The sequence below is a fragment of the Stenella coeruleoalba genome (genome assembly GCF_951394435.1).
Source record: "Stenella coeruleoalba genome assembly, chromosome: 2".
Lineage (NCBI taxonomy): Eukaryota > Metazoa > Chordata > Mammalia > Artiodactyla > Delphinidae > Stenella > Stenella coeruleoalba.
Genome location: NC_137147.1, coordinates 173,416,304 through 173,560,482, shown reverse-complemented (window position 1 = coordinate 173,560,482; position 144,179 = coordinate 173,416,304). Strand labels below are relative to the sequence as shown.

The window sequence follows — 144,179 nt, the reverse complement described above, 5'->3', positions numbered from 1 at the left end:
GTATGTGGGTTTTTTGTTCGTTTCTGTTCCTTGACTAAGTTCAATTCTGCTTTTAGTTGGTACATAGCCCATAAGTTTTCCCCACTGGTGGCAGCAATGACTGGAAATCTGATTTTTTTGGTCTGACCATTTGGCAATACCTACTGAAGAGATGGGTGCTCATTCTAGATCTCATTAATCCTTTAGTTTGGTTGTCTATATAAAATAAGGAATTATTTATGCCCACTGGGAGACAACAGCCTTTTGAGGCCTGGAAGGATTTTTGTGTTCTGTGCTGTAAATTTTTCTGTATCTGAGACAGTAAAACTGAGATTATGAAACTGGAAACTATGCTTGTCTATCATTAGGAAAATCTTTTAGCTCTCATTGTGTTGCATGTGGAATATTTTCCTACTCCCAGAGAATATTAATAAATTAAATTATAATGTCTCCTATGCTGAAAGAACCTGATTAATTTATAGAGATTAAGGAGCAGCTACATACATATAATATTCTTTCGCAGCTACCAGAAAATTTAGAGATATAATTTTCCTAGTTAAAAAAAAAAGCCTTCTCAAAGAAACTGCTAACTCAATCCAAATTTATAGGATCAAGGTGATTCCCTGGACTAGTAAGAATGGCTTAATAATTTTGGTTTAAAAAGAAAAGCTAAATTTGTGTCCTCCGGTTTTATCAGGTTGGGCAATAATACAATTTTGTCCTTTTAAATATATAAGATTTGAGTTTAGTTCTTCATTAAGATAATAGTTAACTTGACCTTTCTTAACCTTGTATTCTGTTTAATGATTAGATAATTTAATATTACTCCACATGTTTAAGATGAGACACAGAAAGATATAAAACTTTGTTCAATTTAATTAAATTATTATTCTGCCAATTTTCATATCAGCAGTCATTATGTTTTGAAAAGTATTAGCTTAAATATAATTTCCAAAATGCTTAATTTAAAAATTTGAATGAATACTTGAGTTAATTAACATAAAATTTTTGAAGATATAACAGCAAAACCTTGCTATAATTGCAGAGTGACACAATTATATTATTTATGAAGTTATAAAAGGTATGTAGATAGCTTTAGGGGATTACTTCATCACTGGTATGCAGTAAGTATGACAGGCTTCTTAACTCTCTACCTCCCTGTTCTCTCTGTGAAGGACAGATATTTTGTTTAAAAGTTATAATAGGAGTAGTTGCAATTATACTAGAATATTTATGGCAAATAATATGTATTCAAGGGAATAGGATGTATTTTTGCTTTCAAAAGATAAAGTGGCTTTGTAAGGATTCAAAATATGAAACAGCATAGTGAAGGAAAAAACTTGAATGTTTATAGCAAGTTGTAGGAGGTCTGAGGAAATGGTATTTATTCTCCTTTGATTATAATAGCTGCAAATGACAAGTGTAAAAGACAAAATGATATGTGTTATAATGTGGCTAAAATGGCTTTATGAAAACATTTTGAATTCTTTGGTGCCAAATGTTATATTAAAGCAAGACTAAAATTTAGATTTTCTCTTTATTTGTTAAAATGACAAAATTAATCTGGTAATATTCATTCTGCTGTAAGAAGTAATAAAAGATCATTATTTACCATTTGGGAATCTTCCTATAGGAAATTTGATATTTTAACATGCTTGAAACAGCCCAAATTTCTCACTTTGAAGGGGATAAACTTCCTTACAATTCCAACATCTTCTGTTTAGTTTAATGCTGCCTTATAACTTTGAGCATTAGATAGCTCAGCTCCCATTCATTCTCAGCATTTACCTCCTGTCTTAATCAGGTGACTAAATATCCTCTGCTAACATTTTTTATTTTTGCCTACCCAAAATTATATATAGAATTCAGAAAAATAATTTTTTAGGATTTGTTTTAGGACAAAAAAAGTATCTTTTAGATTTCTAGAGGACTCCTGGAAAAGTCATAAAGATTTTCACCCTATAAAAAGTGATGCTAAAAGAAGCTAGACTTGTTTGGCATATTTTTTCACTAGCTTCACACATCTTTATGAGTTGCATGAAGACAGTTGTCAAATCTAAAAAGCTCAGCCTTCCTGGTTAATTTTACAGAGGTAAAGTACTATTGACATAAACGTTTCAGAGACTGTATATATTACCTAACAGATTGGAGACTGTCAAGGCCATGGTATGTTCATGCCCTCAGGTGAAACATTGATGAAATCTTTATAAAATAATGAAATACTGCACACTAATGCAGAACTTTACTCTCCTCTATTGTCATATTCTTGTTACTGTAGTAAACTAACCACAGCCATGTAGTCTCATCTCTAGGTGGTTTTTGCTTCCCTCTAACACTTGTTTGAACGTTCTGCTATAAAATAGTGACCATACTAGTTATTTCTAACCTTTGTTATTTCAAGGGCTTCTCTTTTTGGTTCAGAAGCAGATGACTTTATGAAAGCAGAGGACTGAAAAGTATTCACGAGGGAAGTTATGTGTGGATAGCAATTGTTTAGAATAGTGACGTGGTTTCAATGTTTTCTTTTCTGATGGATATATGACAGAGCCCTTTCCTTCTTTTCCTAATTTACCTCTGATCCTAAATTTAGTAGACTGTGTGTTATAAGAACTGAAGTGCATTATTTAAATGGTATCTGATTTTCAGTATTCTTTGAGAATTCAAAACAATATTTTTTACAGCATCTCCTTACTTTTAATGGCAACATATTATTTGCATAGTTTCATAAAGAATGTGTCCTTTTTTTCCTGTGATTTAACTGGACATCCAAGGCTACACATCTCCTTTATCAGATATGAAAACTCACCATTAACAGACAAGGATTGCACTTTAAATGCTGATCCAATGCCTACCAGGTTCTTCTAGGAAGGACCTGTTCTATGGTTCCAGCCTCAAAGGGATGAGGAAGTCACTTCTAGAAAGCCATGAATTCTTAGTATACTTGAGAACCTTGAGGAGGGAAGGCTTGACCCGCAAGTTTGACAACCTCTTTCTATACCCAAGTAAATTATCAAGGCCTACCATAGTAAGACCATTTTTTTTTTGACCAAGAGTAATGTTTTGATATTTTGATGATCAAAATAAGGAACTGGCAGGAGGAACTTAGTTACAAATTAGTATTAACTAAAATGATTTTGTGATAGAAGACTTTTAAGGAAAATTAACCAAAACTCTGATATGAGACATGTATTTTCAGTGTTATATTGGGGTAATACTTAACAGAGCAACCAAAGGATTACTTAATTCTTTTTTGACTTTACTATGTACTATTTGATTCCATACTACATACTAAGAAATTATTGATATATGTTAGTGTGCAGATTTCTCACTCGTAGGAAAAGACAACCACCTGAGGTTCCACTCTTAGGAAAAGACAACGCCTGAGGTTATTACCCTGGGGGATATTGATCAGTTTTTTTCACAACTGATAGCAGTTGGCTGACATTCGGAAAAGTTGCCCTGAATACATTTCAACATACATATTATTGAGAGTTACTGCATTATATCAACTTTCCATTCCCTTTTTCCTAACGAAGTTTAGCATTTATATTCAGTCACCACAGACACAGTGCAATTGGGAAGGGTTTTTTTTTCTTGTGTGTGTGTGGTAAAATATACATAAAATTGATCATTTTTACCATTTTAAGTTAACAATTCAGTGGCATTAAGTACATTCACAATATTGTACAACGATCATCCTTATCCATTTTCAGAACTTTTCCGTCATCCCAAACAGGAACTCTGTTCCCATTAAACAATAATATACTATTCCCCACAGATCCTGAGAACATCTATTCTAATTTCTCTCTCTATGATTTTGCCTATTCTAAGTATATCATATTACTTTGTTCTTTTGTGTCTGGGTAATTTCACTGAGCATGTTTTCAAGTTTCATCCATGTTGTAGCACGTATCAGAATATCATTCCTTTATAAGGTGGAATTCTATTCTATTATATGGATAAACATTTTGTTTATATATATATCTAGGCATGAAATTGCTGAATCATACAGTAATTCTACATTAAACTATTTTAGGGACCACCAAACTGTTTTCTATACCAGGTATACCATTTCAAATTCCTGTAAGCAATGCATAAGTGTTCCAATTACACCACATCCTCCACCAACACTAGTTATTTTCTGGGTTATTGTTTTTTTTCCCTTGTTTTTTGTTTATTTGGATAAGAGCTACTGTGAAGGGTGTGAAGTTGTATCTCTCTGTTTTGATTTGCATTTCTCTAAGGGCTAGTGACATTGAGCATCTTCTCATGCATTTATTGGCCATTTGTGTATTTCTTTGGAGAAATGTCTATTCAAGTCCTTTACCAATTTTTTAATTGAGTTGTTTTTTGTGCTGGGTTGTAAGGGTTCTTTACATATTCTAGATATAATCATATATATATATATATATATGATTTGCAAATATTTTTTCCCCTTCTGTGAGTTGTCTTTTCATTCTCTTGACAGTGTCCTTTGATGCACGAAAGATTTTAATCTTGATGAAGTGCAATTTATCTATTTTTTCCTTTGTTCCCTGTGTCTTTAGTGTCATATCCAAAAAATCATTGTCAAATTCAAGGTTAGGAAGATTTTTCTTCTATGTTTTCTTCTAAAGGTGTTATAGTTTTAGCTTTCAAATTTAAGCCTTTGACGTATTTTGAATTATTTTTTGTGTATGGTGTAAGATAACAGTCTGACTTTATTCTTCACATGTGGATGCCTGTTTTCACAGCACCATTTTTTTGAAAGATAGTAACCAGTTTTGAGTCTAATCTAGCTACCTTATTCTAAAACTCTTGTTTTTGAAAAAAAAGTCTGCAGAATTTTTCTAACCAGTTTTCCCATCTCACTGGTTCCTTTATGAATGGGTAAAACTAATTTTGACACAGGTTCATGTATTTGTATGAGCGTTCTATTATTAAGATTTTGGAAAATTATACTTGAGCTGTGTAAATATTCACATTCTATTAACTGCAGAATGCCCTAATTTCTTCTCATGTTATAAAGAGGATTTATGGGATTTGAACTATCACACAGCGCTGTTACGATCAGATGACCACTGTCCATTGGTAGGTTGGGGCAGTAGACAGATTTTAAAAAACAAACAACAAAATAATCATTACTGACAGAGAATGTGTGTCCATTCCTTCTTCACTCTTCTCTCAAGGTACATAACTATGCCCACTTTTTTATTCTGAGTTTATCTCTACTATGAAAGATAACTTGATTGATCTCAAGGAGGTTTAAAAGCAAAAATAGTGCAATGTGAAATACCCAATTATGTCTCTGTAGGTGTTTTGTGGTGGTATTTACAGTAGGGTTTCATGAAATGATTTAAAGCTTTCAGACCATGAGAAGAGCTTAGAATCACTCTTTGTGAACAGTGGAAACAAATCAGAATTAACCAGAGAGATATTGAGATATTGTCTTGATTTCTAAAATATATTTCTGCGAGCAAAGCACTGGGCAAAGTAATCTCTGCTCTCAAGGAAAAGGCTTAGTGTGGACACCTATAAAATCCCCAGCTGTAATAAACCGCAGACATCCAACAAAAAGAACAGCATCATAAGTAGAGCGACATTCATTTCCTTGGGGCAGATCAGCAATTGAGGAAAAAAAAAACAAAAAGAAAACAAACAAACAAAAAAACCCACAAGTCTAGGCATGAGTAAATGTCTCCCTTAAAAATATGTTTTCCATTTAAATGAAGGCATACTTTTTAAGGAAGAGAGATATATAAAGAATAGAACTACTGATTGATATAAGGGGGACAGTAAACATAACACAAAAGCAAATAAAGAGACTAAAACGTCAAATTTGCAGGTGCTTATACGCAGCTATTTCATCTGGTAGTTAGAAAAGACAGATCCATGGTAAAAGGAGTAACTTCTGCCTCTTTGGAAAAGTGAACTCATGATATGCTGATTGCCAATAATTTTGAAGATGGTTTTAGTGCACTTTAAATGTTTGAGTATTGTAAGGCACTTGTTTGTATAAAAAGTTGTTAATCATCTTGCTAGGTATGGGTTTTTAAACTAAGAGTTAAAGGTCACACTTTTGAGTAATATATTTATTGATTAAAACCATATTATAACTTGATTTGCTCTCCTCTCCTTCAACCCAAACTCTAGCTCCAAATATAGTACATGGGACCGGGAGTAAATTAAGTGAAAATAGAAATGTTTATCAGTAACTAAAGAAAAAAGAATACTAACTTACACCTTTTTAAAAAGCAGAATATTATGTTTCTGCCTAAGATGCACACTGAACTGTTATTTAAATAGCCTTTAATTTTATTATTTTACTCCTTCTTTCCTAAGATTCCACATAGAATCACATGCAGAAATCCAAACTAAAAAGAACACCATTTACTTACATTACTGAGGTCTTTTAAAAATTTAGAGAGATTTAGGTATTTACTTCATCCAAAATAAATGCCTGGAGACCTATATGCTCCACAGGAAATAAGCTGAATTCATGTTTACATCAAATACTTGTCAAAACCCTAAACTTGAACCCATTTAACAACACAACTGGTGGTTAACATTTTCTTTTGCATGTCTTTTTGCCTTCTATAGCTATTTTCTTAGCCAGACATGCCTGTATTTTAAAAAGATCAAAGGCTTAACCGAAATAAAGAAAAACTGCATGATTTCACTCTGAGATTCAGTCAAGGCACGGTAAAGGCAGATAACCTACAGCCGGCTTTGATCTTATCAATGTTTATCTGAACTGAAAGGAATACTGGCACACTCAGGATCTTTCCTAGTGATTACAGAATGGTGCCATTTCAATTTAAAATTCACCTAAGGAATTGTTGCAAGAAAGTGCTGCATTTTTCAAGCATCATTTTGCTCCTTTGTTGTTTCAGTTGCACAGTATGTTATGTGTAAGGTCAATATGAGGAAAAACAAGAAGCAAAGTTTATAAATGTGTTCATTTTGTCCCAAAGCCAAGGAAAAAAATGGCAATCTTGGGATTAAAATTGTGCATTGTATTAATTTCCTCTGTTTTTAGTTATAGCATTATCAAGGATTTTTTTTTCTTCCTCTGGCTTTCAGGGGAATTGGGTTTTGTTTTTTTTACATTTGATGTACCATTTAAAGTGTTACTCAGAACTAGCATTAGAATTTCATGGTACTTTCCATTACTTTGTTTTGAAAAATGTTATGGTCAAAATTAAATTCAGTTTTCTTTTAGAAATTAGAATATATCAAGGCAAAGACGTTTCTAAAGGAAAATACTTGAAAAGGATAATTGATAGGTGAATTCACCAGTAAGATTAATTCAATTGAAAGTTAATTTACAAATATGTGCACAGTACTCTGTGAAACAGCAGGGAATATCAACATTAAAAAGACAATATTGGGGAGGAGCTTCAAGATGGCGGAAGAACAAGATGTGGAGATCACCTTCCTCCCCACAAATACATAAGAAATACATCTACATGTAGAACAACCCCTACAGAACACTTACTGAACACTGGCAGAAGAACTCAGACCTCCAAAAAGGCAAGAAACTCCCCACGTACCTGGGTGGGGCAAAAGAAAAAAGAAAAAACAGAGACAAAAGAATAGGATGGGACCTGCACCAGTGGGAGGGAGCCATGAAGGAGGAAAGGTTTCCACACACTAGAAGCCCCTTCGCGGGCAGAGACTGCGTGTGGCGGAGGGGGGGAGCTTCGGAGCCGTGGAGGAGAGTGCAGCCACGGGGTGCGAAGGGCAAAGTGGAGAGATTCCCGCACAGAGGATCGGTGCCGACCGGCACTCACCAGCCCGAGAGGCTTGTCTGCTCACCTGCCGGGGCGGGCGGGGCTGGGAGCTGAGGCTCGGGCTTCGGAGCGCCGGGAGAGGACTGGGGTTGGCGGTGTGAGCACAGCCTGAAAGGGGTTAGTGCGCCACGGCTGGCCGGGAGGGAGTCCGGGAAAGAGTCTGGACCTGCCGAAGAGGCAAGAGACTTTTTCTTCCCTCTTTGTTTCCTGGTGCGCGAGGAGAGAGGATTAAGAGCGCTGCTTAAAGGAACTCCAGAGACGGGCGCGAGCCGCGGCTATCAGCGCAGACCCCAGAGATAGGCATGAGACACTAAGGCTGCCGCTGCCGCCACCAAGAAGCCTGTGTGCGAGCACAGGTCACTATCCACACCCCTCTTCCGGGGAGCCTGTGCAGCCCGCCACTGCCAGGGTCCCGGGATCCAGGGACAACTTCCCCGGGAGAACGCACGGCGCACCTCAGGCTGGTGCAACGTCACACTGGCCTCTGCTGCCGCAGGCTCGCCCCGCATCTGTACCCCTACCTCCACCCAGCCTGAGTGAGCCAGACCCCCTGAATCAGTTGCTTCTTTAACCCCGTCATGTCTGGATGGGGAACAGATGCCCTCAGGTGACCTACACTTAGAGGTGGGGCCAAATCCAAAGCTGAACCCCGGGAGCTGTGCAAACAAAGAAAAGAAAGGGAAATCTCTCCCAGCGGCCTCAGGAGCAGCGGATTAAACCTCCACAATCAACTTGATGTACCTGCATCCGTGGAATAGCTGAATAGACAACGAATCATCCCAACTTGAGGCAGTGGACTTTGGAGCAACGATATTTATATATATATTTCCCTTTTGCTCTTTTTGTGAGTGTGTATGTGTATGCTACTGTGTGTGATTTTGTCTATATAGCTTTGCTTTTACCATTGGCCCTAGGGTTCTGTCTGTCAGGTTTGTTTGTGTTTCAGTATAGATTTTAGTGATTGATATCATTGGTGGACTTATTTTTTGGTTTGGTAGCTCTCTTCTTTCTTTCTTCCTTTTTTTTTTGATTACTTAAATTTTTAAACAATTTTTAATAATTATTTTTTATTTTAATAACTTTCCTTTCTTTTCTTCTCTCCCTTCCTTCCTTCCTTCCTCCCTCCTTCCCTCCCTCCCTTCCTCCCTCCCTCCCTCCCTCCCTTCCTTCCTTCCTTCCTGCCTTCCTTCTTTCTCCCTTTCATTCTGAGACATGGAGATGACAGGGTCGTGGTGCTCTGGTTGGGCAACATGCACGTGCCTCTGACGTGGGAGAGCCGAGTTCAGGATATTGCTCCAAAAGACACCTCCCAGCATCACATAATATCAAACGGCAAAAATCTCCCAGAGATCTCCATCTCAACGCCAAGACCCAGCTCCACTCAACGACCAGCAAGCTACAGTGCTGGACACCCTATGCCAAACAACTAGCAAGACAGGAACACAACCCCACCCATTAGCAGAGAGGCTGCCTAAAATCATAATAAGTCCACAGACACCCCAAAACACACCACCAGACGTGGACCTGCCCACCAGAAAGACAAGATCCAGCCTCATCCACCTGAACACAGGCACTAGTCCCCTCCACCAGGAAGCCTACACAACCCACTGAACCAACCTTAGCTACTGGGGGCAGACACCAAAAACAACGGGAACTATGAACCTGTAGCCTGCGAAAAGGAGACCCCAAACACAGTAAGTTAAGCAAAATGAGAAAACACAGAAAGACATAGCAGATGAAGGAGAAGGTAAAAACCCACCATACCTAACAAATGAAGAGGAAATAGGCAGTCTACATGAAAAAGAATTCAGAACAACGATAGTAAAGATATCCAAAATCTTGGAAATAGAATGGAGAAAAAACAAGAAACGTTTAACAGAGAACTAGAAGAACTAAAGAGCAAACAAACGACGATGAACAACACAATAAATGAAATTAAAAATTCTCTAGAAGGAATCAGTAGCAGAATAACTGAGGCAGAAGAACAGATAACTGACCTGGCAGACAAAAAACTGGAAATAACTACCACAGAGCAGAACAAAGAAAAAAGAATGAAAAGAATTGAGAACAGTCTCAGAGATCTCTGGGACAACATTAAACACACCAACATTCGAACTATAGAGGTCTCAGAAGAAAAAGAGAAAAGAAAGGGACTGAGAAAATATTTGAAGCGATTAGAGTTGAAAACTTCGCTAATATGGGAAAGGAAATAGTTAACCAAGTCCAGGAAGCACAGAGAGTCCCATACGGGAAAAATTCAAGGAGAAACAGGCCAAGACACATATTAATCAAACTATCAAAAATTAAATACAAAGAAAAAATATTAAAAGCAGCAAGGGAAAAACAACAAATAACATACAAGGGAATCCCCATAAGGTTAACAGCTGATCTTTCAGCAGAAACTCTGCAAGCCAGAAGGGAGTGGCAGGACATTTTTAAAGTGATGAAAGGGAAGAACCTACAACCAAGATTACTCTACCCAGCAAGGATCTCATTCAGATTTAACAGAGAAATTAAAAGTTTTACAGACAAGCAAAAGCTAAGAGAATTCAGCACCACCAAACCAGCTTTACAACAAATGCTAAAGGAACTTCTCTAGGCAGGAAACACAAGACAAGGAAAAGACCTACAATAAAAAACCCAAACCTTAAGAAAATGGTAATAGGAACATACATATCAATAACTACCTTAAATGTAAATGGATTAAATGCTCCAACCAAAAGACATAGACTGGCTGAATGGATAGAAAAACAAGACCTGTATATACGCTGTCTACAAGAGGCCCACTTCAGACTTAGGGACACATACAGACTGAAAGTGAGGGGATCAAAAAGATATTCCATGAAAATGGAAATCAAAGGAAAGTTTGATTGCAATTCTCATATCAGACAAAATAGACTTTAAAATAAAGACTATTACAAGAGACAAAGAAGGACACTACATAATGATCAAGGGATCGATCCAAGAAGAAGATATAACAATTGTAAATATCTATGCACCCAACATGGGAGCACCGCAATACATAAGGCAAATACTAACAGCCATAAAAGGGGAAATCGACAGTAACACATTCATAGTAGGGGACTTTAACACCCCACTTTCACCAATGGACAGATCATCCAAAATGAAAGTAAATAAGGAAACACAAGCTTTAAATGATACATTAAAAAAGATGGACTTAATTGATATCTATAGGATATTCCCTCCAAAAACAACAGAATACACTTTCTTCTCAAGTGCTCATGGAACATTCTCCAGGATAGATCATATCTTGGGTCACAAATCAAGCTTCGGTAAATTTAAGAAAATTGAAATCTTATCAAGTATCTTTTCCGACCACAACGCCATGAGACTAGATATCAATTACAGGAAAAGATCTGTAAAAAATACAAACACATAGAGGCTAAACAATACACTACTTAATAACCAAGAGATCACTAAAGAAATCAAAGGAAATCAAAAAATACCTAGAAACAAGTGACAATTAAAACATAATGACCCACAACCTATGGGATGCCACAAAAGCAGTTCTAAGAGGGAAGTTTATAGCTATACAAGCCTACCTCAAGAAACAAAAAACATCTCAAATAAACAACCTAAACTTACACCTAAAGCAATTAGAGAAAGAAGAACAAAAAACCCCCAAAGTTAGCAGAAAGAAAGAGATCACAAAGATAAGATCAGAAATAAATGAAAAAGAAATGAAGGAAATGATAGCAAAGATCAATAAAACTAAAAGCTGGTTCTTTGAGAAGACAAACAAAATTGATAAACCATTAGCCAGACTAATCAAGAAAAAAAGAAGACTCAAATCAATAGAATTAGAAATGAAAAAGAAGCAACAACTGACACTGCAGAAATACAAAGGATCCTGAGAGATTACTACAAGCAACTATATACCAATAAAATGGACAACATGGAAGAAATGGACAAATTCTTAGAAAAGCACAACCTTCCGAGACTGAACTAGAAAGAAATAGAAAATATAAACAGACCAGTCACAAGCCCTGAAATTGAAATTGTGATTAAAAATCTTCCAACAAACGAAAGCCCAGGACCAGACAGCTTCACAGGTGAATTCTATCAAACATTTAGAGAAGTGCTAACACCCATCCTTCTCAACCTCTTCCAAAATATAGCAGAGGGAGGAGTACTCCCAAACTCAATCTATGAGGCCACCAGCACCCTGATACCAAAACCAGACAAAGATGTCACAAAGAAAGAATACTACAGGCCAATATCACTGATGAACATAGATGCAAAACTCCTCAACAAAATACTAGCAAACAGAATCCAACAGCATATTAAAAGGATCATACACCATGATCAAGTGGGGTTTATCCCAGGAATGCAAGGATTCTTCAAAATATGCAAATCAATCAATGTGATACACCATATTTACAAACTGAAGGATAAAAATCATATGATCATCTCAATAGATGCAGAAAAAGCACTCGACAAAATTCAAAACCCATTTATGATTAAAAACCCTCCAGAAAGTAGACATAGAGGGAACTTACCTCAACATAATAAAGCCCACATATGACAAACCCACAGCCAACATTGTCCTCAATGGTGAAAAACTGAAACCATTTCCACTAAGATCAGGAACAAGACAAGGTTGCCCACTCTCACCACTATTATTCAACATTGTTTTCGAAGTTTTAGCCCCAGCAATCAAATTAGAAAAAGAAATAAAAGGAATCCAAATTGGAAAAGAAGAAGTAAAACTCTCACTATTTGCAGATGACATGATAGTATATATATAGAATCCTCAAGATGCTACCAGGCAACTACTAGAGCTAATCAATGAATTTAGTAAAGTAGCAGGATATAAAATTAATGCACAGAAATCTCTGGCATTTCTATATACTAATGATGAAAAATCTGAAAGTGAAATTAAGGAAACACTCCCATTTACCATTGCAACAAAAAGAATAAAACACCTAGGATTAAAGCTACCTAAGGAGACAAAAGACCTGTATGCAGAAAACTATAAGACACTGATGAAAGAAATTAAAGATGTTACAAACAGATGGAGAGACATACCATGTTCTTGGATTGGAAGAATCAACACTGTGAAAATGACTAAACTACCCAATGCAATCTACAGATTCAGTGCAATCCCTATCAAACTACCAATGGCATTTTTCACAGAACTAGAACAAAAAATTTCACAATTTGTATGGAAACACAAAAGACTCTGAATAGCCAAAGCAACCTTGAGAAAGAAAAACGTAGCTGAAAGAATGAGGCTCCTGACTTCAGACTATACTACAAAGCTACAGTAATCAAGACAGTATGGTACTGGCACAAAAACAGAAATATAGATCAATGGAGCAGGATACAAAGTCCAGAGATAAACCCACGCACATATGGTCACCTTATTTTTGATAAAGGAGGCAAGAATACACAATGTAGAAATGACAGCCTGTTCAATACGTGGTGCTGGGAAAACTGGACAGCTACATGTAAAAGAATGAAATTAGAACACTCCCTAATACCATACACAAAAATAAACTCAAAATGGATTAAAGACCTAAATGTTAAGGCCAGACACTATCAAACTCTTAGAGGAAAACATAGGCAGAACACTCTATGACAAAAATCACAGCAAGATCTTTTTTGACCTACCCTCCTAGAGAAATGGAAATAAAAACAAAAATAAACAAATGGAACCTAATGAAACTTAAAAGCTTTTGCACAGCAGAGGAAACCCTAAACAAGATGAAAAGACAACCCTCAGAATGGGAGAGAATATTTGCAAATGAAGCAACTGACAAAGGGTTCATCTCCAAAACTGACAAGCAGCTCATGCAGATCAACATCAAAAAAAAACAAACCACCTAATCCAAAAATGGGCAGAAGACCTAAATAGACATTTCGCCAAAGAAGATATACAGATTGTCAAGAAACACATGAAAGTATGCTCAACATCACTAATCATTAGAGAAATGCAAATCAAAACTACAATGAGGTATCACCTCACACCGGTCAGAATGGCCATCATCAAAAAATATACAAACAGTAAATGCTGGAGAGGGTGTGGAGAAAAGGGAACCCTCTTGCACTGTTGGTGGGAATGTAAATGGATACAGCCCCTATGGAGAACAGTATGGAGGTGCCTTAAAAAACTAAAAATAGAACTACCATATGACCCAGCAATCCCACTACTGGGCATATACCCTGAGAAAACCATAATTCAAAAAGAGTCATGTACCACAACTTTCATTGCAACTCTATTTACAATAGCCAGTACATGGAAGCAACCTAAGTGTCCATCGACAGATGAAAGGATAAAGAAGATTTGGCACATATATACAATGGAATATTACTGAGCCACAAAAAGAAATGAAATTGATTTATTTGTAGTGAGGTGGATGGACCTAGTCTGTCATACGAGTGAAGTCAGAAAGAGAAAAACAAATACCGTCTGCTAACACATATATATGGAATCTAAAAAACAAAACAAAACAAAACAAAATGGTCACAAAGAACCTAGAGGCAGGACGGGAATAAAGACGCAGACCTACTAGAGAATGGACTGAGGACATGGGGAGGGGAAGGGTAAGCTGGGACAAAGTGAGAGAGTGGCACGGACATATATACACTACCAAATGTAAAATAGATAGCTAGTGGGAAGCAGCCACATAGCACAGGGAGATCAGCTCAGTGCTTTGTGACCACCTACAGGGGTGGGATAGGGAGGGTGAGATGGAAGGAGACGCAAGAGTCAAGAGATATGGGGATATATGTATATGTACAGCTGATTCACTTTGTTGTAAAGAAGAAACTAACACACCATTGTAAAGCAATTATACTCCAATAAAGATGTTTAAAAAAAAGACAATACTCTTTCATAATAGATGAGAGAGAAGTCATTAACTAACCGCCCCCCCCCCAAAAAAAAAGAAAAAGAAAAAGCAGAGCAAGGTGAATACTAGATCACTCCACACAAGGTGAGTGCTAGATTACTACATATACAGCAAAGGCTGTGTGATCACGGGAGATGCTACTTAATTTCAAAAGTGTTTAAAGACATGTTCATGGAAGGCATAACACTGAATTTTCTGAGCTGAGTTTCAGGTCGGGATAGGCAATTCCATGTGGTCAGATGGTTTAAATAAATGCAAGTTAAAAAGTATGGCTATGCTCATGAAACAATGAATTCCATGTGACTGTGACACTGAGAACTGGTGTGAACATGGAAGAGAAGACTGCGGGTGAAGGAAAGGCATGTGCATGTGGACTGGTAATTGGTATCTACAATGTGCCAAGCATCATAATTTTCCTTCTAAGCCATGAAGAGATTGTAGAGATTTCTGAGTAGACAAGACACATAATCAGATATTTATGTTTCAGAAAAGTTAATTACAGCAAAATGTAGGAAATATTGGAAGAAATAAAGATTGTATGGTGAACTTAGAAATAATTTTTTTTTATTGAAGTATGGTTGATTTACAATAATGCTTTAGTTTCAGGTGTGCAGCATAATGATTCAGTTTTGTTTTTCATTTTTTGCAGATTATATTCCATTATATGTTAGTACAAGATATTGGGTATAATTCCCTGTGCTATACAGTAAATCCTTATTGCTTATCTATTTTATGCATAGTAGTTTGTATCTGTTAATCCCATACTTCTAATTTGTCCCTCCCCCCTCATCCCTTTCCCCTTTGGTAATCATAAGTTTGTTTTCTATATCTGTGAGTCTGTTTCTGTTTTGTATATAAGTTCATTTGTATTATATTTTAGATTCCATATATAAGTGATGTCAAACAGTATTTCTTTTTCTCTGTATGACTTATTTCACTCAGCAAAATATTCTCTACGTCCATCCATGTTGCTGCAAATGGCAATATTTCATTCTTATTTATGGATGAGTAATGTTCCATTGTGTGTATATACACACACAATCTTCTTAAGACCATTGTCTGTTGGAGTGCACTTGGGTTGCTTCCATGTCTTCATTATTGTAAACAATGCTGCTATGAACACTGGGGTCCATGTATCTTTCGAAACTAGAGTTTTCATAGTTTCTGGATATATACCAAGGAGTGATATTGCTGGATCACATGGTAGCTCTAGTTTTAGTTTTTTAAGGAACCACCATACTGTTTTCCATAGTGGCTGAACCAATTTACATTCCCACCAGCAGTGTAGGAGGGTTCCCTTTTCTCCACACCTTCCCCTGAATTTATTATTTGTAGACTTTTTGATGATAGCCATTCTGACTGGTGGAGGTGATACCTCATTGCTGCTCTGAACCATTTAGTACAGGCAATTTTTATTTATTTACTTAGAGCATACGCACTAGTTTTTCTTGAATATGTTTAGTTATAATATCTGTCAAGCAGTTTTTGAATGAGCGTGTAGCAGTCTGCATTCCCACAACTAGTATATGAGAGTTTGGTTGCTCCATATTCTTGACAACACATAGTTTTGTCCATCTTTCTAATTTTAGCCATTCTAATGGATAGTCATGTCTCAGTGTGGTTTTAATTTTAATTTTCCTTTACATTACATTAATTTTCTTATAGTTTACATGTTATTATCCATCATTTAACTTTCAATCTATATATGTTCTTAAGTGGGTCTCTTATAAAAAGTATAAGAGACTTATACTTGACTTACACTCACAGGAGTTCTCACCTCGCAGCTGCACAACCTGGAGGAGTGGCTGCGCCTGGGCCTGGCCTAGTGCGAGCAGAGCAAGAAACTCCTCACCAAGCAGGCCAGTGAGATCAAGTTACTCAAGGAAGAGTGTAAATGCAGGAAAAAGTTGATTTCCACCCAGCAGCTGATGATTGAGGCCAAAGCCAGGTATTACCAGTGCCGTTTTCGTGACAAGGTCTTTATGAACCAAGCTTTTCTACAAAGTCATATTCAGTGCTGCCACCCTGAAGATTCCCATCTTGCAGAGTATAAGACAAGGGTACAGACTGACAAGCTCCAGAATAAGACCGCCACGTTGAAGGAGCTCACCAAGTGTCAGCTAGAGGCTGCACAGCATGGCCATGCAGTCAGATTCTCTAAGGAATATGAAATGTAGAAAACAAAAGAGGAAGAATTTCTGAAGTTATTCGATAGATGGAAAGAAGAAAAGGAGAAACTAGTGGATGAAATGGAAAAAGTCAAGGAAATGTTTATGATGGAGTTTAAAGAACTAACTTCGAAGAATTCAGCATTAGAATAGCAATTGTCAGAAGTCCAGAAGTCCAAAATGCAGATCAAGTCAGGCATAGGCACGTTAAAAGATGCAAATGAGTTTAAAGAACGTCCTCAGCAACCCCAGGATTTCCAAAATGTGATGCAACTTCTTGATAGTCAGGAAAGCAAGTGGACAGCTTGAGTTCAGGCTCTTCATCAAGAACACAAGAAAGAGAAAAGCCGGCTCCTGTCACATATAGAGAAACTTCGAAGCCTAATGATAGATGATCTAAATGCAAGTAATGTATTCTACAAGAAAAGGATAGAAGAGCTAGGGCAGAGGCTCCAGGAGCAGAAAGAGCTGATCATCACTCAGAGACAAAAGATTAAAGAGTTTACCAGTAAACCATTAAACAGTGTCAGTGAAGCCAGAGGGAATCCTTTAACCTGGCAAACTTTTGAATCTAAGCCAACTACCCCAACTGTACCTATGAATACCCCAGCACCACAGACTTTGGATGCTAAGTCAAGTCTAACAATGGCACATGAACAGGCATTCTCATTGCACATACTGGAATGAATAGAAGAACTTTCAGAAGAAGAAAAAGGAAAGGAAAATGAACAGAAATTAAATAACAAGATACATTTAAGGAAAACTGAAGAATAACCCTTCCCTCGCTAAGGAAATAAGAACAGTCTTGGAGGAGAGTTTGGTGGAGTTACTGGAAACCTTGGGGATTAATGCAGATATATGTGGTTTTCCAAGTGACCACTTGAATAGAGTGCTAAGAACCATAGTATCAGCAAGACATGAGCGGGAATGACAAGTACCTAACATTCAGCAAATTCGTGAATTCCTTGAATGTCAGGTCACCTGTAAAATTGAGGAGAGAACACTACTGTCCACAGACAGGTACAGTGCTTCTCAAGTGGACACCCTTTCACCTGGAGAAATACCCAAAGCAATACATCTTCCTCCCAAAAGCAGACAGTTGGTTAGACAAAGACCTGTTTTTACTGATAGGACATCTGTTACAAAAGTTAAGAAAAATATCACAGAAGATCATTTTCCCAGAAAGTCTTCAACTACTGCGACCCCTCCCTTCAGTTCAGAGGAAGAGCTGGACGATGAGGACCTCATCCAGGCCTATGCCTCGCCAGACTTACTTCCTGTGCTGTCATCTAAAAGCAACAAGAGTAGCTTTGGAAGGAGCACTGTCAAAAGTGACACTGACTGGACTGAGGGAGGTGAACTTAAGGACTCTGATATTTCTCCCAAGCCCACAGGAACCTCCATTAAAACATTAACTGGAAAAGTTGAAAAGACAGTTTCAAATCACAGAAATGTGAATAAGCCAGTTGGTGGGCTTAATGTTGCAGAGGCGTTCATCAAAAAAGAACAAAAAGATCTCAAGTGTGCAGATGTGGACGATGATGACTGGGACATATCATCCTTAGAGGAAGAGAAATCTTTGGGGAGAAGAATTGGAAGAGAACAGAAGGAACCTCCACCTGTGAAGAATGAGTCAAATTCTACTTAAGTGCCAAGTGCCTGGGGTGCAACTAACCTGAAAGGGCCAAAGGGAGAAGGACCTCAGGATGAATCCAGCACACTGAAAAGCAGCTTAGTAACCAAGACTGATTGGAGTGACTCTTCAGATGTGTGACTGTCACCCCACGCATCAGGAGGCCCTTCCAGACGCCAGCAGTATTGCAGTAGCGCAGTATTTCAGTACTGCCTACACGACTCTGATGCTCCTGCTTGGCAGTATCTCCTACAATAACAAGGAAGCTGACTCTCAAAGAACAAGAGTCCCTTTTGTGGCACCTAATGCAGTTATTAAAAAACAAATTGTCAACAGTATTTTGAAGGATATAAAGGTGTTTAAGACTGCTGCTGCTTAAAAATAATGTGTCACTGAAGTCATAAAAAGCTTTTCTTCAGAACGGTACTCTAGTGTTTAAGTGTATTTTTTTCAACTAATTTTTAAGTGAATTTTTTTTTAAACTTATAGCAGGTTTTGGTTTCAATTAAAACCTTTTCTTATATCTTTCTTATGTATGTTGTCACGTTGGAAGTGTTTTATTATAAAGTTCTGTTAGTATCCTTAAAATTGAATTAGTGGAATCAGTGAAATCTTAAGAGTAGATTGCTTATTTTTCATATAGAAGTAAGTTTAGAGTTATAAAAATATAGCTAGGCCCATGTTAGATAACTACATTTTCCATAAGTACTTTTACCATATGCAGCTTTGAGCCATTATAAGCATGTTGTTTTATTTTAGAACTTTAAAAACTTTCTGTGGCATCATCTTTACCTTGGATATGTTATGAATAAAATGTAGCCAGTTTAAACGTCAGTTGTTATCATACTATGAACAGAATAGATTGAGTCAATACTGAATTATGTCTGTAGTTTTTTTCACTTTTTAAAAATGCCCAACCCATATTCTAAAATACCTCAAAACTAAGTTAGTTTTATTCTTAACAATGACATTGTCAACAGTCAGAAAGTTCATATAAACTGTTTTCTGCATTTTTTATACTTTGTGGTACTATATGTACTCTGTTTCCCAAAAAAAGTAACATTTTAACTAAATGGTTTGTTGGATTTTGGATCTTTCTTCATGTTGTCAACCTTTCAAGTAAAGCCCTCCATTACAAAAAGAAAAAGTATAAAAATTAGGTCTTTTTCAAGTTAATGAAAATCACTCTAGTTGGAGAATTTGGTCCATTTATATTTAAAATAATTACTGATTTGGCTGAAATTAAGTCTGCTATCTTGTTATCTGGCTATCCCATCTGTTCTTTATCTTTTTCTATCTGGCTATCCCATCTGTTCTTTGTTTATCTTTTTCTATCTTCTTTTAATCAACTTTTTATTATTCCCCTTTACCTTCTTTATTGGCTTTTTAACTATATATTTTTGTAGTATATTTCTGGTGGTTAGCAATTTGCAGCTTCATGAATAATGTAAGACTTTTAATATTATAATTTTATATACCCTTCAATCCTTTCCTATTAATATTGCCATATATTTTACTTCTACATATATTATAAATCCATCAACATATTGATATCACTAATGGCTTTAAAACGTTAGTAACCTTTCTTGTTTTTTAACATGTATTTCTATCCTTTGTGGAGAACTAGCAGGTAGGCAGGGAGAACTAACTCTGTTCTGCATATAGGGATTCTATGAATTCCAAGCCTATGAGTGATCCTTCTTGACAGAAACAAATTTCCTCCACCCATGAAAGGCCTGCTTCTCTGCCAGCACAGGCTCAGACTTGGCAACACTCCCAGCTGCCCTAGACTGCTGACCCTCTTGGAAGGGCTTGTTTTTCGCTAGAATTTATTTCCTTTAGATCTCTTTGCATCCAAAGCTCTTCAGTGTGTTGAAAAAATATGATGTTTTTAGTCTATCTTTTTATTTTTTACAGTAGGAACAATGTAATAGGATGTGGAAACATAAATGTTTTATATAAACTATTTATATCATGACTTGTATGCAAAATATTCAAGTAATATTGAATTCTGTCAAAATATTACTATTAGTTATGAAGGATACATGGTAACTTCAGAAAAAACTCCAAGTTTAGTGATATATTCAAGATACACAATGTATAGTCATTTATCAGAATGTTTACATGATTACCATAAGGAATAAATGTTGTATGTCCACAAATATCTCAAAATTCTTCTTAGGATAGAATATGGTAACATATGTAAAATACTTTGCAAATTATACAAGCTTTGTGCGTGCAAATTATTATAGTGAACTACAATAAAATGCTAATTACTTTTGGAAATGAGGATAGATATGACATAGGAGGTCTTTATGGGACTGAAGATTTTATATATAAATACACACATACACAGCTGACCCTTGAACAATGTGGGGTTTAGAGGTGCCAACCCTCTGCAAAGCTGAAAATCCATGTATAACTTTACAATCAGCCCTCATATTCAAGGTTCTACATTCACGGATTCAACCAATCAGGGTCATGTAGTACTATAACATGTATTTATTTTAAAAAATCCACATATAAATGGACCTGTACAGTTCAAACCCATATTGTTCTATATATAGAGGGAGACAGAGAGAGAGAAAGAGAAACAGAGACAGAGAGAGACTGAGGCAGAGGAAAGAATAGTTACTATGTCCCAGGCATTGATTTATGCTTGTTACACAAACTAATTCACCCTTAGCACAATCTAATCTCAGAGACAGGTACCATTATTTTCCCCATTTTACAAATAAGAAAAATGAACAGAGGTAACTTATGCAACTTGCCTAAGATCATATAACTAGAAACTGAGAAAAAGGATTTAATCTAACTGTAGAGCTGTCTCTATCAATCATTCTGCTATACTTTCTGAAGTTCTTTCTGGCTCTGAGAGCCTATGATTTTATAATGAAAAACAAAATAAGTTAACCTAAGGTATAAAAAAAAATCCCTTATTGAGTATAAAAGGTGAGAAATGAAGGGAGAGAAAGAAACAATAGAAGGGATTCCCTATAACTTCTAATACTAAAGGCACATAAACACACACACAAGCGTGCACACACACACACACACACACACACACACAAAATCCCAAGTCATGATCAAAATGAAATTTTCATTTCATCTGAATCCTTCCAATTACAGCTTGAATATCCCTGAAGGCCACACCTGAGAATAACACTTTAAAAAAAAAGGACAGTACCTACACAAATATGTACTTTGTACATATACAAGGTATATAGTTCTTTTTATTAAAATAGAGATAAAAAATTAAAAAGAAAAACACAGCAGGGTCCTCAGGAGGATCTTGAGCTGATATTTAGGATTCAAATTATACACAGAGCTATAAGACATCTGAAATGAGTAAAGAAACCAGAGAAATGAAACATTAAACCTTTTAAAAGACACAGTTTAAGAAATCAGGGCCAGTTTGTCTAGGGTACCATATTAAGGATAGAATCTGTTATTGCCATCAAGACAATTACACTGAGAACACTCTAGTTATTCTTCATCTTTCATGAAGGAATATGACATGAATTGTTTAGGTCAAATTTCAGGAAGATTTGTTTAACAGTAGAGTAAGTTACCAAAAAAATTTGTGAATTTATACACAGTTGTCCTGCCTGATCCATAAAGACAAAACATGGGTGAGCAGATAGGAGTTCAGTTTTGCAATGAGTTATCAGAGACCACAGATACAATAAAGATGGATAGATGTGGAAAAAGGACAAACGCATGCTCAGTTATTATTACCTTTGAATTGAAAGGCTAAAAACATCTTAATTCACAAGACTTTATGATTAACTTAAATTATTAAAAATGAGCATTTTTTTTCCCCTCGGGTTAGTGGCTCAGTGTTTGCCCTAAAAATTTTCAAACTCCCCATTTTATAGTGTAAAAGTTCTACTGATATGTGAAGTTACTACATTCACTCAGGCCTAACCAGGACCACAAAGGTAAAGGAAAGAACTAGCTGTAGCTCTGCATAACAAATGAAGAGGAATATCAAGTTAACACGAGAGGTTTGGAGCGGAAACATGGGAGACCTAGATATGGAGATGAAAATGGGAGAAAGGTGTAGATAAGAAATTCCAAGAATACATTGTTAGAATTGGGCTGGAGAAATTCCTTCCGATGGGAATAAATGAGGAAATTCAGGACAGTGGTGTCAAAATATGTACGTACCTATGAATGTGTGTAAGAATATTTTGCTACCCTCGTTTGATATAATTCTCTCATCTCCTCCACGTAACAGCCTTGAATGAATGGTGCTTGGGGTGTGATGGGAGCAGAAATGAACTCCCTGCCAGAGTGAACTGAGGTGGAAAAAATTCAAGTTGCTCTGGGGCAGAGAGAGGAAGAGCATTCTTTCTCCTACTCCCCAGTGCCTTACAAATACATTGTTATTCTGAAAGCAAATGCATTAGGCATATAAAATTTTTGGTACGGGTTGGGTTTTGTAGGGAGCATTCCTGCTATCCACAGGAATTAAAACTCAGTATACTTGTCCCCTGCCCTGTAGGACAGTTAGGTGTGTAGGAGATACACATTTTTGCTTGAACAAAGGAAAAGCACAGGGATAAGAATACAAAGTTTATGGTTTTAATTGTCAGTTCTTGCTGTTAATACACACTAACTTTTTATAAACATATAATTTGTTAGGGCCACGGTCTCCTTGACTGTAGAATAAAATATTTTAAACTTAGAATTTAAAAGATGACTTTATATGCATGTCAATTTGACCTTCAAAATAAACTTTGGAGTTGTGCGAATCCCCCCAGAACAGGTTATCATTAACCCATTGTACAGATGTGAAATAACATCTGGGAAGCTAAGAGATTTGAGCATATTCCATAGCTAATATGAAATAGGGCTGGGAAGGCTAGGACTCTTCACTCCTGGTTCTCTGATTATAAGTCCACTTTTGTTTATGCATTGCGCAATTTCTCTGCACTCTTTAAAATTTACCTAGTGCTATCACACGGAGAATTGCTGCTAGCAAGTTCAGTTAATTAAACAGGTTTTGTAATTCCATTGAGAAGTTCTAACAGCAATTGAAGATTTTATATTTCCATTCAAGTCTCCGTTTATTCTATAAAAATAATTATACTGAAAACCTACCAGGTTTTCATGAACCACTCTGAATCTACTTTTTGTTCCTTATCATTGCCACTTACCAACCACGACTTGACTGCCTTAAAAATCTACATGGTACCTCATGTGCGTATTCCTTTGCACACACTATGCTTTCCATCACAAAAGGTCTTCTCCTGATTCATGTGAATTCTTACTCATTATCCAAAACTGACCTGAATATCAATCCCCGCAGAAGCCCTTTCTAATCTTAGTGATTCCTGGAAAAGTCAACCATTCCCTCATCTGAGCTGCTATTTTATCTGAAGCAAAATTCTATTCTTGACCTTAATATATGGTACCTTATTTGCCTACAGGTCTGGTTTTGTGAGCAGGGACCATATTGTATCCTCAAAACTTGGAGTAGTACATTAGTGAAGGGCTCCTACTGGAGTCTCAATAAATGTTGATTACATTGAATTGAATTGAAATACTCCAGATTTTAGCATAGAACTTAAAATTCTCATATTCCAGTAATATTCAAATTAGAACCTTTACTGAGTCAGCAACATATACTATCATGACACATACTGCAAAATGATGTTATGATTTAAACTTGAATTACAAATTAAACTCAAATTTTAAAAGTACTTGTTTCATCGAAATTCAGGGATCCCACTATAGCCCCAATATGTAGGCCATTTTAGATGAACGGTACAGAGAAGCTTCAGAACACTTTAACCTATTCAACTTGCCACAGATCCAGTGTTTCTCAACCCTTCTCAAAACAAAAGGTTGCGTGGTCTTAGTGCTGAAGATGATAAATGTATGCAGAAAACACGGGGCAAAGTAGGATGGTGCTCTAGCTCTGTCTTTCCACTGACCCATCTCTCAGCAATTTTCACCACCAGACAGAAGGAAGCACCTCTGCCTGTTTCCTTTCGCTGTATAAACAATGCGTGGAAGGAGTCCCTTACCTTCTCTGCTGTGTCACTTTTTTTTCAGCTCAATTTGTCTAATTAGAATCATTGAGAAGAAATGTAAAGTTTTCATAAAATAGAGGCATAAGTCTCATAGGTGTGCACAAAACAGAACAAAATCTATGTATATTCAAATTTTTTATATTAGGAAGATCTTATTGTAATAAAAATGATGCTTGTCAAGTCTTGATCTTAAGGAAATTTTTCATCTTGGGTCTAGGACAAGAGATTATGTGATGGTTCTGAGATTATCCTCGTGGCTCTGTCCAGGCCTCCCCAACATGGAGAGCACCGCCGGGGTGGGAGCCCCAGCCTCAGCCAATTCACGGAAACAGCTTTTCACTCAATGGTATATACAGGTAAGTAAACATAGACACACACGCACACATTATATTTTATCATTTCCAGAGGCTTTTTCTAGTCATAGTTACTGTGATGTTGTTCAAAGTTTACTGGGCAGGGAACACACATGGTTACCTTTTCAACCTTTCTAATTTTTATTGGATCCTAAGCTCCCACGTCTTGGCCTTCAGGCATTTTTCTTGTTAAAGCCCTCCTACCTTCCAGTCCAACAAAGACCAAAGACTTCGGATATGAATTTTTTAAAGTAACCACTGGAGAAGAGGCTTCAATTACATTGGCCCAACCAGCAATCTGTGGAAGTGCACGCGAATTGCTCAGAGACAATGTCCTGCCTTTTACCTTGCAGTCACGAGTTGGAGTCAAGCAGAGATTAACAGTGTCCAAGGGTTGTTACCATCTGGTGATCACTTGGGAGCTGAGATGAAATAAATTGCTAGTATCTTGCATCTACTTGCTGAGGTTGCCTGGTTCACGCTATTTGGGGGACCAGAGCCAAATCTTAGCTGCAGTGGGTACTCTAAATAGAAGTCTCTGTGCAAAGAGCAAATTCTAAATAAACCACATATTATACTTCTTCTTGAATTAATGGAAGATATCCTCTCAGACAAGGTTGGAAGTAAGCTGGGGAGCGGTGAGTGTGGGAAATGGGCAAAGTCTGCTATTCAAGACGAAAGGCCTCTAAGTATTTAAATTTAAATTCTATCCTGGGTCCTCTACAGGAGATAAATACCATCTGGTCTTGAATTCCTCTCCTGGATAGCACAGTCTGACTCAGTCAGAAGATCCCACCTCCCTTATCTATTGTTTCGTCCACTTTGACAGTCATTAAACTTTAAGGAAAATGGAAAACTTTTCAAAAGAAAAATTTGGGAACCTAGGCATGGTTGGAATGTGCACAAGCATTTACATATGTGCAGAGAGAGAAGAGAGAAGCAATTCACATTAAATTTTCTGAATGTTTAATTAGGGCCAGATAATATTTTGTTATTATTGTTGTTATTGTTTTATTTTGATTAAAGAAGCTTTTGGGTATGAATCATTAAAGTATTTGCCTATATCTTCTACTTGACATTTCATGCATAGATACTATTAAAATAAATCTTGTCTACTTCATTTATTAATTTAATGTGTTATACATAAACTGACTCATGGATAATAATTCAAAAAGGCCTAACTAGGCAGAACTTAGAAATAAAAGGGACTTCTAAGATTATTTTGTTTAAAGAAAATTCAAGGTTTCTAAAAGTTAAGGGTAGATTGAAATTTACAGGGCTGCCATCTTGTCCAATTGTTACAAAGAACTACAAAAGTTTCCGTCTCCAAGTTCATCCTTCATTTGCAACCTATGCATCATAAAAACCAATGGCTCTTAATTTTGGGTGGTTACAAGCGCTTCTGGGAATTTGGTGAAAGCTATGGATCTTCTGCCCAGAAAAAATACACTTAACACACAAACAAAAGAAATTTTCACCCAACTGAGGGAATGCCCCCATCTTCTAAAATCTATCCATGGACAACCATCCCCCAAAGGGTATTTGAACCACAGGTTAAGAATTCCTGAAAAAGATTATCAGCTCAGGCAACTTCCAGTAAGAGTGCATACTCCACATCTTTATCAATGCATATGAAGAAAAGAAAAAAAGGCAAGAAAGCAATGTGCTCTCTTAAAATGGGCAGAAATCAAGATTATTGGTTTAAGTAACCCAATTATTTGTCCTTGAAAATGGTGAATACATGTTTGTACCAAGTTTTCCACCTCTCCTCCATCTCAAAATTAGAGGGCCTTACAGTATGATCAATTTTAAGACCAAACAAGGCTATGATTTTGGTAAAAGATAACTAACAAACAGACTGAGTTCCTGTAAGCCTTCTAAGGCTTCAAGTGGCCAACTCAGATGAAAACTAAAAATAGGATCAACTTAATCAGCAAGAGCTGTTGAAAAATGAATTTCAGTTAGAGGCTTGGATCAATTTAAAATTTAAAAAATTAATGTGATTCTTCTGTCCAAAATTACATTTCATTTTAGACATATATTATGTCTATACGTTAGATATATATGTTGGACATATATATATATATATATATAATTGCCCAAAATATCTGCTTTCCATTAAAAAAAAATCTTACCACTTCCACAGCAGTAAGAATGGATGAAAATTTCCAACTAAGCATAACTCAAAAGTTATCAAATTCGTTTAGATTAGTGGCCAAGAAGAACTCGGGGGACAGCTTTCCACGTGCAGCCTTAGAGTCCAAAACTCTAACTCAAAATTCATTTTAGACCATTTCGTTACTCAGTCGTCAAAACGTACCTCAACCCGGAGTATCTCGCTGCTCCACGAACCAGCAGCGGGCAAGGCCTCGAGTTGGAACGGGAAGCCACTACCAGCCAGCGGCCCGAGCCCTCGGCCCCGGGGGAGTGCACTTCCGGGACGCCGGGTGGGGGCACTTCCGGGACTCCGGAGGGTGCCGGCTATGCCTCATGCACACTCGGTTCCGGGGTGCTAGCCCAGGCCCGGCGCCGGAGGCAGGGGTTACGCCAGGTCGTGGGCTCTAAGAACAAGACTGATTCAGTTCCCGCGTCTCTCAGCACGAGAAGTTTGAGGGAGGAAATTTGGACTTTGGAGTCGGCCCAGCATGGGGCTGCGGTCCAGGCCTGCGGCGAGAAGAGCGCCCGGGTCGCCCTTGACCCAGGGGAGTCGTTGCCTCCCGGCGTTGTTACGATCCTCGTAAAGACCAGGTATGTGGTGGGAAAAGGAGGAGCACGCTAACCGCGGGCTCCCGGGCCTCCCCTGCATCCGCGAGGAGGCGCACTGCCCGGTGGAACACGCGGCGCCAGCTGCGGCCTGGACCCTGGCTCGGGGCACCGTGGGTTTGAGGCCCACTTCTGGGGCTGGTGCACGTGGGCGGCTTGGGTTGCGGGGTCATGCTCTCAATGTCCCACGCAGCTGGTCTGTGAGCTGCCTCTCAGCCACCCCAGTGACTCCCGGCCGCGCTTTGTACTCTCTCCGCGCTCTGCATTCGCAGAATGACCTTGACCCAGGAATGCCAGCCCTGGGCTTTGGGAGTCTTCCGCTTAGGGTGAAAGGTGGGGATGGAGAATGGGAACCCGGTGCACTTGGCATATTTTTCGTTGAAACCCGGAACCCACTCCCTCCCTGGTGCCACAGCCGAACCTGGCCTCCCAGGCGGGGTGCGGGTAGGAGGTGGGGGGCTCGATCTGCCCTAATCGTAAATCATCTGTCTGTATGACTGACCTCGATCTATTTCCAAACAAAAGGGTTAAGCTTTGAAACAACCTAAGTAGTTGTTGATGAGAAAAATGTAAGCGTTAGGTAACTAGAATTGTTAAAAATGAATTTCTCGAATGTGGGGTGTGATTTTATGGTAAGATACTAGGGTCTGTAAATGTAATGACACCCATTAAGCAAGGGTGCTTAAACAGCATTAAGCAAGGGAAAAGGAGCCCAGTTTTGAATACATACACACTGTTGTCTGGTATCCATTAGTTGTTTAATGTCTGGCCTGAATGACTAGTCCTAGTTATAAATCTGCAGCTAAAATTCTGTTCATTTTGGCCAAGGAACTGTATGTGGCACATAACAAAAGTTTGATGTTAGCATTATTATAACTTTATTAATATAATCAATATAATATTATTCAACATGTCCTGAAAATACAAGATACTAGTTAATTCTCCATATAAACTGAAAATAACATATTTGTATGTTAATGTGGCATAACTTAAAAGGACTAAACATTGCTGTTTTTTATTCACACGTACTTAGCGTGCAATTATTGTTAACGTTTTCATTTTCTTGATCCGATGTTGGTGAAAACTGATATTATGTTAGTCAGTTGACTAGAGAATGTTATTGTGTAGCCAACATTTATCAATTTCAAGAAAATTTTCGATGAATAAACGTCTTTTATACAAATATTCATATACCTGAAGTAAGTGCTCTGAATTACATAGGATATATGAATATTATGTTCCTTTTGCTGTTGGTTTACCCAGGATAATTTTTCTTACCTTTACATTTGCAGGGTTGAAAATCATACTCTCATACTCTTTTCAACTAAGGATATTGCTGTATTATCTTGAATTTCCTTCAGGGCTTGATGATATTATCAGTGAAAACTTTAGGTAATTCTGATGACCAGAATTAAAATGGGAAGCCAAGATATTTATCTTGAAGAGAGGAGAACAGAGAACTTTGTAAACATGCTTCTCAGGAAGCAGTTATTAATAGCATTTTCCCCCTTCCAATTCTCCAGTTTTTAAGAGCAGCTGTTGAAAATGTTTGTCTCAGAAAATTACAGAAATAATTAAAGTTATTTAAGCATAAAATAACCAGTTTCATAATAGGCCCAAATTTTCATCAGAAATATTAAGTACCATTCGGCTAATTTAATAGATTTCTAAACTTTAGTTATATTTTCTGTGCTACAAATATTTTCCATAAGCCTAATTTATGCTAAGGAATAGTATGTCCTTTGATGAATGCTTACTCTGAGCACGTACACAATTGGTGATTAGTTTTGTATTTTGTACTCTATACCTGTTGCAAAAAAAATGCTTGTTTATCCTTCTACAAGCCAGACACGGTTCAATGAATGCCAAAAGCAAATGACTATAGAACTCTAAAATAGTAGGATTTTTAGGATTATGATATTTAGGTTTCATTTATTTTATCCATCGATTTTCATTAGGAAACTGGTAATGAGAATGACAGAATTCAGGAGTTAAAAAAAATCAAATTAACACCCTGCTGATTGCAATAAAGACTATGAAGTAATCCAATACCTGCAACCTAGCTAAAGAAGTTCACATCAATTGCAACGGCATTACATATAAAAGCAAAGGTCGGTTCTGCTCAATACATTTGGCCTATTAATTCACACTAGAAAACTGGTTGCCTAAGTAGTAGTGCTCTGGACTTGTAAAGACCTCCAAACCCAGTTAAAGTGACAGGAAAAAAGACAAAAAGAGCAACCTAGCAATTTTCAGCAGGGAGCACAGTTATCAGAAAGCTGGGGCCGCCTTTACCCCAATCACAGGTTAAACCAATTTGATTTCTAACAATGAAAGCACCTTCTGCTTATTCTTGAGTTACAGCACATCCCTGTGTAAACAGCCATACAATAGAAAGCCAAGGCAGGTGATATGCAGCAGAACAAAGCATCAAGGCCAAGCAAAGGAAATTCTGCACTAAGATGAAATTTTATCATCTTATTTAATTAAAAGGTGGTAGGTAGAGTAGGTAAGAAAGCTATAAGCAGACACATTTGATAAACTAGGTAAGAAAAAAAATCATATCTAGGAGGCTGTATGTAGGTATTTATTTCAGATATCCTTGGAAAATTGTGGTTTGGCTCATTGTTTTTGGACTGTAAGAGAGATTTTATCCATTGTTTAAAACATCTCCTGTAATGTAGCTTGAGTAGGTAAAATATGAAAACATACTGCAACATTCTCTCTTTTCCCTCCCAAAGCACTATAATGTAGCTTTTGAACATTTCATCATTTTTCTTTAGTTCTTGGAATGATGTCTGAGAAAGTGCTTGTCCGGTCAAAATAATCTGTAGATACTCCAAGCATATTACACATAATTCCCATTGTTTCTGTTGTCAAGCAAAGAGAAAAATTAATTAATTTACATGTTATAACCGTCATTAAATTCTTTGCAAAATTGATAGGCAAATGCACAGGGAATCAAAGCTTGGTTACATGAAACGGTGGACCAAAATCCAGCTCAAAAAATTGAACAGCTCTTGGACTCCACTTACTCAGTTGTAAAACGGGGGTAATAATCCCACCTATGATTATCTCACAAGGTTGATTCAGGGTTCATTTGAGGAAAATGTTCCTAAAAATGCTTTGAGAATTATAAAACCTCATCCTAATAAAGAGCAAACTTACACAGTTTGATTTGAAACAATACCAACATATTGGGGGAGAATTATGCTTACGGAGCCCCCTGAAATATGCAATACATATATCATTTGAGTCATCAAAGAGGAAATGATTTTATCTTGCCTGGGTCACAAAAGCTGGTCTCCGTTTGCCCTGGTTCTGGTCCATCCACGCAAGAGTTAATCATGATTTGAACACATTTTTTTCTGAAAGGTAGAAATCTCCAGTCAAAAGCCTACTCAGAACATAAGATATGGCTAAGAGTTGCACTTCGGAAACCATATGAAGGGTGTCTGTATGAAGAGTGAAGTGAAACAGGACTATTGAATCATTTTTCACAATACAGTTATGGTATCCAGAATTTGGAAGGGAATTGGAGGATAGTATTTGTAGTTCAAGTCTCTGTCCCATGTATAACTTCCCCCTTTAGAGTGGAAGAGTATACAGTTTGTGTAATTGCATTTCATGGCAATATAATCAATATGAGTTTTACACAGGGAGGTAATCAGATAAATAATTGATCAACACTGGTATGGAAAGCAAACAAAACTGATAATTTATTGTTATCCATGATCATTTTGTGTGGAGTCCATGCTTCTTCCTTCCCTCTCTCCTTCCTCAGGTGTAAGGCTGGCATTGTAATCTGAAGACTTTTCCACCTTCTCCTATTCACTCCTCCAATAGATGTCTTGGATTCCTAATTCATCTTGGTATATGCTCCTCAGTGAACCTGAACTTTAATGCAAGTTGTGTAAACAGATAAGATGAAAAAGAACTAAAATTTTCATTTATGATGTATTATTGGAGAGCTCTGAATGGGGTTAGAAAGGAGGGAATTCTTTTTTAAAGAATTTATTGAAGTATAGTTGGTTTACAGTGTTGTGTTAATTTCTGCTGTACAGCAAAGTGATTCAGTTATATACATATATATATATATGTATATGCACACATTCTTTTTCATATTCTTTTCCATTGGTTTATCACAAGGTATTGAATATAGTTCCCTGGGCTAAACAGTAGGACCTTGTTGTTTATCCATTGTATATATACTTGTTAGCATCTGCTAATCCCAACCTCCCAATCCATCCCTTCCCCACCCCCAAGTCCCCTTTGGTGACCACAAGTCTGTGCTCTATGTTTGTGAATCTGTTTCGTAGATAACTTTGTGTCATATTTTAGATTCCATGTATAAGTGATATCATATGTTATTTGTCTTTCTCTTTCTGACTTACTTCACTTAGTATGATAATCTCTAGGTCCATCTATGTTGCTGCAAATGGCATTATTTCATTCTTTTTTATGGCCGAGTAGTATTCCATTGTATATATGTACAATATCCTCTTTATCCATTCATCTTTCAATGGACATTTAGGTTGTTTCCATGTCTTGGCTATTGTGAATAGTGCTGCTGTGGACATAGGGGTGCATGTATCTTTTTGAATTGTAGTTTTGCCTGGATATATGCCCAGGAGTGGGATTGCTGGATCATATGGCAACTCTATTTAGGTTTTTGAGGAAGCTGCATACTGTTTTCCATAGTGGGTGCACCAGTTTACATTCCCACCAACAGTGTAGGAGGGTTCTGGAAGGAGGGAATTCTAATGGAAATTACTTTGGAGAAAAATTGTGATGCGTTCCAACATATATCATCATCTCATTTTATCTTTTATGGAATTTTTTGTAAAATGCATATAACTCACTTTTGCTTGTAAATTGTGTATACATTTTGTAAAATTCATATAACTCAAATTTACACGTGAAGTAAATTTATGTTCTGGGAATACAACAGCAATTTGAGTAGTGTTCACAGCTAGTGTGGACTGAAATTTGAAGTTGCTTATAGAAGGCTAATCTCAGGTGGGTTATGTAGAGATGGGAAGAACAGAAATAGCAAAATGTTAAAAATCAATAACTGGACAATAGATAGGAAAGGAGATACAATAGTTGGAAGAGTCAATGATACATTGTTTTTGACAAGGGTCCCTGGTTAAACAATTAATAAAGAACATCCAAGAGAAACTGCACATTATGTAGAATAGTGGAGAAAGATGATGAATTCTGTTTGAAACATTATAACTAAGAATGAGTACAGTACCTCCCATTCAAGGTGAGTGTGCAAAAATATTACAGAATGTGAAAGGAAAGTTAACTGTGAGAGATAATAAAATACTTATATATACAAGCATTCTGGAGTTGAGTTCACCATAGGAAACATTACAAATATTATAGCAGTCTACATTTGATTTTAAAGTGAGTATGTTAAGAATTCTTAATGGGATTTTTAAAAAAGAATACAACCCATGAAAAAGAGCAGGAGATTTTGAAGTAGCATGCAAAAAAAGAATAAAGTACAGACAGGTATAAATAAGTAACAGCTCTAGAAATGAAAATTATATAAGAAAAAGAAGCATAAAAACAAGAAATACAATCAAAGAGAGAATTAGGAAGCTTGATGATAATAATAAGGAATTTATCCAGATAAAGAGATTGAAAGATCAAAAAGACCAGTGAAGATAGCATCTAACAGCTTTGATAGAAGTTCCAAAAGGAGGACAGAGAGAATGAAGGAGAAGCATATTTAAAGAGAAGGTTCACAAAAAAGAAGTAAAAGCAAAAGCCCCAGGGGGCTCCTCAGGAGAATGGAATGGAAGACCCATCTGTCTCCTTCTCCAAACCCAAGAAAAAGAAATCTTTTTCCAAGGAGGAGCTGGTTAGTAATGATCTTGAAGAGACAGCTGGCAGTGGAAGTCTTCCCAAGAGGAAGAAGTCTTTCCCTAAAGAGGAACCAGTTAGTGACCCTGAGAGTCAGGAAACAAGAACGTCACCCCCACCCCAAAAAAGAGGAAATTCTCTTCCAAGGAGGAGCCACTCAGCAGTGGGCCCGAAGAGGCTGCTGCCAGCAAGAGCAGCAGCTCCAACAAAAAGAAAAAGTTCTAAACATTATCCTGGGAAGAGTAGAATGGACATTTCCCTAGTGGGGCATCACTTGCAGAGATATTTCTCAGCCCATCCCCTGTATCCCAATAAAAATAAAAAAAATTCATGAGAAAAAACAAAAAGAGAAGTTTCATCCACTCAGCAAATATTTACGAAGGGTCCACCTGGATAAGTTTTTCTTCTAATCGTAGAGAATATTTAAACAAGAAAAAATTGGCCATTCCCACACTAATTTTATACTTTACATTATGCCTCAACATTTCCAAAACTTAAGAAATACTTGAGGCCTCTGAAAGTACAAAACAAGTGCTGGGCAGAAACAATAAAAATGAATCTGGGCTCAATGAGTGAATGACACTCATGTTTATTGTTCATAAAAAAAGTTCCTTAAAATTAATTTAATTTGTAGTAAGAGTGTTCACATCTTTCCCTTCATCGTTTTTTCGTGTATGTCTTCTTTCATTCCTCTTGATTATTCTAGCTTGAGATTATTTCTTTAAGAAAATTTTTTTTAAAGTATTACAATTTGTTTTGTATTTTTTATTTTCTAAATCACCATTTTTGCTTTTTCTTTATTAATTTCCTACTCTTAGGCATGTTTTCTGATCTTTTATTCACTTCTTGGAATGGATAACTCATTTATTCTGTTCTGTTAAAAAAATATTGAAAGTCTTGAAATTTCTGTGTTGTAAGGTTTGGCACCACTCCACCTGTGTGTGTGTGTGTGTGTGTGTGTGTGTGTGTGTGTGTTTCTCATTGTCATATTTCTTTTCTTTTTTTAATTAATTTTTATTGGAGTATGGCTGCTTTACAATGTTGTGTCAGCCTCCACTGCACAACAGAATGAATCAGCCAGACACATACCGATTTCCCCTCCCTTTTGGACTTCCCTCCCATTTAGGTCACCACATTGCATTAGGTAGAGTTTCCTGTACTATTCAGTATGTTCCCATCAGTTGTCTATTTTATAGATAGTATCAATAATGTATGTGTCAATCCCAGTCTCCCAGTTCCTCCCACCCTACCCCTTTCTCCCTTAGTATCCATACCTTTGTTCTCTACATCTGTGTCTCTATTTCTGCATTGCAAATAAGATCATCTATATCATTTTTCTAGATTCCGCATATATGTGTTATTATTACAATATTTGCTTTTCTCTTTCTGACTTACTTTACTCTGTATGACACTCTCTAGGTCCATCCATGTCTCTACAAATGACCCAATTTCATTCCTTTTTCTGGCTGAGTAATATTCCATTGTATATAGGTACCACATCTTCTTTATCCATTCCTCTGTTGATGGACACTTAGGTTGCTTCCATGTCCTGGCTATTGTAAGTAGTGCTGCTATGAACATTGGGGTGCATGTGTTTTTTTGAATTATGGTTTTCTCTGGGTATATGCCCAGTAGTGGGATTGTTGGGTCATATGGTAGTTCTAGTTTTATTTTTTTAAAGAACCTCCATACTGTTTTCCATAGTGGCTGTACCAATTTACATTCCCATCAACAGTGCAGGAGGGTTCCCTTTTCTCCACACCCTCTCCAGCATTCATTGTTCATAGATTTTTTGATGATGTCCATTCTGACCGGTGTGAGGTGATACGTCATTGTAGTTTTGATTTGCATTTCTCTAATAATTAGTTCATTATCATATTTCGTAATCTTATAAAGTTTTGAAACATTTTTAAGCTTTTCCAAATGGTAAATTATTTATTTATAGGTTGTTTATTAAATCTAGTTTTATTTCCTTATAGTAATTTCTGCCACTTAAATAAATTGAAAAAATTGAAGTATTTTGTTGGCTTTTAAAAAAGAATTGTATTTGTAATTTAGAAGGTACAGAGTTAGATTTTTTATCAAAACAACAATTATTTATGCTTTCTATAATTTAATAATGTTTCTTTTCCCACAAAATCTGTTAAAAATCAGAAATATTTATGTTGGCCTTTTTTACAAATTTTTATTTTTATATTTAAATAGATATTTAATAAAACAACATTTTAAAATTATAAGTCATACATTTACTCAATTAAAACTTTTTTCTTTCTTTTAATATATCCACAATCACAGCTGTTTATTATTCTAATTTAATCCTTTCTGCGTGTGCTCAGGGTGTCTCATTTACAACATAACATAAAATAGTTTAACAATCTGAGAGTTGTTTTTAATTGTAGAGTAGTATAACTTTTATTTTTTCATATTTTGTTCAAGATGCTTTATTTTTCTAGTTTTCTCAATTTATTACACTTCTCATTTCCATTTTTGTTGACTGATTTTAATGAAGATATTATTTAATTATTTGCCATTTCAAGTTAAATTTTATAAAATAGAAAAACAGTTTTTAAAATCAATGTCAAGAAAAGCATGAAATATACAAGATTACACTACACAAGATTACGAATTAAGTAAAATAAGTAAATTAAATTAAACTATATAAGTAAATTAAGTAAAATAAATACATAAATGAGTATATTATATATAAACCTCCTCCTCTAATAATTTATTCTGATAATTCCACATTCACAGATTAAAAAGGCATCACCTAATACCAAGCAGGATTATTGTTCTGTGTGTGTATGATACAATCCTCATCTTTGTAAAGCGTCAGTTATGTGTTTTTTTAGGAAACTATTTCAACATATTATCAGTAGAATTAGCTAAAGTTAGGAAATTACTTCTGAATATGAGAAGGTTATAACTGAACATTTGTGAGGGGATATAAATAATAGCAAAACTTTACTGTCTGCCAGGCAGTGTGCTAAACACTTTGCATGAATATGATCATTTCAAAAATATATACAGAAAAATAAGTGCAAAAGCAATAAGAAATACAAAAGAAGAAGTATTTCCTTTAAATAGATGTCTCAGGACTTCTCTGGCGGCGCAGTGGTTAAGAATCCACCTGCCGGGCTTCCCTGGTGGCGCAGTGGTTGAGAATCTGCCTGCCAATGCAGGGGACATGGGTTCAAGCCCTGGTCTGGGAAGATCCCACATGCCGCGGAGCAACTAGTCCCGTGAGCCACAATTACTGAGCCTGCGCGGCGTCTGGAGCCTGTACTCTGCAGCAAGAGAGGATGCAATAGTGAGAGGCCCGCGCACCGCGATGAGGAGTGGCCCCCACTTGCCACAACTAGAGAAAGCCCTCGCACAGAAATGAAGACCCAACACAGCCATAAATAAATAAATAAATATTTAAAAAAAAAAAAAAAGAATCCACCTGCCAAAGCAGGGGACTCGGGTTCGAGCCCTGGCCCAGGAAGATCCCACACGCCGCGGAGCAGCTAAGCCCGTGTGCCACAATTGAGCCTGCGCTGTAGAGCCCGCGAGCCACAACTACTGAGCCCGTGCTCCTCAACAAAAGAAGACACCGCAATGAGAAGCCTGCGTGCTGCAATGCAGTGTAGCCCTTGCTCACCACAACTAGAGAAAGCCTGCGCACAGCAACAAAGACCCAACACAGCCAAAAAAAGAAGAAAACCTGCCATCAGGCACAATTTAAATAGGTGTCTCCAAATATTCTACAGTGTAGCTTTTTACCGCTGGCAGACCTTCTTTAAATTCAGGCATTTATTAAATGTGCTATACATTTATATACATTGGCTTAGAGTTTTTATTCATAGTACTTTTATATTCGTGTAAATCTTATAAAATAAAATTTTAATCTAATTAGATGTTTAAAAATTATTCTTTCTGTATTTGAAATTATGAAATCTTAAAGCATTATAAAATGCCTCATGGAAGAAATACTATTTTTATTTTAAGGAATATTAAAGTAAAATAAAAATTTGTGACTCATAAAGACACTTTGCTTTTACACTTTCTGTTATTTTTCTTACAAATGGCACATGAATGTTTTAAAATTAATATATTGAAAAGATGATATAATTTTAATTCAAAGTTTCAAAAAGAAATGAAAGCCTAAATCCAATTTGAAAACCTAGAGTTCTCACTGGGTGTGAATGTATTTGTATGGGTGTAATGTTTGTCATCAACAGAGAAACACAACAGAGTCACTGTCAAATTGGGTAAGACAATTATTTAAAAAGCAACACAGTTATATTACTTGTGCGTATACACACACACATACATGCATACACACACAGTGGAATACCAATGGGGCACTAGTTCTTGAATGCACATTGCTTAAGGACCAGACCAGAGAGGACACCTGAATGCAAACTTAAAATCCCTGAGATGAATTGTCTCTGAAATTCTTACTGGATATGGAGAAGTTAAAATCTTGTTTAATCGAGCTTCTTTGTTTTTTTTAATTAGGAGACCCTTACAAGCAAAGCAAATGGGGATATTCTCTCCCTGAAACTTTTTGTCAATAGTCAAGTTTATAACGTAAGGGTGATTCAAGTGACAGATTCAGTGTCAAAGATGAGGGGCTTTGCAGGTCATTATTTTTTTCAACCACAAGCCACCCACACCTGCTAAAACAGAAGCTAAAGAGGCAGGTGGAGGAAAAAATGTTCTAGAGCAAGGTGTAGGTACCAGGTCTGTTAAAGGATTTACCATGCCACCTACATGCACAGAGATTTCAACAAAAGTGTCTCAATCCTTTAGGAAATTGACTCTGACATCCAATTCATTAGCTGTTTATTTTCTTCTTTGTAAAAGACATAGCAAACAAAACCAGAATATCCTCTATGGTTTTTTGGTAGCTAAAAAAAAGGGGGGATTTGTAACTTTTAATAAAAGAGGTGGAAAGTAAGCTAAGACTAGTCTATTTGTTCATTTCTGAGATATGCAACTTTTATAAAGAAAGCCAGGAGAGGGACTGAACTGACTTGTTGTGCTGTGTTCAATAGAAGCAACGAGCCACATCCATGTCAAGAGGAGAAAAGCAAAAGAAGGCTTTAGCAAACAAGCAAGTCTATGATATTTAATTTCTCTAACTATGTAATTGAATTCTGAATGCTAGGTGATTGCTTTCATATTAATTTTTTTAGTAGAGAAATTAAATATAATCCAAGAGGAAGTCATGACTGACTAGCTCAAATTCCACATTCCTCTTGTCACTTGGCTCCAAGTCTGTCCTTCAGTGGGCACTTCCTAACTGCTTGGTGTTCACTGATGATGGCATGACCAGCATTCACGACTGCATGCCATGAGCTAGCAGAGTCTCATCTCCGAGTAAATAGCTTTACTTTCAATAGCCCCAACTTGGTCAAGTAACTGATTCTGTATTCCTCTCATTTCTCTAAGGATCTCCTAGCAGAAATCCAGTTCTTTGTAGCACTACAAAAGAAGACGACTGGCTTAAATTCCACAATTCTCAGTTCAAAGTGTGGATTGAAAAAGCAGAGGCATTCTATGACTGTTAAAATGTTTTTTTCTCTCATAGACAAGGGTTGGAAAGGATTCAGGGGTAACAGACAAGCGTAAGCAGTGCACAATATTGTGAAGACAAGTGCTCCACAGTGAGACCATGAATATAAGGAGTGAAAGCTAGATCAGAGATGAGCATTGATTTAGAAAGGGAGTTCTCCCAGTGTTGGGGGAGTGATGCTTAAACTTCCAGAATTAAGTTATAAGTTTAAATGAACTAATATTGAATTTCTCTCTCACTTTGGCAAGTGGTGTGTTTAAATCAGATATGACTAGAAATAGAAAAATAAAGAAATATACTATTCCTTATCCCCAGGGTCATGGATAAATTCGTAACAGTTATTTATAATGCAGGAATTATCTTCTACTTGTTAATTATTGGAGACATACACCAAATAGCTCATGCTTCTTCTGAAATTTTGTTTTAGTCACCCCCCCCCCCAAAAAAAAAATTCAGACAAGCAGAGGTTAGGGTTAGGGTTAGGGTTAGATCACAGGTAGCCAACCTGACTGTGAGTGAAATGTTTCAGGCTGCTTTCACATTTAATAAACATGTTCTTGACTTTGCCTGCCACACTCCATCTTACTTTTTGTTTTGTAAAGCACATAAGTAAGGAATTTCTGAGTGCTACATAATCAACCAGGAAAAGACCTTCTTCCTCTAACTCAAACTGAGAATCATCTCTAAAGGAAAATTCGAGAGTTGAAGCAGGACCAGTTTTATTCCACATTCCTGACATCATTGTGCACAAATGAATTCAAATTAAATGAGTAATAGGGCATTTCTTGCAGTGTTATTTAGGGTACTAAAGTTGGAAATAATCTAAATGCCTCACAACAAGGTAACTTGTTAAGTACAGCAAGTATGTAAGAATTAATATGATTTACACATTAAACTTACGTTTTTAGAAAAACGATTTATTGACACAGAAAGTGGCATGGAAATATAACTAAACCATCCTAAAACGCATTTTAAAAGAAAATATTCCAGAATATTATTGGTGCTAATTTTGGATGATGGAATTATCTCCAAGCTTTATTTTCTCTGCTTTTCTTAACTTTTTTGATACTTTTCTAAATACTTTTATAACAAGATTTATGTGTTAAAGGCCCGTGAGCCATGGCCGCTGAGCCTGCGTGTCCGGAGCCTGTGCTCCACAACGGGAGAGGCCACAACAGTTAGAGGCCCGCGTACCGCAAAATATATATATATATATATATATATATATGTATATATATATATATCTCTCAAGTGAAATCTAGAAATCAGAAAAAGTCTGATTGCTTAAAGGGGAGTAAGAGAATAACTTTGGGACTCTATTATGTTTAGTTTAGGATCAATAAACAAAAAGAAAACAGCAGCAACAAATATCCCACTCACTTCTGATAAAGGAAAATGAAATGTCAAAGAATTTCCAAACTTGGAAACTATAAATTTCAAGTCAGTTCGTTATTACTTTTCAAAGAAAATGGTAAAGTTTTAATTCCTATTTAAATGCTTATTACAGAAAAACAGCCTATCAATATTAAAAGACAAAAGTGGGCAGAGAAAGTATTGAATCATTAAGTGCTGTAGTCACGAAAAGGAGAAAAATGCCATTTCTTTACTTAATGCTGCCTTAATTTAGAATAAGACTTTAGTTTTCCTTAGCTGTAAGGTACAAGTTTGCCAAAATAAAATATTGATTTGCTACCTATAATTTCCTCTGTGATAAAACACAAAGATAGTTATTTATGTGAAGATTAAATGATTTTTCAAAAGTGTAAATTGTGAAGATAATAAAGCTTTGCATTAAATTAGTGGTACACACTGCTATATTTAAAATGGGTAATCAACAAGGACCTGTTGTATAGCACAGGGGACTCTGCTTAATGTCATGTGGCAGCCTGGATGGGAGGGGAGTCTGGGAGAGAATGGATACATGTATATGTATGGCTGAGTCGCTTTGCTGTGCACCTGAAACTATCACAACATTGTTAATCGGCTATAATATAAAATAAAAAGTTAAAAAAAAATAAATCAGTGGTAAAGAGCTCAAAGCCCAGCTGGTGATTCAGTACTGTAATGACTTCCTGCTTTCTGCTCACCCCTTCTCTTCACTTGGAGTTGGCAGTTGAGTCCCTTTAAGGATTGAGGCTTACAGTGAAGCTTCTATGCATTTCTGGATCTTTGTCCTGCTGACACAGGTCATTCTCCTTTAGGAAGGATGAGGAGGCTGGAAAGCAGTCGGCCCAAGGGAAAGGGAGTTTTCAAACCTGAGCTGTCCAAGTGTCGGTGTGGAATAGAGTGGGCCTGCGGACTCAGGGTCTGACAGAGGCAGCAGCTGAAGAAAAGCAAATCTGCAAGCCCTTCTGTCAGATCTGTCCCAGCAGGTGTCACTCACAGGCCTTTCCATCATTGTCTGGTGAATCCTGAGCTGACCCTCCACCTAGTGAATCTTTGTTTCTGTTGCATCTTTAGGCTTTGAGAAATGACCCTGTGATTTACAGAGACTTTTGTCTTAACTCTTTATCCTCCAGTCCCTCAAGCTTCAGACTTCAGTAAGTGTTGGGAGGGGAAAGTCAGCCAGATGGTGAGGACCTTGAGCCTCCTGTCTTTCTTAGAATCCCCACAACCACCAACGGCTCTGCTGGTTCCTCAGCAGCAGCATCTGCCTGGTCCAAGCCCAGACCTCAGTCAGAATTATAGGTGGACCCAAAGAAATAGCAGCCTCTGGCTACCTCAACAGGCCTGTCATCCAATTTTTTCTGTTCGGAATGGTCAGATTGTTGAATCTCTGATAAGTTTTTGCCCTCTTAGAAGCAGCTCTCTATTAACAGTTCTCAGCTTCTTGCCCCATACAGGAAATTGCAAATGTCCGAATATTTAAAAAAGTGCACATTGAGTGTCAGTTCATTTTTCTTCAGTTCTCTTTTTCCCTGCTCTCAAATCCCAGATGCCTCTGAAATAGACTTCCCTAGGGTCCACAGGACCCGGAACTCCACCGACAGGGCTAACTGTGTATCGTGGGGCCACTGAAAAATGAAACAAGGAACACCTTGTTCAAAAACGGTTAAGCAGAGCCTAAGCCAAGTGCAGAGGCCTCCAAGGGAAGGTCCTGTGTGAGGGCGCAGGTCACACACCCTTGCCTCTGGCTTGGTCACTGGCTTCAGGAAACACTGAGAAGCAGACTAAATAAACTGACTTCACCTCTCCTTCTGCTCACTCTTTTTAAATTGTAACTCATTGTTACAATGGAAGAGGGGCAGGATATATCTCATATATTTGCAAAGAAACAATCATTTATTTTTTCTCTTTTATGGCAGTGTATACCTGTATTTCAGTTTAACTTTTTGCAAGCATGGAGCTCTTGATTAAAATGAGCAAGGATAAGTTTTTCATATCATGTTTGGAATGATTTATATCTTTTACTGCCATCTCCACCTGTTGACCAAGGAAGTATTAAAAGTGTTAGTACCCAAAGGAATGGGAATAAAATCTTCAGAATATCAGAATGTGCAGCTATGAAATTATGCGCATATGAGGGAACTTCAGAGACATCTGTATTTCATCAGATCTCTGCCTTACTCTGGAAGGATCTTCTTGGTAATTTCTGTAATTTATGGTTACAGTTGTCCACATTTTGTAGGCTGCTAATGTCAGCATTTTGACTACAGATGCCTCATGCTTTCAGCAACTCTGGCAGAGGTTTCCACTGCTCAAGCACTAAATTACACTAATATGTGAGATAATAAAATGTGCTAAATGGCACACAGCATGATATATTTGCATAATTCTTTGAAATGCTTCATGTCTCTTAAAAATCTTAATGGAAAACATCTTGTGTTTCCTTATTAGGGTTTTCTCCTTATTTGCGTTAAGCACAGGAACTGCAGCTTTCCTATAAAGATCTTCAGGACCCATTTTCAGGAAATGAGCCATTGAGGAAAACCCTGTAACAAAGACCTTGATGAGCTTCTAAAACTAAGAATAGAGAGGACCCAAGGCTTGTCTTCCTCATGTGATTCCGACACTACAGTTTAGTAGTCCCTGAATTTATGACGCTGAAATACATGAGTGAGGCTATTTTTTTTTTAATCTCTAATGCCTAAAAGGCCGTGTATGTTACCACAATGTAAAAATTAGTGGTTAACTATTTTAAGTTAAATAACTTAATAACCTTTAAATAACCCATGCCTCTCATGAAAACCTTAAACAGGGCTCGGAGAAAGCAATAACCACCTCATCTGTGGATACGGGATAAAGGCTGTTTCTTTGTAGTGCTGGGGATTGTCAAGAACAGAGTAGAGAATTGCCTTTGATTAGGTTTCTCTCTAAAGGCAGTTTTCTCTCTATCACAGAAAATTATGACATCACCTTAGGATGAACATCTCCAGTTGACCAAAACCCAATCATCTTAGCATATGAGAAAATAAGGTGTCTGTTATGCGCTGGTATAGAACTGAACGAAGGTCGGGAATTCTCTCATGTCATTTGTTAGCTTCAGTCCAGTATTTTAAAATTTCTTAGGTGGAAGGATGGGGTGATGAGTATGTATCTCCAGATACTTACACTGATACAGAAATATATTTATTTAATAAACTAAAGCAAAATTATTTTTTATGAAAACTATGGTATTCTCCCTCTACTGATCTTAGTTCATGATAAGAGGTGTACTATATAGAAATAATCAAATACAAATCATTTCTCTCCTTTGGGTAATAATTTCAACAGCAGCAGATGTAATCAGAGTAGCAGCTATTCTGCCTCATGGGAAATATTTTTTCATGGTTGCCTCAAACCTGTCGCCAATTTTAGAAATGAAGAACAGAAAATTATTACTCAGACCCCCTCAACACCGTGAACTGCTCTGAGCGTTACTTGTTGATTTAGTTGAAATCAGGTGCTTAAAATACCATTCAGTATACTAAGTGCTTAAAAATGCTAAGGTAAAGATGAACTATCTTCAGGGTTCATCAAATAAACTATAGATGGAGAGGTGCTATTGGTGAACAGAGAGCGGTTTTAAAAATATTTAACTGTTTAAGTGCTGATGATACAATGTAAATTTTTTTTTATGAAGGATATTATACATTTAGTTCATGATAGGGTTTTTGTGTTTGGTATATTTTGTGTGCTGCAGTTTGGTAATAGCTTATTTAATTGCCAAAAGGTTGTGGTGAAAACAATACAGAAAAACATTTGAACTTCGTATAGTACCCAGTATTATTGATTTGTCAGTCAACTACCATTTTAAAAATTAATCAGTTCCTTTAAATAGTTACACATTACTAAAACATATCATAAATCTTTATGGATTTAAAAAGTCGAAATTTCCCTAACATTTACACATTTACTGGAAACAAACATAATCACTTAAAAATTTTTAATTAAAATCACAATTCCAACATATATTCTCTTAACAACTTTAGCATTTTAAAAGCAGACAAATTATAAAAAGTAATTATAAAACCAATTGGAATATTTATAACAGAGGCTACAATGTTATTGATAAGCATTATTTATAAATGCCACTTACCTAAATTTGCATCTTCCTTGCCATTGTTTTTATTCCTGTCTAACTTTATCTTCCTATGGTCTTAATAATCTTACTGGAATAAAATGAAAAATAAGTGTTGTCTTAGATAAGTCAATTCTCAAGATCTGGGTTATTAATCAGTTATTTCTTTTCAAGGCCCAGGTCCTGACAAGCGTGTCAAAGTTATTTAAATCCATGTCACTGAGCATCATGCTGAACTTCTAATTTATTGTTACACCTAAATTGTGCCAAATCAATAATACTTAACATCTATGCCTTTACATTAGCTTTGGTTTTATGCAACCCATGGTTCATCCCTAAATGATATGCTTTTATCATTACCCATTTTCTTGTAATTATATTGACATGCTCTATTGCCACTAGTAAAACTATATTTAAAAAAAATTTTAATTATTACTATTAGATCTAGCTGGAGAATTTTTCCCCTAGGAGATAAAGTTATCTCTGCATTTTAAGACATTTGGCTAATTGGTTTTCTTAGAACATTGTTAAATGCTCTTTCTACTTATTTGCTATGTGTGATGACTAGTGCTAACGCTTGAACTCTCTTTGTAACTAATTAATACGTGTGTCAATCATTGTTGATCAGTCATCCTTCAGTTAGGGTGAGGGTGAGCAAACTATCCCAGGCTTGACACCTGTTTTTATAAATAAAGTTTTATTGGAACATGGCCATACCCATTCATTTAGGTATTGTTTATGGCCACTTTTGCACACGTAAACAGAGTCTCACTCATCATGTGATTATATCAAAGATTAAGTCGAAACCCATGCAGTGCCCGTTGACGGTACAGCCTGTGGGGAATTCAGTATGGAGAAAAGCAGGAGGAAGTGGTCTGTGTTTCAGATACACAGCCCCTAGATAGGTAAGATGCATATTGAAGGAAGAATTTTAATGACCCTGGATTCTTGCCTTTCCCCATACATAGAAAATCATTAAAATCATTAACCTGAGAGATCTGTTTTTTGTGATTAACAGTATTCTTTTACCATGGTGTGTGCTTGGCCACATGTATTTCCATAGCCGAAAAATTAATATATATACTGGCTCTTCCCCCTTCCTTTTTGGAACAGTACCTCAGAGCTGTCTGAGAGGCTGTCTCCTGGGCTGTAGTCCTCAGAGAGGTCCCCAAATAAAATTGAAACTCACAGCTCTTACGTTGTTGTTGTTGTTTTTCCTTCATTTGACACAGTATAGAAGTAAATCTGAGTAGTTTCAACAGAGACCTTATGGCCTACAAAAAGTAAAATTTCACCCTTTACTAAAAAATTTTGCCAAACCTTCCTTTAGGGGACAGTACTTATTTTTCTGGAACAATTTAAGTTACTCAAAAGTCCCTGTATGCCTTTTTCCTTGTTTACAGATGTAGAAATATACTGTCTTATTAGGACAGGACTTGGCTAATTATTCAGACACAATTTCCATTCTCTTCTGGGGCACAAAGCTGAACTGTATTTCTCATCTTTTTTATAGTTAGTTGTGGTCAGGTGGTTGAATTCTAGTTATTGGAATGTGAGTAAAGCTAGATTTGAACTGTGACATGAGAGAAAAAATTCTTTATTAAACTCTGAGTTCTAGGAATTTTTAAATAGTGAATAATGCATTTATAAACATATTTACAGAAGAAATAAAATTCACATTTAATGAATGCTCCAATTCATGTGTCTATTATATCTGCTCTTATATTACAACTTTCTTTGTGAACAATTTATATGAACATTTTCTTTCTTTTGAGGATCATTATGAGCTCATGCTTTTCTAAACTTTCAACTTTTCTGATTAAATTTAGTGCTTATATTAACAAAATATATCTCATTATCAAATAAAACATAATAGAACTATTACTGTTTATTATTTTAGATTCAGACTTTTACAGATTCATTAGTAGGATAGTCTTTAAATTGACACTTCTTCATACTTCCCCTAAAATTTGCAAAGTAACTTTGATGTTTTACAACAAAATGTTTCAATTCATGGTGATTTGGGGGACTTCCCTGACACTCCAGTGGTTAAGACTGTGTGCTTCTGCTGCAGGGGGCACTGGTTTAATCCCTGGTTAGGGAACTAAGATCCCACATGCTACGACCAAAAAAAAAAAAAAATTTACTAGACTCAAGGAGTCTGGGGTCCTTTTACTGGAGTATAGCATAGAATCGATATTTACGTGTTGGTGTTGCACAGAGAAGTAGCACTGGTTAAAAGTTCTCTTCTGCTGCTGACAGAGGTGGGGAAATACTGCACTTTTGAATTTCCAATTTTTTCCCCAGTTTATCATATACACCCTCATAGCTTCTCTAGTACAGAGATGCATTGGTGTTCTACCATAGTGACACTTTGACTTACAGTAATCAGTGCTACCGAGCAAGTTAAGAGACAATTGAATGATTTGTTAAATTTGTTTTCTTTCTACTTTCTGGCTGGTAATGATCTCACAACTTTGTTTGCAAAGTAATATAGCAACAGTGTCTGGTGATTTGTTGTTTTGTGAATCATAGATAGGATTTTCCAGTATTGAAAATTGTATAGGGAATTCCCTGGCGGTCCAGTGGTTAGGACTCCATGCTTTCACTGCTGAGGACCCAGTTTCCATCCCTGGTCAGGGAACTAAGATCCCGCAAGCCACGTGGGGTGCCCCCCCTCCCCCCAAAAAAAAGAAAGAAAGAAAAAAAAATTGTATAAATAGGTGCAAAGCAAAGTTTGGATGGTGTTCAACGTGAGCTCTGTACGCGAAGACGCGGTTTGTTACACACGTGACCGTGTACGTTGACTGCCCTGAGAGCAGGGCTGGGGTCCACCCCCTGATGTGTAGAGATGCGTGGTACTCTATTTCAGTTCCTCTTGTGGACAGTCTTCCTTTCTGACGACACAACTTTTGAGGACAACATATACCATGCACATAGAATCATTATTTGTGACCTCTGGCTACCAGAGATCATAAAAACTAAAGCACAGAAAAACAAACCTTCCACCACCAGATTTTGTAATGAGGATAAGGGTGACATCTGGAAATGTGGTAGCCTATGACACTTTGGTCCAAACCAGGTGCAAAACAAAATTCCTCATTTAGAACAAACAGAACATTGAGGAGTTGATTTTTAACTGAAAGTATGGAAATATGAATGTGTCCATAATTTTGGAAAAGTTTGAAATGCTAGGGTAAATAAGAAGTATAAGTGTCTACTTTCAGTAATTACAGTTCTAAAACTCAAGAAAGAATAAAAATACAATTGTTCTTTATATGTCCTGAATGTATGCAGTAGATATTGGAGAAATGAAGAATAATAAACTGTGTACTGTGTTTAACGTTACACTGTGTAGTGTATGATATAGCTTGAAATGGTGGGAAGATTCCCAAATGACAGTTTGAAGTCTAGATTAAAACTGGATAATTACCTTTGTTTCCTAAATGCATCCATTTTTAACTCTTAGACTATGAGTCATGCCTCTGTTTGATTTTCCTTGATATACATTATGTACATAATTTCAGATGTGTTTATATTCTTATTTAGAGTTTCAAAAAATCTTCATTTGAATTAGGGTTGGGATACTATAAAATTTACCCCCTTTTATTTTCCTTTTTTTCTGAAAATCATTGCTTTGAAAATATACTGCCTAGAAGAATGTTTGAGAAACTTTTTAAAAATGCTGTGGACCTGAATGGAAATCTAATTTTATTAAATTTTCAAATATTTTTCTCCCTCTCATTCTTTTTTCCCCTCTTTAATTTTTCTTTTTCCCCTAAGTTTCCCTTTGTGTTGTGTTCCCTTTCCATCTGCATGAATTACCTGTCAGTTAACAGAAACTTAACAGGTAGGGAAAACAAAAGGTTTAAAGAAGAAGGTAAAATAGAAAAAAATAGTTACATCCCAGAGTATATCTTATACTGAGATAAGCAGAAGTTCTTGAACATATCCTACTATAATAAAGTACTTGATACAGCTTCTGAGACCTAATTGTCATAAACAACTGAAATAATATTCTTAAAAAAAAATTTGCAGAGGTAAGAAAGGGAAAAATTGCTTCAGTCTCTTCTGCTCATCTTTGTGTGCACACACACACACACACACACACACACACACACAAACACACATTCCCCCTGCACCCCAACCAAAGACCACAATTTAGTAACAGCACTGTAGTGGAAAAACAATGTATATGGAAATGAGAGCCTGGCAGAGAATTGCAGTTCGGTTTTAGTCGTAGACGTGGACAACTGTGAGTCTAGTCTGTGGACTGAAACACCCATCTGCTTGGATTAACTTCATTCTGTGTGAAGAGCTTACTCCACAGGTGCAGTGATGTACCTCACGCAGTTCAGAGGCCACAGGTAACAGAGCTAGGAGGAGAAGTGTTGGTTTGACATTGCAATTCTCAACCAAAATAAAATTCCAAAAAGAGAATGGAAAATACTCCATTTCAAATACAAGCTGTAAGCATTTTCATCTTACATTTGACCAATTCACAGCAAAAGCTCTTTTTATTTTTTGCATAGATAGAAAAAATGTATCCTGAAAGCCAAAATCTTGATACCAGTTTAAGGCTTCTAAAATACATTTTAAGATATTGCTTGAGGATGACAATATTTTATTTAAATATTGTTACCTTTAAGTCTTTCCTCATAACTTAATTCCATCAACATTCATTTTATATCAACCTTCATTTTTCCCTTATTTTAAAATCAGCTAAAGTCTATTTTTGCTTTAAAATATACATTTCAAATTTAATTCCATTTAAAATACCAATTCTAGTTCTCATTTTTTCCTTAGCCAGCAAATATCCCAACCTCATAGTTCTTTGCCAAGCCTTGGCCTCAAAATGTTGTATTTAAAAAGCAAATAAAGAACACAAACTTATTCAAACTCTCGGAATGCCTGAGCCTGCAACTCTGGGAAAGTCTTTATCTAAAACCAATGAACTTTTCAGGGCTGTTGAGAAATGACCAGAGGGGCCAATTAGCTGTTGCACAATTGGAATCTTCCTGATGCTTTGTCAATAATTTATAAAATGGAGAGGGCAGAGGGGTCACTGTCACTGAGGGAGTTAAAATTAAAATGTTTCTCTTACATACTATGCTCCAGAAAGCAAGAGGGTACTTTTCTTCCAGAGGAAATCCATTTTGATGTAAAACAGACAATAAATTGTGCTTTATTGAAAGCTAACAATCCTGCAGTAGCCATAATCTGTTTTTGCATATGTCTTCCTTACCTGTCTTAGATTTCAGATCCCTGGTAGATATTGCAAATATATTGCTTTATTATTTTTTTCTCTGTGGTATTTCTACACATGCTTGGAATCCTGCTAATTCCCATTGCTTCATTTCCTGTAAAAGAAGCACAATCAATCCTTCCTTTTTTTGCTTCAGTCATTAATATGAAGAAGCTCAGTAGACTGAAATATTTCCTATTTACCTCTGGGTATCTAGTTTCAAATTCTATATTAGTCACAAAGGAAGGACTGTGGACTCCCCATTTCAGTCAAAGAGTAGGGATATCCTGAATCTGATTACTATCACTAGCTGTACAACATTCAGCTCAGTTCTCAAGCTTTGTGATCCTATGCAGAGAATTATATGGCACGTTCATTATTTAGTATGTTCATTAAAAGACACGGTCAAGTTAAAGTGGCCATCTTTAAAGAATTTAAGCTGAGACTAAATGCATGACAACAAGACGCATTTGCTTTTTGAAAGTTTTTGGATTTAGGAATTTTTGGTAGGTAACAGTTTGGAGTCATGAGAAATCCTGAGTTAACTAAAAATAGACCTTATTGAACAGGTAGAGTGGAGGCATTTAAAATGTAGAGATGAAGCTAAAAATGTAGGATTCAAGTCAGACTGATCACTCCATTTATTTAATCTTAGTCAAGAATGCTTCACTGTTCACAGTGTGTACATATATCAAATCATCACGTTGTACGCTTTAACTGTGTTATTTTATTCATCAATTATACCTCAGTAAAGCTGGAAAGGATAAAAAATAAAAGACTTTACCACAGAAAAAGTCTTCAGAAAATTCAAAGAAACATAAAATCCTTTAGGTGAAAATAAATTAAAATAAATTTACTACATTAGTATCCAGAATTTTTAAAAAGGATTTTTCTCTAGCTTTTGAACAGAATTAACATTAATGATTTCTTTCTAGCCTCTGTTTTAAGTTTGATTAAACACCCCCTTACCCCTTCCCCCCGCCCATGGGGAGGAGGGGAGATAAAGAAATGGAAGAGAAGGTAGCACATATTAAATAACAAAAGTTTATTCAGGGACAAGTTAAGGATACAGATCAATGCACTGTACCAGAGTTATCCCAGCACCCAGAAGTCATTGGGACTGTGGGGAAGTATGCTCCGGGGCTTCTATAATGCATGTTCTGGAAGGAAGTCGCTCCGTTCATTCCGTTATCCTGTATCCCTTCTATTGAACCTAGCTAACCTTAGTTCTACCCCTTTTCTTTTCTCACTTTTACCCAAATTCTTTAGGCAGTCACATCCTACCTTCTTGCTTTCAATTAGCACTTGACTCTGAAACCTTTATCTGTGACTCACACCCGTCATGGTTGACTCACTTTTTCGACATTTTCTGCATCGAATTGTGCCTCAGTATGTCCTCCCCAACCATGACCTCTGTGAAATACTTAACAGGGTCCTGCTTCAGTGATGCCTTGCTACATGACCTTGTAGGTAGGGGTGAATTCCAGCTCCCCATGTGGTTCCCACTGACACTATGGAGAGAGTGGCTTTGGTACCACTGGGCAGTGGTGACTGACTTGACTCTCCAATGGGTCTCCCCCTACACCAATCCATCAGGAGGGTAAGGATCATCTTGTTACTGCTGGGTGAGAGTAGAACTCTAGGCTCCCATGTGGTCTCCACCAGTACCACGGGGTGGGAGGCGGGAACGCTGGAACACCCCCGCACAGCCTAATGAGGGTGGAAGTCTGGGCTCTCCACTTGGCTTTTGCTGGTGGTGGTAGGTTTGGGGCCGGATGTTTGTGTTTTCCTGCTGTTTGTGTGGAATAAAGAGATATTTTCCGAAAGTTTCCGGTCTTGCTGTGTTGTCCCTTTTGTGGTCCTCTGGTTAGGCGAGCAGGTTTTTGTTGGAGCTTTTGTTGTCTGTGACCCTTGGCGTCTCCTGGCTTCTTCGGGTCCAAGTCTTGGTTGCATGAGGCAAAAAGTAAAGCCAGGAACTTACCACTGTATCATTCCCCGTGTCCCAACCTTCCTAACTGACCAGCTTTCTTCTCCCCACTTTTCAGAGGCTTCTTACCTTGTTTTATATACAATTTCCAGAGATTTTAGAGGTATTTAGCAGGAAGAAATGGGGAAAATGGATGTGTTGTGTCTTCACAGAAACAGAAGTCCTGTATTTTTTGTTTGTTTGTTGATTGTTCTTTTGTTTTTCTGTCAAGTGAGACAGGAAGGCTAGAACAGGAGGAATTCCCTTCCCCCAAATGGAATAAAGCTCTAGCAAAGTCCTTTCCTGTAGAGGGTAAGCCTTTGTTATGGGGAAGCCTGGTGCATTTTACAAGGATTTCTCTTCCCCTTCTGCCAGAGGCGAGAGGGAACCGTCCTGGCTTCTCAGGAGGACCTCATGAGGAGCTAGTCGGCAACTGTGAGGCCCAGTGAGACCTGCAGCTCCAGGAGTTTTTCACTCTCCCACGAGTCCACACATGCTCCATCTGTTCTTTAAAATGGCCTTTTCAGTCCTATAAGTTTACAGCTTCAGTGGCTTCTGCTCCAGGTAAACAGATCTCAGCTTTGACTTTTGAGTTGCTCCCGTCTCTCCAGATTTCAAGGTGGTGCTTTCCCCTGTGGCTTCTTTTCTAGTGGAGTCCAAGAAAAGTGGTTGATACTCGGTTTGTTCAACTTATTCTCTTATTATGCAGATGAGAGGGACAACTTCCAGGCTCTTTACATGTTAGAGCTAAAACTGAAAGTCCCCTGGCTCTTCCTTACCTTTCTGTCTTTATCTCATGCCACCTCCCTTCATATTGTTTGAAAGTGTAGCAAGAGATATTTTGGGGTCTTAATTGAAGCACACCTCCCAAGAGTTGCTTGTCTACCATGACTTTACCTTCTAAAACTTTTCACATTTCTAACCTAGGGAAGGAATAACAAAAAAAAAAAAAAAAAAAAAAGAGGGAGGAAAGAATAATTTAAATATCTCAACTCGAGTTATGATAGCTGTGGAACACAAAAGCAAAACCTTTGGAAGAATATGGTGTTCTCCTCACTCCCCAGTAATCCTTGTAGCCATCTCCCCAACGTCCCCTGAGTCCTTACTTTGGGGTGATGGCAGACAGGAGTGAGAGGGCAAGAGAAACTTAAACGCTAGTAGCTCCCTGAGCTTGAGTTATGTCCACTTCCTCAAAGTTGAGTCACACTCTGTGTGTGTGTGTGTCTGTGTGTGTGTGTAGGGATATGGGCAGGGTATATGGAGAAACAACAGAAACACCAGGACCATCCTCATGGGCATGCACCAGCCCAGGGTCTTGCTCTAAAAGCTTTCCACACTTATTTTAATGATTTGCTGTTGCTGTCTTGAAATTTCCAATATTTTTTTAAACAAGGAACTCTAAATTTTTATTTGCCCTGGCCTCTACAAATTATGCAGCTGGTCTTAGGAAATATAAGAGCAAGGAGCTCGATTCCTGGGATGCAAGCCCATGACATACTGAGAGTGGCAGTGCAGAGACAGCTGCAGGGAATGTCCGGGAGGAAAGGCCTACGAGAGTGTCAGGTTCTCCGTATCTGACACTGAATGGGCGGCAGACAGATGTTGACGCACAGTATAGAGGAGTATAGAAGTTACTGAACAGAGTGGGGATGAGGGAGGGGAGGGAGACAGAGGGGGTGGGGAAAGCACACAAGACTAAGAGGTTCTATGAAGAAAAGAATGAAGAATGAAGCAGCTGAGACCTACCCTGCGGACATGATCAGAATAAGGAAATTTCAAAGATGTCATCTGGAGAGATAACGAGTATCGATGTCCCTGTATGCTCACCTCTCTCAAGCCCTGATACTGTTAGCTCTTGGAATTTAGACCCAGCAAACAGAATGATGGGGGGATATACCATTAGTTGGCAAAGATTACTCAAAATTGATTGAAATTTACTTTCCATTATCTGGTAGATTTGGGATATAAAATCAAATCAAACTCAGTGTTATGGACTGTTTGTTCCCTCAAAACCAGTATGTTGAAGACCTAACCCCCAATGTGATGGTCTTTGGAGATGGGGCCTTTGGGGGGTGATTAGGGTTAGATGAGGTCATTAGGCAGGGCCCTGGGCTGACGAGACTAGTGCTTTTGTAAGAAGAGACACTGGAGAGCTTTCTCTCTCTCCCCGATGGGAGAATAGAGTGAGAAGGCCACTTTTTACAAGCTGGGAAGAGATCCCTCACCAGAGCTTTCCAGCCTCCAGAGTGTGCAAAGTAAATTTCTGTTGCTTAAGCCACTCAGTCTCTGATGTTCATTGTGGCAGCCCAAGCTGACTAAGGCACTTAGAGAAAAACAAAATCATACTTAATGCCCATTTGAATTGAAAGCCAGCTATTTGTGCCCATTATAAACTCAACTTTCAGCTCAGCAAATGGTTTGACATTTCCCAAAGGTGATGTTCTTTTCTTCACCTATGAGTCTCTGTACACAGTCTTATCACATTAGACTAAATTCTGAGTGTGCATGTGTGTATGCGCATGTGTATGTGTGGGTTTCTCTCTCATTTACCACCAGGGAGAAGGTCTTTGCTGGTGCAGCCTGAGCAACCCTTTCTGCCTCCATTTCCTGGTGGGATGCCTTTCTGAATCTCAGTTTCACAGAGTGAGACAGGTTTTGGCCCTGTAGGATATGTGAGGCATACTCAGAGTCGCTCACTCCCACAGAAATGGAATTCCAGGCCATGTCTTCCCGTTGCTAGACACACAGTGCAGTAAATCTTCACCTTCAATCTCCACTTACTGCGTTTTTCTTTTCCATTTCTAGTCTACAAAGATGCTTCCCTAATTTTGAGTGATGAATATATATATATAGATAATATGGCTTTGGTGCTTCTGGGTAGAGATAAAAACAGCAATGATGAATAAAATATAAAAATAGAAAACCAAAGGACATAGCCACACTTAAATATAAGGCAGATATCCCCACAGCAAAGAAATAGATCCAAAACACGAAAATCGGTAAAAGAGCTGAGGTTTCTGCCTTGCTGCGTCTGGGACCAGAATCAGGCAGTGGCCGGATAATTTAAAAATCTGTTCTCCCAAAGATTGCTGTTCCGTGTATGTTATTGCAATGCTTCAGTGAACTTGATGCATGTGTATAGGTGTATATGCGCAAGAGTTTCTCTAGGGAAGACAGCAGGGAAATTTCTGGGTCATTGTACAGGCACATTTTGAATTGTCAATATGTTGCCAAATTGGTTTCCAAATTGTAGCAATTTACACTCCGGCTAGCCCAATTATGAGAATTTCTCTCTTCATATCCTCCCAATATGCGTTGTTGTCCTCAGACACCCCCTCCACTGCAAGCACCATATCTAATGGAAGTTATATGGCATCTCATGGTTTTCATTTGTGTCCTTGATTACTGAGGATGAACCATGTTTTATTTTTCTAGAGGTATTTTGGGTTTCATTTTCTGTAAACCTGCCTGTTTATACCTGTTGCCCATTTTCTGATTGGTTTCTTTCATGTTTTTGTTTTTGGGGAGTTTCCCATAGTTCCTTCAACCTACACACATGCTGCGTTCCCTTCTGAGCAGGACACTAAACCTGCTTGTCAAGGTCACCTCCATATTTCCAGCCCCACGTACACTTCTTGGCCTCACCCCACTCAGGGTCTCCACATCACTCACTGACTTGGCCACTCCTTTCTCTCTTGGCTTTTGTATCTGACTTTCTTGGGGTTTTTTTAGAGATTATTATGTTTTCATTTTTTATTTGCCAGTGACAAGAACATTGCCCAGCATGTATTGGATATTTAGTAATTATATTGAAGTGTACAGTTCTAGTGAATAATTTCTAGTAGGATGGAGATGTATCTTGCTGCTCTGGTCCTTGCTCTCTCATCAACTAGCAGGGACACCTGTGTAATCTTCTAGGCTTTGATCCAATTTCAACATTCCATTACTCCTCACAAGCAGCGTTCCTCCCTTTCCTCTGAATATATTCATTAGATGTTGCAATTGGTAGCCTTTTAAAAAGAACCTTGATCCTGACACTTGGAAACATTTATTTTAACAAGCTTGTTGCAGACACTAGCAATTATGTAGATTACAAAGTAGGTGTGTGATATGCTAAAACAACATCTAGAAGAGGTCATCATGCTCACTTTCCCTAGTGGCTAATATAGCAATCGAGGCCAGTTATCCACAGGCAAATACTTACTGTATTTCCTATTGAGCTGTTTCACATTCCTGAACTAGAAAATAAAATTGAAAAAAGAAGACATTCATCAAGTAGAAAACATTTTAAAGGGCTAAACTCTTTTTATTCTAAAATGTAAAACTATTAGAAAATATGAGAAAATGTTTCCCCAAATTTATTAATTAAATGACTATGATTCACCAATATCAGAGGTCTAAAAATGACTTTAGTAGTAAGGAAACTGAAAATTCCCGATTGATCTTCCATGAGTATGAATTGTTAAAAGGTACTTTTTTGTGCTAGAAAATGAAAGTGAGAAATCTGGTTTAAAATAAACTAAATATACATGTCTATAATGATGGAAAGAAAAATCAATACTGTTTCTTTAGACTATAACTTGATTTTGTGGTGACTTAAACTAATTCTATTTTAGCCGAGAAGTCAAATAGATGATATAGAAATAAATCTGAGCCCTTTCTTTCCAATCTTCCTCTTCATAGCTCCTGTCACAGCTCACTCAGAGGAGTGTTGACTGGACAGTTTTCTTCTCTGGTGTATTGGAAATTATTACATATATTAGGGATTAAGATAAATTCTTTGGATGTGCTCCATTGTTACATTTTGAAAAAAAATTTTAAAAATAAAGCATTTAATAAAACGTTGATTTCCTTTGAGCTCTATGAAAAAAATAATTGTGTAAAGTGTGATGAAGGAACGAACGGCAGGAAAAGGGGCAGCTGTATGTAATGAGAATGGTCGGGAACTGTAACTTTCCTAGTTTATGTTTCATCCAAAAAGTGTACATTTTTTTGAGAAGTGGTGTTGACAGTGGGGGAATGAAAACCACACTAAAACTATATTTTAGTTTTTAATCATAAATGAGATGGTGAAAGAGAATGGAGAGCCAGAGGAGCCCAGCTCTGTTAAGACAGGAAACACCTTGGCTTTCTTCTTGGCCTGCCTGTCTGTGCGGCTCCCTGGACACCTTTCATGACTGAAGGAGCTACATGCAGATCATTCCTTTCTACCTGCTCCCCTCCCACACCTCCTGCAACACAACCGAAGCCATGCAAACCCAAACTCCCGACCGCTTGTTGACACGTAGGGGTGCAGGAAGAGAAAAACTTTGGATTTTAGCTGCTGAAGAGACTGGCACCTTGGAAACCTTTGCTACTCTGAAGAAACAAAAGGTCTCACTCCAGGCAAGTGGGAAGACTGAAGCTTCAGTGGATTCTAGAAGTACCTCTGGCCCATTCATCCTGTTCTATGTTTATTAGTGGCCCAGATGTCACTCTTCGAAAAGCTGTAGGTTTTGCATCTGTATCAGGGACCTTCTGCACCAAAAATGAAGGATGATATACAGGAATGTAACTTAGGTTTCAACAAATGCAGTGGAACTTTAACATTCAAATGAGGTTTTTTGTCTTTAATTACCTAGAGAGCTTTTGCAATTTTAGTAATATTGCTACTGCTTACCGTATTTCTAGAAATTTTTGCAGTGTTCCTCAAGAGAATATTCTCACACTTAAAATTTTCTCATTCTTTAGGGAATGATTTTATCTTTAAAACAGCCAAATCTAAATTTTAAGTAGCACTTTATGAATGTTTTTAAGCAATGTGATTTTTTTTCCTATTTTAAAAATTATAGTCATGTGATAATTATGTGGCTTATAAAATGACAATAAAATAATTACCACTATGATTTGATCAAGATGCAGTATTGAAACTAGTTGATAGTATCAGAAGGTAGATACACAGAGGTGGCAACATTTACTTTAAGATATATATATTATATATATGTATAATATATATATATATGAAATGCAGTAACTTCATTTTAATAATACAATTCAAAAGAAAAATCATTCATTACGTGATATTTCCTGAGGGTCCTGAGGATGATAAATAAAATGAAGACACAACATTATGTTTGCGTTTCTTTTTATTATAAATCATTTTTAAAAGCTGATGCCAAAAAAATCCATTTTGTTTGAACTCTTAGCACATTCCATTTATTCTGCATCTAAGGCTGAAAAACATCATTTTAAGAACTTTCAAAACACCTCCCAGTGAAAACTTAGAGACTAGGATTGCCATAGACTCGTCCTTTTATTCACGAAGTTCATGATGCTGGCCCTCTTGTCAAGAAGCCGTGGTGTCTGAACTGTTTTTCCGGCATCGGTGATGGATTTATTCCAGCCCCTTCACACTCTCTGTCCCGTCTCTTTATAACCTAGAGCTCACATTTGCCTGACAGCTGCCTGGACTGTGAAGAATACGTGTGGTAGTTCTGGGAAATGCACAGCAAGTTGAATTGCATAGTATCATGCAGCAGTTTGGCACTACATTTCTGTGAGAATATCTGTGATGCTTATTTGAAAACAAAACCCATCGCTCTTCAATAAGACCACATGCAGGAACTTCCTGTCCTGGGATGCTACTCTGGTGACCAAACAGGAGAGCCAGAGACGAGGACTCTATTACCCTTTAACTGCGGGGTACCCAGCTTAATCATGTAAATCATGGGTTCATAAATTCATGTACATCACATAATCATGAATTTTCTTATTACTTTATCTTTTGTAAAATGATAAGAAAATTCCTTGGGGGTGTCCATTCTTATAGTTAGCCGCTTAAAGGAGAAATTCAGTCAATATGAGAAATACATTGACAAAAGAGATTAATAAATACATTGAGAGATTAATTAATTACATTAATTAAATACATTGAGAAATAAATACATTGAGAGATTAAAGAGATTAATAAATACATTGACAAAAGAGATTATTAATAGCTAATAAGCATCTTAGCTTTATATTTACCCCATCGTGTATCATTGGGTATTTCCCCCAGTTCCTCCTTCAGATAATCTCTGATTACAATTTTGGGTTGAAGTTTTGAGTGCTTTTCCACAAAATTTAGAATTTAATGTTAAATGTCATTTTACCGTTTTAATAGATCTTCACAATTCTGTGGTGGCACAAAACTTCACCATCTGAGGAATAATCTTATGACTGCTGCACCATGAAACGGCAATTGTACAGCTGGAACCACCCCCTTCAGAGAGAAGAAAAGCATATGTCAAATTGCCTTAACTATAGATCCTTCAGGCAAAGTGCATCCTTCTTTTGGCACTGTCAAGAACTTGAATAAATCAGAGATAAGTGGGTTAAAATGTCAGTACCCTTTGGGACTGAGGAAAACCTACTACTTTCCCACAATTCAGTAAAATATTAACCATAGTACTCCCAGTTCTTTGTGTATTAATGTGGGGAAGAAAATAGTACCTTCACAGTGACTGGAAGAGATTGTCAGATTGCCAGAAGACTAGAACAATTGCCGTAAGAGATTAAGCAGGGTGATATGAATGATCTTGCTAAAAGGTTTTAAGTCTCTATTTATAGAAATAATCCTTTCCCATCTGTTTCATCAATCACTGTTTCTAAAACACCAACTGTTTGCATGGCAATTTAGATTACTACTGCTTTTGAAAATAGTTTGCTATTTTAAATCACCAAAATGTGATTTGGTGAATTTCAATAGAAAATCATTTTCTAAGATTTGTAAGTAAACCTGTTAAAACTGGGAAATTTGCTAAAGTCAGACAGCCCAGGGCTGGGTCGTTGATCACCAGTGACAGCAAATAGTGACCTCACACCAACAGAATGTAAACCTCCAAACTCATTGATAGCAGCCCTGACTTGGGGTTAGAATTCATGTTCTCTCTCTATAAACTGTTTGACTTAGACAATGAATGATGGTTAAGGTAATAGAGCAGCATAGCTCTGATGAAAATGCAGTTGGTCTCAGGTTATTTTAAGTCCAGCTTACTTTGAAGGTCAGTGTAAATGTCTTGATATACTGTAAGAGAAAAGTTATTCGAATTGCCATGTCTTTCTTATTTCAGGAAGAAAAATTCATTTACCAATGCAATTTTTCCTTCTGAGTCATTCAGTGAAAATTTTTAGCTTCCAATGTTTTTCTTTTTAATTTCACAAGATTTATATTTTAACTACCGATAGTTTCCTTTACTATTATGTATTCTGACTAATAAATTTTTAAAATGTGAGTTTAGCTACTATTCATGCAAAAATCCTTAAGAAGGTTAATTTCTTTGAATGCTTTTACTTGATGTAGTCATTTTTTTATTGTTTTGGTTACAGCATAGGTATTGCCAAATTAGTGAGTCCTCCAAAATTTTCCAAGTAAGTTGCCATTTCAAAAGGATATATTTTATTCTTTTGAGGTAATATATAATTACCTCAAAAATAGTCTCCCTTTCATTTATTCATTTTTAATTCTTCTCACAACATGTGAGCTCTTGCATGCTATTACATGATATGTCACCATAAAGATGGGAAAAGAAAGACAAGATTCATAAAAATACTAAAGGAGTAAAAATAATTATATGTACATATTCATGAAATTATATCCCTCATTTGTTGAGCAATAACGTAGAACGCTTTTCACTAATGTTAGAACGTAACACATCTGCAAGGCTGCATGTTGTAGGTTCACGTCATAGAGTCCATGCTAGGCTTTCTGCTTCCTTACAAATGAGGAAACTGAGGCCAAGAGATTAGCTTTGGGAAGGCACAAGCATATTAAGGGGCATATCCATTCAAACAGAGGCCATGGGACAGTCAGAAAAGACTAAGTATAAGCTTACAGACTAGGTGATGTAGGAGATCAGAGGAGAAGGCAGACATGATTAACATGGCTGTCAAAGGCATTATTGATGCAGGAGGTGTGATTTGGACTGTGCACCAAAGATGGATGTGCTTGGAAGATGCGAGAAGGGAGAACAGGCTGTGTCACACTCTGTCTTTCAGACACAGACCTTTTGGAGGTTAGCATATTCCTGGAAGAATGGTATTACCCTCTCTCTGAAGGCCCTGGAATGCCTCCTAATTGGGAACATGCTTTTCATCACATCTCACATGCTGACTTGCAACCCTGATAGAATAGTCATGTTTTTTAATGAGAAGGAAAGCAAAACAACTTTTTAGAGCCTCCACATTCTCTAAACAAATTGAAAGACTCAGTTACCTAAGGGGTTTTCTTAAATGCTACTGAATGTGTGTGAATAAACTCCAGATAACAAAATCTTCCAGAACAGGGTCATGTAGAACCGGCTGGAAGGTTTGATCTACCTAAGTGGTAACAACACGAGGCCATTACTGTGCTTTCTGGCTCCAGCCTCTCTCCTGAACTCTAGATACTATTGCCTACTTGATACCTCCACATGGGTAGCTACAGAGGCAGCTCAACTTGGTATGTTCAAAACCAAACTCTTGATTTTTCCCACAGACCCTGCTCCAAACGCCAGTATTCCTCATCTCCATCAGTGGCAACTCTGTTTTCATTCATTTGCTTCTTCCTAAACCCTGAAACTTCTTGACTCCCCTCTTTCTCTCATATATACATTCTTTCATTTTTTTCCCTCAAAACATATGCAGGTTATGACGGATTATCATCAGTCCTTCCAATATTATCTTTAATCAAACCATTACCTCTCACTTGTACTGTTGCAATAGCTTCCGTATGGACCTCCTTGCTTCCAGCTGCCACCCGCATTGTGTGTCCTTCGTGCAATAGCTCAGAGGGATCCTCTTAAAATAAGTGGGATTGTGTCACTTCTCTGCGCCAAACCTGTCAGTGGCTTTCCATTTTACATAACGTAAAATCCAAAGGCTTGTCAGTGTCTCTTCACGACTTGAATTCCCTGCTCCGTCTCACTCAGTGTGACCCAGACTCACTGGCTCCTTTGCTCTTCTGAGAAAACGCCTCCTTCAGCCTAGATGCACTTCCTCCGGAGACCTGCAGGGTCTGCTTCCTAGTCCCCTAGGTCTCTGCCTAAATACCACCTCATCCGAGAGTCCTTCCCTCACGGCCTGTGTTAAACAGCGCTTTCCCACAAATCATTCCCAGCAGGCCCACCAGGTATGGTGGTCCCAGCTGTGCCTGATAAATGGGCCCTGGGGCAGGAGGCAAGCCGGGGCCCAGGGCCGCGCCCACTCTGCTGACCAAGCCCTTTCCTCTCGCTCCATAAGAAGTCAACCCAGAAGAACACCTTAAAAGGTTTTTTTTTTTTTTTTTTTGCCGAAAAGGGGAACCTTTTAAAAATTTCACAGAGGCCTAGCAGTAACCGCCAATCTGAAGTTAGGTAGATGTGTAATTAGATACATACATACATAATTAGACACACATATACACATATATATGTAAATATACATATATATTGAGGTATATAAACATTTATATATGATTATATGTATTATTATATACATAGCCTCCTTCTCCAGCTTACCCACCCCCGACCAGAATGTAAGCTTAACAAGAACAGAAACTTTATTTTGTTCTCTTCAGAGTCACCCTGCTCCTGGAACAGTGCCAAACACACAGTGTGCAAAAACCAATAAGCAAATTTGTTGAATGAATTAACGGATAAGTCAATAAGTGAATTAGTTTATGTGTGTATGGGAAAGAATGTCATAAATGGGTCCGAGCATAGAAGTTCAAAAATTATTTAATATTTCTAGACGCTATTGTAAGATTTAAAACAGAATCGAAGACACAAGGAATGGAGATTCAATTTAGATGTTGAATTTCAATTTAGAAACAGTAGCACGTTAGGTATTTATTGAATGTGGTTGAAAAGAGGCTTTAGTTTTTGTAAAACTGCACATGTTCATTCAAAGTAATTGCTTATAAAATGTCCCAATAAGTTGTATAATAAAATCATTGATTTGACTTAAACGTACTTAACCAATAAATCCTGAAACAAAGGGATGTCTTTTTCATAGAGTTTTAATAAAGAGACATCATTCCTTTGTCCCAAAATGTTGTGGTCTGCAGTGAAGCAAATGACTAACTCATTTTCTTGAAAATCGGGGAGAAGTATTGTATCATGTAATCAGTCTAAAGAATGATCTTATTAAATAGCTGAACTGAAATCCAGAGAGCTCAAGTAATTTGGCAAATTGACATGAGGAGTAGGGAGTACACTCTGCTTGAAGTGGAATTTGTAACTCTCCACTGAGTTCACTGTTTTTGACCACAACATAGCATCTTCTCTTTGGTGGAACAAATGCTACCACTCACTGTTTGTACAAAATGTTCAACGTTACCTCTGGAAGCTCAGCCACATCCTTTGTCGTGTCCTTCCCACCTGTGTCATTTGGGGAAGTAGATAAACACACTATACAACCATGGGGAGAGCCTATTCCGTGACCACTCTTCCCATCCTATCTGTTTACCAGCCTGAAGCTAACAGTCAGGAAAGTGCCAAGGAAAGCTATTTATCCTCTCTATGGTTTATTCCATGGATTTTAGCATTCATAAAAAAGAAATCTAAACTGACTCTCTGTTGCCTGTTTTGTACTTTTGTGCTCTGTAAGTGAAAACTACTGTTCTTGCCTGGGTCTGCACAGACGCTCAGAATTAGTAGTCTGTATTAATGGTGTCATCTTTCAGACTGAAACAGAGCAATATATATCTGGCAGGGTTTTTCAAGAACTGTCTAACCTCTCACCAGTGAGACACACACACAGAGCGCTAAGCACTGAGTAAGCACTTGGTGAACAGGAAAGTTCAATTAACCCTCATTAGGCTTTATCATAGAAGAGCATGCTTGGCTGCAATACTCTTCCTAATCTGGTTTTAATTCCTCAGAAATCACGTACTGGCCAGTCATGAATGCTCTGAATCATGTAGTAGGAAGAAGAGCTTTTCGGATCTATAATTAAAAGGCTGTTTATACCACACATGCAATTATGTGCTCTCTATTATTAGCCCTTAAAGGTGCCTAGGCTGGGGCAGCTGCTAAATTAGTTCCATATGTGAATGGTTGTGCTACAGTATTACCTGCAGCTGCTGAGGATAGCAAAGTTTATCATTCTATTAACCCCACAATTAACCCTCATTACAGGGCCTGCTCGGTGCAGGGACACCCCCAGGATGTGTTGAGTTTGTTAACGGCCAATCCCATGACACAAGCAACCGTCCTTATCACTGCTGAGAAGGACGTGCCGACCACATATGCTTTTGGTTTAGAGCAAGGGTGGTTGCCTGATTCAGTGGCGGAGAGGGTCTTCAGCCACAGATGATGAATGGCGGAGGTGCACACACGCAGTCCGTGTCACTTCCAACTTTGCTGCTTTGCATTGCAATGTACTGACTCTCACAGCTGCAGCCGCTTACCCACGCTGCTTATCACATGCCGGGTTAGACCCCATGCTAACCCAGCCCCCAAATCATGGCCCTCGGCAGGAAGCACAGGAGATGCCCTAGATGAATTAGGTTAGCAATATAACTGGTTTTATGCTGACTTTTTACCTACTTTTGCCAAAAGCCTTCAAATACTGTCTTCATTGTTCTATGTTGGCTCTCAAGATCATAAACTGGGTCGTTTTAGGAGAAATATTTTCCTTGTTTTTAGTATTTAGTGGTGGTGTTGGCATAATCCCTGAGCACAGTGCCTCTCTTATTCTATTCGACTTGTTGTTGCTCGTTCTTGGAGAAATAGACATATGTTGACCTGACCCATCCATGCGATTAGAACATGCTATTAGTACAAAGACATTTTCTTAATTTGATGAGCAAATTTGTAAGTAAGATTAAGTGCATCCCACAGTTTGGTGTTTAAAAACTATTTTATTTTTTGTTCTTAGGAAAAAAACGTTCTCTTCAACCTCATTTTCCTGCATTGTTGGATCTGCCTCTCCTGCGTGTAGAGGAAGGGAGGGGCACATTCCTCGCCGCACCTCATCCACAGCCATCACCCAGCAAGGCTGATGGAGGCTGACAGAGTGTGATACTGGATCTCTTGACTTGCTTAGAAGTGGGCCAGTGGAGCCTGAGAGCAGATATGCCCCAGTAGGAGGAATCAGACTTGGTGGCTGGTGAGTCAGATTTTGGTTTACCACTATTCCTTTCACTTCCACCAACTTCGCTGAGAGTGGTATTCATGAGTCAGTGCAAAGTGTTCCTTCTTTATTTATCTCAGACTTCCTGGCCTCAGTCAATGAAATACAGCCGTTTTCACACTGCTGCCTTTGTTGGCCAGTGGAGTCCAGTGTCCATGATCACTTCACAGTGGTGAGTTGAGCTATGCGATCAAAGCTGACATCTCCCAAGTCATTTCCAATTAGCAGGGCTCTGTCTTAGATTGCTGAGTCTATATATGCACAGTGGAGGTGTAATGAAAAGCATACTGCATTGAGAGACAGAAAAACTGGCTCTGCTACACCCAAAACTGTGGCCTTTATCCAGTCCACTTAACCCTTCTGGACTTCAGTTTTCTCATCTGTCAAGTGAAGAAACTGGATTGGATCCTTTCCTTAGAAGAAGTAGGTAGATGATAGATAGATAGATAGATAGATAGATAGATAGATAGATATGATAGATTACAATCTGCATGGCATATACAGTGATGAGCAAAATAGAAACAGACTGTTTTTATGGGATCTCAAGTCTAAACAAACAAATACATGCATGCTTAGAGATGATTACCTACTGTGTTACCTTCAGGGTTCTCTGAGAAAGGATAGCAGAGTGAGAGGAAAGCTCTCTCTAAGGAGGCGATGGTTAGACAGAAATATGAAGAGGACAAAAGGTACAACATGTAGGAGCATATGTATGAGTTTGAGGAACGAAAAGAGACCTTTGTGTTCAGAGGTAGTAAGTGACAGAGGAGAGCAAAGCAAAACAAAACCAGACTTGCCAGCAGCAAGGAGGTGAGGATGAATCCCTGCAAAGTTTATGAGGAGCCAGATCAAACTTTCTGAAATACACGTGCAGTGCAATTCAGTGGAAGAGCCGGAAGCAGGGAATTGTGATGACCCAAACATATTTTAAAATGCTGATACCAAGTCAGAGGAGGAATTCAGAGAAGGACTCCGTTAGAAGTCAGAGGGGTAGGAAAGGAAACAGAGTCGACCAGTAGAGAGAAGATGAGTTAGTATAAATGCTTAGCCAGAAGAGCAATGCAAACTTACAGAGAGACGGACAAATCAGAGGGAAGCCATAGGAACTGTAGAGTGATATTCATTCTTTCAATAGTGAGAATAAAGGGAAGCCAGCAAAATTACAGTGTTGGGAAAATTGTGAAAATGCCAGGACCAGTTGCCCTGACGACGAGGGCCCGCACTTTGATGGTGGAGATGTAAAAAAAAAAAAGGAAGAGAAGAAAAAGAACCAAAGCCCCTGAAGAAAATAGTAATTAAGGATAGAGCTACATACACTCCGTCCAGCTTTCCCCGAGGAAAGGTGGGTGCCTCAAATAAAAGATGATATCAGGAGGGGAGGAATTGATAATTTGAACAAAAAGGTTAAATTGAGTCTGCTGGCCTCAAAGCTTCTGGTGGTACTGCAGACCTGCTTTTCTCACCCTGGTTTATTCTTAACCAATTTTAATAAATCCAGGAGTTGCATTCCCCCCTCCCTCCCCCACATCCACCCTACCCCCACCCCTAGCAAATTGCCAAAAAGACTTCAGAAATCACTCTACTGCAATGTGCAGAGGTATCACCTGGAGACCTGAAAATGTCGATTCTAGTTCTACATGTCCGAAGTGAGCCTGAGAGTCTGAGATTCTGTGTTTCTAACAAGCCCCTAGGTGACATTGATGCTGGTCCACAGACAACACTTTCGAGTAGCAGAGCTGGGGAGAGTGAGAGGATTTAAGGAGAAAGTTAAATGGCTGTGAGAGTAGTTCAGGTTAGAGATGACAGTATCGTGTTTGACTAAGGCAGTTACCAGGAAGCTGAAGAAATATAAACAGAATGGAAAATATTCTGTAGGTCAAATTAGCAAGATTGGTGACAGATTAGATGGACAGGAGCAAAATGAGGAAAAGGCCCTTATTTCTAGCTTGAGCAAGTGAGTGTGTGTATAGTTACTGGAACAGGTCAGCTTCAGTGAAGTTTAAGGTCACTGCTGGCTCTAAAATCTGGAATTCTAGGTCACAGACTTTAGGACTTTGTTTGGACTCAGTATTTTCACAGATAGCGTTACCCAGCTCTGGAAACACCATGTTATGGTCCAGTGATAAGCAGCATGGTTTTGGAGTCAAGCATGTTTGGGGTTTTGTCATAGCAGTCCCAAGTCGATAACGCTCTGAGACTCACTTTCCTCCTCCACATAATTTGAATACGTAATATCTGCATGTTAAGGTTGCTATGAGAACAAAATGAGAAAATGCAGATGAGCTCAGCCTACTGGCCAGCACATAATAAATGCTATCATCACCATCATTACATCATAATGGTAATTTTCTTGAAGAGCAAGAAAAATTTGGTTTACATTATGTGTTTTTTTAGAAATTTTAAAGTTGAATCAAAATATTTAAAACATGAAGAAATGACTATAAAATATATTTTTTTAAGTAGTTGAATAGCTGATTATCCTGGTTTTCTCTTTTAAATAACTTAATGCCTCCATTAAATGAACGAATTGAGGCTACTTATCTTTTTCCCTGTTACTTCACTACCACCTGTAAAGAGAACTGGATCAACGAAGATATTTTTCCAGGGCATGGATTTTTATCCCCTGTGTACTGTGGTGAGCCGTTCTCCCTCTCCCTAATCTCTCCTCCCTCCCTCCCTCCCTCCCTCCCTCCCTCTCCCCCTGCAAGTCTGTATGTCACTTCTGTGCAGTAAATGTTTTGTGTTCCCAGACTTGTCGCAACATCTCAGTCTCCAAAAGTTCCCAGTAAATGCTTCTAAAGGAGTGAATTGCTACACGGCTATTAAACGAGCCAGGATGTAGCCCCTGATCCTGCTCATCCAGGAAGAAGACTCTTTCCAGGTCTCTAGGTTCGGTTTTGTAGGTGATAAGGACACAACAGCTCCAGCAGACCTGGAGCTCAGTGGCGTAGTCCTAGAAGGTGCCTGTGGTCCAGCCGCTTGATTGAATTTAGTGAACCCTAGCATCCTAGAGATACCACACACCCAGATAAACAGCTCCTTCAATACCTGTAGCCCAGTGGAGCGAACTCAAGCCAACTTGCTAAACAGAGCTTTGCTTCTAAGGGATGTTATATGTGTTTCCATCGATGTGTTGGGTAAAGATTCTTATCGTTATAGGTGAAATCTACATTTGATTACACCTAAGATTACAGCAGTTTCCTCTTCAGGGGTGCTCTGTAGTCCTGTAAATCACTCCCTGACTCTAAAAAAACCTCAGATGGCAGCACTTACTCTCAGTATGATGTGCAAATTGGACTCTTAAAACTACTCACTGCAACCTACTGCTGGCAATCAAGGTGAACATTTTTTGACAGGTCACTAGATTTCTTTCCATTTAAGACTGTCTTGTTTATCCATTGCAGTATGAGGGTTTGAATGTCCCTGTAGTGCAAAACAATGCTTGAAACTCTCTGCCATCCAAATGGCTGTCCCTGCCCAGGTTGCTTCCTGTGGAAAAGTTCAGGGGTGGAAAGGGTAACACAAAGTGGGTGCCCATGTCCCTGGGGAACTGATGTTTACTGACTGAAAATGTTTCTTATCAATTTGCTTTCATGATGTTGCATTTTACAACCAAATTATAGTCTGACCAGTAGTTTTGGGTTGCGGCAGGATTTATCACCCCAGCTGCCACTGCTATAAATTTGCCAGTGAAGTAATTGAGTGCAAACAATATGTGTGTCTTCCAGAGAGTTTTTCTAACACATGAAGCATTTTATATTTTTAGAGTATTTATTTAACCAAAGGAAACACATGGAAAATGAGAGGAAATAGACATCAGTTTGTGTTTTTGCTCACTTCCCCACAAAACCTTTTGAATGACACTTTAAAAATATAATTTGAAAAATCTTGTAGGGAATTCCAGTTAAATATAGTAAAAAGTAGCTAGGACCCACCCTATTTTTATTTGTAAGTAGAATGCCATAAAATTAACTTCTGGTGATTTATTCTAGACAGAAATCTGTTTGAATTATACTCTTCTGTGTTTTCAGAAAGAGGAAAGAAGTTGGAACTTACTATTTCAATTTAAGTTTTTAATGAAGGCTGGTTATCACAGAAACATGCATTTTAACGAAGATTGCAGCTCATTTGGTTTTGAAGGCCTGGTGTTTCATGATAGTAATACATTATATGTAACTACCCACGTTCATGGCATAAGGAAGGCCAGTTACTGAAGTCAGAATGTGGTGGTACATTTATTTTTTTTTTAAGGTGGAAAAAATGATCAGGTTTTCTTTTCTCATTTCTGACTGCTCAGAGCCCCCTCTGAGTGCGCTTACGCTTTCTATCGTTGGAATGTTCCCCGAGTCAGAGTCAGAAAGCCGGGCTCCACTGTGAGCGGGCTGGCCTTGGCAAGGTGCCCACGCCTGTAAAGGAGGGTTTACGCTGGATGAGCCCAAGGATTCCCTCCCATAGTGACAGTCTGTATCCTGGGACTCCCCCCTTTTAAAAAAATGCCACTCCTCCCAGAGGTGGCTGGGTGCCTTCTACACATTTTCAGAGATATGAGGAGAGTCAGTGAAACTTAAATATATCAATCTTAATTCCTTGAATGAATAACTTTGGAAAATTAACACATTGAAGTTTACCTGACTTTTCTAAGTGTGCCCCACCCTTCGAGAGATGGACTTAGACACAGACACTGCAGTTAGTGAACTTCCCCACCCACTGCAGTGAGGTGGCGAAGGAAAGCGCCGGGCTTCAGTCAGGAAGAAACCCAAGGTCACGAACCCAAACAAATTTCAGCCTACAGTGTATCACCCTCCCTTTCTTCATTCTTTCCCACTTATATATGGGTAAAAATTAAGACAATTCATGTAGTAAATATTAAAATGTCAGATAATAGGATATGGACCATTTTAGCAAGGATCATGGATGGAGCCTAAAGAACATGTCACCATGTATACAATGGTATAAGTTTTTACTATTAAAAGAAAAAATAAAAGGCCAACCAGCAGTTTCAGTTTCAAGAAACCCTTAAACTACCTCGGAGAAAGCAGTAAATGTTATTTAGGGAAAAAAAAATTCAACCGAGTGGTCTCACTTACATCTCAGTTCTAATTCATCATCACATCATGTTGGCTATACCCTCAAAACATCAAGACTATTACCATTTACACCACCCCCTCTACTTCCACTCCGATCCAGCCCACCGCTACCTCCTGCCTGGATTGTGCAGGATGTGCCCCAGCATCTGCCCTGGCCCTCTGTCATCTGTTCCCAACACAGCAACAGAAGTGATGCTGTTAAAACCAGTTCATGTCATTCCTCTGTTCCAGTGGGATAAATAAAGTGTGGTACATCTAGACAATGGAATATTATTCAGAACTGAAAAGAAATGAGCTATCAACCCATAAAAAGACATGGAGGAAACTTAAATGTGTATTACTAAGTGAAAGAAGCCAGTCTGAAAAGGCTATGTACCATATGATTCCAACTGTATGACATTCTGTAAAAGGCAAAACTATGGAGACAGTAAAAAGATTAGTGGTGGCCAGGGGTTAGGGAAAAAGATGGGATGAACAGGTGGAGCACAGAGGATTTTTAGGGCAGTAAAATTATTCTGTAGGATACTGCAGTGGTGGATACATATTATTATAAATTTGTCCAAACCCATGGAATGTATAACACCAAGAGTGAACCCTAATGTAAACTATGGACTTTGGGTGATAGTGATGTGTCAGTGTAGGTTCATCAGTTGTAACAAAAATGTACCACTTTGCTGGAGGATGTTGATAATGGGGAAGGAATGCATGGGTGGAGCAAGGGTTATATGGGAGATCTCAGTAACTTCCTCTTAATTTTGCTGTGAACTTAAAACTGCTCTAAACCTAGTCTATTAAAAAAGTTCCGAAATAAGATAGTGGTGATGGTTGCCAAACACTGTAAATTTACTGAATGCCACCTAATTGTACACTTTAATATGGATAAAATGATAAATTTTATGTTACGTGTATTTTACCACAATTAGAAAAATCATTTGGGAGAAAAACAAACAAAAAACTTCCTAATGATGTTGAATAGGAAAAATCTACACTCCTCCTGTGCATTTCTCTCCCTTACTTATATTACTACCGCAGTCAAAACATTTCTGAGCCCAGATGTGTGTGGGGTTTTCCCCACCAAGCAATTCTCTGACACCAGCTGAGTGTCCGATAATTCAATTCAATTCTGACACTAATGGGTGCTAGTGCAGACTGCACAGGTTAAGGGCTCAGTCCCACAAGGTGTCCCTCCCATTTAAGATGCAAGTCGCAAGTAGCAGGTGCCCAGGCTACTCCAACTTCTGTCTGACTTGGCTACTGATCAGAGGTTCCCATGACCTCTCCCTACCTTGGATTTGATTATTTGCTAGGACAGTCACAGACTCAGAGAAATACTTGTGTCAAAAAAAGAATTGTAAACAAAGACGCACTTTTAACAAAATTTTTCAGAAAAAGAGGGATGAAAATGAAAACTTTGGAATGCAAAAGAAAGTAAAAGAATATAACACAACAGAGAGTGACATAATAAAAGGGTATTATTAGTATTGAATAACTATGTGTTAATAAACTTGATAGCCTAGATCAAGGGTTGGCAAAGTGCCAAATAGTAAATATTTTAGGCTTTGTGATTTATTTATTTTTCTTTTTTCATTTTTTACAATTCTTTAATAATGTTAAATCCATTCTTCACTCACAAACCAAACAAAATGGACAGCAGGCTGTAGTTTGATGACCTCTGGCCTAAATGGATGGGTAAATTCTTGGAACTATATGAAATGTAAAAGTGATAAAATAAAAAGGAGAACTTTAATATGTCACTAAATATTAAAGAACCCAAATTTAAAGTATTAAACAATTGCACACAAAACAATACATGTTTTATAACATATAAGCAAAGTGTACTTTGAGTACGTTCATTAATTCGTTCAACAAATATTCATTAAGACCTTATTACATGCCAGACACTGTTCAAAATTCCAAGGAGGAAAAGAGATCGAAATCCCTGGAAACTCCTTTTCTCTTTCTACTTTATTGTGCATAATTTATTCAGATATGCATAATTTTTTCACTTAGTTTTGAGTTACTAATTCTCTTTTTAACTGCATCTACTTTGCAGAGCAGTTTAAATCATCCACTGCATTTTACATTTCAATTATTACTTTTCCTTCAGTTCTAGAGGCATTTCCTTGAAACTCTTATCTGTTAGAATCCTTTGAGGACAGTGTCATTGTTCTTTAGTTTTTGAAATTATTTTCACTTATTTTTGTTTACTTTGGTCTAATGCCTGAAGATATTAACTCTTATACATAGTAGTTATTGGTATTTTTCACTTGTCTTAACCGGTTTAGATAATTCCATGATCATCGTCATTCACCTACTCATACTATGAGCTAGAATATATATATAAGAGCTAGAATAATTGTACAGTGATCCTAGGAGAGAAGGAATAAAAAAGTATAAGGTTAAAGCATCTCTTTAACTTGACAACTTGAAGTTTCTTTACTTCTGACAACCTGAAGTATGAGAAAACTATAGAAGAATGTTGTAGCTGTTTTAAAAGTCAGTCTAGAAATCAGATTTAGTCAATCTAGTTAAATAACAAAATAAATTTAATGAATTCAATGGAAAAAAATGCTGATGACTTGCACGAATTCAAAAACATATGTAATAAAGCTTCTTGACATTGGGTTTGGCAATGATTTCTTAGATATGACACCAAAGGCTCAGGCAGTAAAAGACAAAATAGACAAATTGCACTTCATGGAAATTTTTTTTAAATTGTGCATCAAAAGACACTATGAAGAGAGTAAAAAGGCAACCCATGGAATGGGGAACGTATTTGCAAATCATGTATCTGATAAGGGATTAATATCCAGAATGCATAGAGAACTTTTAACAAAATAAAAAACAACCTGATTCAAAAATAGGCAAAAGACAAATAGACATTCCTCCGAAGAAGATGTAAAAATGACCAATTAGCACATGGAAAGATGTTCAACATCACTAACCTTTAGGAAAATGCATATCAAAACTATAATGAGATACTACCTCACACCAATTAGGATGGCTACTATCAAAAAAAAAAAAAGAAAAGAACAAGTGTTGATGAGGATGTGAAGAAATTGAATCCTTTGCAATGTTGGTGGGAATGTAAAATGGTACAGCCACTGTGAAAAACAGTATGGTGGGTCTTCAAAAAATTAAAAATAGAATTACCATATGATTCAGCAATTGTACTTCTGGACATATACTCAAATGATTGAAAGCAGCGTCTCAAAGAGATATTTGTACATGCAGCATCATTCAAAATAGCTAAACTATGGTAGCAACTCAGATGTCCATCTATGAATGAATGGATAAGCAAAATGTGATAAATACAACTACATAAACTGGAATGTTATTCTGCCTTAAAAAGGAAAGAAATTCTGACATATGCCACAATATTGGATGAATCTTGAGGTCTTATGCTAAGTGAAATTTGCTAGTCACAGAAAGACAATGTGTATGATTTCACTTATATGAGGTATTTAGAGTAGTTAAAATGATAGAGATAGAAAGTGGAATGGTGGTTGCCAGGAGCTAAGAGAAGGGGGAATAGGGAATTATTTTTTAATGGGTATAGAGTTCCAATTTTGCAAAATGAAGAGTTCTGGAGACTGGTTGCACAACAGTACAAATATACTTAATATGACTGAAGTGTACACTTAAAAAATGCTTGAGATAGTAAATTTTATGTGTATTTTACCACAATAAAAAATATGTACTGAATCTTCTAATTTTAAATGGTAAAAATTAGAATTTTTAGTTTTATTATTTAAAAATAAGTACATGCAATCCTAATCTATGCAAAAGTAATTATTATTAATTGCTTTTAAGGACACAAACATCAAAGAACATATACAGTTGAATAAACATGTTTCTGTATGGAATTACCTTGGAAAGACATATTTTATCAAAGTGATGTTTATTTTTCACAAAATTTTCTAGAAATAATTCTTTGAAAGATTCAGAACTCCATCAAGAATTATTTGCAACAACCTTAATTAATACATACCTGCACGTTTTGAAGATAGATTTTAATTCTTGGAAAATGAAGTCATTCCTAAGTGAATATGTGAATAAGAAAGTTATCAAGTTGAAAAATCACTATTTGGGGTGCAAAAAGTTTAATTTAAAAGTGATTTTCTAATAAGGTTGTAAATTAGGATTGGGATTGGTAAAATTATTTTTTCAATTTCCTTTCCCTCACAATAATGGCATAGTTCTTAAGAAACGTTATTTGAATGTCAACTTAGTTAGGTGTATTTATCCTTTTTTAATGCCCGAATTTAAATTTTGATTGTTTATGAGTCATATTTTACACTAACGATGTTGTTTTATTTTATTATTTATATTTTTAAATCATATAATTAAAATTATAAATTTGACTTTTAGCTAATATTCCTTTGAATTGGCACGTCAGTAGAGTACAGAGAGAAAAACTGAATTTTTTCTAAATTTTTTTCTTCATTCTCCTATTTTCTGTGTCATCATCATTGTGAGTCCTTAAGGATTTCATTGCATACCAATGTCAGCTTTCTTTTATGCATACTTTTACAAGAATCTCTTTTATTTGTGTTTCAATATTTTATTATGCTTTCAGTATTCACATCTATCATTTATTAGAATATATTCATTCTTCTAAAAATATAAGATGAATTTTGCCAACCCATTATATTAAGAAAACCTCTTACTATGGTTTGTAGAAAGTTATCTTAATATCACACAAATTAAATACGTATGTATTTGATTACATAACTACATGCACTCTGCACTCAAAATAGTGTTAAATGCTAATATATTGAAAATACACAAGAAAACAAGTTAAAATATACATTCACCTAAATGAATCTGCTAAAGGAGAAGCAGGCTGGAATACTTGAGCTTGATTAAGGGACATGAAAGTGAAAATACTACATAGATTACAGTCTCAAGGAGGATTGAGAAGCTAAGGCTAGAAGAGGTTACCCCTCCCCCACCCCGCCATCACCAGAAGGACATGAAGCAGGATATGTCCTTACAGTACTACTGACTCTAGGCAAATCCTTACCCTGTAACACCTGATGCAACACAGTTGTCAAAAGAACGGGTGCTCAAATTGTGTTGCTTTCTTAATTTTCAAACACTATTTATTCAACTACCAATTCTATTATCAATTTATAATTAGTTATAATACTTGCGTGTATTTATATCCACAATGTTCATTCTTGTTAGAAGAGAAAGGGCAGTTTTAAGCAAATGTTATGCTTTATAATCTTTCTCTGTGATCCTTCTATTCATAAGTAGTATATTCAATCTCACAGATAAATTATGACAGTCATTTTACAACAGAGCTGATCTCTTTTCTTCTTTTACTTCAGTTGCTGCTGTCATAACCTTTATATATTATTTTCAATGCTTAAGTTTCTGGGTATGTCTATGGTATTTCTCAAAGTTATCTCTAGGCTGGCTCTGTGAAGTAATAATTAATAATTCCTTTGTATCATTCAACAAATATTCTATCGAGCACACTTCCCACGCCAGGCTTTGCTGTTTATACGAGGGACTTGAAGGCAGCCGCAATTCTAGGAAAAGTTGCTGCACACGATCCTTATGGCAGGGCAGCTCAAAGACTACAGGTTTAGAGAATGCCCCTACTCTTGGGGAGCTTAGAATATCCTCTAGGGTCACTATTCCACTTCATTTGTTATCTGTGAAGGAAAAGTTCACCAAAATTTACCACTAAAATTCTACTAGCGATGAAAAATATCTTTAAACCAAATCAGTTGTCTTTGTTTTGATTGCTTGAGTATAATAATTGTTCCCCACGCTGTCTCTGCCTTTGCAGTCATAGAGCACATCTCTCCGTGCTAAGCCTTGACCTTAACACATGGGAAGTGTGAAATCTAGCTGATCAGCACAATTATGGGTGGCTAATTATTAAGTCTAATAATGTGTATATGTTTTTGAAAGTCTTATTTGTGTGAAATATGTTATCTCATAACAGAATATGATTGGGGCAATGAAGAGTGGATATAATTAAAAGGTATATGTATGTCAGACAAATCTTTGATTTGAGCTTAATCCTTGAAAGAGATCTTCCTGGCCTGACTGTGGCTGTTTTTATTTAGTGTTGCTTGATGTAGGTGGAGTGTTTTATTATATGTTCTGCCTTTGGAACGAAGGAAAACAAAGGAGGGAATTCCTAGAATCTCAGAAATCAAACCTGAAAACAACCAACTATTCATTTTCCATCCCTTGTTAGTACAGATGTTAACTTTATTCAGTGTTAATATTCAGTGTTTATTCAACTTCATAATAAAGTTAATATTAACTTTATTAACTTTATTCAATTTCCGTGTCTTATAGAACAGTTTAAAATAGCATAAATTAGAAAATAGCTCTGATTGGAAACATTTGCTTTTACCTCCTATTTCATACTTGTCTCTGTAAAGCTTTCCTTGATGTTAAATATTCCTTTCCCATTTCCTGTAATTTTACTTTTTTTTTTTAATCAATTTTTAAAAAATTTATTTATTTTTGGCTGCAGTGGATCTTCGTTGCTGCGCACGGCCTTTCTCTAGTTGTGGTGAGCAGGGGCTACTCTTCATTGCGGTGCGTGGGCTTCTCATTGCGGTGGCTTCTCTTGTTTCGGAGCACGGGCTCTAGGCGCACGGGCATCTGTAGTTGTGGTGCGTGGGCTTCTGTTGTTGTGGCACGCAGGCTTCAGTAGTTGTGGCTCGCAGGCTCTAGAGCGCAGGCTCAGTAGTTGTGGCTCACGGGCTTAGTCGCTCCAAAGCATGTGGGATCTTCCCGGACCAGGGCTCAAACCTGTGTCCCCTGCATTGGCAGGCAGATTCTTAACCACTGTGCCACCAGGGAAGTGCGTGTAACTTTACTTTTTAGAAAAGTATGCACGCTACATAATTTCCCTTTCTAATTTATAATGAAAAGGTTTTTTTTCATTTAATCCAGAGACGGCATCAGTTATTTTGAATTTTTTCTACGAAGTTCTACTAAGTAGTTTTCACTCAATATAGATCTAATTTTACATAATAAAAACACCAATATGCAAATCAATATATTAATTCACATATTAAACCTACAATGGAAGTCTTCTGTATTTTCTGCTAAGGACTGAGAATATGAAGAGTAATAAGAGTAATAAGACATAGACACTTTCCTTAAGAACTTTCAGTTTGGAGAGAGAGAGGCCATTAAAATACATACATGTAATAATGTGTTATAAATTCTGGCAACTCTCAAACTTCTATCCTGAACTTACATATTCAACTACATATCAAGTATTTCTACCTGCAGGTCCTTTAATTCCTCACCCCCAGCCAAGCAGTCACTGAAGCTAGAAACCTCAGTTTCCTCCTTCCTCTTCTCTTCTGTGCTTCTTCCAACCCAGCTAAACAGTCATTAAGTCCTACTGATTATATCTACTAAAAAGTTTTTAATCTGTCCCCTCTTCTCCATCCTCGCAACTTTCTAGGTGATCTCCCTATAACCCATCTTGACCCACTGCAATGCAGCCACCACACAGCTACCATTTTAAATAGAATACTGTTTCAGAAGTGTCAGTGGCTCTTGTAACCTATAGGATAAAGTCCTGAATCTTTATGAAAGGAAAAATTGTTCTCCACGATCTGTTCTAAGCATTATCTCCAGCCTCATTGGTAGATACTCCTGACATAAGATTTCAGCAGTACCAAAATGCATGTAGTTTCCTGAACACCTCATGCATTCTTGCCTCCCTTTGTGTCTTAGAGGATGTGTGTGTCCTTTTCCACCGGATGGTTAGTTCTTATTCAAGTTGAGAGATTGGCTTCAGTCAGCACTTCTTCCGAGAAGTCTTCCTGACCAGTCATGCTGACCTCCTGCATTGTTGTATTAATGTCCTAGGGTTACTGTAACAGATTACCACAGCCTGGTGGTTTTAAAATAATCTGAATTTATTCTTTTGACAGTTCTGGAGACCAGTCACATTTTTCACCATTTAAGTTAATAATTAAAGATTGCAAGGATTAGGAAGTGAATGCACCTTTTTTTTTTTTTTTGCGGTACGCGGGCCTCTCACTGTTGTGCCCTCTCCCATTGCGGAGCACAGGCTCCAGACGCGCAGGCTCAGCGGCCATGGCTGCTACGTGGCATGTGGGATCTTCCCAGATCAGGGCACGAACCCGTGTCCCCTGCATCGGCAGGCGGACTCTCAACCACTGCGCCACCAGGGAAGCCAGTGGAAGTGAATGCTCCTTTGAAGGACCCTTTTCCCACCTATCACGATTGTTGCCTCGCCTACTGTACTGTGTCTCATTCTCTCTGTGTTACTGAAAGCAAGTTTGTGTACCGACGCACAGTGAGGCCAAACAAACTGAAACGTCGGAGTTTGGAGTAGAGAAAGGTTTATAGCAGGGCCATGCAGGGAGAATAGGTGGCTTGTGCCCCCAAACCCCGAACTTCCTGAAGAGTTTCAGCAAAGCACTTTTAAAGGCAAGGTGAGGGAGGGGTGTGGTTAGCTGTTGCAAACTTCTCCCTGTAGGAATCCTTTGCTCTTGCAGCTGTCCACTTAGGTGAGGTCATGATGTTCCTGTAAACCTCCCGCAAGACAAATGTTAATCTCTGTTCTGCAACTTTTTAACTCTGTATGAATGGGAAAGTGTTACACCCTTAAAGGTCAGAGCCTTAGAAGTAGACTATCTTGTACATTTCAGGCTATAGGCAACATTGAAGCAAAGGCAATAGAATACAAAGGTTAAAGTAAAAGAAACAGATCTAGTACCAAGTCAGATTTGTTCTTCCCTATTACATTCGTGTTCTCAGTGCCAAGCACATACTAGTTTGTGGAAAGAATAAATGTCAATATGTCTACTAGAAGTCTCCTTAGGATACCGTGAGTAAGGAAGGGAGCAGACTTCTTGGGCAATATGACATCTAAGCTGAGTCTTGAATTCCAGTTTGAGTCAGGAAGGTGGGGGGCATGATGGTGTGGGAGCCATGATAACATGGGGTGGAGATAAAACAGACCAAAGAGAAGATAAAAGAGGTATTAAGCTGAGGACAGTCCTGACCAGTCTTTACTTTGGACGTAGTGCTCTGGCTGCAGTGGGTCTGTTGGAGGAGTGTGAGGTGGAGTGGTGGGCAGGACATGATGAGGGTGAAACCAAGTCGGTAGGATATTAAGGAGATGGGGTTCAAAGAACATGGTCGCAGCGTGGTTTTCCCTGAGAAGGGGTATCTGAGAAGAGGAAGCGTTATGAGAACAATAAAAACAACTAACAGTGAGTGTTTACTCTATTCAGGTGGTGTTCCAAGTTTTACATTTGAAGCTATCCATTTTAACCATGAGACAACTGCACGAAGTAGGTTTATCGTCTGTATTAGGTTGAATAATGGCCCCAAACTTACATAATAAACTCAGCTGTATAATCATCATAAAGAGTATGCTGGCCTCAGAACTCTGGCCCCCACAAGGTACCTTGCCTTAATCTCTTGAACCGATAAATGTGACCTTATTTAGAAAAAGATTCTTTGGAGAAGTGGTTAATTTAGGACTTTGAGATGGGGAGATCATCCGAATGCCGTGGCACGTGTCCTTGTCCTACAGAAGCAGAGGATATTGACACAGACAGAAAAAGGAGGCAGTGGGACCACAGAGGCAGAGATTGGAGTGATGGGCTCACTAGTCAAGGAATGCCAGCAGCCAGCAGAAGCTGCAAGAAGCAGTGGACGGATTCTCCTCTCGAGGCTCTGGAGGGAGTGAAGCCATGTTTACATCTTGATTTTGTTCCAGTGATACTGACTTTAGTCTTCTGGCCTCCAGATCTGTGAGAAAATAAATTTCTGTTATTTAAAGGTACCAAGTTTGTAATAATTTGTTACACCAGCCACAACAAAGTAATACATGGTGTGTCTTCATAATAAAAAGAAAACACTGATATTAAGTGACCTTTGAAGGTCACATACCTAGTGAGCAGCAATGCCAGGACTTCAACACAGTCCGTCTTCTTCTAGAACCCATAGCATTAAGCTGTTAGTTTGGTGGTGTTAAGTCTGAGGTATTTATGAAGTATCAAGTTGGAGAGATGGTTGGATTATACAACTGTGGAGTTGGGAGAACAACTGACAGGATGTTGATGCCATCAGGGCTTAGATAACTATTAGAGTTATGGAAATTGATCAGATCACTCTGAAGGTCTTGATGAAAAAGATCAGAGAACAGAATGTGGATGTAAACACCTAGCTATTCAACAACAGAATCTGAAAAGAAAGGGTAAGAGAGAAGGAGGAGCTAAGAAGGGGAAGCTCCAAAAAAGATAATTAAGAAGAAGGAGAGGGCTTCCCTGGTGGCGCAGTGGTTGAGAGTTCGCCTGCCGATGCAGGGGACACGGGTTCGTGCCCCGGTCCGGGAAGATCCCACATGCTGCGGAGCGGCTGGGCCCGTGAGCCATGGCCACTGAGCCTGCGCGTCGGAGCCTGTGCTCCGCAATGGGAGAGGCCACAACAGTGAGAGGCCCGCGTACTGCAAAGTAAAAAAAAAAAACAGAGAACAAGAAGAAGAAAGATGAGGAGGAGGAAGAAAAGGAGGAGGAGGAGAACGGGCGAGAAAGAGGAGGAAAGGAAGGAAAGAAGGAAGGAAGGCAGATGTAGCTTTTACTCTGTAAAAAACTCTTTTGCTGTATATTGTAATTTGTGCAATTTTCTATATATGAGTTATAATTTAGTAAATATTTACTTTAAAAATGGTACAAGAAACTTAAGGAAGATAAGAACTGAAAAGAGTTCATTACTAGTGACCCTAACCAGACAGCTTAAAATCCTATATGTTCTGGGATAAAGACAAGTAAAGGGGAAGTGACAAGGACACGTGTAGATAATTCTTTCAGGGACATTTTTATTGACTATTCAGATGGAGCCTGTAAAAAGGAAGAACTTAAATTGTATGGGTGAAAGAGTGCTAGTGGATCAAAGTCCTTGAGAAGAACTGGATCAAATCAATAGCAAAGATTGAGGGGCTTGCCTTAAGAGAAGGGCCTCGGCCTCTCCTGAGATGCAGGCAGGGAGAGTCGGAGATGAATGTCGGGGTGTGGGCCAGGACACGAAGGGGGCTGATTCTGTCAGGCTGATTTGTCTCCTTATTGGCTAACTGCTGATCAAATATCTTCCTTTCCATTCCACTCTATTATTGGCACTACAGTTACCACGTGAAGAATTATCTCCATGATTTTCAGGCTCTTCCTCTGAACATTTTTAAGACTGGGCCTGGGACCAGCATGCAGTGTTCCGTGTGAGTTCAGTCTTCTTGCAATGTGCCATTAAACCAATTGGTATGAAGAATGATTTCAGTGAAAATCATTGCTATTCACTAGGAATCAGTGATCTCTTTTTTTTTTTCAGTCACAGCAAATTCTACTATGTCATTCATTGAACTTTCCTATATGTTTTTAATTTTACTGTCTACTTAGTGTCACGTGAAATAAAGCACTATGTATCAGATATGTACAACAGAGAGTAAGATCAAAGGGAGATGAGGTGAGGAGGAGATTTGGTGAGCCAGGATGGTCCTAGTGACTTTATGAAGGAGGTATTTTGAATGGAAGGAAGCTAAACATTTAGAAGAAGGGATGACTGTTCCCTATGGATCAATGAATAGATAAAAGTTGCTTAAACATAATGTAGATATTAGATGTCCCAGACATCCTAAGTGTTTTCTGTAAACAGAATTCAAAACGAACAAATAAATAAAAACAACAGATCTCTGATTCGCAAAGCTATGGAGGCATAGGACACATTAAAGAAGAGTATGCTTTGAATTCCTGGGGGAAAAGTGCTTTGTAAACATCCAAGATTATATTTCATTTATATGTCTATTTTTCTCATTAAATGAATGCCTTCCCCTTTATGCAAGAGCTTATTATTTTTTTACAGGCCGAGTTTTGTTTTTTTTTTAATCACCCACCTTGTGTGCAGTTCAGGATTCCATTGTTCTCAAAATGTTCACAAATATCCTGTTAATATGTGTTCTGTTATTTCAAAAAGTATTACTGTCTGATTTGTAAGACAGTAATTTGCAAGTTCACTGTTTATTCCTGTTTTAAAGCTTAATAAAAGACTTTATTGTTGTTCTAGCTTCCTTTGCCTCTACTATGTCAATGTGTGTTTCAAAATAGAGGTAGGTGGCAAATCAGTTTGTTGCTTTGTGTCTACCTGCGCTGTTAGTATTTTAAAGCCTCCATGCTGTCAGTAGATCTTCTTGTGCTGATGTATCCTCTTTAATTTTCATCTTTAAATAATATTTTAAGTATGATTTTATGGAATTAGTCCCCATAATTACTTGGCTTTGAAACAGCGAGTTTTCTCATCATATTGTACCCAAACACTATTATTTGTTTAAAAATATTTAAATTATACTTTCTCATTTTTAGGATATACATGATTCTTGATTGGTAGGAGTCTAGGGGGGCTTTCAGTGGTGCAAACACATACACAGAAGTTAATTGTTTTACTTCTATGGGATATAGAAAGGAAAGGAGGAGGGTTATTTGATACATTTAATCTATGTATAGAAAAATCCACCACACCTCTTACTTTCTTTGTCTTTTCTTTTTCTTTCTCCTTCCTTTCTTCCCCTCCCTCCCTCCCTTCCTTTCTTTTTCTTCCTTTCTTTCATTTTATTTTTACAATGGGAATTTATCTTTACCATCCAGTTGCTGAAACTGATCTTAAAGAATCCAGCAACCATAACTCTACCAAAGGAAAAAAAAGTATGGGGTTACTGTATAACATCATCAAGATCTCAGGAAAACGAATGAAAAATATAAAAGAGAAAAGCAAATTTATAATGAACATGGACATAGTTACTGTCTTAATAACACATGAGCAGTAATTAAACCACAGAGCTGGTGCTTTCAATGCTTGCAGTGATTCAGTAGAGGGGAATAAACACATATTCAGAAGTAGAGCTGGGAGCTAGAAATGTTAATATTATGGCAGCCCAGGCTAAAAGGAGCGAAGTCCTGGAAATTCAAAGTGGGGACACATCAAGGTCTCAAGAACAACGAGAGTATATTGATATACTTATGTGAATTACTGGAAGAAATAATCACAGTTCACACTGCATTTTTAGCCTTTTTAAGCAACATAAACGTGCGCGTGTGTGTATGTGTGTGTGTGCACTTTGTGTGTGTGTGTGTGTGTGTGTGTGTGTGTGTATTTAAATCCAGCATTTAAGGTTGAGTTGTTTAAAACACAGAGGGAGGTGGAGATAACCTTTTAAAACCCCTCAGTGTCCTTTCCGTTCCCAGCACAGGGTCCTGTTTGCTCTGTCTGTCATGATGAGGGAGTAGAGTGAGGACAAAGAAAGGTCAGAGGCTTGAGAACTGCAGAAAAAGAAGAAAAATGGCTTATCAAATACAAACAAATCCCCCAAATATATATCATCTTTTCTGTGTTAGCTGCTAGTTAGTGATTGCTCAGGAACAGATCCAAAACATACAGCGTATTTATTTTGAATTTTTCTTCAGTGATAAACAGAATATTACCTGTAGCTGAAAAATTCTTACTGTTTGTCAAAAGTAACGAACGATTTAAGGAAAGGGAGGAGTTGAAGAATATCATGGCTTTACCCTGGAAACAACATTTTAAAAGAATATATTATCTTCTCTGCATATTTGCTGATTTTCGTTTCTATCCTATCCTATGTCTTATTTATAAGTCCTGTCAAATGAGAGTCAATTTAGCTATCAAGTTAAATTTAAAAAAACTTCAAGTTCTTCTAGAAAATAACATTATGTTTAAAATAAGCTAATGAAATTTTTCTAAAATTAATTATTGAAGAAGGTGGTAGGGAGGGGAGATAAAATGATCCGAGCCACGGGCGGACAGAAGGAAAACCCAGAGTTTTTCAAGCAAGAATCCAGGGAGTTGGACTTCCCTGGCGGTCCAGTGGCAAAGAATCTGCGCTTCCACAACAGGGGGCGTGGGTTTGCTCACTGGTCAGGGAAGATCCCAAATGCTGCATGGTGCAGCCAAAAAAAAAAAAAAGAATCCAGGGAGTTAAAACCATGAGTAACTGAGAACAAGAATAATGGAAGGTGCCAGTTACTGAGACCAGAGACTCTGGTTGAACTGTACTTCTTCTCCTAAGAAGACAATAGTGATCATGACTCCAGCTTCAGTCGAGTCATGTAATAAAGAATCAGCAGATCAGGCCTTACTTCATCTCACCCTGCAGTTGTGAGAATGTCTAGCTGTTTTTAACCTGAGACATACTTATAGGAGTTAAATTTTTAAAAATGAAAATCAATACCATTGTATTTTCTAATTCAACATTTGCCTGACAGCTATTTAAAGAACAAGTAAAAATACTCTGAAAAGATTTTTTTAATTAACCAGTAAAATTTGTTTAGCTCAAAGGTGATATCCATGGTCGGGGATGAGGAAGGAAATCCGATTTTAAGCTTTACATTTTATCTGTCTCCTACCTATATGTATATCTATATGTATACATTATATATTTTACTCATTACTAGCTTTATGATATTAGGTATTGTTTCTTTTGAAAGGATCAAAAAGATACTTTAGGTTCTGAATATTTTCTTGTGAATAACTAAATAACATAGTTAATTTTATTCCTAAATGTGATTTTACAATCCTTTCATAGTTTGAATTTTCTTTTTTAATGGCATATAGTGTGAAGAAAAAAGATAGAGTTGTGTTACCATTTTCATTTCTCCAGTATTGTTCTGGAAGAAAGGTGAACCTCTCTTCAACCAGTGTCTTAACATCTGTTGAAGGAGCTGGTGCTGCCTTATCTCAAAGTACGTGGATATGAAGGAAAGCACTTTGACTAGCAGAGGTAGAAGCCAACTAGATCTGAGATATTTTTAGCTTTTCATGAGAGTGGAGAGAGACTAGGAGCGAAGTAACAGAGATTGATGTCTTAAAGAGAGAAGGTGAGAGGGTCATTCTTGAGCAGCAGTACCCAAGGATAGAGAGCTGGGCCTAGCACGCACCACACCTGCTCGTCAGTAAGACAAAAGCAAGGACGGTGCCCCTATGGACGAAGGCTGTATCACTCTTATTCTTTCCCTGGTACCACTTAAACTCAGAATTCAGATATGATTCTATACAAGGGATAAGAAGAGAACTAAAATGACTGACATTGAATTTTACAACATTCTGTGTAGGTTAAGTCCTAGAGGAAGTTATATTTAATTCATAGTTCTATAGAAATGAGACTTCTTTCAATGCACATTGCTCTGACCAAATTTTATAGACGCTGAACGTACAACAATGGATATAGCACTGCGTAGACTACTTGGCTAAACATCCTTTTTCTGTATTTTGAGACATATAATTAATACTTAAATAAATAAATATAATTTCCCCCCCTGGGTTAAATAGTTCTTACATAGGACATATAAAACTTAACTGTAACAGGACAGATTTGATAAATTGGAATACATTAAATTGAGAAATTTTGTTCATCCCAGGCACTATTAGGATAATGAAAATTCAAGCAAGAGAATGTAAGAAGATGTTTTATATCTATAAATTGAATAGCTAAAGGAGTCAAGAAAAGATAAACTATCAAAATATGAGCCCCAAATTTGAAGACTTCACAAATGGGATAATCAAAGAGTCAGCATACGTATGAAAAGATGCTCAATTTTATTAGCTACCAGAAAAATGACAATTCAAATATGACGTTTCTATATTCTTATCAGAATGGCAAACATTTTTTTTAGAAAACATATACTATGTTGGTTTGGAGGTAGAACAACTGAAATTCACATGCACTGTATGCAGGAGGACAAATTTGAAAAATAACTGGAAATATTTACTAAACAAGTCCTATGACTCAGCAGTTCCATTGCCCAAGAGAAATGTGGACATATTTTGGCCATAAATATGCTAAAATAATCACCAAATAACTATCAGTGTCAACCCCAAACCAGAAACTACCCAAATGTTTGTGAACAGGACAATAGATAAACTATGCTACGGTCACACAGAATGCTGTACAGTCATGAATAAACTAGAACTGTTCACAGCAACATGGATGCATTTCACAAAGAAAATGTTGAGTGGAAGAAGCCAGGTATGAAGGAATACTACTGCAAGATCCCACTTTTTAGAAAGTGAAAAATAAAACTAACCTGTGGTATTAGAAATTAGAAAAGAGCTTTGGAGTGAGGCAGGGACTGAAGCCGGGAAGGAGGGTGAGGGGGCTTAATGCTGTTTCTTGACCTGTGCTGCTTGCACAGGTGTGTCACTTTGTGAAAATTCTTTGAACTCTGCACTTGTAATCTTTGCACCTTATATTTGGTTTTGCTTTACTTAAAAATGTTTACTTAAAAATATTATCATTTTAAAAAGTTGTTTATGCTTTCAGCTATCAGCCAAGTTCTAATCTGCAGATCCATCAAAGGAGATTCATTTTTAAAAAAAAAAAAACTTGATATTTGTAAATTTTTACTGAAAATATATTCTTTTATTTCCATTTTGCATACCCTGAGGTACTTTTTCCCATCAGTAAATTTTAGTATACTCTACTTCAGGAATATACCCTTAGTTAACAATGGAAACAATTAACTACTACTTTCCAATAAACTGTGTAGCTGATCACCCCAAAAGTACTTCTCTCAAAGAATGAGACATGGGGAGTAGGAGAGAGACAGAGAGAGGGAGAGAGCCCAGCCCCTATCATGCATTCCCCTCTGTAGTATTCAAATCAAACTGATTTGATCTGCTCTGAGCTTTATTAAATCAAATGCAGCTGAGTAGACTCAAAGGTAAATGTGGGAGGAGATAAAGTATTATAATGTCCCCCATTTCAAGCACAGTAAATAATTTCAAATCTGCCACCTGTACAGAACACTTTTCTACATTTCAGTTTTTCAAATTGTGGAAGATGAACAGATTCTAGATAGAAAAGCTATCAGCAGGCAGCAAAACCACTGCTTCTTGGAGAGGAAGGAAAAACATTCTTTTACAGATCATTCCATTAAGTAGATTTTGACAGCTTCCTACTACTCGGAAAGACTTATTTCTTCCTTCTTTCTTTTCTTCTTCTTCTTCTTCTCCTTCTCCTTCTCCTCCCCCCTCCCCTCCCCTCCCCTCCCCCTCCTCCCCCCTTCCTCCTCTGCCTCCCCCTTCTTCTTCTTTTAACATAACAACCACAGAAACTGTTTAGAAATCAGGAGCTACTTTACTCTAAAAAACTTACACATCCATACTCTTCAGTAAACAGTTTGCAAGCCCTCTCAGTATGTGGCCAGAGCAAAGAAAAATAGATAAACATTTCTTAAAAGCTCTATCAAAGTATAAAAACTCCTTAAATCTTTCTCAGGCATCTGAATCCTGGAGGACTGTTTCTGCCTTCTTTTTTCTTAGCTGTGTGGAATCCGACTTAGGTGATCTTTGTCACATCCAAAAGTTTTTAGAGACTTTTGTCAATAGCCTAGGGACACCAAGTTTATAGATTGCAATTACCTTTATAATAATAAAGTAAAATACCATATCTGCTTTAATCTGTTTTCAAAAGAATCTTTTATTTTTACAAATTTGATTATAAAAATCTCAATATAAAGCAGAGTCAGCTGGGAATGGTTGGGAAATAATTCCTGTATAAAAATATGCTACAAATTATTGAGTATGTTTTGCACATGTATTTGCAGCCCATTGATGTAACAGTAGGGGGAAGAATGCTTAAACCGTAAAATGTTAGATACATCTGAGCTTCACATTTTTATTTTACAATATACTTGCATCAGATCCTTGTTCTGTATAGGCACATAAAAATACTTCACAGAGGTGTTTGTATATAGACCGAAAGATAGCAAAGTGTCTCAGACCAAAATTCAGTTTTGTTAATCCCTAGGCCATCAGTTTGGCTGTCTCCACCCGAAGCAAAAATAAGAGGGAAATAAAACCTTATAATACAGTTAATTTGAGACTGTGAATTTTAGTATATCTTCCCTTCTTTGATGGCCAGCTGGTTTCCTTTAAAGATCTAAAGATTTTTGTCCTTTATATGTAGGTTTCTTCGTCTCTCAGTTAGTACTTTATTCTAGCATAGAGAAATGATTTAGGCCTGAGAAAGTTGCTATATACTTAGGTTCTGAATACCTTGAAAGGAGAGTCTTACCCAAATAAAAACCACTGTTATTCTTGGCAATTTTAGCAGAACTTTCTGTGGTATCTTTCTTGAGGAGCTCAGATGTTAATGTAGTCAGTCAGAGATACTTAAGGATAATAGAAGAGTTCCTCTAGAAACACTGCAAGAGGAAATTGGTGGTATCATCAGGACTCTCTTCATTTCCTAAATCCAGGTGAAGGATGGCAGGTGCCAAAAATTTGATAAGACATTACTGCTGTTCCTTGCACCAACGATTCAAACCATGAATTATTCTTGGCCTCAATGCTGTGACAGGAAGCCTGGACTGAGAGTAAAGGAAAACAATGAGTTCAACAAGAATTTTCTCAATGGATGCTGGGTGCCCAGCACTGTGATTAGGCATTGTAGCGCACACCAAAGCAGTGCAAAACACAGCCCTATTTATGCGGAGCTTAAAAATACCAGTAGGAAGGCAAGATGTACACATGTGAAATGATTTGATAAGGCAAAGCAAAAACTAATTAAATGCTAAAAATCTATGACTCAGTGATAAATGTCAGTGGAATTTCAGGAAGGAGAAAGGTCAGCGTAGGTTTAGAGATTTTAGGGGTAACTTTTAGAAAAAGCGGTGTGGCACTAGAGCTGTATCTCTAAGACCTAAAAGAATTTAGAAGTTGAAAGGACTGTAATTCCTGGAAAAGTGACTACTAGCTGCTTCTTGCCTCTGACCCTTACACATAATATTCACTATACATAAAATATATGTTCTTGTGTCTCCTACTTTCCCACCCCACCCCATCCCTATCTAACTCTAAACTAGATTTTAGGTACAAAATATCATTTATTCGGGAAGACCATATCTGGTTTCCCAGTATAGATGTAGCATCACTATGTTATCATAGTGATTCATAGTCTCTGAATTTTATTACACAGTATACTGTTGCAATTTTTAAAAATGCTGATCTCTCTTACTTGGGTGTAAGCTCCATGAGGGCAGGGACTGTCTTGTTCATTGCAATATACCCAGTGTCTGGTCCTTATGATTCATGAATACGTAAAGAATTAAGAGATCATATGCGCCATTACTCTTATTTAAAGGAGCCAACGAAAACTAAATGACATAGGTTGCGCATAAAGGTGTAATGGAGCCAACACTACAATCATATCTGCAGTCTTCCACCCAGTGTTCTTTCTGCTCAAACGTGATGCCACACTGGTATTGCACAGGGAAAGGGATGCGGCAAAGGAGAAAGTCTTCCAGAGGAGTGAATGAGAAGTGTGAGAGATCAGTGCTTTTCTCTAGCACTCGACTTTTACAACAAGGGACTGGCGTGATGCATTAGGTGTATTTTCTAGCATGCATAGTAGTCAGCCCCCACCATCACCTTCAGACAGATTGCCCACCATCTAACTTTAATACTTAAATCTATTCCATTTTACCTGAGAGTACAATCTTGTTGCTCTTGCTACTGTTTTTAGCAGAAATCACGTTTATATAGACCTTTGGTACAATTATTCAAGTTCTCCAATATTTATTCTTATAGCTCATTCAGCGCTGTTCTTTTATTCCACTCGAGAATAAAAAAATGTACCTGGAGATAAATAGTTCTGAAGAAAAACCCTCTGTTTTTCCCAGCTTTCCTGAAACATAATTGATATATAACATCATGTAAGTTTAAGGTGTAAGGTGTACAGGGTGATGATCTGATGCACGTTATATTGCAAAATGTTTACCAGATTAGGTTAGATAAACATTCTTCACCTCACATATCAATAGGTATCATTTTGTTGCCATTATGGATGGTGAGAACATGAAAGCTCTATTCTCTTAGCAACTTTCAAGCATACGGTAAAGTATTGTTATATATCGTCACTGTGCTGTGCATTAGCTCCCCCAGAGGGCTTCCCTGGTGGCGCAGTGGTTGAGAGTCCGCCTGCCGATGCAGGGGGCACGGGTTCGTGCCCCGGTCCGGGAGGATCCCACATGCCGTGGAGCGGCTGGGCCCGTGGGCCGTGGCCGCTGAGCCTGCGCGTCCGGCGCCTGTGCTCCGCAGCGGGAGGGGCCGCAGTAGTGAGAGGCCCGCCTATCGCAAAAAAAAATAGCTCCCCCAGAATTTATGGGAAGTTTGTGCTCTTTGACCAACATATTCCTGTTTCTGCCCCCTTAGCCCCTGGCAACCAGCGTTCTACTCTCTGTATCTGTGAGTATTCAATGTATTTAGATTCCACATATAAATGACATCAAACAGTATTTGTCTTTCTCTGTCTGATGTATTTCATTGAGCATAATACCCTTAAGGTCCATCAGTGATGTCACAGATGGCAGTATTTCCTTCTTTTTTATAGCTGAGTTGTATTTTACTATAGATATCTATAGTAAAATATCTATATCGATATAGATATCTATATCTATATATATGTGCATATATAGGTATAGATAGATATACAGATATAATTCACATCTTCCCCTCCTCTCCTTCTGGGACTCCCGTGGTACCTAGAATGTTTCTCTCAATGGTGTCACCTAAGTTCTCTAGGCTTCCTTCATTTCTTTTCATTATTTTTTCTTTTTGCTTTTCTTTATGGGGCAATTCACGGATTTCCGTTTCTTTGGGGCCACTGAAAGTTTACTGTGTTCCTTCGGTAGTCCCATGTTTCCCTGATTCTGTGTGATCCTGTTAGCCTTGCATTGGTGTCTGTGCATCTGAAGAGGGGCTCCTCTCTTCCAGACTTCTGTACTGACTTCTGAAGGGAAATACCTTCTTGTGCAGGTGGCAGCATGCTGGAGCCTGCTGTGAGCCGGGGTCGAGTGCCGTAGGGCACCAAGGGCAGTGGCATGTGGGGACTCCAGGTCCGGGGAGGCAAGCTGCGTTGTTGGGTCAGGCCACCAGCGTTCACAGCATCGAAAATTGTGTGGTCCTTCCGGTGAGTCAGTGGGACAAAGGGTGCTTGCGCCCTCAGTAGTGCCTCCAGGCCCAGTGGCTATGGACCAGGTCTGGTGGTGGTGGTTGGAGCAGTGATGTGCACATGCTCAGGTGTGGGGACTGGCTGCACCTGCCTGGCAAATGCTGGCAGGTACTAGGCATAGCGTTTGGGGCCAGTGCCAGCGAGGGCTGGCGGCAACCACAGGTGCACTGGCAGCTGGGGGACCCGGGCTGTCAGCATGCAATCTTATGTTTCAGGGCCTTCCCATGGTAGCCAACAGCAGTGGAGTCCAGCGACAGGAGTCAGGTTGAATGTGGCGCCATGGGGGTCACAGAGTCCTGGGTCATCCGCCCGTGTGGGTCCCCAGCTGTGAGAGACAGGTGTGGGATGGAGCAGGGAGGGACTCAGGTGGCTGGCTTCCATGAACATGGGTACCGTGGGGCAAAACCCAGGGAAATCTGCAGAAGGTCCAGGACAGCTGTGCTGGCCTTTGGTTTCCTCAGTGCCAAGCGTCCTTGTCCTCTGCAGAGCAGGCCACTGGGGAACCAGGTTGCTCCTGCTGTGTAGCTGACATTGACGGCCCTTGTTCTTCTTCGTGTTCTTTGCCTTCCCTATACATCTCAGCTTTGCTGGTCTGTGAAGGGGGTGAAACTGAAATGGGTTCTTCTTGAGGTGCCCCCAAAGGCTGGGAAAGCTGGTCGCTCACCCCAGGCTCCCCTTCCTAGCAAGAGGATCTCTTTCAATCTGGGGAGTTCCTGCTTGGGTCTGAGCAGTGCCATCGTGAGGATGAGATGTGCAGACAAAAATGAAGCTGTTTTTCTTTTCTTTCGGTGTGGTTATTTTCAGGTTCTTTGGTTCCACCGTGCTGCTGAAGTTTCTTGAGCGGGCTCCTATGCTCTTGCAGAACTGTTTTATTTGTGGATAGCTGCCGAACTGTTGCTGTTTCTCAGGGATTGGAGGCCGGGGGCTCCTAATCTGCCATTTTGGTGACATCACTTAGCTTTTTCTTTTAAAACAGAATTCACACGTATCAAAATTTAGGTCACTTGAAATTTGGACATAACTAGGAATTAATAAAAAGAAAATATGTGTTAAAATGTTGCAAGTTCGAAGTGAACAAAAATATTAGTTTTTCTTTTAGGTGTGTCTGAAAAAGTCTTTCAAAAACACTCCGTGTTTGTAGAAATACTTAAAACAATTCAAAAAGAAGTAACACAAGTGAAAATACCAGTTAAGCAGAGTGGGAAGAAGCAAGGGCAAATTTCAAGAGTTTAGAACAGTATATGAAAAACACAAAGTTTTCATCTAAATACAGAAACAATGTGAAAATGTGCCAACATGTTCAGGGACTCTTCATATCTTACACATGCTTTTCTTTCCTCTGTTCCTTCCATTCACACAAACCTTATTACATCGATGCTTTATGCCTTAGGGAGAATGCCATGTCACCATGAACAGAATTGCAGGAGGGAAGAGAAGTGGGATTTTGAGACCCCAACAAAGGGACTCACATAACAGGAGAAGGGAAGAAATAAGAGCCTGATACTAAACGACTTCCTTTTTCAAACTGATAAAAATGTTCACACTTTTCTATTTCCTATTTTGACCTAGAAGTACTAAAAATAACTAAAGAAAAGCTACTCTGCTCATGAAGTTAATGTAACTGAAGGCAATCCAGCTCTTTTCTGGATTCTTAAAGAAATTCTTTCTAGGCGATACGATTTTCTCTTGGATGAACAAATCAGGCATGCCCAACTGTCATATACAACGTCTAAGTGGTGTGTATCGGTCTGGGGCACAGTGGATGGGCGTGGAAGTCAGGGCCGCCTGGAAATGAGGACTCTTGACAAGACACGCTCTTGGTGAATTTTCCCATGTGCAGGTGTAAAGCATGATGTTACTCAGACCAAAAGATGATAAAATCAGCATCAAGCATTAAGTTCATGCCCTCCTTTACAGAAAAAAGAGGAGGGATAGGATGGGATGAATTATATGCCACGAGAAGATTGTGATCATACATGGTGCCTAAAAAATGCATATGAAGCAAGGTTGTTATTATATCCAACCTGAAGTGTACAATGGCAATGCTAACTAGTTGCTACATGCCTCATGTGTGTGTTCATTCTGAAAGAATTCAAGGAAAACTTACTATACCCAAGGCGTTATAAAAATCCTCATAGGAAAAACAAATATGCACCAAACAACAGTGACTGATGGCAGATTTGTGATCTATTAAGTACTCCCTGGTCCACATTATTTCCTCTCCAGAACTAGGACATGTACTTTGAAAGCGGCCTTTCTGTTTAGTTTATTTACACTCTCTCCTGCCCAATTCCCATTCCAGTCAGCACACTTTTTAAGAAGCTAGGAACAGCTAAAAATGAAGTGTATGGCTTTTAGAAAGCAGAGAGAAGTAGCAGGCTGGGAATTAAAACATGCACCAAAAATGCAAAACTTTGTTTGTAGATGTATTACCATGATCCTTTTGGTTGCAAAAGACAGAAACTCAAGTAGACCTACTGTAGACAAGAGGGAGAATGGACTGGTCTGCTGAGTCCAAAGGAAGGGTTGAACCACTAAGAGCAGGGAAAATGGGATTGGCAGAACCTCGGGGGAGACTTGAACTATGACCTCAGCGGTGACAGTGTCATCTTCAGCTCTTCTGGATTGGTTTCTCTCAGTGTGTTTTTCATGCTCACTTCCTTTATGTTGTGGAAAACATGAACATTGATTATTCTCATTTTAATATTCTATGGCTTGAACCACAAACTAATTACCCAGGTTCAAAACCCAGAATAAGTTTGATCAGTTTCCTTCTAAACCAGTGACATGGGATGATCAAGGAAAAACATAGCAACCGTCACCGGAACATCTTGGGTGGAGCTGAGAGAGACACACTTCCTCAAGGAAAACAGTCCTGATCTGTTGGACCACTTGTTGCACATCATCGCTCATTGTGTTAATAGATGTCCCTCGTAAAAAGATCCATATAATGAGTCCTTGTACTTTAAGACCAGGAAAGGGTTTCTTCCCCCAAAGCAGGTTTTTATTGGACAATGAAAATGACAGAGTCCATCATACTTCCTATTTTTGCTATTGCTGCCAGAAAGTTTAGAATTAAATTAAAACATACAGTTCAGTAACCAACTTACTTCAGGTTCATGGAAGTATTTTCCATTGTTTTCTATAACGTTTCTTTCTTTCTTTCAATTATTTTTGTTTTTTACTGTCCTTTTCCTTGCCTTTTAAAAAATAAGTCCTTCAATATTTTTGGAAGCAGATGAAGACCAATAAATAAACATGTTATCCAAAACATTGGTCTCGTGGGCCCTACATTTGCTAATACAGTCCCTTCAAATGAATGCTGTGGGCCATTTAGTATAATGTTAAAAGGACATGGAAAATTCCCTGTTAATAAAAAAAAAGAAGTAAGCCCAGTTCATACATACAGGGAATAGATTTGTGGTTGCCAAAGGCAGGGTGGGTGTAGAGGTGGGTGAAATGGGTACACATGGGGATCAAAAGGTACAAACTTCCAGTTACAAAGTAAGTAAGTCCTGGGGAATCTGATGTACAGCACGGTGACTATAGTTAATACTGTAGTGTATTTATATTTGAAAGTTGCTAAGACAGTAGATCTTAAAAGTTCTCAAGACAAGAAAAAAAACACCGTAACTATGTGTGGTTAAGGATGTTAACTAGACTAATTGTGGTGATCACTTCCCAATATATATAAATATCAAATCATTACCTTGTATACCTGAAACTAGTATGATGTTATGTGTCAATTACACTTCGATAAAACAATTAATTAATTAAAGAACATTGTTGGTTGGGTAGATAAATTTGAATAATTCTAACTGTTTTGACCTGGAAGTTTCAAGCATTTTACTATTTTTAATTACTGACCCTTTTGCGCTTACTCTTCCACTACTAGGCCTTCCTGAAATCCCCTCACTTATTCCAAATGAATAATCACTATTTTTCAAGAAGCATAGATATCATCCCTCTAATTGTGGTATTGGGAGAAGTTTACATATACCAGCAATTCTCTTCCAACAGAAGAGAACAAACAGTTTGCCCTGTAGGAGGGCAAACTCTGTGCTTTGCCTGTTGAGGAAACAGTAGTGACAGCGGAGGACAGCCAAAGGAGGGAAAAGCAATAAAAGCAGGAGCGGACAGTGCCCTGGTACATGCTGGTCCTTCACATCATGTGCTTACTTTTATTGGTTGACTTCCCCTTGTAAATGACTAGAAAGATTTATTGCTTCCTGCTTTCCTATAGTCATGATAAAAAACATTCCTTGCAAATCTCAGCTGGTGGAACTGTATATCGATGAATGGAATGAAGTTAGTAGATTTTAAACGGGAGGCAAATATCTTCCGATGCAAAATTTTCCCTTTTTAACGGTGTCAGTAATTTGTGGTTTCCTTTGTTGAGATGCACAAAGAGAATTGTGTAACAGAAAATATTAGACACCCTCTGGCTTGTGATGAGTGACTAGGTTTTCTCATAATTTACTAGACCTTAGGTTTTTGCCTCCACAAGAATGCCATTAGACCCAAAGAATGAAAGAAAGTTTCGCTGTAACATGGATAAAATATTATTTGGGTTTGTGACATAACTACCCATACAAATTTCCACTAATTCTTGATGATAAATTTTTCAGTGAAGCCTTTGGGGCAGCCACGTGAAAGTTAGCTCTGTGGTTTGGAGCTAACTTTTCTTGGGGGGAGGATCATTATTTTATGATATCACTGAGGGAGATTGCATAGAATGAGTAGAGAAGAGGATCCAGAATAGCACCCTAAGGATGAACAACATGAAACACCCACAAATAAAAAGCAAAGGAGACCAAGAACAGCGGCCAGCTAGTTGGGAGAAACATTTGAAGAGAGTAGTATCCCAAAACCAAAGAGTGTCAGGCACTTTATGTGAAGAAGAGAGATCAAGAACCACAAGAAATGAAATGTGTAAATGTGGCGTCTTAGACTATCTAAAATACAAAGCACCATTTTCCCCACAAAAGTACGTTATAATCTAGTATAGTGTGTTACAATTATATTAGATAATAAATTTAAATTAACAGACAACATACTCTGAAACACATTAGTGAAAAGTAGTTTAGTTATTGTAGCCTAACCATCCCCAGTTGACTTCATCCAGTGAGTTGAGAAATTGCAAAAGATGAATTTTCTGTTTCAAGGAAATCTTGATACTAACAAAGGCTGAGAGGAAATTCAAAGTAAGACAATACTGAGACTTCAGTTAAGTAAAGGAAATGGGGAACCTAAATTGTACAGTACCTGCTACCCACTCTTTACCTGACTGAGGTCTTCCACCCCTACACACGCACACTCGCAGGCACATCCCGCATGGTCAGGATTGCTGACAGGATGCATTAGGGGGCACAGGTAGGGGCGGAACTGAGGTGGCCAAACTAGTTAGCCAAGAAGTCGCTACATTGTCAAGGAAGTGCTAAGTAGGCTTTCCATATTCCCTTTCCTATGTCAACTGGGTCATTTAGCTATAAGTTACTAGACCATGAGAAGCCACATCCAGAGCTGACTCAAAAGGTGTATATATTGCCCAGTATCTTGGCTTAGAAAGAATGCCAGAAAGATAAGACAAGTGTTGCATTTCTTATTGTAAATAGGATAATTTCTGATACTAGGTAGGAATATTTTTGGAAGGGTATATATGGAAAACAATGTGCATGTCAAAGCATCCTTCTTTGGGAGACTTACCTATCACCTTCCCAAGAGTCCTGATGGGCCATAGGACCAGGCATATAATCTACGCTGGACCATTCAGAGAATCCCCAAACTCTATTAACAGCTGGCTCAGAGAGGATTATGGGATCTAAGCAGAGATAAACCAATATTTTTTCCTAGGATTGTCTAATAGAATTGAGAAGGAAAAAAAGAGAGAGAAAAAAAAAAAGAGCAAGAGAGAGTGAGAGGGGAGTAGGAGAGGTAGAGGGAGGGAGAGAGAGAGAGAGACAATAAGAGAGAATCTGTGTGCTGAACTTGGTAACTAGGAACATGGGTCCGGGGCTGCCAACAGCTATCTACATGCATATGAAAATAAGCCATAGAGAAAAAGCAGAGTAGAGAGACTGAGAGAAAGAGACAGACCTGACAATATTATTTTAGTTCCTGGATTTCCCTGGGCCTGAAGATTCTCCCCTAGACCTCTCAGTGTGGTAAGCCAGTGAATGCTCAAACTAGTTTGATTTGACTTTCTGATACTTGTGTGTAGGAATTTTTAATGTGACCATGTAAATCAAATCAGACACAGATAACAAGCACTGGAAAAATACAACATAGTCCTACAGAAAATGTAGGAATTTCAACTCAATATCAGGAAATGTTGGGTAAATTATATCCGCCCTAATACATGAGCAGAAACCTGCAATTATGCCCCAGGCTCTTAGCTACATGTAATGAAAGGAAAGATACATTCATTTGAAATTAATCATTTACATTTCAAGCGGTTATACAGTGGAACCATCTGCTATTCATGGGTCCAGGAGTTATTCTTTGTAATGCTCAAATGTCATAAGGATATAAATAATATAAAATGACAAAACTCACTTGTTCAAACAAGGATTAAACTATAAATACATGTGTCCATGAGCTGTACACACATTTACGACAAACACTGGAAAATAGGAAAAAGCATATTCACTGTTTAAATCCATCTTTTCTGTATTTGTCAGAAAAGCTTAATCCCAAATCAAGTGTGATCATTATAAATCTTTATTAAAACTTCTGAGAGCTTTCTAAGCCATGACCCAGATGAAGGCTCATCAGTCTCTTCAGTGACCCAACAAGCAGGGGAGGCATGAGGAATTTCTCCATGCCTTGAATAATTCAAAGGTAAAGGAAGGCCCTGCAGGCAGAATGGACCTCATATATGGAAGTGCTTACTTCTACTTCTATATTGTTTCACCACCTGCCAGTAGAAACACACACACACACACTCACACTCACACACGCACAATTTTCTTCTCTTGTTTCTCCCCTAGGATGTCCAGAAAAGACCGCAAAGCTCATTTCCACAAAATAAATAAAAGAGGTTTTGTTTCCTGACTCCTTATTCCACAGATCCCAATTTCTGTGCCCCAATTAAGGCTGTCATCCAAAGGCCTCGAACTCTTGAAAATCTGAATTATTCTATCTTCCTAGAACATAACTCTGACTCCAGGGTTTGTGTGTAATGTAGTCAATAAACACAAGGTATTACTGGTTCCTCAGGGGGGAAAATACCTGTAGGCAACTTCAGCAAAGGTAATTACTGTGTCTGTCTTTATGTAGCTCTTTGAGGAAAAAACACCTATTGGGCCTTTGTCACTGGAAGAGGTATGCTTTTTCTTTAAGATGTCATACTTATCAGTGATCACTTTAAATTTCTTCTAACTGATCAAATTCTTATTATGCTTGAACTACCAGAAAGCTGAAAGCCAGATTTACAGCACCTTATATTAAGTCCTGTGTACCTCTTTGTACACTAACAGTTAACGGTTTGGATTGTATTCACCTGAAATTCATATGTTGAAGTCCTAACCTTAGGACCTCAGCATGTCACTGTAGTTGGAGACAGGGCCTTTAAAGAGGTATTTAAGGTAAATAAGCACCTAAGGTAAATGGTTGGTTCTTAATCCAATACAACTGGCATATTGACAAGAAGAGGAGATTGGGACACATACACACACAGAGGGAAGACCATGTGAGGATACAGGGAGAAGATGCCATCTACAGGCCAAAGAGAGAGGCCTCAGAAGAAACCAACCCTGCTGCCAGCTTGGTCCTGGACTTCCAGCCTCCAGAACTGTGAGGAAATTAATTTCTGTTGTTGAAGCCTCCAGTCTGTGGTACTTCGTTACAGCAGCCCTAGCAAATGAATGAACCAAACTTTCACAACAGTTTCACAATTTCCCCACTCAATTTTTCTGTTTCCAGAGATGCTTCTTTTAATCTTCAGTATTGTAGAAACCCTCATAACGTTCTTCCTCAACTTTCTGAAGTGAACCGATTTTGTTCCCTGTACCTCAGTGTGTTGACGTTTGAGATGGTTCACCAGCAGCCTTAAGTTCCTGACTCATCTTAAACTCACATCTTAGACTCACATTTTACTATTGGTATTTGGTGTGTCTTTAGCTAACACATTGTCTGGCATCCTAGAAGTACCAGCACCACCTCACACTTGGGTTTCTGTTGAAACAGAAAACTAATCTTGATGCTTAGTTTGCCCAGCCTACAATGAACGTCAAGCTTCCACAGCTATGAAACAAAGCAGTGAGCTCTTGGTGTTGCTAAGGAAGGTGAATCCTAAGAAATGATCCTTCCTGAATCTTCGGGACAAAATTTTTTAAAGAAAGAAATAAATGATCAATTGTCAGTGATAACCTGAAAACGGTTGACCGAAATAGTTTTTGCACTTGCAGCTGGGAATCTACATCAGCCATGGAGGTTTGTCTGCTCTTCACTTCGAGATGGTTTATCCTCATTCCAAGTCACCAGTCATCCATTTTTAGTGTTATCTGGAGCAGCTGTACAGAGGTCAGGATGAAAACCAGAGAAACACATGCTTTTCCCATCTGCTTTTCACCTCAAATGGATCATTCATGTATCCCCTGGATACCTGACAAAATATATATATATTTTTCTCATATCTTTGTAATATGTTGAAACGAAGAGGTAGATAAAGAGTGAGAGGAGGAGGAAGGAAAAATGGAATAACTGAGCAAAGAAAGGAAAGAATTAAGAAAACATGATTTAAAATAAAAATGTCATTAGGCCTTCGATATAAGAAAATGCCTTCAACCATTCAACCTCAATTGATGTATTCCATCTCAAAGAAAATATGATTAAATATTTGCAATATTAATTATTCTGGGTAGGTTTATAATATGAAAAAAAGCAAATATTTTCTTTTTTTTGTTTTTGCGGTACGCGGGCCTCTCACTGTTGTGGCCTCTCCCTTTGCGGAGCACAGGCTCCGGATGCGCAGGCTCAGCGGCTCCGCGGCATGTGGGATCCTCCCGGACAGGGGCACGAACCCATGTCCCCTGCATTGGCAGGCGGACTCTCAACCACTGAGCCACCAGGGAAGCCCAACAAATATTTTCAGTAACTAATTCCTCCTGGGTCATGCCATATGTCTGTCCCTCTCTGAAATGAAACAGCTGGCAATTCCTCAGTTCCCCATAACTACAGGGCCAGCTCTGAGGATTCCAGAGAAAGTGACAGGGAGCATCTTCCTGTGCATGTGGGTAGGGTTTTTTGGGTTTGGGGGGGAAATTTGGGTTTATATATCTAAAATACTTAGTATCCTCAAAGCCATTAACTTGACACCTACCAGTAGAAGAAACTAAATAATATTAATCAGTGCCCAGCAGTTTGAGTTGAATCATGATTTCAATGATCCTGCTCTCCACATAGATGAAACACTGTGTCGTCAGATCACTCTCCCCATAGCCCTGATAACAGAACTGTAATACAGAGATGTTTCTGCACATTGGCCTGCCCTTAAAGGGTGGGAAAATTTATTTATGTCTACTCATTCTTTAAAAAACACACACACACATTCCTTCTAATATGTGTAAATCTTTGTAAGAGTTATAAGAACAAGGAAATGAGTAAGCCCTGGCCTTGCCCGTAAGGACATCACCCTGTGCAGGAGGAGTGAGATGGGAAAGAGACCAAAACTCTTTAGTATTTACTATAAACCAAACACTGTGCTGAGCCCTGGGGTCAAATATAACTCCCAAGTTCATGGAGACTGAATCCCACAAGGAAAGAAAGTAATTAATTACATTTGCACATAGCTGTGACAAATGCATGAATAAGAAGTACACAGTGTTATGAGATTCTGTATCAGGGGTCATCAAACTATAGCTATGGACCCAATCCAGCCAACTGCCTATTTTTGCACAGCCCACAAGCTAAGAATAGATTTAAAATTTTTAAATGGTTTCATTTTAAATGGTTATTCTATAGGTACCCATATAATATCCTTGATTTTGCCTGTTGGGCCACAAAGTCTAAATTATTTTCTAGTTGGTTCTTTACAGGAAAAATTTGTAGACTCCTGTTCTGTACCAGAGAAGTTTGACCAAGTTGGGATGATAAATATAAACCAACTAAAATTTACAAATGTCTGTGAAATAAAACAGTTAAATATATATTTTGTATCCGTCATTTCATAGAAAAATATATACATATATACTCAGAATTAATCTGAAAATAGGTCACATAAAGTTATATTGTATATGCAACAGAGCAGAGGATCATGTAGTATATAGGGTCAGGTGACATGGGGTTTTGGATATTAGGCTTTTCTCTATGTATCTATTGCAGGGACAATTTTTATGGAGAAAGAATTTTCCATAGTTAGAAAATGTCTCTGGTGGTCTCAGCGGTAGGTTAGAAAGTGAACTGGGACAAAGTTCACTTTGAAAAAAGGATTGAAATCATAGAAGGAAAAAAAATATATTTTTCTACTTTCTTTTTAGAGAATCAAAAAAAATTCACACTATTCTTGAAGGTTGGAATGGGAGATGAGATTTTTGGATAGTTCCCAACAAAATGTAATATGTAATGACAAAAAGAGTGGTGGAGTGCAAGAATGGGGGACTCTAGCTTGGCAAAAAATAAGATTTTCTGCTTTCTACATATTTCTCCTGAATCAAAATTATAAAATTTGAATAAATTTTCTCAGTGTGGTTAGAATCAGGGTATCAGGACTGTAAATCACTAAGTAAGGAAAAACAAAGAGAACTATTGTGATATCAGTGAGGACGTTCAGAGCAATCCTAAACTTTTCAAGCCAGGTCTGAACAAGTAAGGACTTTTACCTTTGAAACCCTGATCTGTTCAACGGTATTTAACTTCAGCTTCTTGAATCACTAGGTTTAAGGAGATCCTTCTCTATGTTTTCACTGTTCCAAAGAAAAAATCGGACACTACCTTTATGGGTAGGAAATAACTTGTGAATCAGTATCACTGAGGTCACTGAGCTAGTTGATGCGACAGGCATAGCTATAAATACGTAATGTCTATCTAAAATGTGTAAAAAGAAAAGCAACTCTTTTTCAGGATGATGAAAACAGAACAAGAATGACAACAACAATGCAAATGAAGAATTCTTTGTTTCAAGAGGCTTTATTTCCCAGAAGAAATTAAGTAAAAAACCAATTTTAAAGTAGTTGGTATCATGCATAACACTTGTTATTAAATATAGTTTTTCTTGTTTTATTCACAGTTACTCACTTTCATTGTAGACTTTGCCAACTTTTCAGTATGCACAAAGGTTTATATTGCAGCCTCTTCTTTCTCAGGCCCTGAGGAGGAAATTTAGCTAATCTCTGTAAAGGAAGGAAGGCAAAGACAACTTTAGCCTCAGAATCTTAGCAATATATGTAGTGAAAAGGGTGACAAATAAGTGGATTGAAAGAATGTTCAAAAGCATTGTAAAAAAATTAACATGTAATTAAACATGTAGTAATGATGGGGTGACCTTAAAAGCTATTGTACTAATAATAACTTCCAAAATAGTTGCAAATTGTGATGCCTCTAGAGATTAAAAAACAAGTAGTACATTTCCTTTTAGGAAAAAGTTCAGTGGAACACTGTTTTTGTTTTTGTTTTTTTTAAGAGACCATTGAGACTATTTTGTACTGCATTATAATGAATTATAACAAATACTGCATTATAATAAATCCCTCAGTAAATATTAGTATATTTTAACAAAATAAATAGAAGAATGAATGAAATATAGCCTAGTTCCGGCCAGTACATAGGAATTTATGGCCTAACTTTTCATTTTTATTCTAACTTTACCTTAACTTTTTTTCTATCCTGATTGTTTTGAAGTTGTAATTTACTCTCTTGACTGTTTTTTTTTTTTAACATCTTTATTGGGGTATAATTCCTTTACAATGGTGTGTTAGTTTCTGCTTTATAACAAAGTGAATCAGTTATACATATACATATGTTCCCATATCTCTTCCCTCTTGCGTCTCCCTCCCTCCCACCCTCCCTGTCCCACCCCTCCAGCTGGTCACAAAGCACCGAGATGATCTCCCTGTGCTATGCAGCTGCTTCCCACTAGCTATCTGTTTTACTTTGGTAGTGTATATATGTCCATGCCTCTCTCTCGCTTTGTCACAACTGACCCTTCCCCCTCCCCATATCCTCAAGTCCGTTCTCCAGTAGGTCTGTGTCTTTATTCCTGTCTTACTCCTAGGTTCTTCATGACATTTTTTTTCTCTTAAATTCCATATATATATGTATTAGCATATGGTATTTGTCTTTTTCCTTCTAACTTACTTCACTCTGTATGACAGACTCTAGGTCTATCCACCTCATTACAAATAGCTCAATTTCGTTTCTTTTTATGGCTGAGTAATATTCCATTGTATATATGTGCCACATCTTCTTTATGCTTGACTATTTTTAAACTACTTGTCAGCCCTTTATAATCCTTGTTTGGAAAAAAGGGGTATAAATTATCAAATAAGCAGATAGCACTTAACATTTAGAATACTGTGAGGGAAAGAGGAAAGAAAAGTCCTATAATACTTAGAATGAATTTTTTTCCTCATGTAATTTGTATGGCCATTGCTAGATTAGTAATGATTATACATATTCTAATAGTCAGAATGTCCAAGTTCAACTTAGGAACCCGTAAGCCAAGCACCTATGAGTACTGTATCCATCTCTAGACTGATGTGTCTGTCGTTTTCTTCCTGTTTCAAATATCATGCTGCCCAATAAGATTGAGAAAATAACCCAGTGAATAGCATTCAGATGTTTGTAGAGTTTAAAATCATTGCAGATAGACTGTAGATGTCAACTGAAGTTAATATAAGTGAGCAGGTCTGGACTTCAAGATTGGCTGCCTCACTGGGGCAGACTCTATCATAAAGTTTATACAGTTGGATATAATACAGGTAATAAGGAAAGTAGTTTTTAACAGCCTGTTAAGTATTTCTAGTTCACTTGCTACAATATAGGATCTAAAAGTAAGAAGCACAGCATTTACTAATGAATCCTTGCACCGTTCGCTGGACCTTTAGATTATCCTTCTCAATATCATCTCTACAGAAAAGGTAAAATACGGCACTGCTTATTGAAAATAAATAAACACACACACACATATACATAATAAAAAAGTCCCATGAATCATATGCCTAATCTCAGTAGGCTGATAAGATGAGAAAATATACATAAAACAACAGATTTTATTCATTGATATGATTGTAGGAAAACCTTCCAAGTTGTGTACTGGTTGATCAAACATAAGAATTTAAAGTGAGGTTGCTTTAGTTTTTGTTGTTTGTTCATCTGACTGAACGTCTTGCTTGTCACGTGGGGTGGTTAATTTCATGTATCACCTTGACTGGATTATAGGGTGCCCAGATATTCGGCTAAACATTATTTCTGGGTCCGTCTGTGAGGATGTTTCCGGATGAGATTAGCATTTTAATTGGTAGACTGAGTAAAGCAAAGTGCCTTCCCTAATGTGGTTGGACACCATCCAGTCCATTGAGGGCTTGAATAGAACAAAAAAGCAGAGGAAGAGAGAATTTGCTCTCTATGCCGGCCTGCGTGAACTGGAACATTGGTTTTCGGTTTTCTTCTGCCCTCAGCCTGGGAATGACACCCTTAGCTCCCCTGGTTCTCAGGTCTTCACACTCAGACTGAAGTACCACTGGCTCTCCTGGGTTTCCAGCTTACAGATGGTAAATCATGGGCCTTCTCAGCTTCCATAATCATGTGAGCCAGTCCATTGTAAGAGATATCTATTTATCTGTCTGTCTATCTACCTACCTATCTAGTTCTGTTTCTCTGGGAGTTAGGAAGTTGGAAAAGTAGAGGTTTTTGTTGACTGTGTGGATGGAAATTCTCTAAAAAATATGTGGGCCATTCTCTGATAGAAGTGGAACAGGAGTTGAATCCTGGGTAGCTGTTTCCCTATTACTTGAAGAACAAAGACTATTTCTAGTCATGGAGGGCTGCTATTTATAAATCTTGTTTTTATATTTTTTGATGTTTTCTAGTTTATTCTTTTAAAAAGATGATGCTAAGGGGACAAGCTGGAACACTCTAAGGCAGGAAAATTCCTTGGTGAGATTTTAAAAATTCCACAGAAATATTAATCTGCCATTGTTTTGCTTGGGACTCTAGAAAACTTTATTGTTTTCTGTTTTTGCTCTCAGTTCTGTAGGATATTTAATTTTTAAAACATGGTTCATTCAGAAGCTAGTAAGTAACAAGAGCGTTACAGTGTATTAGACAATAGCGTTTATAGATAGAATTTTTATATCTCTCCTTTAATATTGGATCACAGAATCGCCACACACTGAAGTTTCCAACTCTAAACAACAAATGATCAAAACACATGGATCACTCACGCAAGGGGGGTCTTAGGAAAAAGAAAAGGTGGCAGAAGTTGGGAGAGGCTCAAACACTGTGACATCAGAAGATCAGATTTTTCTGAACACTAATTTTACACCCAGCTTTTCAATGCTTTTTAAATATTGGTGTTTCTTGCCTGATGACCACTCGATAGGATCACACAGATGAAATAACACTTCTCATTTTCCAGGCATAATTAAATTCAACAAAAGCAATATTCAGAACAGAGATGAATACACAATGGATAATTATGTGCACTGAGTTCTGTCTCCCAGCATAGAGAACCTAATTAGACCTTGAGGGACAATGCATCTCTGCTAATCACGTGTGCCAGTCACAGCCCATGTGCCCTCAACTTCTAGCACTCTGCCGATTGTTGAATATTATTCAGCTGTTTGTTTTTCTCAGTGCAAATTTCCCATACTTCATTTTCTGTTTTGAACACTTTCTCATATTGAGATACTTGCAACATTTAATTTTTTTGTTAAATGCAAATGATTTTAATTATTCTTCTAGGATTACATGCACATATATGCAGAGAAACCGTGCTGAAATTTTAAAATTTGAATTGTTTGCTATTATAATGAAATAAAAGCTGTTTCAACATGACTTAGCAGTGGATTTTATTAGTGCATTATGCACGTAAACTCAATTTACTGGTGGTAGCTTAGCGTTTGTTCAAATGAAAGAATTTATTCTGTCCATAACTCAAAGTCATTGGTTCTAATTTTTGAGGTCATTTCAATTAATAAAATGAAAAGTGTTTGACAATGCCAAACTACAAGTATTACTTCTGTAGCCCTGTTTCATTCTTAACTTTTCCCCCCGTATTCATTAGAAATTATAAAATGCAATTGGCTTTAACTGTTTTAAATAGAAGTTTTTTTTTCAGGCAATTTCTTTGGTTTGAGGGGATCTGAATGAGTCTGTAAAACTAGATTGTAAAATAAAATAAGTTTAAATAAAATTCCATTAGAGCAGTCAAAACCCAGAGGAGATCAGTCTAGAATAAAGAATTTAAAGGAATTCACTTTAAGAATGAAAACTGCTGTCTATACAGACGGATGGAACTTTGGAGGTAGAAAATCTCCTCAAATATGTATTGGTTACAGGTATATGACTGCACAAATACTGGTATTAAAAAGTCATTTAAGCTCATTAATTTAGCACAGTGGTTTTCAACCACTGATATTCATCAGAATTATCTGTAAAGTTTTTCTTTTCTTCCTTATTTTTAAAAACACACATGCCTGGACCAGCTCGTGGAGATTTTGACTCAAGAGTTTTGGAAAAGAGCATGTAAATCTGGAGGATTACAGTCTCCACCGATAATTCGGATTTATTTGGAGTTGAGATTGAAGAAACTTATTTATGGATTTAAAAAATAACTGATTAAATCAATTAACTACACACCTGAATCCTCCTCCCTAAGTCTTTAAGAAGAAAAATAGTCAATAGAAGCCGACCCATGTGTCGCTCATAAATTGAGATTATGACAGGAAATTTAAAATAACTGTGCAAGATATATTAAGGAATAAAGCAAAAAAGGTTGATATGTTTAACAGCTGAGCAATTTTAGCCAAGAAATAGATGACAGAGAAATGTAGAAAAATGTAACTTATCAAAACAGACACAAATGAAATATCTAAATAGAATATAAACTATGTCTATATTCAAAGATATATATTAGGTATGTTTTATTAAACCACTGACATTCCTGGAGACTTATTTCTGTGAGGAAGTTCCTGAGCCTCTGTTCTCTTGTTTTACCGAACTAAAAATTACTGATCTAGAAGTATGAAATAATAAACAAAGCTAAATGTCAGCATTTACGCCAAAGTCAAATATTAAGAGCTTCATTTTGCAGGAGTCATGATTTGATTGGGAGGCATATTTCTGGGATTGATGTTATTCATCTCTCTGAACATTTTTAATCTTTATCAAGTTCATGCTGGGAAATTACCATAAGTCATAAATGGGATAAATACAGAAGGTCACCATGGAATGGAAAAAAGTGCTTACAGAGGATCCAAGAAATATCTGAAGCATATGAAGACCAGGCTATGAACTTACTGTTTTCTGGGAATTCCCTAGCAGTCCAGTGGTTAGGACTTGGCACTTTTATTGCCAGGGGCCTGGGTTTCATCCCTGGTAGGGGAACTAAGATCTGTGCAAGCCACACAGTGTGGCCAAAATAAATAAATAAATAAAATAAAAAATAAATTACTGTTTTCCTTAATCTAGACCTGAAAAACAGGAAAATTATATGAGAAACTTTTGTTTCTTGGAATTTGAAGGTGAATACTTGACTTAAGAATCTCTCTATTGACTTAAGAACCTCAATTCCCCATGAAAAATAAACTTAGGTTATTAGGTTATAATAAAACAAAGGCCCTTTTTGGTTCTAAATTCTATGATCATGGGAATTTAAATAGAGAGCAATGATCCTGACAACAGACATTGAAATAGTGTAGAGTAAGAATCACAACATTTTAAAACTCTTGCGATAGCCACCTGAAAAATCAATGGAGATGTTTGTAAGTTGAAATTACCATGGTATCAAAATGAGTCACAAAATGCAAGCATTTTTCCTTGGTAAACAATCTGTTGACTTGATTTGCTTCTCTATGGAGGAAATGAAATAAGAAGGAAATAGGAAGTTATAGGCAGAAAGAGCTGAAGTGTTGATACTCAGAATGAATTCTGAATTTGTCTCCAAGTGTGTACATTCCTGGGAAACCTACCTAAACTAGGTAAGCCTCAGCTTACCCAAATATAATACAGGAATAATAATAGTCACTTCAAGATATTGTTGAGAAAAATCAGTGACAGTGTTCTTAGTGAAATACTTGTCATGATAGATGCTCATGAGTAAATATTATGGTATCCTGAAAATTAAATTCATTCAAAGTATGCTATTGTGGAAAACATTATATTAGTTTCTACAGGTAGGTAGCTAGTATTTTCTTAATATATTTACACACACATAATTCACTTTACTATGGAAAAAGGTTTAGAAGATTAAATCGTAGGATACAATTCAGTTAGTTAAATTCAGAGTAGAAGATAGTAAACAGGCCCAAGTAACCAGCTAAGGAGTGACTCACAGATTTCAGAGAATCCAAAATTTTTGTTTTTCACGTTTAATGTGAATTAGTTGCCAAGAGATTCAACTATGTTTTCCTTACCTACTATGTTATATCTGCTCGAGATACATATTTGAAATTATATTTATAGTAAAACAGTTTAAAGTCTTAAGTTCTAGTTGTTTTGAAAGTACAATTCAAGTACTAAACTTGAAACCTTGGCTTCCACAACCATTTTCTTACTCTCAAGCCCCTTTCAATCTACAAAAAAGAATTTTCTGTGTTGTTATCATTTTTCCCTTCTCCCTCCTCCTCACAAATTCATCTGTGAATGTCTCATTTTCTGCTTTGCCATACTGTTGCCTAACATGTGTTTGCTTCCCTCTTTCTCCCATGGCAAGGATTCATTAAAAGAAGTGATAACTAAATGAATGGCTTTCATTCATTTAATTTAAGATATGTGAGTGGGAGTGTTCTCAAATAGCTAAGCCATCTAGGTTAAAAAATGACTCATTAGGCTAAATGTGACAACTTTTGGCACAGAGTTTCCATTGATAAATAAAATAATCAGAGCTTACGGTCTGGGCCTAGAAAACACATGCCAACAAACAAAACCTACACCACTAGGAACCATTCCTACCACAACTATGCTCCCATGGTCACATTGGTTACATTCTAACAGACCTTACAAAGTGGATATTCAAGCTGTGTGGGAACAACATAGCAGATACAAAGCACAATTACCAAAGAGGGAGAGAAGAAAGGGTAGTTCTATTAGTGTCTAGTCAGCATTGTGATTTAGTTTTCCAGGGCTAAAGTTATATGGGAAAAATTTATAACTTTATAGAGCTTAACCCGTTGCTGCACTGATAGAATAAATTCTTGTTTTAGTGTGCCTCCTTACTAAAAAAAAAAAAAGTCAAAAAATGTAGTAGTTGTAATTCCATCATTCATCTTGAAAAAGAAGAGAAATCACCACTACATCCCCGCTTACACACACACAACACATAACTAATGGTCAAATTTATAAAATATAGTGTTTTTGTTTGTACTGCCACAAAGATGATGGAACTTGAATCAGAAGTGTGGCATAGCTTCAAAACTATTTTGTTTGATATCCTTCCGGACCAGTAACCCATCCCAGTGTGATAATAGTGCTGGTGGAATGAGAATCAGTCATTCTCAATACCATACTTTCCAAAAAATATAGCTATTCATTAGAGAAGATCAAGTTAGAAGGAATATATATGCGATAAAAATAAGAGAGGCAAACCCCAAAACATACGTCTTGATAATATTTCCAAAGTCCCGGAAAGGGGAGGTGGGTTAGAGAGGCTGAGGACAGAGGTAATTCTGCTTTCCTTCTTATTTAGTATTCTGGGAAAAGATTGCCTGAAAGCTGTCCTCCTGCCCCACATATACCCCAGGGATCAATGACATTAAAGTAAAATCAGTGATAGAATGTATAAAATATATAGGCAGAGGGAGACTGTGATTTGGCTCTGCTAAGCCACTGCCTGGGCAGAGGGTCAGGTGTAAGTCACAGAAGAATCTCTATGAGTTCTGCCTCAGCAGCAGAGTCAAGATGGAAAGGACGGTAGAGCCTGGAGACCACTTGGCCCTGCGGACTTGAGAAGGAGGTCACAACCTTTACTGCTGGGCACCTGCAGGGCAATCTGTGGTAACAGCCCACCAACCCCACTTCCCCTGTCAACACCCAACATATACCCAGGAACAAGAATTACACCAGTTGACACTCAGATGAAGGCCATGATATCTTTACATGGTGATATCATATTGAAGAGGAAGAAAGAGAGTAGGTGAAAATCTGAAAAATCAAATCTAAGAACTGATCTAAAAAACATGGTTAAGTTTTAAAATAAGATAACTTTTTTTTTTGGCCACACTGCACAGCTTGTGGGAGATCTTAGATCCCAACCAGGGATCAAACCCAGGCCCCCTGCAGTGGAAGCGTGGGTTCTTAACCTCTGGACTACCAGGAAAGTGCCCCAAATAAGATAACATTTATAATTTGAACTAAAAATTCGTGGTTTTATTTTCCCCTCTGCTAGCTTGAATAATGATGGTTCACCAAGAACTTCAGATCAGTTAAAAACAAGGAAAGAAAGAATGGAAGGAAGGAAGGAGAGAATGGAGGGAGGAAGGAAGGAAGGAAGGAAGGAGGAAGAAAACTGAAATGTATGCCAGAAGATGCAGGAATAATACTAATAACGATTTTAAGATAAATGCATTCTTAAGATGTTAGTACAACTTGCTTAGTATTCTGATTTCTTCCTCAATAAAATCTCAATGTCCACATGGCAAGCTTGTGGTCAATTGCTGGTCATATGAATTTGTTTTTTCAAAGAAATTTTACAGTGCAGCTCTACCACCCCCAAGAGCACATACACACTACTATTGAAAATGAATTCCATCGAATTTACTGCTTTTTTTTTTTTTTTTTTTTTTTTTTGCGGTACGCGGGCCTGTCACTGTTGTGGCCTCTCCCTTTGCGGAGCACAGGCTCCGGACGCACAGGCTCAGCAGCCATGGCTCACGGGCCTAGCCGCTCCGCGGCATGTGGGATCCTCCCGGACCGGGACACGAACCCATGTCCCATGTATCGGCAGGCGGACACTCAACCACTGCGCCACCAGGGAAGCCCTACTGCTTTTTATTTTAACAGGATTTAATAAAATATAATGATAACTGTTTTGATTTTTTAAATAGTACGTCCATATTTAAATAAGATAAATATTAATTATCACGTCCATATTTAAGTAACAAATTGTTTCACATTCTACTTTGGAGGAAAAGTTAAAAGAAATTCTTCAGAAATAAGGGAAATGATATAGATCAGAAACTTAGATCTACATGAAGAAAGAAAGACCAATAGAAAAGGAGTTAATGAAGGTAAAAAAAAATCTGAATTGATGGAGCACAGGGACCTTTAAGGCGGTGAAATTATTCTGTATGATATTGTAATGGTCAATACATGTCCATTGTACATTTGTCAAAACCCAGAAGAATGTAAAACAACATATGTGAACCCTATTGGAAACTAAGGACCTTGATAATGAGGTGTCACTATTTCATCAGTTGTAACAAATGTACCACAGTGACCAGGGACGTTGATAGTGGAGGGGCTGTGTTTATGCAGGGCACGTAGCTGTAGGAACTCTCTCTGTACTTTCTGCTTAATTTTGCTGTGATCCTGAAACTTCTCTAAAAAAAATCTATTATAAAAAAAAAAAAGAAAATAACTGTTGCATTGTTTGATCATGGAGTGTAAATTCAGAAGATCTGAAGTTCTAGTCTTATTTCTGGAAGTTTGCATAGCATTGGATAAATCTCCAAACATTTATTACTTCATGTCTTCTCGAAAAAGTGAAATCATGTTTACTTCCTCCTATACCCATTGCAAAGAAAAGTAAGCTTAAAGGATAATTTGGCTTTAGCCCATGCTTTGCCACTGATTTATTGGGTGATGAAAGTCAATTTGCTCTTCCTTAGTTTCTCATTTGGATAATAGGAATAATAATGTCTCACTTCATCTCTTCACAGGGTTTTTTTTGGGAAACCCCCAAATTATACGGCATATATGAAAGACATGTATAAAGCATACTTTTTCTAATCAATGGCAATGTTTGTTATATCTTTCACCAAGACTCTCTCGTTCTCCCTATTGATATTCTCTCTCTCTCTTTTTGCTCTCTGTCTCTCTGCCTCCGTCTCTCTCACACACACACGCACATACACACACAAGCACAAGCACATCCCACACACAGTGCTTCCAGTACTAAGATCTTGTTAAAGAATAGAAGTAAGAAACTAAAGATATACTGTAAAGGGTCCCACTGATTCTCTATTGTTTGATCAGTAACATCTATCATTCATTTAAAGGCATGATAGATACTTCAACAAGGTAATCAAACTAGTGCTGAAGTGACGCGCTCCACAACTGTACCTCCACCTTCCTAATCCTGTTGTATATAGAAAAGATATAACAGGTTTCCCACACAGGTGGTATTGAGGTACAGTAGGAAATGAAACGAAGCCCCATCAAAGTATCCTGACACACAGTTGTGTATAACGAAACTTTGTCTTGATCAAAAACTGCACAAAAAGATTTTCTAATTACCAATTTATGAGGAAAAATTAATCAGGATGACTTCATTCTCAGGAGTAATCCTAGGTACTTCTTTTTTATTTTCTGGTATCTGCCGTATATGATAATTCCATTTAAATTTATAACATAAAATATGTGAGGACTCTCAGATGTTAAAAACTAAATGACCTCAGTTCAACTCAATGCCTCATCTTCTTTTTACTTCAAGAGTAACGAGAGAAAGTGGGGAAAAGAATGAGAGACAACTCTTATAATTTGGAGCTTAAATGTTATCTACCCCTGAGTTATTAGAAAACTACTTGCAATCTTCACTAAACTCAAAGGGTATGCAGTTAACAATCGATTAATTAAAAAATCAATAGTGTCAAGAAACTTCATGCTTCTGTCAATAGGGAATTGAGTGTGAATTTAATCTCGTCGGAAAAAATCTTGAATTATAGGTCTGTTTTCCATTGTATTTAGTCATTCCATGTACATGGACAGTGACATGGATATGACAGAAAGACCAACTAGTTATTTTTGTTTTGAAGGGAAATTGTAAGGAGTATGCTTTTAGGTAAATTATTTGTGAATTCTTTGGTAAAGTTGATAAACTACTTGGAAGCTGTCATAGTGGAAGCAGATTACAGCAAACGTTAATTTGAGTGTTTGACAATCAGTTCTATCTCTAATGAGCCTAGAGAAACAGAGAAGCACAAACTTCAATCTGTGCCTCAATAAACAGTAACGGATCATGGCAGTATAATTATTACAATGTTCATGATCCTTTTTTTCTTTTTGGAGGGTTATTGTAAATGAAAGTAGGGATTTGATAATACACTGCACAACAGGACATCTTCTGTGCCCTATTTTTGACACTGACTCGTTTGATACCTTTGACTTATATATATTAAGAGAAAATGGAAAATTAAAAGTATCCAAGTGAGGTGAAAATGAGTTCAGAAAATGAATATTACATAGCAAGCACCCTATTGTTATCAGGTTAAGAAGTTCCCAAACTCCAGCCCAAATATCATAGCACTCAAAATTAGATTTTGCCTATTCAAAGTTAAGCAAATATAAAATTTTTGAGGTAAGGAATCTGTCAAAAGAAAGAACAAAGTTTCAAATGGTCACCAGAGGGCATAAAGCACTTTGGAATAACTGTTACAAAATACTTTAAATTTGCTCAGACGAGATAGCAAGACCCATAAATGCCATAGTGTGGGCAGGAGGTGTCAAGCTAAAAATATTAATGGCCTCCTATGTTACCACAAATATATGTACTTTGAAGTAGAACTTATAAGTAAAGACAATCACCTTCTTTACCCAGAGTAACTTTCCTAAAGGGAAATTTTATTCTTGAAAGGGCAGAGTAGACCAAACTTAATCCATAGATAGTGGCTAAACATTTACTTGACTTGAGTTTATGGTCATGGGTGACATTTCAAAGCTGCATCTAAGTTGGCCGTGTAGAATTCTCATTAAAAACAATTAAAATGTAACTGCATCATTGAGACATAAGAATAAATAGATAATGGATTTTTAGACCCATCAGACTTAATTGTCTTACGTCTACTGAACTGCATAGAAAAATAGCACTGATATAATTATATCATCACCTCACTTCAAAAATGTAATGGTTTACCTAGAACAATGATTCTCAAACTTTTTGGTCTCAGGAGACTTCTATACTACTGTAAACTATTGAGGAGCTCAAAGAAACTTTGGTTTATGTGAGTCTATCTCCATTTACTATACCAGATATTAAAACTTGACATTTTAAAGACAAGAATATAAATACACACCACTTTCCCATTAAAATAATGATGTCACTATATGTCATGTAGACTATGGAAAACTTCATTGTGCTCTTGTGAGAGAATGAGAGAAAAAAAGTGAATATACTGTCTTAGCATTATTATAAAAAGAGTTTTGACCTCATGAATGCCCTGAAAAGGTCTCAAAGAGCCCCAGAGTGCCACAAACAACACTTTGAGAACTACTGGCCTGGAAGACACAAATTCTTGCTATAATGTACTTCACATCCTGTTCAGTACTTCATTTTTAGAACTCTTTCTACCCATAGTCTTTCTGTGTCTCTCTGTATTCTTTAACGATGTCCATTTATTCATCCTTAACACGGAATATTTACTGCATGCCTTTGTGCCTGGTATTGGTCTAGGTCAACAGGGAAGGTACGATCCTTGCCTCCAAGATCTGAGAGTGTAGGAGAATCTTGCCATACAACTGGCCAACCATGATTGACTCATGCTGTTTCCTCCATCTGCCTTTCTCTCCCTACTTCTCCAAATTAGAAACTCTTACTTATCCTTCAAGCCCAAGGTCAAACATTTCTTTCCAAATGAATTTTATCCTGATGTTGTAACCAACTTGATGCTTGTTTTTTACACTGCACAACACTTTACAAAAATGTTCCATTACTCTTTTTATTTGTTTTTCTTTATATAAAGAAAGTCATTGCATAATCCACAAGAAATTAAAGTATCCTTGAGACACTGAAGACAGTTTACTGTTTGGAAAATGAGAGCAGTTGCCCTGTTTATGTTGTGTAGGTTGGGGACCTCTTAGGGACAACCAGGATGGTGACATTAACTGGTGTGCATGGGTATTCTGTTTTCCAAAGTCTCTTTTGTTTAAGGGGTTGGAAGGGAGAACTTGTCTGGATCATCTAGGAGGAAAAGAGCCACAAGGAATGGATGCCCCCCCAGATCTAGACCCAACAGCCCTGGTGGGGTTGGTGCTGTAGTAGTAAGTAAGTAGTAGTTGGTGCTGTAGTAGTAAGACACACTACACTGGACATCTGCTAGTTCCTGGTCTCTCTTTGGCCTTTAGAGGGAAGAGGCTTGTTTCCCCCTTGAAGATCCAGGATGGCAGACTGTCCTCCCTTGATAACTGGGCTCAAAGGAAAATTTTGCACTGGACTGATACTAGCAGCAGAATAACATGATAATACAGGTTATACTCATTGGCTCTAGAACTAGACTGTGTGAATTTAAATCAACCTCTTACTAGCTATGGAAAGTTGGGCAAATTGTTTAAGCTATTTGTGTTTCACTCTGCTTGTTCATAACATTGGAATAATATTAATGCTTTCTTCATTGAAAAGAGTAAATCAGAATATATATATAGTGTCTTGACCCAAAAGAAGCATTAAATAATTACTATTCTCACTGGAATATGAGGTTTATAAAATTAAAACACTTTTGTTTTCCTAGCTGTTATGTTTCCAGCATCTGAAACAGGGCTTCAAACATCACATCAATCAATAACATTTGTTAAATGAATGGATGAAAGAATCCACAGTCAAGTGGGTAGGGCCCATTGTCAAAGGCAATTATCATTTTACTGGAAAATAAATTGCAGCTGCAGATCCACCAGTCTGTGTCTCTCTGTCTGTGACTGTGAAGTGGAGCTGAACCCCAGTATTAGGACTGTGCCAATCTCTGGCTTTTGATGCTTTTAGAAGTTTGCGGGAATCCTATATAGAGGTAGTAGGTTTGCATCGATTTTGCGATGTGGACTCAAACCAGTATTAATTTAATTGGAATAAAGTATAAGATAGCTATATTTTATCTCTGTTTTGTGATATAGTTTTCACTGGTTATATCTCCATCACAACACTTATCACATTGTATTATACTTACTTGTGTCTGCATCACATAATAACAAGAAAAATCTTATAGACTTAGAGAAATCAAACCAAATTTTAAGGAAGAGATTTTACATAGGGTGTGCTATTAGGCAGTGGAATGAGTTACTGAGGACAAGGGAGAAGTCTTCTTTTATGTAAGTCTTCCAAAATAAGATACAGTTCAACCTAAATACTAAAAGCTGGTGTAGACTTTTTAAAACATTCCCTTTGCCTTTATCCTCTGTTCTCCCCACAATATTGCAGAAAGATAGGTCATATTAAATGGGAAATAAAAAGAGAGGTTTTCAGTCTCTCCCTGACAGTGATGTTCTTCATAAACGTCCATCTTGTAAAGTATAGTGGTCTTATTTTTTTTTCCATAGAAAAACACTGAAAGATAAACAAGATCCAAATCCATATTAGATTTGGAAAAGGAAAATTTGTGGGTAGAAAAAAAATCTACAAAACCATTGCATGCATCATGTTGTCAATATATCAACCAAAAGGAAACTCAGCCTTTTATAAACACTGTAATGGTCTTGACCACCTTCCTGTGTAAACAAGTGAAATGTCAGCCCCTTAGGGAGAAGAGTCATAGAGTTGCTTACTCAGGAAAAAAAATAATGATTTACAAGTGATTTTGTAATGAACTTCAGGTTTAAAAAAAGAGGGAGTTGGATTCAAGGATAGAGTAAATTAAACAGAATCATTTGATATGTGGAAGGATAGAGCATTGATTCAGAATGGTGAAATTTATGAATCATTTGTCCTTTCTTTAATTCACTTTATTTTTTCTTAATATATACATTCTCTTGGTTATATCATGTTTTTTTGTAAATTAGGAATTTCAGTGCCTTTGCTAGGGATTTACTATGTGCAGTTGTTTCTGGGTTCATTATCTCATTTAATTCTCACTACAGTCCTGTGAAACACACACTCTTACCCCCAGTATGTATAAAGTGGGTGAGTTTACCATTTAGAGATTAAGAGCCTTATCAAGGTCATACAAGTTTAATTGAAAGAGATTGACTTTGAGGCTATGTCTCATAACTCTTCTGTTTTATGTTAAAGATGATATATTTCTATAAATATATATAGAAATCAAGATCATATATTTCAAAAGTCTTGTGTTTTTATTTTATTCCTTTTATGAACTACATTAACATAATAATACTTTGGCAAATGTACTCAGAAAGTTTATACTATTTATCTTGTAGTATAATGATTATAGTATCTTATATTGAAATTCCATTAGGATATGATTAACCATATGTTCTATAAATGAAAGAATACATTTTGTTCCATTTGAAAACTACAGGAGTTACAAAAATACAAAATATTAATTACTACTGCTACTACTTTGAGAGAAACAAGTGTTATGGAAAAAGCTGTTGTGAGAGAAGGTAATAGAATCCTTACATTCTGTAAATGGACATTAAGAGATAGAATAAAAGAAACATATCAGCCTTGGAAAAGCAAAGCAGAATCGGAGGCAAGTTTATCTAAATACTAGTAAAGTAGCCATCGTATTTTCTAGACAGTCAGGTCTGAATCATATTCCTCGCCCACCTACATTTAGGATTCGCCAAGGTAAAAAGCTGGGAACTTTCTCCTGTTCGCCTTCCATCAGAGATTTCAATTCCCAGGTTGGTCCACCATGTCTGAGCTTACCAGGGCAAAGCTCTACCTTGTGGTTTATCAGAGTATAAGGTAGATCTTATACTCACTCCTTTGCTCCCAGTGCAGAACCAGGCTGCCGTGATAATAATTTAGAAAAATATAACAAAGTGCAGATTTGATTTAAGAAGATTTGTTCAGAACCTGACTCTGTTCATTGTGCATATGCCATGAGATGAAGATGGGCAGAAGCCTAGGGGCTGGGTAAAATTTGCTGATAAACGTTTCCTTCCTGCATACTCTGGGGATTTTTCTGTTGCCCTCATCTTTTCCCTGATCACTAGCAAACACATCTGTGAATGTGCTGTTCAGTCCATTTAATACCAATGCCACACATTAATTTTCAAGGAGAGTGCTGCATCTTTTTTTTTTTTTGAGAAATATAATCCAATATGCTCTTTTGAATAACACGTAATTTATAAAGTAGCTAATGTTTTAGACAGATGTTAAGTGAAGGCTGACTTTTTTCTCTTCAAAAAGTTACAGATATGGACAAATTAAACAGATCTAAGTTTTCAGAGGCTAATGAAACACAGATACTTTTTCAGCTTTCTAAGCACATACTACAGGAAATTTTTACATTGATTGGCAAATCAATTTAGTTCTTAAGAACAAAAGGGAAAATAAGAAAGCACTGATACAATTAGGTACTAGAATATGTTGCTTTATTTTTTATATTAAAGATTACATTGACAAAATATGCCCTTAGAGGAAATAAGAAATAAGTATGCTTCAAGGTTTGAGTATCTGGTTTCTGTTTCTATCATTTTTATTTTGCTCTGAGTTATTTTTCTTTGGTTTATTGGGCCTGAGAACAAATTATCTAGCTATGTAACCAAAATGAATTACCATGTGAAAGCAGAGTTACCTTGAAATCTCTGTGGCATTCAGCATCTCTGCAGGGCTCCAGCTACACCACCTGCTCAGCTGGAGCTGGTCTGTTTCCCAGGCCAGGAATTAGGTGGACAGAGTAAGACTGTGACAGCAAGTGAAGTGATTCACCATCGTAAGAGGATGTGGAAGATAAGTGACAATCAGTTTTGATTAATGAGAACCCTCAGATTTCCATTTTACAGTCTGTATTATAATTTGGGACACAGAGGGAGAAACTGTGATGCTTTCTGGTAAAAGTACACTGTTTTGGCTCTTATGCACTGTAGCAGTAAAGTACACATGTCTGAGGTGGAAGAGGGTGAGAGGAACATACTGGGCTATGTCTGGGAACATCAGGAGTGCATATTGTTTTTGGCCTTTCCTAGGTTTTCATGAATACAGTGAGATAACATAATATATGGTTAATATAAAACCAAATTCCATGTTTAAAATGTGAGCTTATTCCCCTTGAAGGTGTTATGTTTCTAGATTTGATTTCTGTCTATAACCAGACATGAAGTGTATCCCTACTGCAAGAACACTTTTATAATAGTAGGAGAGAAGTAAAACAGGTAAAACTTCCTGAAAAATTAAATGTTTAAGTAGCGTTCCACCATGATTGCTTCTATCAGATATCAGCACCGCAAGAGCCACATCTCACTTTCTTATGTTGAAGAAGCAGGTACTGATAACCACAGGGGGAAAAAATCTACAGTGTTTAGATTCTGTAAGTGGATGATAAGCATTAAAGGCGAAGCAGCATCAGGCCTATTGTTTTCTATTGCTTTGTGGTGTTTTCTGTAGCCTACACTTACTGTATAATTTCTGACTTCTTGCATAACTAAGATCACTTCTCTTCATTAAGAGAATAGTAGCCCAAATCAGAGTCTTTTTCTGTAGTTTCCATGATAGAAAATGAAAAAAAAAGAAAAAAGAAAAGCAAGCTTGAATTAGTTGGGAAAATAATTTTCTCACTTTAAAATGCAATTAGAAATGAAAATTAGAATTAGATCATACCTTGAAGAGGATCTGTATTTTTCATACATCATGGAATGGTCAAGGTCAAATAGCCCACTTAAGATAATTGAAATGTTTGATAGAATGGCATTCAATGATTGTAAATGAAAATTAGGAGGGATGTGTACAAATTTTTAAAAGTATATGATAGACTAATAAGTTAAAATAGTATATAGTACATGAAATGAGTGTACTATGACTGTAACATTAAAATGAGTGCATGTGTAAGTTAATATGCACAAATTAAAATAGAATTGTATAACATTTTTATCATGCTTTCTCTAATTATTTAATATTAAAATATTTTGCTAACATTATATTTTAATCAAGTCAATGATAGTCACAAAATAGTAATAAATAAATTATATATAAGGCAATGATAAATAGTCACAAAATAGTCAAGGCAATGATAAATAGTCACAAAATAGTAATAAATAAATTATATATTTTCATTTTGTGGTATTTCAGGTGTTTGGATGAAACAGGTTATAGAAAATAGGAGTGACATGAGCAAGACGGTAGATTAGGAAGCCCTGAATCTTCTTTTGTCCAATGAACACACTGATTCAGCAACAACTCATGGACAAATTCCCTTTATGATAAATCTAAAAACTAATTGAAAGGCTTTAGTAGCTGAGGCAAACATGAAAACAGACTCACTGAAGCCAGTAGGGAGAAAAAAGACACTTTATTCCCAGAATTCCTACTGCTGACACAGTACTGTACAATCAGGAAGAGAACCCTCACTTCCAGCTTCTCCCAGGATAGGTAAAGAGAAGCCAGTCTGTGAAGACCAGGAGAGGTGACTACTTTGTCTAATGCACAGAAGCCAACATAGAGGTCAAGGAAAGTGAAGAAATGGATAAATAAGTTCCAAACAGAAGAACAAGATAAATCTCCAGAAACTGGTATTAATAAATCAATTGATACTAATAAGAGAGAATTAAAATAACTGTCATAGAGATGCCTACCAAGGTCAAGAAAATAATGCATGAACAAACTGAGAACTTCAACAGAGATAGAAAAAATTTTTAAAGTACTAAAGAGATTTCAAGAAGTTGAAGAACACAATAACCAAAATGAAAAATTCACTAGCAGGATTTAAAATCAGACTAGGTCAAGTAAAAGAAAGGAGCAATTTATTCAAATATAAGGCATTGGAAATAGTTCAGTGAGGGGAGCAAAAAGAATAAAAAAGAGTAGAGAAAGCTTAAGAAATTAATGCTCATTATAAAGAAAAATAATATGTGCATTATGGGAGTCCCAGCAAGAGAAGGTAGAGAGAAAGAACCAGAAAGTTTACTTAAATAATGGCTGAAAACTTCCCAAATCTGGAGAAGAAAATGTATGTCCAGATCCAGGATGCCCAAGGCATACCAAAAAAGATGAATCCAAACAAATCCACACACCAAGACATATTATAATCAAATTGCCAAAGGTCACAGACAAAGAGAGAATTTTGAAAACAGCCAAAGTAAAGCAACTTTACATGTAAAGCAACTTGTCACGTACAAGGGAACTCCCATGATAAATTCAGTGCATTTTCAGCAGAAACCTTGCAGGCCAGAGGGGAGTGGGATGATATATTCAAAGTTGGGAAAGAAAAGATTTACTAACAGAAAATACTATACCTAGCAAAACTATCCTTTAAAAATGAAGGTGAGATATAGACTCTTAGACAAAGAAAAGCTGAAAGAGTTTATTACTACTAGATTGCCTTACAAGAAATACTAAATGAAACAAAGGGATGCTAAAAAACCCAACATGATAGCATAAGAAAGTATAAACTTGTTAGTAGAGGTAAGTATATAGACAAACACAAAATACTATAATACTGTAACTGTGAGTAAATCACTTTTAATTCTAGTATAAAAGTTAAAAGACAAAAGTATTAAAAACAACTATAAAAATATGTTAATAAATAAATACACAATATATAGATGTAAGTTGTGACAATACATAAAATGTGGAGGAAGGAGAAGTAAAAGTGTTAGGGATTTGAATTAACACTTTTATAAATTCCATGCTTCTCTTCAGGAAAGCCCTGTGAGCCAAAACACTAGGATAAGCAGCTGGGCCCATTCCCTCTGGGTTTTGGGCATTTGTCAAATGTGAAGATGGGGCAAGTCCATTTCACTTTTTTCTCCGATACAAGTATCTGTGCATTTTCTTCTTGGCTTCACGTATTTTTAGGAATTTTCAAAATCTGAGTTTCAGGAATATAAAATCTAAAAGTTTTATCTAAAATGATGAAATTGTCATCTTCATCATTTATATGCTGAGCCATTTAGTCAAGAGTCATTCACTGCTTTTAGCCTAGGTTACATTTTTGGAAAACTTTGTCTCTTTTGGGGCTCAGGAAATACACCTTCTCTTGGAATTTCTAGACCTTACAGTGCTCTGATTTCCAGAATATTTTTTCAAATTCTCAGCATTCTGCTTCTTGATTAGATTTACTCTGTTATATGTAGACAACGCATAGTTGTCTTTAATCAAATTATTTAACTCTGCTTAGACTTTTTATACAGAAAGTTCCCAATTCCTCGCATCTGAGGTGTACAGTTTAGTCTCATGATATGTGCTTTTTTTTTTTTTTTGTGGTGCGCGGACCTCTCACTGTTGTGGCCTCTCCCATCGCGGAGCACAGGCTCTGTACGCGCAGGCTCAGCGGCCATGGCTCACGAGCCCAGCCGCTCCGCGGCATGTGGGATCTTCCCGGACCGGGGCACGAACCCATGTCCCCTGCATCAGCAGGCAGACTCTCAACCACTGTGCCACCAGGGAAGCCAGATATGTGCATTTTTTATTATTATGGTAATGGTGGTAAGAAACTCTGTTAAAAATAGATTAAATGTATAAAAATAACTTGTGTTCATTGTAAAACAAAATAAGATTCACTGATTTGTATGAAGTTAAGAACAGAAGTCTGTCATCCTCCTGCTCATCTGCCCTTCATTGACCTTCACTCCTGACCCCCAGCTTCTACAGGCTAGTGTTCAGCACTGCTCAGAGGTTTAAATTTACGCCTTAAGACCATTTCTAGGCTTTATACTGTACAAGATAGAGTCATACACTAGATACTCTCCTCAGATTTGACTCATTCATTTTAATATTTATAAGGATAACTTGTACCAGCTTTTATAAGACACACACCCTGAAAGCTCAGTGCCTTAGCACCATATGTTTATTTCTCAGTCATGTCAGTTTGATGTGGTTTCACTGAGGTTCTTCTGTATTTCATTGAGGCCATCTGGAACACATGACCTCAGAGGCCACTGCACTAGTGAGTAAGAAATACCTAAGAGGCATACCGGCTCTTACCTATCCTGCTCATAGATGAAACACATCACCTTCACTGACAGTCCACTGGCTAGAAATAGGCTGAAACATGGAGTCCATCACCTGGTTATCTGGTAAGCCCTCATTGTCCTCCACCTTCACTTAACATCTTCAAGGTATCTCCCCATGTTAGTATACCTGAATATTCCAATAAAATTTTTAATCAAATAAGATTTTTTTATAATATATACTGCATTTAAGCATTCATTTTTTTCGCCTATAAGACATAAGATTTCAATCATTAGAGTCCATCTTTACTGATATAAAATGAAATAGGAACTTCTCTGGTGGTGCAGTGGTTAAGAATCCACCTGCCAGTGCAGGGGACATGGGTTCGAGCCCTGGTCCAGGAAGATCCCACATGCCACGGAGCAGCTAAGCCCGTGAGCTGCAACTACTGAGCCCGCATGCCCCAACTACTGAAGCCTGCATGCCTAGAGCCCATGCTCCTCAACAAGAGAAGCCACAGCAATGAGAAGCCCGTGCACCACAATGAAGAGTAGTCTCCGCTCACCACAACTAGAGAATGCTCGTGCACAGCAGTGAAGACCAAGTGCAGCCAAAAATAAATAAAATAAATTTATATAAAAAAATGAAATAACTAAACAATTGCCCAGATTATTTAAGATGTCTAAACATTATAATAAGAGGAGATAATAGGGATTCAGGACAAACATTTGTCTCCTGAGATACTCAGTTTACCTTTCTCATCATTGTCTTTATGGAAATGAGTAGTCCTGAAGCTAAAGGGCCTCAGTAGTATTTTGGCTTTAGAAAGATAAGCTGAATAGTGGCTGACTGATTTCATACAGTTTTGAAGTAACCTGACTTTGTAATATTTGCGGTCAATAATGAGAACATTATAAGGGCAAAGGAGTTCTTTACACCTCTGATCTCATATAAGAGCTGTTTCACCTACACCCACACGATTCACAGCTTGACTGTTTTGCCTGTCTTTTCATTAAATAATAGTCTGATTGAAATTTTATGTCCTTATTTAAGTTTGACCATGAATTGTTAGTTGTTTTTCTCTGAAATGCTCCTGTTATAGTGTTATTGACGGAAGCATCTTGTCTTTCTATATTGTTAAAAAATAACAAAATGTCACTGAAATATTAAGTCAATATTGAGATAGTTAAATTACAAAGTATGGACTGTATCTATGGCAAAATATGACAATATTTTTTGAAATTTTCTTATTGTATATTGGTTTATCTCTGGTATTTTTGATAATTACTAGACAATTTCCATCATCAAGTTTACACAATTTGATTTAAAATTTATAGAAGTAATTGATGCCAAATTTTTTTTTTTTTTTTTTGCGGTACGCGGGCCTCTCACTGTTGCGGCCTCTCCCGTTGCGGAGCACAGGCTCCAGACGCGCAGGCTCAGCGGCCATGGCTCACGGGCCCAGCCGCTCCGCGGCATGTGGGATCTTCCCGGACCGGGGCACGAACCCGTGTCCCCTGCATCGCCAGGCAGACTCTCAACCGCTGCGCCACCAGGGAAGCCCACCAAATCTTTTTTTAAATGACACCAAAGGACATAGGATATACTTCCTTCCAAGTGTTATCCTTTTGTTAATTAATTTCTGCCCATTAGCTGAAAAATGTACTTTTTCTGGGATTGACATGACTCCATAGAAACCCGGCTCAGCACTGGTTATAAAACATATTTGAGGTGGTGTTTTCATCAGTGGAGCCACAGTGCAGGTGAGCCAAATCTCAAAGAACGTGCAGGTAACCACAGGCTGTAACCTTGGCAGTTACTGTGATGGTGTTTTGAGAGATGGGATGACTCAGGAACTGTTTTTCTGTCCCTTCTAAAGGCGCTTTTTAAAGTTAACTGTCTGATTCTTCTTAGTCTGGCTGACATAAATCTTTCCATATATTGGACTATTATTTTAGGTTTAGGAACATGTCTATTACCACCATTGTCTGATCACAAGGAGAGTGCCATTTTCTTTCTTTTATATGACTACTAAATTCTATTGTCTATTCTAGGACAATACCTGGAATATATACTTAAGTAATGGATGAGTTAAATCACTTATGTATTATGACAGTAGGTAATCTCACTCCAAGGTCTTTACAATACTTGTGATTCTCATAACTATACTGATTTAAGGTAATGGCAAGTGACAAAATGTAGATGCTATTGCTTTGGGATAATGCATTGAAACTTACCAGCCATTAATAGTAATTTGAATGAGCTGATCTCTTTCTAGGATGCAGAGGGACCATGACTTAATACCAGTTTGAGTTTGTGGAAAGAAAAGATTCCAAAGCATATAGTGATAGAGAAAAAAAATTCAGCTTAACGGAATCTCATAATTGGAGAGCCTGGAAAATTAGAAGCTTATAGGAAATGAGTAAATTGGATACAATGGGGGCTGGAGATACCCTGAGGAAAAAAATGCTATTACATAAATTTACACAGTGTTCTCATAGTATGATGTTTCCACTAAATGTCCAAATGCAGCCAACTAACAAACTATATATATCCAGGTAGAAGCAGGACGAATGATATTGGATAATCATTGTGGAATGAAGGAGTGAGTTGAAGCTAAAGGCGTCATCTGCTGTTGGGAAGAAGAAAGCTAGAGAAGATTTTCTTTCTTAGTTTAAATAATCAGTTAATCAGTGCATTTTATGACTGGCTTCTAAAGATTGGTAACAGAATGATTGTAGAATGCTTGCAACCATATCTTTTCATGAAAGATACAACCACTTTAGCAGAGACTGCTGGTCCAGACCAATCTAAACTTGGTCTCCATGTGGAGGGAGTGGGAGTCCAGCAGAGTCACTGGGTGCCTTGTTAAAACGTAGCTTTATGGGTTTCTGATGTAGTGAGTCTTAGGATGGGGCCCAAGAATTTGAACTTTAACAGGTTTCCAGGTGCTGCTGCTCTGGTGAACCACTGATGTAAATTCTATAAACTAGGTGAGAATTATTAGTATGCCAACTAAGGTAAATGATTTTATATTTAAATACATAAATTGAGAAACACTGGCTTGTTTTTCTTGCTGTGGTTGTTGACTTTTTCACCTTGAGAACTGAGTATCCACATTAAATATTTGTACGTTAAATAACAGCTATTCTCAATTTCGTTTTGTCGTGTGCATTTAAGGAAAAGCCGAATAATTTGAGTTGAAACAGACCTGCTTCAAATGCATATCTATTATAGGCTATGCGACTCTAATAGGATGAGTTGACTTTTAGAAGTTTCTGATGATGACAATGGAATAAAAAAGTCAGAATCAATCCATGGTTCTCTATTGTTCTTTGAGACACATTCTGGATCAGCGACCCCATAGAGGGCATTGCTTTTAAAATGAGGAAGCTACCATCGACAAGATGGGTCACAATAGCTCCACGGGAGGCAGTATCATCGGCCATGTCAATGATCCATACAATAAAATTCTGTGGCTTATTGTGTTGGTGAACTAAAGTGAGTGGATCAGTCATATACCTAAAGCCTTTGAAATCATATGTGTTCTTTTTTTACTTTTAAATCGAGGAGGAACAGAAATGAATCATCAAAACAGCACATTAAAACTGTAAATTAAACTGCTCTGAAAAGAAATTTAGTCATGATTTAAATTACTAATGTATTTGCAAAATAGCATATGGCCTGCTTTATTTATTTGAGAGGGGATAGGTCTGAGCAAAGTATGTTACGGACCTTCTTGGGCTTATGAGTTTAATGGCATGGAAAGCAACTGCCACATATTCTTACCTAATATCCCCTGGGGCCATTGTCAGAACACAGACACTGGGGAGCTAGGCCACTGGTCTAACCCTCCTGGTATTCTACAGCTATTCAGGGCATGTTTTATGAGTAGTACAGATATTGATGCTAACCTTCATTTATAATTATATGGGTTTAAATAATTTAAAAAGTATATTCTATACATAATCCCTTTTACACAGCAGTCTTGTGAGGTAGGCAGAGCCATCCCATGACCAAAGCAAATCTCACTTTCTAAATTAATGGAAGCTCTAATCTAATTGCTATAAAACTGACAACTCTTGTACTTTCCTTGCCTCAGCCCTGGAATCATCCATTTCTCTAAGGAGCCCTGGTTCTTTTTCATGGAGAATAATACTCAGAAAGCAAAATCTTGAGCAGGAAAATATATGTATACACCCACAATCAGCATTTATATTTTTGCATGTTTTTATATCTATAGTTATATATTGAAAACTATAGGTTCACACCGATACTGGTAACTCCAGTTCAACACTAAAGTGTCCATTTTAGTGTTTCCCTTTTCCATGTTTGTAACTCGCTTCTCCTACAGTGAGAAACGTGTCTCCCATATCTTTGGTATTTTTACTGTTTGCTCAGATGTCTGTTTGTAACCAACGGCTGCCAATGGCTGTACCCCGGTGGGTCACCACCTCAGGTCTCTGCCTCACGTGGACTCTGCCTTCCACTGGGCTCCTTCCCTGCCCTCTGCCCTCCTCTCCTGGCCTCCGGTCCAGCTGTCTCTGGGCTGCTTGGTCTCTCTCCCCTTGGGGTTCTGATCCCAGCACTCCCACACTTTCCCCAGCCATCTTCTCACTCAGAGTTTTGGGCTGCATTTTCACGGAAGGAAGAAAGCAAAAGGAAGGAAGACCTTGTTCTCAAATCAGGTTTTTTTGACTCCTTCTTGAAAGTATGTTACACTTTGCTACAGTGTCCCCGAAAAATATTGTTATGTGATAACCATTCCACTGAACAGTTCCGTCAAGGAGTTCTGCTCACATTTCTTGTCAGTAGGTTTAAAACCCAGCATGGATGGAGAAATTACGCTGATATCTGTGAATGAACAAAATAAGGATGCTATTCATTGCATTTCCCACAAGAAAGAGCAATTGTCTGGGAATTCACTGCAGTTAATAATCCACTTAGCCCCAGACTGGCAGGGGCCCCGGTCATTTGTAAATGTGTTTCTGTGGCATACACTACAATCCCACGGATGTCTATTTAAACTAAAATTACAAGGAAATCCTAATGTCTTGACTACTATTCCGTGTGTCCCTGAATAGCCGTCATACTACTTAATGAGCTTATTGATCAAATGAGAGTATTTATAGCACTAAAAGAAATATATAGTAATATATATTTATATATAATATTTATATAGTAATATAAATATATATTTATATATATAAATATATATTTATATATATAATATTTTATATTATTATATTTATATATAATATTTATATATAATATATATTTATATATAATATTTATATAGTAATATAACTTGACACATATATTCAAGAATCAGAAATCTTGTCCATAATAATGTTTTGTAAATATTTATGTTGGGCCTAAATTTGTTTTTAAAAATTCATCTCTTTGTGGCTTGTAGTGTCCTCTTCATCACGTTCATCTCTTTCTCCAAGGATCATTTTTAAAATAGTTTTATAATAAGATAACTTTAGGGCTACGCTACACAGTATTGGCAAAAGGTTTTATTTTATTTTATTTTTCCTCAGATAAAATTAGTCTCAAAGTTTAGCTAGGTCAGATATTTGTATTGAGAGTTTCATTTGTATTTTGTTTCTTAATAGAAAAAAAAATGACTACATCCCTTCCAGAATATTCCATGTAAAGTCCCAGGAGAGTCAGCGAGTAGTTCAGCTGAATGGTCTACACTCATGTCCTGCACTTCCTTGTCTCTCATGTGTCCTGTGTGATAAGCCTCACTCCACATGTTCCCTAAGGCTGCTCTCACTAACTTTGCAGACTAACATCCTGACCCCACTGGACTCGACTCCTTTTCACCTTGTGGGAACCCTCTTAGGTACAGGAACCTTCTCCTCTGTGTTGCTCTTGATTGCACTCTCCCGTGGTTGCTGACCTCCGGCCCCGCTGCCGTGTTTTCCTACGTGGCAATGAATGTTGTAGTTCCACAGGCTCTCTTCTTGTCCCCAACCCTTCTCACTTGCCATGTTTCTCACGAGTACTCTTATCTACTTCCATGGCAGTTCATACTGTGTATCTGCTGTACTGTGGCTTCCACAAATATATCCAAAGCCTTATTGGGCATACTTAATATGATAGGAGACCTGAACCATGTCTAATTATCTTTTGTATCTTCAGCAGAAATGAGTGCACACATAGTAAACGTTTATTAACCACATCCTACATGAACGCTCAAAGTCCTCTTTTCCAAGAACCTAGTCACCCTCTAGTATTACTTACTTTACTAGGTCAGAAGGACAGGTGCAGAAGCATAATGGTTGTTATGACATAATGACTGACTTCCTGTTCCACTGCTGTCCACATCCAATCCGTAAACAGTTCCATCATGGCCCTCGGTCCTCATGGCCCCTCTTACAGCCCCTTATCCTCTCTAACCCTACCCATTGCAAGAATCTGTTATCTGTTCTCTCTCTCCCTCTAGTCCTGACTCATTCCTGCCATAGTTTGTGTTCTAAAAAGAAAATCTGGTCATCCTATTGCTTTATTTAAAATCTTTTAACGACTTCCCTGTACCAAAGGGACAAAGTCTAAACTTCTTATCCTTATAAAAACAAGACCACTTGTAACTTGACACCTCTACCTCTCTGGTCTCTTCTCTCTGTGCTCTCTCTTCCTTTCTGTGCCGCCCCACCCAGCCAGTTGCTCTTCTGCAGTTAGGATACACGGTCCCGTACCTCTGCTTATGCGTTTTCCTCTGCCGAGAATGCTCTTTCTCTCTTTTTTTAGAGAGAAATGCCTCTTCATCTTTCAAGCCTTATTTGGGATATTTCCTCCTGATGAACCCTTTCCTGTTCTCCGTCTGCTCCCTCAGTAAGGTGGAGTGAATGCCTCCTTCTTGGGTGCCTCCTATATAGGTTCTACAGTAGTCTATCACAGCACATAAATACTTCACTTATTTTTCATAGTTCTGTACTCCTGTAACAGACAATGCCTTCATTGAGGTTAAATATAATCTTTTTTTTTTTTAAGATTTTTTTTGATGTGGACCATTTTTAAGGTCTTTATGGAATTTGTTACAATATTGCTTCTGTTTTATGTTTTGGTTTTTTGGCCTCGAGGCATGTGGGATCTTAGCTCCCCAACCAGGGATCAAACTCTCACCCCCAGCATTGGAAGGCAAAGTCCTAACCACTGGACCACCAGTGGAAGTCCCTATAATCTTTTGTTTGATGTTTTTAATTTAAGTTCTAACCCAGTATCATGCCCTGGGTGCAACATAGTGCTCAATGAATATATGTTGAAAGAAAGAAAAAAAATGAAGAAGCAGAAGATAAAAGGAAAGAAAGAGAGAAAGAAAAGAAAGAAAGAAGGAAGAAAGAGAGAGAGAAAGAAAAAGAAAGAAAGAAAGAAAGGAAAGAGAAAGAAAGAAAGGAGGGAGGAAGGAAGGAAGGGGGCCATCTGACTCTATAACTCACATTTAACATTATTTGTCATTTAAGTGATCCAATACAGAGAAGATGTGTGATATTTCATGTAGGCTAATTTGTGTATTTTAGTTCAGTATTAACTCCAAGACAAGCTACTTTCATGAATGAGATATAGATTTCTGAAGACCTGATACTTTTCCAACAGCACCTGAATTGTCCATCCATGGTGATGATGCCAGGGCATGGTATTCTGTGTATAGGATGTATAGATCTCAGCGTTTAAGGAAGTAGACCCTGTAGTCAAACCACCCAAATCTTAGTCATAGCTCCATTCTTTACCAGCTTAGTAAACGTAGTTCAGATGATAAATTTCCTCATTTGTTACATGAGGATAAAATGCATATCTACGCTCAAAGGTAATTTCAAAGTTAGTTAAATAAGCCATGCAAAGCACTTAGCTGTAATATCAATGGAAATTTGATAAATATCGGCAATTTTTAAAATAAAGGAATTGAATTAAAATGATCAAATAATCACTTTCCATATACTTTTTTTAAAGTAGAAAGCTACCTTTATTTAGGCAGTTGATTACTATGCAGTAAAAACTAGGAATTTGCTGTTTATTGAAGAATATAAAAATATTAATGTCTAAATCTTTTCTGTTCATAAAAAGATATTATGGCTTCTGTTTTATTGTTTAACTTTGATTCTAAAAGATTAAGTTAAAAACATATTTGAAAAACAAACATTTTAATAAAATTATAAGAAAAATAATACTTTGAATTTAAATTAGTTCAATGTCTACAAAGAAGTTAATCCTCTTCAAAGTAAGAGATCTTTACTAGGAAATAGTCCACAAGTTTATCAATAAAATTCAGCTTTGAAACTGATAATAATTCCCATTTAGTAGAAAGGAAAGCTGTTATCTGTGATTTGAACTTGAGAAGACTAACTTCATTAGTAATGAAATTAGTGTTGCCTTCCCAACAAGAATTCCAGGATTTTCAGAATTTCTACTTTTTGATTATTCCTCCATACCTAATTACACTTTAGGAAAAGTTTTAAAAGTGATGACACGCTGAGGAGTAAACTCATGGGTACCTAGAAACCTTGATTCCTGTTGATCACATTGCTTTGCCATTAATGCAATGTAATATTATCCATGGTTTGTCTTCTCCCCTAATATTATGGCTAAAGAATAAAATTCTTTACCAATAGCAACCCTCAATTTTATTGACCACTAATTAGCTTGTAAATTCTGATTTGCACTGTAAAACATGATGCAACTGCCAGAAAAGTTTTTTCCCCTTAATATACAAATAGAAATGACCAATAGCCTTCCTTATATTGCACAAATGACACCAGCTTCAGAAGCACATCTTTATTGCTAATGGACCACGTACCCTGCAAGTGCTGAAGAAATGCTCAGCTTAGTGGGAAGATGCCCAGAACCCTCCCCTCCCCGCCTCTCCCTTTCCTGCCAGGGTCATTCAGCCACTGCCTGAGGTTCCTAAGGTTTTGCAGAGTGTCCCAGTTTGTCCTTGAAGAGCTATTATTTTGTGACACATTTCCCAATTTAGCTTAGGAAGAACAATAGTCTAGAGATGTGAATGAGGACATGTGGGGAAAATGGCCTCTTGTTACTTCTCACTGGACAGTACTTGGAAATTTGCATGTGTATTACTATGTTACAGACTCTGAGAAGTTCTGCACTAAAAAGTCAGGTTTAACTTCTTTAATTAGTCATTATAACATGTATTATTATGCATTACTTTGCGAAGCAGTGGCTCCAGAACATTGGGGGACCTGCATTTTGACTTGAGCCCAATCAGGTGCCTCTAGAAACCTCTTGCTGAAGAGAAGGCATGCTTTCAATGCAGTAACATATATAACCCAAAGCAGTAATTCAAAGAGGAGGCCAATGGGCTATCTCTCTGAGAAATGGGCACTTTTAAGACAAGACATTTTAGAGTTAGTTTTTCTGCTTATATTAATCATTCTGAATGAATTAAAGAGAGCACAGAAAGTGTACCAACACGTTAAAAATAGTATTTTCATAACTCTAAAAGACATTGTCACAGATATGTTTTATCAATTTATTCAAAAAAAGGAAGGAAAACAAAGGCTTTTATGGAATAAACAGGTAAGAACATGAACATGTATATGCATGCAAACAAGAAAAAACAATCAGATAAACACCAGTGCCACTACTTGCAAAGACAAAAAAAAAAAAAAGTTAAATATTTAGGTGGACTTGTCTTGAAAACTTATTTCATTTCAGTTCTCCATCTCAGATGACTTATCATAAACCAAAAGTAAAAGGGTAGTATCGTCTTTCTAATTCTAATTCCATTTTAAAATGAAACCAAAGTATTTGCCAACAATTGGTATAAATCTTTTTCCATTCAGTGTTTCCATTGGCCATTTATAAGGGCAAAACATATAGAAATAGGCCTAAGGAAGCAGGTATCAGATAAACACAGGAAGTAATTATTCAGCAGGAAATGTCGAGGGAAATGGATTGTTTTTGTTTTGTTTTGTCTGTCTTCCCTGGTGTTCCTTAAGGCTTGAGGCATCAGCAGTAATGAAGGAAATAGATTTGTAATTGCAGGACGGCTGCTGTTTACTTTACATAGTGTTAGCACTAAATGTCGCTTACCACATGTTTATCTTTAAAAACAGAGATAAATATTATTTTGAATTGAGTACCATTTGCAAAAAATGTGCTTTCAAAATCTATAGATTCTACTGGGGTTTTTTTTTTTTGAAATTAACATAAGGAAGAAAAATTCCATCTGAAAAGAAGGTAAGAGTTTTAAGCCCTGGGTTGTATAGCTGGGGTTTTAATAACAGTCACAGAAGAAAAGAAAAGGTACCTAAATATAGTAATATTTTTCATATAAGATCTCTGTCACCTGAGCAAGATAAACTTAGGTGGTTAAATGGTTAAAATCGTTCATTAAGGAAATTGTTTTGACAGTAGAAGAAAACTAAATTTGTCATGATATTTTAATATTACCTAATCTTTTTCTTTTTCTGTTCAATATTTGAGAAGAATTTCTGTGTTTATGATCTCAAAATAAACCCTGATGCTCATATAAACAATCCCCAGGACATTGTGTGATCCATGCTCACTCATCTTCAGAAGGGAGTAAGAATTTTAGAAAATAGGGCGTTTTTTCCCACAGAGGATCATTTTATCTGAGGAACTGACTAGATTTTCACATACCTAATCTGGTGCTCAGACACAGTAAGATATAAGTGGCCTCCTTAATGTGAGGTTGGATGGTAAACAGCCAGAGAGAGCTCTCTACCAGAGACAAGGGTGCACACCCCTGACCCCTGCCCTTCAGTCAGGTGCACTGCAGCAAAGGGCAGAGCCTGGCTTGGAGTCAGTAGCCTTAAATGTCTTGTTTTAAAAGGAGCTCAGCACCTTCCAGCTCTCATCAAGAAAGCCTGGGTTTTCTCGCCTGCAAAATGAGGACAATAGTACATATCTCAAAGAGTTGTAGTAAAAATTAAACGAAATAATGGATAAAGTACTTAGGATAATGGCTGACACATGGCTGGTATATCTTAACTCATACTGGCTGCAAAGTTAGGAAATTTGGCATGTTCTTGTCTAATAATAATTATGTTTCCCAAACCTTGAGAATTATAGTGTGAAACAATTGTCTCATAATTTATTTCCTATATCACGTTTACATATTTCCAAATTGTGCCAGCAGAATTTGTAAGCTGTCAGGCAATGACTAGCAATTCTCTCCTCAAATTTAGTCCCATATAAGAAATTGGACCAGACTGATCAACTCTTGTGTTAAAGAGAGTAAAATCGTATCTGGTCACATACATTCCACCCTTTCGATTAGGGTTTTGTGGCTCTAGAAATCTCCAGTTAGAATGAAGTTGTTCCCATGTAGTTAGCATTAATCAGTTATGAAACATTGGCTTATTACATGTTTTTCAGATTTCTTTTCATCATTACATATAATTCAAATTACAGTGAGGCTCAGAACAATGAAGTTTGATTAAGGCAGGAAAATTCCAAAAGAAACAGTATTAATAAGATAATGTAGGTCAAATGGAGGACACTGGGCAACCAAAGAGGCAAGACCCATAGGAGTGAAAGGTCCAAAAAGGAGGGAACTGGGGGCCAAAGAGAAGCGATCTTGTTCCATGAACCTAGAAAAGCTCTGAATTAAATATAATAGGACAGGACAGTTGAGTTTTGAGAGAGAGAGAGAGAGAGAGAGAGAGAGTGTGTGTGTGTGTGTGTGTGAGAGAGAGACAAGGAGAGAGAGAGAGAAGAAATGGGTGGAGGACAAGAGAAGAGTTTTTCTACTTACCTCACTTTGTAGGATGTGCTATCTTGCTATTAATATTAAACTGGGTAGAGATAACGGAAGATTGCATAGAATTATCCTTAAAAATTTCTTGTATTTGCTTTGTCTCACTTGTCTCTCCTGAGATTACATTATTAATCACTAGGAGCTAAAAAAAATGTCATCCCAAATGGATAGATATGGAGACTTGTATACATCTGAAGGTGACTTTACACTCTGAAAGCTAGAAATGATTCAAGATTGTATGCCATTATCTGGAGGGCTGCTTTTAAGTTTCAAATGAGGAATAGGTCTTGAACAACTTGTATCTTTCAATGAGAGCAGTTATAGTTTTTTGTTTTTAAATACAGTATTAGGCCAATACATTTTCTATTATACAGAATCATGTTTTGTTCCTTGAATTATTCTAGAAGACAAACCAGCTTGCACCTTGAGAGTGACATGGTGAAATATTTATGTTGTCACTGGATTTGATTATTAAAGTGCTTTTTGCTCATCCTGGGGGCAGACTGTGTGTGAATAATTCTGTGTTGGGGCAGACCTGTGGCTTGCTCTAGCAAGGTCTCAGCTGCGCTCTGTAGCAGCACGATGCTGAGGCTGGTTTCTGGGCTAAACTTTGAATAGATTTTGTTCTATGGAGCATTTATTAGGCAGATGAGTTTTTTTGGTGATCTCCCACTGCTCATTCTTTTACCTCTAGCTGTCTTTTAAAGATCTTACAAATCTTTTGTCTCTGGGCTCTTCATGCTTGTTTGTGACTTTCAGAAAGTTTTCCTGCAGATAATGTGTTTTCTCTGAAAATCGATAATAGTAGGTTATTAGATAATGGCAGTACTGCAAAAGCTCTTGTTAACAGATAGCCAACAGGAAGCTAATTACTTGTATCGTTAAAAATACCCTTCTGTCATCCATTTCTACTCAAGGCTTATCTAGCTTTGTATTTCAGATGTCTTTCTGAATCAAAATTAAATTTCTTCCTCATACTTAAAAGTAATGAAAAAGCAGCAGTTTAACGTTAAAGATTCTTTAAAGTCATCTTTCCCATTTCTCTCCCTGCTTATATGTTTGAGGAACCTCAATGCTAGTTTTCATTTATTTCTTTGACCTCTTCCTTTGACTCTTTGTGTCACCTCCCACTTTTTTGCTGACCTTTACTTTGAAGATTCATCTTAGCTTCCTCTGGTTTTTATGTCCTCTTTCTTGGCTTTTTATTCCTACATTTTTTTCTTTCCACACATATTTTTAAAACATCACTTACAGCAAGTGTCCTTTAACTTATGTTCCTAAATTGATGAATCCTAACTATAAATTTTATTCTCTATTTTACCGTTTCTGGTTTTTAGTTGCCTATGTTAGGTCATTCATTTCAATCTATATTTTGTCTATGCATTTATTTTGCATTTTCACATACTTGGTTGAAGTTTTATACTAGCATTGCAGTTATCTGAAAAATTTCAATATGAGTTGGTGAACTAAAGATATGCAGTTTGTTACTTTCAAATACAACTGGTAATACAAACAACTTTATAAGGGGGTTCTCGGGAAAGTGGTATCATTTTCCGCTGGAAGTCCTTAAGGACGTTAATGAATAGAATAAGAGCATGTGCATTGTGTACATTTATACATACACTTGATAATTAACTATATGTAGGTCACATATCTGTGTCTTAATTGACTTATTTTTGTAAATAGTAATTCACTCCTAAATGTACTTTTAAACTTTCATATAAATTACTTTTTCATTGTTAGAATTCACAGTAATGTGGTTTTTGTTTTCTTCAATGTGTGTAAACAGTGTAATGATCTTCTGTTAATACAGTTCTCATTTTCTGTACCATTTTCAGCATTGCTGCAGAGACTGCTAGGCAATAACTCGACTTGCTTCCACTTTTCTGGGGCCACAGGATAGATTGCATTTCCAAGGTAAGTGGGGTCATGCATCTGAGTTCTAGGAAATGAAACGTGAGCATAAGGGATGTAAGTCCTGTCCTAGCCTGGCCTGCTCAGCTAAGAGTGAGGCTCCCTGTTCAGGTGTCTAGGATGGAGACACCCCAGATCACATTTGCAAGTCAGGGTTTTGGAAATGGAGCTACAACGTAGAGGGGATTTTTGTTCTTTCTCCTGAGTGGAGAGCTGCCCAAATAGGAACTTTCATCTACAGCAGCTGGAATTACTTTAAACCAAACAACATCCACAACATAGGGCTGCTGGAATAAAATTACAGGATGTCTTGTTAAATATGAATTTCAGGTAAGCAATGAGTAAATTTTTTTAGTATAAGAATGTCCGATACAATATTTGGAACATATTTATACTAAAAAAGTTTTAGTTTATCTGAAATCCAAAGTATTCTGAGTGTCCTCAGATTCATTTGCTAAATCTGATGACTCAGCTCCAAACAGATGCTATGCAATAGGAGGAATATTGGAACTCAGAGAGCAGAGATTATGTTTTCCTTCTTTTGCCCTGCTTGATTTTCTAGTTTTAGGTACTTGGAAAATACTCAACATACTCTTCTGTTTCAATGCAACAGTTTAGTGTAGGAGGAAAATGCCACTATGGTGAAATTTCATAACTATTGTTTTCTAAACCTCACTCGTTATCAACACATTTCCAATATTATTTGTTAAAACAGAAGTTCCTAAAGTATGTATTTGAAAAGTTTAATATTAAAAACATGATAATTACTTTTTCTACTTTCTCGTTTTTGGCTGCTAAGAATACTTGGATGATTTCGGGGTTTTTTTCGAATATGTATCTTGCTACATTATATGAAGAATTTCTTACATTTATCACACAGTTGCATCTCTCACTTTGCTGTTAATTTACCAGCACACTGTTTTATTTTTGGTAATAGTATCCCATTGGTTAGCCCAGAGTCAAACTCTGCTTGTCTTCCAGGACAGCCTGGAATACTGTTGATCCTTCGTGTCAGTGTTTATTCTATCATGCAAACTCTCAGAGTCTTGTGAGTGGTTCACGCTTATGACTCATCCACACTGATATGCCAGGTGAAAAACCTTAACCGACTAGCATCTCAGACAGCCAAAAGGCACAATATTGCCACAAAGCTCGATACTAGTTATTAACAAAGCGTGACGTTTATGCCGTCTTTACCATGGGCCTATGTGATAAGCACATTACATATATTATTACATATAATATATATATAATTTATAGATACACTTATATATTTATAAGTAATCTATGTGTTTTCATATGTATATCATGTTTATCATTACATACCATATACAGAAAATTTATGTATATGTGTATATTTAAATAAATGGTCTCCCAAGAAGGATCAGAAGGTTCATACCATTATTACCGCCAGTTTAGAGATGAAAAACTGAGGCTTTTAGAAGTTGAGTAACTAGTTGAGGTCACCATCAGCACCACCGACATAATTGTGTGTTGAATAAATAATCAGATTCTAAGCAGTAACAGTGATAAAGAAGAGGTGGCAAATTTTATTTCGCATAAATTGGAGAGGGGGCAGCCTGGATCCTTGGGTGGCGAAGGACCTTCTCAGGTGACATGGTGCTGCTCTGCTTTAAGCACAGGTCATTGAAGAGTGTGCGGTGGGCTGGACAGAGCCCTGGGCTGAGAGTCAGAGGACTTGTTTGACTTAAAACTTTTCCATTTGGTGGCTGTGTGGCTGAAGGCGTATCTCAGTGTCTCTGAGCCTCGGTTTCCTTTTTTTCAGGAAGCAAGAGAATGTGCAATTACACAACTCTTTTTTCACTCTGAAAAGATTTTTATCTATCTTGTTCAGATTGGTTTGAGGAACTGTCCAGAAACATGCAGCCCTCCTAAGAGAGCGCTTTCCAATGGGGCATTTCATGCCTCCTCCACCTACCAACAGTGGATAATATTGTTGCAAAACATAGTTATAGCTAATATAATGATGAAACTATTTTATACATAAAAAGTTTTAAATCTTGAGCCACTGAGAAAAGTTACAAATATTTGTGATACACATTGCACATATTTTCATTAATTTTTTTTAAAATTGGCATTTTAAAAGGAAGGTTCTAGTTGATTATGAAACCTACTTAAGGGTCACGTCACCTGAGGTGATGCCAGGTGGTGTGGCATCAAAAATAGTCTTTAATTACTTATATCGTACTTTTTTATAAATAAATAAATAACTTTATTTTCTGCTGCGTTGGGTCTTTGTTGCTGCACGCAGGCTTTCTCTAGTTGCAGCGAGTGGGGACTACTCTTCCTTGTGGTACACAGGCATCTCATTGCTGTGGCTTCTCTTGTTGCAGGGCACTGGCCCTAGGCGTGTAGGCTTCAGTAGTTGTGGCTCGTGGACTCTAGAGCACAGGCTCAGTAGTTGTGGTGCATGGGCTTAGTTGCTCTGTGGCATATGGGATCTTCCCGGACGAGGGCTCGAACCCGTGTCCCCTGCCTTGGCAGGCGGATTCTTAACCACTGCTCCACCAAGGAAGTCCTTATATCTTACTTTTGATGTGCCCATTTTGGGCTATAGTTTTTCATCTAAAAAAGTTATAACTCAAAGGAATTACTATTTTTCAGTATTTCCCTGCTTCAAAATATTCTCCATTTGTTACCTGTATCTTCATATACTATAGTATTGAATGATTACCCATTTGTTAACTCATTTGTTGATTTGAGGGGAAATTAAATGTATATATTTCTGTTTTGGAGACATTATAGATATTGTCTTTAGTTAATGATTACTCACATGGATCTAAATATGTTGGGCAGAGACTTGTGACCAGGCAAAGTGTAAAGTTGTTGAAAAGGCTGCAGGATCCGGCCCTATGCTTGGCTTACAAGGATGGCTCCCAGACCCTGTACTTGATTTATTTTAACATTCAACAATACCTTAATAATAGTAAAATAGTAAAGTTCAATTCATACTGCTTGTCAAGGAAAAATCCTATAATTTTATTAGCCATATGAATTACATATTTAATACAAAGAACAAGCTATCGTAGACAAAACCATATGTTTGAGAATGATGTTCTGGGTGACTGTCTTTTCTGATACTCCACCAGAGTCATTCTTTAAAGAGAAATATCTTGCTTGTGATAAAACTATGCTGTGAACTCATTGTTTTTAACTAGTATCTCTTGCGTTCTCAAAAATCTTGGCTCTACATGACTTCCTTGTATGAAGTAAATCTCAGCTTCCTATTAGCTGTGCTAGACAGTCCTAAACGGTTTAATGGTTTTTCAGCCCATCACAGTTCCTGACTTGTATAGTCCTGCATTTGATAAATTTATTTTGCATAGCCCTCTTGTTGAAGCCACACTGACAGAATTCACTGAATTCCAGAATTTCTTGATGACTACATTTGTCACCAGACCCTAAAGTCTCACACTTTGCGAGTTCATGTGTTAGGTCTCAGGGGACTCCAGAGTTAAATAATTCAGTGCGGGGACCTGCTTTATGGCCATATCATCAAGTCTTGTCATGAGTTTGTATCAATGGAAGCATTTTCCTCAGTGTTGAACTCTCACCCTATCCCATGTGTTCCCTTAACACATTCACTTCACTCAAGTCAGGAAACGTTCTGCAATCATCGGAAAAGATTTGCTGTCAGTTGACTGAGACGGGACTGTAAATAACCGGCCCATAATTTCAAGTGAGAAAGATGAAATTAGAGCCATTTTCCATTTTCTCTTCTCCCTCGAGGCCAGTTTTATGCAATATCATGAAGTAAATTTTCAGCAGCTCCCAGAATTCCACTTCTGACCCTTGTTCGGTGGTCATAAACACAGCAACTCGTTAAGGTTTATTTTATAACTCTTCAAGCAAGTCTGTGATTTGGAACAGAACACCCAAAGTAACACACATTGTCTGTGCGTTCAAGGAGTACTGCGGCTTGACTCTAGAGATAAAGATTGAGTAATTGATGTTGTCTTGTTCTTTGCTACTTTAGAGCCTGTGGTGGCGTAATTGATGCTGCCCTCATTGCTGGTTACTGTGGTTAGGTTCTTGGTGCCCGTTTTATCCCACTGAAATGAGGTTATGGTACATAATTACTGGTCTGTAGGGAATGATTTAGTCCTTGCCAGCCAACATTTTTTCATAGCTAGGGATGTTCATTTGATGATGCTAAAATTAGGAAATTAAGAAAAATTATGATTGATAAAATAAATATTATAATTTCTATCACAATGTTGGCTTGGTGCAGTGCCGTTTTGTGCTATTAAAATTGTAATTAAACTCCATCTTCATGGACAACTTGATTGTCCTAATACATCAGGAAAAGCAACTCTCATTCCTGGCATAGAGGAAATGAATAGCTGTGTTGAGGTTCAGAGAGTTTAAATTTCTGGTATTTCAAATAATGAGCCATTTTCCCATTAAGGAAGGAAATCAGTTAAGTGCAACATCTCCACCCTAAGGGGAGGTTACTGTCTAGAAGATCTTTTCTTAAATGATTTGAAGACCCACTTCTTCTGATAATGTGGTTTTACTCCTGTTAAATCATATAGTTGTTTAGTTTAATTATCAAATAAGTTTAAGGAGCCACTAAACCCAAGCCAACTTATAGGCATGGTGAAGATGGAAACTATGGAAAATGTAGTCTCCAGGGCCTTCAAAGTACTTGCCAGTTAGTTGGGGCAACAGATCATAATATATGGAAAAGTTGAAGAGTGCACAAGTTAACGATAACATGACTCAACAGTAGGAGGAATATTACAGACATTTGATAATTAATTGACAAACGCAAGATGTCAGTTATTGCTTTGACTCCACTTTGGCTTAGATTAACAAGTAGGAGTAAAACACACTGAATTTATCATTGTATCTGTCTACTTGTTTCTGATGTATAGAACGCAGCTACAGAAGACAAAACCACATGTTAAAGGCTGATGCTTATGGGTGTGTCTTTTCCTGTTCTCCATAATTGATGCTGTTTTTAGGATAACAGCGCTAGGATCCCAGGTCTGCCAAGGCTCCCAACCTAGCTCTACAGTCCCATAACAAGAAGTTCCAACTGCTTACATGAAAAAAATTCTCATTAGAATCCAAGTCCAAATTTAGAGTACTAATGTCATGATTATTTTAATACATGACTCTCTGCAAGCTATTGGATCTCAGATATGAACAGAAGAAATGCTTATTAAAACCTTTGTCATTTGAGCTTTAGTTTCCAGAATTGAAGTGCAGATATTCTAATAAAGGATCAAGGTATAACGCAACAAAACACTCCGTGTTTATGTTTCCTTTTTAAGTGAAGTTATCGAACACCACTTGAGAATTAGGAAGTGGTATTCACTTCAAGAAACTTAGAACAATTTAAAACGCAAAATATCTAGTGTCATGTCTATGTGACACTAAAACATAGGCTGAAATTTTTAAACAGTAATTTGGACATTCTTCATATGCCAAACAACTGGGGAATTTCCAAATATGATAATAATGTTTGTTTTTAATATTACATAAATACTAATGAAAAATCTCTCATGGTAATGTTTCTGGTATGAAAAATAAACTTTAATGCCTCTGATAATGAACCCACTTTTCTAATTAAGAACAACCACCTTCTACAAAAACAGAAAGTTAGATTAACACACAGCATCTTTAGAAAGCCAGCAATTAAAATAAAGATAGCTGGAACAGGTAACGTCAGCAATCACATTAACAAAAATTAGAATTTATTAACACAGACCCCTGGAAAAGCCTCTTGTCTCTGTAGAGATAGAAGTTTGTGATTTTTAGTTTCATGGGTGAGGGTGGAATGATGAGAAGGAATGATTCACAGCCCTCTGAAAAGAAATGTGCTTATGTTCTCTCTGTAATTCTCCCAGCGTTTCTCTTCCACCTTTATGGTTTCTACAAAGGCAGCTGCTTATAGCCAGACAAGGCAGTAGTGACCAGCATCTGTCAGGGTATTCACAGGAGATGTCCAGTCTGGCCTGGTTAACCTGATCTTCTCAAAAGAGTTTATGCACCATCCTTAACCAAAGCAAAAGATTGCCATACATGCAGCTGGTGCAGAGCTCAAGGTGGACCCCTCCAGGGCCTAGTGTATTTGCTCTTGGGAAGGTGTGCGTTTTATTGTGTGCAATGGAACAGAGTATTCTTCTCACAACACAATGCTACTCCTTCAGTTCTTTCTTCATCTCCTCTTTGACTTTTCTTTATTTATTTCCTCCTCCTCTTTCTTTCTTTTCTTTTTTTTTCCTGCAACTTACCCTTGGTAGTGGCCAGAGGAAAGAGAAGGGCAAAAAATAATCCTTCTGATTCCATTTTTGCTTCTGAAAAAAACATCCTTTCCTTGCACTTTGATTTTATGATGTTGTGTCTATGTTTAATTTCTTGGAAATTGGCTGGTATAATATAATATTTCTTTGGAAAAAAATCACTCCTGACATGTGGGCTCAAGGGACAAGGAAATGGAAAAAAAGGGGGGCTGGGAGAAGGGATAAAAAACAGTTTCTTGCCCTAGGCATCTTTCATTTTCTGTTCATGGAGTAACTAAGAAAAATAAACACTTGCATGTTTCACTTGGCCTCACAGGTGGTCTCTCAGAATACAAAAGTACCATTGCTAGTATGTTTTCTGTTTCTTATTTGATAAAATGTTACATGTGTGCTTCAGATGGCAGAGGATGAGGGTACCACCTGTGTCTTTGCATACTTCCTTTTCTTGATGTTGATTGCATGTTGTTACACTAACATACCCGGAGTCCCAGCCTGACTCCCCACACTAGTCTCCACTGCCCTGTGTGTACCCATGAGGAAATCTTCTAGCCACAGGAGAGCACACCCAAAGACAATACCTCTGCAGCTGCCAGTGAGCCTGAAGTTGACCCTGGCCCTGGCTACTGGCTCTGGCCTCCACCTACCAGAACTGAATCATGGAGAAATAGAAAATCTGAAGAGACCAATAATGTGTATGGAAATTGAATCAGTCACCAGAAAACTTCCAAACAAAGAAAAGCCCAGGACCAGATGGCTTCATGGTAAATTCTATGAAACATTTAAAGAAGAATTAACACCAGTCCTCAAACTAAAAAGCTCTGCACAGTAAATAAACAGTTAACCACTATAACAACAAAAGCAACATACAGAATGAGAGAAAATATTTGCAAACCAAATACCTGATGAGGTGTTAATATACAAAACATAAAAGGAACTCATATAATTTAAATTAAAGTAAAAAAAATCTAATTAAAAATGGGCAGAGGAACTGAATGGATATTTTTCCAAAGAAGACATACAGATGGCCAACAGGTATATGAAATAGTGCTTGACATTACTAATCATTATGGAAATGCAAATTGAAACCACAATGAACTATCACCTCATGCCTGTTGGCATGACTGTTATCAAAAGATAAGAGATAAAAGTTCTGGTAAGGATGTGGAAAAAAGGGAACCCTGAT

General features: G+C 37.4%; 1 long non-coding RNA gene and 1 pseudogene across 2 annotated transcripts; both read left to right on the top strand.

Moving 5' to 3' along the window:
• The first annotated feature begins 14,955 nt into the window (after positions 1–14,955).
• Positions 14,956–18,667, top strand: LOC307181871 (cilium assembly protein DZIP1-like; annotated as a pseudogene). Its single transcript has 2 exons — positions 14,956–15,003; positions 16,343–18,667. The product of its transcript is annotated as a cilium assembly protein DZIP1-like (transcript).
• Positions 18,668–27,290: 8,623 nt separating this feature from the next.
• Positions 27,291–137,441, top strand: LOC307182590. The gene is made up of 3 exons (XR_013827213.1): positions 27,291–27,569; positions 64,585–64,815; positions 136,649–137,441. It is a non-coding gene; the product is annotated as an uncharacterized lncRNA (long non-coding RNA).
• The last annotated feature ends 6,738 nt before the right edge of the window (positions 137,442–144,179 follow it).